The following is a 123130-nucleotide window of genomic DNA, read 5'->3' on the forward strand; positions in this document are numbered from 1 at the left end:
TATAAACTCTTGTGGATAGTTCTTCAAGAACTTCCATTCTCTAGGTTTAAGTGTAGCAAGAGCAAATCTGGTATTGGTTGGCTCAGCAATGTTGGAATTTTCAGAACCGTCAGATCAGTAATAGATAAAATAGAATTGTCTCATGCATTTTGTTCTGTAGAATCAGTTACAATGTTTTCCAGCCAAGGGATCTGATTTGGCTTCACTTTGGGTTCCACTTGAGTTTTGTTCAGTTTCATTTCCTGCATAATTTTCTTCACTAACACTTGAAATAGAGTTAGATTCACAAAATATAACATGCATGGTTTCTTCAATAATTTTATATTCTTTGAGATGAATTTTATAGGCTTTATTAGTGGTTGAGTATCCTACAAATATACATTTATAAGACTTTAGATCAAATTTATCAAGATTGTCTTTTGTGTTTAAAACAAAATATTTACATCCAAAGATATGAAAGTATTTAAGGTTAGGAGGTGTTTCTTTCTATAGCTCATATGGAGTTTTATTTAAAAATTTTCGAATGATGGTACGATTTAAAATATAACAAGTTGCATTCACAGCCTCAATCCATAAGAATTTTGGTACATTATTTTCACAAAATGTAGCTCGAACCATTTCTTAAAGGATTCTGTTTCTCCTCTCAACAACTCCATTTTGTTAAGGTGTTTTAGGATAAGATAAATTATGTGATATACCAAATTCATCACAAAATGATTTAAAATTTTAGTTTTTAAATTCCTTTCCATGATTGTTTCTTATGGAAAAAATTTTAAATATTTTTTATTTTGAATCTTTTTTAATAGAATTGAGAAGAATGAAAAAGCATCATTTTTATGAGTTAAGAAAAGAACCCATCTGAATCTTGCATAATTATTAACTACTACTAAGCCATAGAGTTTACCACATAGGCTTTGAGTCCTTGCGAGACCAAAAAGATCAATATGTGGCAATTTCAATAGTCTTTTGGTTGAGATGTCATCCTTGGGTTAAAAAAAAAATTTGTTTGTTTTTCCATTTGACAAGCATCACAAGTTAGATCTTTGTCAAATTTGATTTTAGGAAGACTTCAAACCAAATCTTTTTCACAAATTTAGAAATTTGAAACATGCTTCCATATCCCAATTTCTTATGCCATAACCATTTTTTGGACTCAATCGATACAAAACAAACTACATTTTTTTTAAATTCTTCTAAGGTGAAACCATACACATTATTGCATCTTTTAGTAAAAAATAAAGTTTCACCCAAATTTTCAAAAATAACTAAGCATTCTAACTTTCTGAAAATAACCTAATAATCTAGATCACATAGTTGACTAATATTTAGAAGATTATGTTTCAGTCCATTAACCAAGAATACATCATTAATGAAGGTAGAAAAACTCTTACCAACCTTACCTACATTCACTATCTTTCCTTTTCCATCATCACCGAAAGTCACAAAGCCTCCATCGTATTTGTTGAGCTTGATGAAGAATGTAGATTTTTCGCTCATGTGCCTAGAGCATCCACTATCTAAGTACCACATGCCTTTCTTCTTCTTGGATGCCAGGCAAATCTGCATAATACTCTTAAGTGACTTTAGGTATCCAAATCATTTTGGATCATTTAATGTTAGACCTTTTTAGTTGTCCAATAGCATTGTATTTGGTAATCACATTGTAGATTTTATTATTAATCTTTCTTTCAAAGATGAAGTATTGAATAGGTAAATGATCAAATCGATTGCATGTATGACAAATTTTTGCTTGCTGATTTTTCAAAAATAATTTTAGATTTGTCATGATACCTCAAGCCAGCATTTGCAAAAAGAGGCTATGACTAGCTAATAGTTTGTCCAAATTTTCAAAACTTTAGACAAATTTTGCTGTGTCTTAATTCAGACTTTTGATTACTTTATACAACCTTTTATTTTCTTCTATGCTGTCCAAAAATGCAGTAACAAAATGATTTCCTTTAAAAGTTTTAATTTCAATTTTAAGTCATTTGTTTTCTTCAATAAGATCAACAGTATTTTTGACTTCTCTTAATTTTTTTTAAGGTAAACATTTTCAGCCTTCAAAATGTTATTTTTATATTCAAGTTCATAACATTTATTCAATTTTTTTTTAATTTTTTTATTGAGATTGTCAATTATTTGGTGAAATTTATCATTAGTGGGTTTAAAATAGGGTACCTCATCATCTTGAATGTGATTAGCCATTATACAAGTTTGAAAGTTGCGATCAGATTCTTTATCTTCTTCAGAGTCATTTTTCAGATCTTTTCAAAATCTAAGTATAAGATTCTAGAAAAAGCAAGCTCTACTCTCTATTAATAACAACTCTATCAAATTTCTTTAAAATGTCAACATTTTCTCTCACCCGCCTATACTAAGTAAAATTTCTGCCAATAGATCCCATCTCCGCCAAGCCACACAAATCTAAAGTAGATACAAAAGTCTCTGCTCTAGACAAATTAAAAACACTCCCTTTAACTTCGTTTGCCAACAAAATCTCATTAAAATTTCCCATAACAATCCAGGAACAAGAAAGCCTAGCTGACATAAGAAAAAGATGCTCCTAAAAATCATGCCTCTAATTCTGGTGAGAGTTATCATACAATGCACTACAAACTTAAATATTGGTATTCATACTAATCTCAACAGTCACACATTGATCCACCACCTCTAAAACCCAAATCTTATCAAAAGAATTTAAAAAAAGACCCATATTCGACCACTATGTCCCGTGGCCTCAGTCACACCAACTCTTTTGTAACCCAAATTATTCCAAAAATTATTCATTTTATCAAAAGCAACATGAGTTTTAAGAACAACAAAAATGGATGAAATTTACGAATTAACTCTTTACAATGAACACGGGTCATCTTATTTGAAGTCCCTTCTAACATTTCATGACAAAATATTAAATTCCGAAAAATTCATAAAAAATAAGATAAAGAAAGAGAATCAACTCCTAGACTCAGATCAAGCCTCCACCGCACCTTGCACTTCTACCGTTTTAGCCTCATTTTTCTCTTGTTCCATAATGCCTTTCTGTCTTGAGCTTGTTCTATTTCTCTCAGAAGGCGAGTTTTGTTAAGAATTTGGTTTCACTCTCTTTTTTTGCGTAACAACATTCGATGTGTTAAAAAAGCCACTCCTCCCTTTGATGACTTTGTCCCTTCCTTCATATGAATATCTATTATGGGCCTCTATGAAAAAATCGTGCCTCCTAACTTCAAGTAATTTGGGCTAGCCTTGACATATTTTCCAATATGAAAATTCGTAGGAATTTTTGCCTTATTTCTATTAGGATTTCTATATTGTGGTCCACTATGTGTATTATGCTCTCCCAATCCTACCATCTCTTTTTTTTTTTTTCGAAACACTTGAGTCCACCCATCATCATTATTAGCATTCATTTCTTCATTAATCTCATGCAATTTCTCATGCGTTGAATCCGCTTTCGCCATTTTATTCCCATGCAACGTCCTATGCAAAAATTTCATCTTTTCAACACTACCCACTTCCATATTTTCTTCCTTTCCAAAAACAAATTGATTTTTCGAATCTACTTCTGAGATTTTCTCTTTCTCATTTTGATTTTCAAATACTTTTTTCTATTTTCTCTTTTCTGGCCTGAATCACCACCACCGATTGAGAATCATGACCTTTATTTGAGATCTATGACCCACTTGTAACTTTCGGACAAGATATACGATCATGTCCGAAGCACTTGCAACAATCACATAAGAGATTCAGATTCTCATATTCAACCTGATATTTATGATTATTAGTAATCATCTCTGATACTAGCACACGACCCAAGTCAATTGGCACATAGATACGTGTAAATTTTTCACATTTCGCTTTCTTTATTGCCAAATTGATCTTCATAGGAATTTCTGTCACCGATGCAATTCTCTTCATAGTTCTCTCATGATAATACCATATGTTTAACTTGGAGATACGTACTTATACTAAAGTCGAACTAAATGCCTCCTCACAAAGGTGGAAGATGTCGTCCATGGCTTAACAGCCAGATAATGGTCTCCTAACTTCCAAGACCCCCCCCCCACAAAATCTTCTCCCTTTCCTCGAGCGAATCGCTCTTCACTAAAAAATAGCCATACCCGATGTCTTTGATCTCATATCCACCACGAGCACGACATCCTGTGTATCATCGCAGTGTAGCTAACGTGCCTTTGCATGACCTTAATAACAATGGAGGCATCATAAGGTTTTGACAATGTCCGTGCACCCTTCATCGGTGAAACTCACACGAGGAGGATCTGAACCACCCTGTCCTCCTGCGTCATCCACCATAAAAAGTTTTAGGTTAAAACCTCCCACTACCTTGTCCCTAAACGGTACTCTAAACCCTTTCAAATCCTCTTTAATCCCTAATGCCCATCCCCATATTTTTTTCCTTATTACTTTCACCGGCATTGTTGGCTTTCTCATCGTGTTTTTTTCTCTCTAGGTCCCGCTCACCCCTCATCGCTCTCTCCTCTCTTTGTGTTGAAAACTACTCTTGACTTTTATTTGCTTATTCATAATTTTTCTAAAAAAAAGTTAAAAACAAAATTTGTTAGTTAGTTGTATCCCTTATTAGTTATCTAATAAACTAATAAAATTGTATCATATATTTTATATAAATAACTTATTTTTAATGTATATTAAGATTAAAAAAAATAAAAGTTAAATTATACAATTAGTCTCTATATTTTCAGTAAAATTATAAATTGGTCTCTACACTTTAAGAACTTATAATTAGGTCCCTAAAAGAATTAAAATTTATAATTTAGTTCTCGTCGTTAAAAAAGTGTTTGATTTAATAGAATATTCTCAGCATATTTTTTATTTTAACAGAATATTTTTAGTATATGCTGAGAATATTCTATTAAATCAAACACTTTTTGAACGACGAAGATTAAATTATAAATTTTAATTCTCTTTAAAAACTAATTACAAAGTTTTAAAATATAAAGATCCATTTAAAAAGGGAAAGTATGAGGAGCCAATGAAATATTTATACAATGTGTACAATGAAGGTTTATGGAGTATTAGAAATATAATTATTAGTGTTACATTTTCTCATTTGAGATGAGTGGTATCATGACATGGTATTAAAGTGCTAGATCCGAAAGGTCAAGAGTTCAATCCTTGGTGAACCCGAAAATTAGTTTAATTTTTCGAGAAGATGTTTATTATCCTTGTACTCGGATGGTTATTCTAGATAGTATATGAGATGTTTATTTTATAATTCAATAGCCCATTGATCCATTGTACATATTATATAAATAGTCCATTGTCTCCCTAGCAGGATCCATTTAAAAATATAGAGATAATCAGCATAATTTAACCAAAAATAAAAAAGACACCTACTGAAAGACACCAGCACATAAAAGACACCCATTGAAAATGTGTAAACACTAACTCTCAACCATAGTTGTCAAAACCGGACCGGACCGGCCGGTTCGACCGGAAAACCGGTGAATCGGACCTCATACCGGTCCGGTCCAAGTTTAGGACCGTTCAAAACAAAGAACCGGTATGAACCGATGAAAACCGGTCAAATCCGGTGAAAACCGGACCGAAGCGAACCGTGTGGGTGGCAGTTGAAGGGAAACTTATGACGCATCGGCGCACCTGCGTTCCACCGTACTCCATATGCTCCATGTCTTGCCAAGTGTTGTGGCTTATGAATTTTGAAAATTTTTCCAAAATGGCTACCATGGGTTTCGAACCCTGGAGTTTAGAATGCAACGAGAATGATTCCACCACCCAGCTGCAATATCTTTTGTAAATTTATGGACAAATTATAATATATTATAGCAATCTTTTATTTTATTTATATTCAATTTATTTTAATTATAAAATCACTTAATTTTAAATCAATTATATTTTATTTAACTATAAATTTTATTAAATATATACAAATTAAAAAGATAAATAAAAAAATTTTATTAATCACAATTTATTTTTCTCATGATTATATGATATCTATTAATATTATTTTTTTAATAAATTATATTTCTTTTGTGACTTTTTTAATAAATTATATAATAATAGATAAAGACTCACATGTAGTTATTTTTATATAAAGTTGATAGTTGGAAATTGTTAGATGATATTTAGTCAAACTTGTCAAATCATCTCATGATTCTTAAATATCAACTTCACATGAAAACAATTGTATGTGAGTTTTTACCTATAATAACATAATAATAAAATAAATATAAACTAATTAATAAAGTATTAAAATTTGAAAATAATAATTATTTTTATAAAAATAAAATAAAATTATTTATAATAAAAAAATAATTAAATTTAATACAATTATTTAATTATACCGAGTTGACCGGTTCGATCAGTGACTCACCGATTGAACCAGTGACCCAGTGACCCAGTAACCTGACCGGGTCGATCACCGATTTGGTTCTGATAACTATGCTCTCAACCTCAACTCTTCGCACTCTCTTCTAATCTTCTTCCACCCTGCTGCTACATCTCCCACTCATGAGCTAGTTAGGGTTTATCATTTCATTTCAGATTTTCAATTGGATTGGTTTCGTTTCATTTCGTTTTCAGTCGAGAATAATCTGCTGGAGCCGATACCAGAATAGATCATATGAACCCCTCATTGCCGAAGAAGCCTTTTGTGCTGCTCTGCATCGTTCTCTGCACGTTCTTCACTTTCGTCCTCTCTGAGGATTCTGAGAAGAATGCCTTTCGGGAGCGCGAAGCCTCCGAAGACGCTCTCGGATACCCCGAAATGTACGATTTGCCCCCAATTTTTGCTCTCTGATTGACTCATTGCTTCTTCATTTCCATGATTTCATGAATTAGACTTTGATTTCACAATTTTGTCCCTTTTAATTTGACTCTTTTTTTCCCTTGGAATAGAGATGAGGATGCGTTGGTGAATTCGAAATGCCCTAAGAATTTGGAGCTGAGATGGCAAACGGAAGTTAGTTCTAGTATATATGCGACCCCATTGATTTCTGATATTAACAGGTAAATTTGTTGTTCGGAAAATTGCTACTCTTTTTTGGTATTTGGTCAGTGAATTCTAGTGTGTGTGGACAGGTTTGATTCACAAAATGTCTAGATTTTGTTGTGTTCTGTAGCTGTGTTCTTACTTAGCTTATTGTTGGGACTTTTACTTGTATGACGATGTGCTTTTTTCTTTCTCGTATTTTTATGGGCAGCGATGGGAAGCTTGAGATTGTGGTTCCATCCTTTGTACACTACCTTGAAGTTCTGGAAGGTTCAGATGGTGACAAAATGCCAGGTAAATTATTCTTGGCTGTTTTCTTTGTCATGATAAGCTTAGCATCAGTTAGTGACTTGTGAATTTTTAACTTTTAAATTCAATTACAATCTAGAGAAGGAGGTATAAATAGAGACACGATGTTTGATTTGAAGGAGGAGGTACATATATGGTGGGGAAGCTTACTCAGAATGAAACTTGGCATTCTAACTTTAGGTATTAAGCTACCCTTGAGTAGAAGGGCTAATTTTTTATGAAGATGGGGTGAATGATATGCTTGAGCTTGGAAGATTTATTAGTGATATGATACAAATGATGATATTCATATTAGTTTTCTCTTAGGTAAATTAAGTTTGCTTCTATTCGATAATGTTGGAGGTAGGCTCGACGTTAACACGGATTTAGCCTCCTTATATGGAAGAGCATTGTTTTTAAAGAGTCCAAGTTAGTCTTTGTTTTGCCATAGGAATATAGAGTTAGATCAATATCTATAAGTGTCTATAAGTATGATCAAAGAGAAGGACTCAGAAAGAGATGTTTTGACTTTTGAGTGAGTCTAGCTTATGGCAACCTTGGTGGTCCTTACCCTATTTTGTGTCACTTCTGGGAGCACACATAGTGGTTTATCCATTTAACAATTCCAGCTACACACCATGCTACATATTATATTTATATGCATAGGTTTCTTTTCTGTCTGATAAAAATGAGAACTTATTAAAATGAGACAGAGATTAGAGTATAAGATTTCCTCATGACAATAAGTAATGGGATAAACAAGCAATACAGCAAAAGATCAAAGCTTTCCAGCCCCTTGGCATATTAGAAAGAGACTCCTCTAAATAGACCGTGCTACATTCTGGTATTGACATGCCATTAGTAAAGTTGTATTGTCGATTCTTGTCATGGAGGTTTGTAATTAGTTTTATATTGGCTGTGTAACACAGCCTCCCCTCTCACCCAGCTTCAAAAGGCTATGTAAGGCTTCGAGGGAAAAAAATAGCATAACATAGCCACATTGGCAGAATTGCTCTTGGTAGTTGGTGGTAAAGAGGACTGATGCAAATGTGCATTTCAGACTAGTCGAACCAATCACAAATGCTTAAGGTCACACCTTATCCCTATTGTGGTAGATGTGAATTTTTTGGTCTGAACTAGTCTTCTCAATTCCTTTGTAGGCTGGCCTGCTTTCCACCAATCAACTGTGCATTCTAGTCCTCTACTATATGACATTGACAAAGATGGGGTGAGAGAAATAGCTTTGGCAACCTACAATGGTGAAGTGCTGTTTTTCAGGTGGCTTTTTTTCCCCTAAACTTCTCTTATTTGTGAATTTTAAAAAGATTTTAATAAGCTATATATTGTAGGGTTTCTGGCTATATGATGTCAGATAAGCTGGTGGTCCCACGTAGGAAAGTGGCGAAAAATTGGTATGTGGGTTTGAATGCTGACCCAGTTGATCGATCTCATCCAGATGTTCATGATGATCAACTTGCTGAAGAAGCCACTATATTTAATTCTATGGCTCGTAAGTTTTATTTATTTTTTATTTTTATTTTTTTCCCATTTTCACTACTTTGATAATTGTTGCATATGGGTTACAGCTCTTGATTTTTCTTTTCTAATGAGTAGCTTTGAGCAGATGATTCTACCATTTTGTATACTGTTGCCCTCTATGTGATAGTGAAATTTTAAATAGAATTTGGGATATAATTTATCTGTGGTCTGTGGATAATGATTTTGCTTGTAGAAACTAATGGGAAGCACAAAGTCAACTCTTCAGCTGCCACATCAACGGAAAACCACCATGAAACACCCAGTGTGTCTAATCCAGAGCCTGTAAAGCAAACAAATGGAGCTCAAGTAGAAGAGAATAGTAAGATGCCAAAAACAGCTGGTAATTCCTCTGGGAATGCTGGTGTTCAGATGCCGGCAAATGCTGATAATTCGTCTGTGAATGCTGGTATTCAGATGCCATCAAATGCTGATAATTCCTCTGCGAATGCTGGTATTCAGGTGCCAGGAAATGCTGATAATTCCTCTGTGAATGCTGGTATTAAGATGCCAGGAAATGCTGATAATTCCTCCGTGGGTGCTGGGTCAGTGGAAGCTGCTAAAACAGATAACCAAACTAGCACAAAGAGACGCCTGCTGGAGGTTAATTCCAAAGGAGAAGAGCTAGGTGGCTCTGAATCCAAAGAGGGTAATGAGGGTAACCATGCTGCAACTGTCGAGAATGATGAAGGCCTGGAAGCAGATGCTGATTCATCTTTTGAGCTATTTCGCAACAGCGATGAACTGGCTGATGAATATAACTATGATTATGATGATTATGTTGATGAATCAATGTGGGGTGACGAAGAATGGACTGAAGTTAATCATGAGAAATTAGAGGATTATGTGAATGTTGACTCACATATCTTGTGCACTCCTGTGAGTTCCTGGTTTGCCTTGTGTATAATATGAAATTTATTAATTCTTCATCTGCGAAAGTACCTACTATATAATGGCTCTTCAATTTATTCATTCTATTGTCTTTGCCAGGTCATTGCTGATATTGACAATGATGGTGTATCGGAAATGATTGTTGCTGTTTCTTATTTCTTTGATCATGAGTGAGTCTGTCTTTACTATCATGTGTCTAGAATTCAATTACACAAATTGGTTTCTGGCTATATTTTTTGTCATCTTCCAACTTTCAAGTACACACGTCACAATTCTTTATTATTTAGGAAGTATTAGAGTTTAACTTAGAATGAGATAATTGCTCTATAAGCTTTCTTGCTTAAATAAAATTTGCACCTGGAAGGGGCTGCTAATTTACTAGTCTGTCAGTAATTTGCCACCTTTTAAGCTGACAGGTATTATGACAACCAGGAGCACTTGAAAGAACTGGGTGATATTGACATTGGGAAATATGTTGCTGGTGGTATTGTTGTTTTTAATCTGGATACAAAACAAGTTAAGTGGACTGCAGAACTCGATCTTAGTACTGATACTTCAAACTTCCGAGCATACATATATTCTTCTCCAACTGTTGTAGATTTAGATGGTGATGGAAATCTGGACATTCTTGTTGGGACTTCTTATGGACTATTCTATGTGCTGGATCATCATGGTAATTTCTGGACTATTCTAAATATTGCTATTCATGTGGCAGTTTTCTTATTTATGTTCAACATTCTTTGGAATTGAGTGATTTTTATTTCATATGTTTATATCTTGTCCAGATCAATTCTAATAGTTTTTTTTCCCCTTAATCTCTCTCTCTCTCAAATAGGTAAGATTAGAGAGAAGTTCCCTCTAGAAATGGCCGAGATTCAAGGGGCTGTTGTTGCAGCTGACATTAATGATGATGGGAAAATTGAGCTAGTTACTGCTGATATACATGGAAATGTCGCTGTATGGACTCCAAAAGGTAGTTTGATATGGGAAAAACATCTGAAGAGTCTTATTCCACAGGTAACTTGACTTAGTATGTCAATCAATATCAAATTCTCAACCCTCCTCAGCACGTTAGTGAATATATCATGATTATGTGCACTGTGTGATATTAATAAAGAAGTGTTAGCTATGGGGAAAGCAATATCAGCATAGGATTTTTGAATTCTGAGTTGATGGGATACCTATAAAAGAATGTAGACTGCATTTTCAGTTTTTACAATATTTAAGGAATACTAGAAAAGGTAAGGATTGTTTGGTTTACATTTTCATTTTTAACATTTTTTGTTTTCAAGATTTGTGGGCAAAGAAAAGTGAAAACAATTCAATCATATTTTCTTCACATAATCCCGAAAACAGTAAACAATGAAAATAGAAAAGATAATGAAAATACAGACCAAACAGGCCTTAAAATTGTAATCTAGTTCCAAAATATTTGGTTGAATTTCTTTGTAGCAAATTTTATATTTAGATAGTGCTATTGGATGTTGGGTTACTTTAAAAGACTAGAAACAACAGGAGAACAAAGCAGGACTGTTAAAATACCATTGGTTCTGTCTTAGTCCTTCAAGTTTAGTCGGGGAATCGGTTTCCTATAGTTAATGTAAAAATACTAAACTAATTGTAGGTACAAGTTATGCAATGCATTCCCCTCAAATTTGAACTCACAATTTCACTTGATTTTATTTTCTTAAGGGTCCAACTATAGGTGATGTCGATGGGGATGGCCATACTGAGCTTGTTGTGGCAACACTATCTGGGAAGATTCATGTTCTTGATGGCAAGGATGGGGGATCTATTGGGAGGTATCCATATCAAACACATGGGAGAGTGATGAATCAAGTTCTTCTAATTGATTTAAGTAAACCCAAGGAGAAAAAGAAGGGATTGACTATTGTTACTACATCATTTGATGGTTATTTGTACCTCATTGATGGGCCTACTGGCTGTGCTGATGTTGTTGATATTGGTGAAACCTCGTAAGAGATTCTTCAACACGTGTCATGGATTTCCTTTCTATCATGTTTTCCTGAAGTTAACCAATAGTCCAATATGACTAATCTACTGTTGCAGATATAGCATGGTCTTGGCAGACAATGTAGATGGTGGGGATGACCTTGATTTAATTGTTACAACAATGAACGGCAATGTCTTTTGCTTCTCAACACCATCGCCTCATCATCCTCTCAAGGCAGGATATAGTTGAATTTTCAGATTTGATCCTTGACACTTTTGTTTTTGTTACTCATTTGCTTTATACCATATTTCAGGCTTGGAGGTTGCCTCATCAAGGAAGAAATAATGTTGCAACTCGGTATGGTCGTGAAGGTATCTATGTTACTCATCCTTCTAGAGCATTTCGCGATGAAGAAGGCAAGAACTTTTGGGTGGAAATTGAGATTGTAGATAATTACAGATACCCATCTGGGCATCAAGGACCCTACAATGTCACTGTAAGTTCTCAACCATATTATTCTATTCCTTTAGATTACTGTTTCTCTGGCAAGCACTCATTTCATCTCTTGCTTTCATATTGTGTAAATTGATCAGGTATCGTTACTAGTTCCCGGTAATTACCAAGGTGAGCGAACGATAAAGCAGAACCAGATATATGCTCAACCCGGTAAATATCGGATTAAGCTTCCAACTGTGGCAGTAAGGACCACAGGAATGGTATTGGTTGAGATGGTTGACAGGAATGGAATATATTTCTCTGATGATTTCTCGCTGACATTCCATATGCACTACTATAAACTGTTGAAGTGGCTTCTTGTCTTCCCTATGCTTGGGATGTTTGGGGTTCTCGTCATCCTTCGCCCACAAGGCTCAGTGCCATTGCCATCATTTTCAAGGAATATTGATTAGTGATAATTACCTTGTATCAGGATTCAGGAGGTTTCCCAACCGTGATTGACTTCTGTGCCATATTGAGAGTGATATTTTCATGGTATATGCCTTGGTGCTAAAGTGGTATTCAGTCAAGAACTAGTTAAAGGCTTAAAGCAGATCATTGATGCGGAAGTACTCGTTCAGCAAAATTAAATTTAGGTCTGGTTAAGAGATAGTTAAAGAATACAAAAGTATGAGATAATGGGATTTTGCCCTTAATCTTGTAGTGTAATCTAATACTGAAAAGACTCCCCTGGTAAGTTTTTGAGCTTCCTTTTAACGGAATAGATATTTATAATCAATACATATTTTCTCGATGTTTTTCCATTTATATGTACATTCCTTTTTACCCCAAAAATCAACCAAGAAAAAACGTTTTATCTGGTCCCCATCGGAAATTCACTAACATTGTAAAGTGAGTCAGATTAAATCTTAGTTTTCACAAATCACATGGATCAAATTGGACTTTGGATTTTTCTTTTCTAGTCTCTCATGTACAAAAGCAAAAGCCAAAAACCTAGTCTAGTCTTTTGCGGTGTAATTCATATCACAAATATTTTGAAGATTAAATTACTTTTCCACAATTCTTTCTAAGATAATTTGTGATCGTACCCAAGAGAAAAGAAAACACTAGCAGTTTAATCAAGATAATTTCTGATTTTGAATCTTACCCGAAAAATATAAATCTTAGTTCCCCTTTAAATTTCTGAGTTAGACTAGTGAGGGTTTTGACACAACATCACACTAATCCTCTATCTATCATGTATATCGTACATTTCAATTTAACATGCATGGGTGGATCCCTTATGATGTTTACCTTTAAGTTGAATGATTGTCTGATTTAGTCAATCTCTCATTGCATTCTAAGATCACAACTTACCCTTTTCTCTTCTCCCACCTTTTTATTAAGACATGGATCACATTTTATAAATTTTAGTAAAAGGTTAAGAGATCATACCAATAAAGGTCGACCAACAAGAATAAAAATTGATGAAGTTCAGTCTTTTACTATTTTGTTTACAGGGGAAAAAAATTAAAATAATTAGTATGCACTAACTATACACAAACTAGGTTTTAGAATTTGAATTACCTTTCACATAATGAGAGAAAAATGACTATTAATTTATGTGTTATTACAGGATTAGACAACAGTATCAAAAATTACACTATTAATCTATCCAAACTAAATTTAAACAATAATTATATAATAACTAACCAATTTAGGTTAGTCGAATGGTCAGCTCACTCATTCGCTTAAGTAAAGGTTGAGGCTAGCAGCAGACCTTTCAATTGAGCTCAGATTCGCAACGAATTAATTCTTAACTTGTCGGATTAGAATATCGTGGACAACAAAAAAAATTTATGTGATAACTTATTTTTACCAAATCGAAATATATTATTAATTGAGAATATTAATTGGCTTGAAGCATAACCTTTTTTTTTTGTTCTACTTGTACCATCCTAAAAATTCGATTAATTCAAATTTTTCCCTTATCATAAAGCTGCTTTAAGAATAATGTGGTGGTGTTGTAAATCCCCTACTCAGCTACACTATATAATTAGCACAGTTTAATTACACGATATAAAATACAGTTTGATGAATTAGTTCTCCAATGTTAGAGGTTGCTTCTAGATTAATCTAGCTTCCTTCCTTAATCTACATGGTATAGCTTATATTCTTTCATGTGGAAACACTCTTTCATGTAAGTAGTTTGTTCATCAGCCTCTGCACTTTCTCAATGAAAAGAAAAAGTGGCGGAAAGAACAAGAAAAGACCATCTTTTCTTCTTTCCAATTCATTCATGCAATTTGAATACAAAATTAAAAATTTAGGTTCACCGCCTATCTCATTCTTATCTCTTAACCCTTTGTTTATCTTTTATTATTATTTTTTTTTTTTTTTTGTAGAAAAGAAAATCTAACTGCCCTTTTCACGGTATGAACTTTGGAGTGGACAAACAATGTTGCTATTATTAATTTTAAATTAAAAAAATATTACAGTACAATTTCTTTCATAAAGCAAATTCAGTTAAATTGAGTCACCAAAAAAAAAATTCAGTTAAATTGAACAATAAAATTTAAGTGAATAAATAATAAAAATAATTTTTTTAATATAAAATTAACTTAATTAAACTTAATTAATAAAAAACTTATTAGTGTAACATTACCCTTTAAATTAATAGCTATACTATATCTATATATAGTAGGAAATCCCTATACTATATACATGTAGCCCTAGATCACTAGATGTCTCCATCAAGTTCTCTTATTTGCGCCATTGCCCTTTTGTCTTGCCCTACTATTACTTTCTATCGAAGATAATTGCTCAATTTAAAAATATTATTTTTTTAATAGATAATTTTATATTAAAAAATTCAGATATATTAATTTCTTTTATAATCATACACTTACTATTAACGAGAAAAGAGAGTAATAAAACAATAAAAATATAAATTATATTACGAGAATAATTATTTTATAAACTATATCTATATTATTTTGATTTATTTTTCTTAATCATTTATTACCTTTGTGCACAATTAAAATTCAATCGTTCTCATTGGGAAGTATAGTAAACATATAAAACAAATTTTTTACAATTTCTATGGGTGCATTTGGAAATTAAATTCTAAATAAATATTTTGTTTTAGAATAAATCATAGAAAATAAGAACTGAATCGATTTGCAAATTTTTATGGTGGTTTATTGAGATTTTAATTGATCATTTGAATTTATAATTTTATATATTCTTATCTCTTGTTTTTTAGTTATATTAAATTAAAAAAAATTAAGTGATCAATATTTTTTCATTAATTTTGCCTTAAATTTGAATTAACACTAACTAACTTTTTATTTTTTTAGACTAAAAATATTGACTCTGTAGTATAATCAATTAAACAATCCGCTACTACTATTAGGCCATTGTCTAACACAGCGATTCAATCACAGTTGAATTTCTAAATATAATCGATTATAATTGTTTTTATCTAATTTTGAGATAGCTAAGTAACAAATAAAATCAAATCTAGTTCTTGACAATTCCAATCACACCCTATTGGGATTCCTTCTCTCAAATTCTTGTAGAATTATGTACCTCTCATCAAGGATATGATGTTGATAGGTGCGAACTCGTGTCTGGTTCATGGGAAGATTAGGATTTTATACCACCCATGATAAATTTCTTCACATGCCAAAATTAAGGACCACGCATAATACACTACATATGACCTAATTATTTGATAAGATATATCTCCGTCAAAAACCAATATAAAGAATACAAAAATATTATTTGTATATTAAAATCAGTTATTAAAATTATCTATCAATATATTTATGTATAAATATATATGTGATTTAATTTATTTTTAACATATATTTATATGATTTGTGGGAGGAAAAAAAAACTATGTTGGGAAAATTTTGTGCTTATAATGAGCTAGCTAACTCTTCCAAGTTTATTGGAGCACCATGAATAATTTCAAATAATGAAGATTAGAATAGGAAGAAATACGAACGATATGAGTTTATTAAATTATTTGCATAATTTTTTTTTGAAAGGTAATTGCATGAAGTTTTTTATTCTTTTGATTGTCCACAGTATTTCTTAATTTAATAGATCAAAGATTAATTTATCTATGGATCTGATTTTTATTTAAAAGTCAGTCTTTGACTAATGAATTATTATATACACAAAACAAAATTTAAATTTTGACATTTTTTTAAGCGAATGAGTGAGCTAATCACTCGACTAACTCAAGATAAGTTTATGAATATTTCTATTAAAATTTCACTATAGAGTTAGAACCGTTCGCTTTGGGATCATTTAGGAGCGTAATTAGCGTGGCAAAAGTTAGATTATTATCTATTTATACGTTACACATGCATTGGAAGATTTGCTTCCAACATATATGGATATTATGAAAAATACTTGTTTTATTTTCATGATGATGTCATTATGAAATAAACGTTGGTGCAAAATAATGCAAAGGAAGATGGCAAAAATGTTGAAATAAGTCTATCACAGACATGTTGGGGCCAAGTTGGAGGCTTTGTTTAAAGTGGCCTATCATTCCTTCCCTATCCCTGCATTTTGTTTTTTCATTTTTATTTGCAAAATAAAAATTAAAGCCTTTGATTTATGAATGTGATGTATATATGTCTGTGGGGTAAAGAGTTCTGAATGAGATTATTCTTTTTCATCATGTTTTCCTGTTGTAATGATGATGTTTCTTATGCTTTTCTTCCTTTTTCTTTTTAATTTTTTTTTAACTCATCTTATGTTACACATTTAGGCATGGACTTATGCAAACGATTCTCTTTTCTGTTTTTTTTTTTCAATTGGTATTGTTGTTCTATTAAAATTATGCTACCTGTGCACATAATATATTATAATACGAAACATAACACTAATTTATAATTTATTTATTAAATAAAGTATAAATTTAAACTTAAGTATAGTATTTGTACTTTTTATTAATAGAAAATAAAAGATAAAACGACACAATAGAGATATACATATAATATTGGGCAAAAAACTCAAATAAGTCAAAGTAAGAAATTTTTTTTACAAATCTGGCAAACCAATATCTGGTTCATGAATCTATCAATGCACGTTTATATATGTAGTTCGAACCAACTCAATTCGAACTCTATTTACATATAATTCGAATCACCTTCATTCGAATTATACACACACGCACACATACTAATTCGAATCATGGTATTCGAACTACACCTACACACGCGTTTTAAAATACCTCTAAATTTTATTGTTAGGGAGACAAAAAAAACTAGAACTTGTTTTATTTAATATTCATTAATTATTATAACTAATAATACTAAATAAAGTAAATTTTGACTAATTTTTTTTATTACCAAATATTTCTGACATTAAATATATCCATAACAATTAAATTTTTAGAAATTTTAGGACTAATTTAATAATAATACATAATAATTATGTCTAGTTTATTTGTGTTAAAAATTATTTTTATAAAATTATTATTAAATTAATTTTTTTTTAAATTAGCTGTCAATGATATATTTTATACAAATTAAAAAATTTTAAAATAATTAAAATAAAATAAAATTTAAAAATATTTTTAAAATTTTTGACAAATTTTAAGAAAAAAATAGACTTTATCTTATAATATTATTTATTCATGGAATGACATTTATCTCCTAAAGATATACCTGTTAGACCTGTGTAACGAAATTTTGGTGCAAATGGTTGTGTTATTATGGACAATTATTACCCAAACGTATATAGTTTGGACAACATAATTGGATATAATGACCTCGGCAAATATTAGTGGAATGAATCCATGGATTAGATTCGCACACGTCTATAGCACACTATTGCATTCATTGCCAAGGTAATTGATTTTCTTTTAAATAAATTAATAATAATTTTAATATATTGATACAAAAATATTTTATCTATTCGTGTTGTTTAGCTTTTGATGAATTAATTTGGAGAAATAATAAAATCATAGTAGTTAAGATAGCTAGATAGAGATATTTATGATTTTATATGTGAATGAGACTTTAGCTAACTTGGAAAATTTTTAAGGACTCTAATGTCTAAGTTAATGATTTAGCGTGAATAACTTATAAATAATTCATACTATACTAGGGTATTATCAAGAATTTGACACAATGTCAAAAGCGTTTATTAACTTGGAGAGTAAGCTTTTATTATTGTTACCGTACTAGGTTGTGTCCAGCAAAGAGCTTCACCTGGGAAAGAGACCGTAATGGCTTTGTTGTGCCACATGAATATTTTTTTTTTTTTTACTAATATTTGATCCATTTTAAATTTAAATATTAAACTTTTATAATATAAAAATAAAATATTAGCCGTATCGATTAATATTAATAATAAATATTAGTTTTCTAACATTGTATGAATTTTAGATGCGTAGGAGTTTTTGAAAATTTTTTAAGACTTTTAAATTACAGTTGGCTGGATAAATTTGACCATCTTATGATGCTTCGATCGTCATATCTGATCTTACTAAGAGACATGTGTTTGAAAGGCGTTCCAAGACTATCAGAATCTAAACTACCATGGACAAATCTAACCTGAATAGGCCCAAAAGATGCAGACTTTACAGACAGCTCGGTCACATATGTAGGAGGTGTCTCCAGGGAGGAGTGAACATTGGTTTTGCATCCGCCATTAATGTGTAAGTTTGCGGTTATTTATTGTATTGTTTTGCTTTTCAGACTCATGTTAGTTTATTTTAGTGTTATTATCCATTGAATGATTTAGTTCAATGTTTGTCTCCGTTGTATGGTTTATTTTAAAGTTAGTGTTCCTTGTGTGGTTCATTTTAATGACCGCTACTCTTGTGTGGTTTATTCTAATGTTGCTATACTACGCATTATGGACTCATGTTATAAAATAGCTTGATTGTATATTGTGAAATGCATAACATAAAGAAAAACAGAGTGAATACATAACATAACAACATGGAATACATAACAAAAACTGAAATACATAACATAAACCGAAATACATAACAAAAACTCCTCAGAAGAGATATGATCCGGTGAAGCAGTGTCGGAGCGCCTGATTCGTTGTCCTCTCTGGGCCAGAGGGAGCCCGTCCTCGTCTCCGTCTCTGGCCTGCTCCATCTCGTCCGATCTGCGCTCTTGTGATGTGGATGGACCGGGCTGTGCTGGAGTGGGTGCTGCGAATGCCAAGGGGGGTGTGCCACCCAATGCAAATTTGGATCCACAGGGATCTACATCTGGACAACTCATCCTCCGACATAATCATGCTGATCTCGTCAAGGAATCGTGACCCACCGAACTCTACGTCAAGGCTCTCATTGCCAAGCAAGTTCAATAGTATCTGACCTGGGCTAATGTACATCTGACTCTCGTGTATCGCCACATCACTGGTAGGAACCCCGACGAAATATCCACCAAATCCTCGTCCGACCAAATCCTCACCTGACTCAGCTCTTCCATACACATCACCGCAACCATAAACATCTCTCTGCCCACCTGTCTCACCTCCAGCTGCTTGGCCCTTACCTCCTCCAGCATGACCGCGACCACCAAATCTGCTACTCCCACCCTGACCACCATCACCTCTACCATTGTGGCCCCAGTAACCACTTTCGTCACCACCGTCATCCTCACCGCTACCGGTGTCATCCTCTCTACCTCTTCCTCCACGTCAGACTCTACCTCGACCACCACCTCTAGCTCCTCTACGGCCGCGACCTCTTTCCCCTCGCCGTCCACGACCCCTCCCCTCCAATGCCTCGATGGCATCATCGAGCCATCTCCATCTCCACTCATGATGACTTGAACTTGTCCCAACACGATGTCTCCATTCAACACGACATCTGTCTGGGACATCAGGCACTTGGTCCATATCAGGAATATGTTCGGGACCTCGCTGCATTGCCTCGCTGGAATCGCATCTACCCTGGGGTCACCGAGGAGGAGCTCATGCGACAAGAATCTCCTGCCGTGTTCATGCCACCACTCCAAGTACGCATGTGAAGGTCCGGGGTCTGAAAAAACATCAAACTGTAACACATGCTGGTCCTGTTGGCCCAATGAATGTGCCAACTCTGTAACATATAAGGAAACCACTGATCTCCACCTTTGACATCCTTTGACATCAAGAAATCTATGTCTAGTGCGGCACGTGGTTGATGCTGTATGCTACCAAGCTGCGGCAGCACCCAATTCCCTGATACCACTCTATGACAGTAAAATAGATCAAAGCTGTCACAGTCCTCCACAACACCATATGTCGTGGCTCCAATATCTCGGGGTGGACTACCTGAATGACATCAGGCAAGCTATATGCCATCCATAAGAACTGTTAACAGAAGTACTTATCGTTAGTAGTCATAAATAGTAAACAGTGCAAACCCTAATTAAGCGATGAACAAACTAAAACCTCAAATACTCGCATCCCCAGGCTGAAGTAAATCTATCCTAAGCCTCCAATGCGTGACTCGAGGCCCCTTGTTGCCCAACGTCGGATGATAACCTGACCATCTGAAAACCAAATCATTTTATCAAGAAGGAAATAAGCAGATAACTTATTTAAGAAATATTGCATAACCCAAAAGCAAGTACATTGACACCAAGGGGCCAATGAAAGACATCAAATCCATCCGGCCGGAAACCATGAAACCTCCAGAAGATCCATGACTGCAGGAGCTACAATGGACTAGCTAACTTGACGACATTCCTGTTTGCCACACGACACATGCACCGGTATAACCATGAGAGAGTAGCAGACCCCCAGCTATACCAACCCATGTCCTCTAGTTTGGCGAAGTAGGGTAGCCAATGAATGTGAAGTCGTGTACCAGACTTATCATCAAATAGCTGCATCAGTAAGAGCATCATGATATACGTCCGGGCATACCTCCTAATCATCTCATCGTCTGCCTCCTGCGGCAGCTCACTAAATGTCTCCTGCATTCAAGTGCACTTCACCGTAAACTTGTCAATGCAGTTCGCAGGAGGCAAAACACCAAACAGCTCCTCAAATCATGCCCACGCTGGGCGGCCACCCTCGATATGCCGCTCAAAGTTCATGAGGCATCCGCTAATATACTGACTATCGATTGGGAGCCCTAATTGGTACGATATGTCCTGCAGCGTGATCGTACACTCTCCGAACGGCATGTGAAAAGTATGTGTCTCTGGACACCATTTCTCGACAAATGCACTCACCAATGGCTCATCCAATCTAAACCAAGTCTCGTTCAGCCTTGCAAGATGGTATAAACAGACCATCTGCAAGTACGGCACGATCCTGTCATCCAATGTCATATTGTGTTGCCTTCTCATACTGATGATACATCGATGGAGCTGGACAACGATAGAAAATTATTTATCACAACTGTAACAAAACATTGTGCAATTAATAAAATTCTGAAAATGCTAAATATTGCAATCCCTAATTTTTTTTTTGGTTTCCCACGGTATCCCCCAACCTGGCAGGTCAAGGACTAATCTGTCGCGGTACTGAGCTCCATTTAAGGGTTTACCACTAGCCAATGGGTTGCTGCATGCACAAGGCGGGATTGCAATCCCTAATTTTTAACAAATCGTTTACAATAACCATGAAAAAAATCGTTTATAGGAGCCAATACAAAATGCTGAATCAAGCATGACCCAAATCAAATTAAAAATAAAACTTAATCTAAACATATAATCTCACACATTCAATCAAAAGTAGAAAATGTTAAAATTAAATGGGCTTAACTACGTAACTACTCTAAACAAAATTTATCCTTAATATTACCAAAAAAATTCGCAGTACTTAATCAGCATCATGTCTGCCACAGTTGGGTCATATTGAACCCTAATCCTAAACTAAATCTTGCTGAATATAAAAATAATAACTTAAGAAATCTAACATAGCATACAATCCTAGCTAACATTTTAGGTACCATTTTATCAAGTTCTCAAAATCTAACCACCTAATAGCTCACTACTTATAACTAGCACTTATATTGAAAAAAAAAATAATTTTCTAATTCTACTAACGACTACAAACAACTACTACAAGAAGCATGTTAACATTACTAAGATTACTAATTTAAAATAAAAACAAAATTTTTGTTTACTAATCTCTTCATGGACAGCACCAACAATATGCGCGACTCCATCTAACTGATAGGGACGATTGGATCGTCTTCCATGTGTTCAGATTTGAATTTCTAGGTTTTCTTTCCAAGATTTTCGAGGATGGAGATTGTGGTGGTGGGTGATTTGTAATTTAAATAAATTGAATTTGAATTCTATATATAGTCACAATATAAGTAAATCGACCCATTTGATTCGATTTACTAACGACTACCACTGGTAGTAAATCGAAGCTAATTTATTTGATTTACCGTTGTCACTGAATCAAAATTATTTTTCGATTTACTATGGGCGAATTTGAAATCTATCTAATTCATTATATATCAGCCTCAATCCATTCGATTTATTATAAAGGGGACTAAATCGAATCTTATTAATTAGATTTAGTAGTAGATTTGAAAATTAGGTAATTTAAATTAGATAGATTCGATTTACTACTAAAATTTTTAATTCGAATTTCATGAATTCGATTTATATAAAAATGTAAATAGAGACATGCATGTAATGTTTTTGTATTTGGAGGATTTAGATAATTTTGAGGTTGATTTAGTTTATGAAAGTGATTACCATAATTTGATTAGATCACAATATGAACATAAAATATATATATAAAAAAAAAAGTAAAAACGAGAGAAAACTTTGGTTTTGTAAGAAACTAAGAAAGGGTAACCTCCTATATATTTCACAACACTGGATACGTACGTGTTCCCTATAATTATGAGGAAATAAAAGAAAATAATTAAGCAGAATGATATTACTAAGTAGTGAGTACATACAACCAATGTTCTGAAAACCGGACCGGACCGGCCGGTTCGACCGGTTTAACCGCAAACCGGCGCTGCAAGCGGTCCGATTCTTATATGAAAACCGCGGAGAGAAGAACCGCTCAAGAACCGGCGAACCGGCCGGTTGGACCGAACCGGTGACCGGCCGGTTACGCTAAACGACGCCGTTTTACGTTTTTAAAAAAAATAAAAAAATATGACCCGACCCGACCCGCCCGTGGAGCACCCCACCCCCTTTCTTCCCCCGAGCCCCGACCCCATTCATTCATCAATCATCATCTGAACATCTCCAATGGAGAAGGAGAACCCTAGCGGCGCTGCCTGAACCCTCCTTCGCCATCCTTCGCCCCCTGTCGCCATCCTTCACCCCCGTGGTGTCGCCATCCTCAGCTCCAGCAACCTTCCAATCTCCATCGTCGCCTGGTTCCTGCCCAGTAGCCCTCAATTTCCATCGTCTTCATCTTCTCAAGTCTCAACACCAGCACACAGTAGCCTCTCATCGGCGGTCCTCAACAGGCAACACCGGCAGCCCTCCATCGACCCCAGGTGAGTGACTCGTCCTCTGCTCATTTCTCTTTGTCCTTCGCCTCTGCTCATGTTCTTCCATCGATGTGAACGTTCAATTTCTGTGCAATTAGACCTCGGTTGAATTTTCTGTGAACTGAACTGAACTTAGACCTCTGCTCATGTTCTCTTTCTCTTTGTCCTCAATGTGAACTGAACTTAGACCTCGGCTTAATTTTCTGTGAACTTCATTTGTGAACTGTTCAAAATTTCTGTGAACTTGCTCTGTGCATTTTCTGATTTCAATTTCTGATTTCAATTCCTGTGAACTTGCTCTTTGTGAACTGTGCATTTTCTGTGAACTTCATTTGTGAACTGTTCAAGATATCTGTGAACTTGCTCTGTGCATTTTCTGATTTCAATTTCTGATTTCAATTCCTGTGAACTTGCTCTTTGTGAACTGTGAACTGTGTGAAGTGTGAACTGTGTGAAATGTGTGAACTTGCTCTGTGAAATTGGCTCTGTGAACTGTGTGAAGTGTGAACTTGCTCTGTGAAATTGGCTCTGTGAACCGTTCAATTTCTGGAACTTCATCTGTGTCCTGTTCAATTTCTGTGAACTTAGCTCTGTAAACTTCCTCTACTCAGTGCTCATCTTCTTCCTTCTTTGTTCCTCTGCTCAATTCCTGTTTGTTGGTTAGCATAAAAAATTAATCATCTGAAAATTAACTGGCTGTGGCTGATCTTCTATTTTGCAGCTCAATTCCTGTTTGTTGCACAATTTCTATTTTGTTGGTCAATTTGAACTGTGAACTTGCTCTGTAACTGAAGACATTCTGTTTTCTGTTGCTCTCTATTTGTCAATTTTATACAAACACGGTTTGGTATGTAACTAAAGACATTCTGTTTTCTGTTGCTCTTTTTTCTTTGTTGCTCCATATCTTTTGTGCCCCCTCCTTCTCTTTTCCCAGTTAAGATTAAATGATTCTTCCATTATGAACTTTTGTTGCATTCGGCAAGTATTGTTTAATGTTTATACAATGCATATCGTCTTAAATACAGATTGATGTCTGAAGGATTTGTTTCATACCTGGAGTTGTGGAAAAAAAATGGAGTTTCATTTAAAAGATTGTAACATCATTTGCAGTATCAGCTACTTTGTTGATGTAAATATCAATATTATACTCTAATATGCTATCTTGTATTGCTTCCTTTATATCAATTTCTGACTTTCTGTGAACTGTTCAATTTCTGACTTGACTGTTTTTACTTTTTAATTTCATATATGTTTTATTAATTTCAGTTATAGAAGATAATATTAATCAAGAAGTATCTGCTAATAACAATGTTTTATGTAGTGTTTTAAATTTCGAAGATATTTTAAGATTTATATCAGACTATAATTATATTTTAGGATGTGTATTTATAATTTATTTATTATTTTATTCTAAAACGATTTTTCCGGTTGAACCACCGGTTAAACCGGTTAGACCAATAAACCAGTGAACCAGTGACTAGAGCGATTTAATAACCGATCCGGTTTTCTGAACCTTGCATACAACAACTCTATCCTCGTTTAGTCAATTCACTTCGTTTCCCTTCTGGTGAGTTAATTTCTCTGTCACTCCATTTTCTCATATATTTTATTTATTATTATATATTATTTATACATTAAAATTAATTATTAATATAAAATATATATTAAAATATAAATATTAAATAATATAACTATATTGTATTATAGATGCAGCCTACATGGCAAGCCTAGTAAAAGTTGTCTGTTATAGGATTTAGTACAATGTCTGATACCTAAAATACTTAAGAAAATATAATAACATAACTATTTTAACATTAATGATACACAAAACTACAAAAGCTAAGCCATAAGACTACATTTGTTTAGTGTATTTTAAATACATAAACATAAACATAAATGCATAAAGAAATATATACATAAAAATACAAATTTTTATATTATATTTAATATAATAAACAAAATATACTAATATAAACTAAATATCAATTTTTTTTATATTATCACCAATATTTTATCACTACTACTATAATTACTATTACTTTTCAGTTTTTATGATCACCATCCTTCAATATTAATCTAAATTATTTTTAGCAAAAACTCTTTTAATAATCAATTTAACAACTTTTTAAAAAAAAAATAATTTAAAAAACAAATTTAAAAAATTAACTTTTTCTCCCACTTTATAACAATCTCCTCTTATTCTTTAAATCTAAAAAATAAATCTAGAAAAATAAATATAAAAAACTTCAAATCACGCAGAGAGAAGAATGAGAAAGAAAAGACGAAGATGGAGTAGAAAGATAGAAAGAGGAATAAAAAAGGAGGACAACGATAGAATAGAGGCAAAGAAAAGACTGAGAAGAGGAGCATAAAAGTAGAGGAGAAACAAAAAAAAAGAGTGATAAGAGGAGGAAAAAGGTGGAGTAGATATAAAGAAAAAAGTGAAAAGAGGAAAATAAAGAGAGGAGAGGGCGCGGCGGCAATGGCCGTAGCGGTAGCAGAGAGAAAGGACAACGGCAGAGAGAAGAAGAAAAAAGGAGAAAAAGAAAAGGAAGAGGGTGGAATCTAAACAGAAAATGAAAAAGGAAAAGAAGAAAGAGGAATTAAGATTAGGGATAAAAGTGACATTTTAAAAAATTATTAAGTATAAAAGAATAAATATTTGTATCTTATTCAATGTGTCTCGGTGTCTTATCTTTTTTGAAGGATACAAAATACATGTATTTTATGTATGTTTGTGTGTCACCGTATCCTTCAAAAATCTTTGTCTCAGCAAATAAACGATAGACATGTACTACTGTGTCTATGTACTAGAGTCCGTGTTCCATCAAACAAATGTAACCTAATATATTATGGATGTTGGTGGTGCAGTTTGGATCGGTTTTGAGTCAAAGACTTATCTGATTCGAACACTAATTTTATTTGTGGTACAGTTTGAATTGGATGATTTTTTTTTTAAATTTAATCCAATTTCAAGCGGTTTGGATTAGACTGGATTATATATATATATATATATATATATATATATATATATATATATATATATATATATATATATATATATATATATATAAAACAAGTTTCAACATCAATTTTTAAATAACCAATAATAACATAACAAATCTCAATAATATCTTGAAAAATCAACTATAACATGACAAAAGAAATAAAATTATAGGTTGGTTAAAATAAATAAATAAATAAATCATATTTTGAATATAAAATATTTATTAAATAATGATAATACATGAATAATATAAAAATATATAACAAATTGAACATGTTATAAGTAAAATTGTAAATATAATAATAAAATATTATTATAGTACATTGTGCAGTTTGGATTAGATTTGATCAGTTATGAGAAGTAGATTTAAAATTCGATCAGTTCAATCTAGCGATTTACAAAAAATAAAATCCAATCAAATTCAAATTAGTGAAATTTTAATCGATTTTTTATTTAAATTGAATTGGATGATTAATTTAATTTAGATCAGTTTAAATTTAAACACTTTTATCAATAGTTGAATCCCGTTTTTTTTATGTTCTTCTAAAGTTTAAATTTTAGCATTTCTTATTTATATTCAAGGGTAAAAAACGTAAACAAGCCAAGGAGAGAACAATTTGACACAAATAAGCTAAAGCAAAATCTGATTCATCAATCAACCAAAGCACATTTCTATGTAGTTCGAACCAACTTGGTTCGAACTCACTTTCCATGTAATTCGAACCAAATAGGTTCGAATTACACATTGTAACCCATTGCCACATAATCCGAACCAATTTGGTTCGAACTCTAACTCTATAATTCGAACCAATTATGTTCGAATTACCTTGAAGAAATAGTCACCAAGTAATTCGAACTAACATGGTTCGAATTACTAAGAATTCGTTTCACACAGCAATTTAAGTTACGAACATAGTTTCCGCATCATGGCTTAATAAAACTCGTACAGTTATTTATTCCGGTGTGCATTAGACATACATTTCGTTTAAAACTGCGGAGACAGAACATATTCATTAACTAAAATCCCATTCAAAGTACATCACACTAACGTTAACAAATTCTATCAGTCACCAACTACAAGTAAGAAAATCGATAATAGTGGAATCTAAACGCGAAATTGAAACAACAAAAGTATCAAAGCCACCAATACACCTAATCATGCCTCCGTGTGTGCTCTGCTCCTCCGAGCTGTGGGCAACTCTGACGTGTGTGGTCGGACTGCCGACAAAGCCCACATCTCTTTGGCCGGTTCGGATCTGCCTCGTCCATATTGGTCCGTATCCGAGTGGACCTCGGACGACCCTCTCTCGCACGCCTCTTATTGGGGTCAGGGATGACAGTCGGCCCATCATATGGTGGCCAGAAACCCTTCGGAATGGGAGGTGTGAAACCCATCCGATACACACTAAAGACCGAACTAAGACGATACACCTGGTGGACGTAAGGCTCCCATGTAAGCCGTGAGTAGGCACAGCATGCCATTGTGTGGGGACACGGGAAATGAAGTGCTTGGAAGTATCCGCAGTCACATGTCTGAGATGCAAGCGAGACTCTGTAGCTACCCAGTGAGAAAGAACCAGTCGGAGTTGTCTCTGCGACAGTGAACTCGGAGTTATCCCTGTCGTACACAGTAACCGTGAAGCACCTAGCCGTCTTCAAGTTGGCCTCTATACACTTCATCAAGTGCTGACTAAATTGTTGTCCGGTTTCCATCTGCGCCTCAGCCTCTCTCCCTTTGCGAACAAATAATTCGGCCAACCTTCCGTATGTTGCCTTCACCAGCGAGCACACAGGAAGGTTTCTGACACCCTTGAGGATCGAGTTCACACACTCAGATATATTTGTCGTCATGTGTCCGAATCTACGCCCCTCATCACAATGTTGTGTCCACAACGAATACTCAATCCGGTTCGCCCAATCACACATCGCCGGGTCTTCGGACCTAAGAATATCAAACCAGTAATGGAACTCGACCTCGGTCTTAGCGTACGCCGCATTCACAAGTAGCCTCCTTGCGTCTTTGCCCTTGAAGGTGAGGGCGAAATTTGCCGCAACATGACGAATGCAGAATGCCCTGTATGCAGACGGAGGTAACCAGCCTCTGTCAGGAGCCTCAAGCGCGGCCTTGATGCTATTATGCCTGTTCAAGATAACCAGCAGACCCGGCTGCGGTGTCACATGCTCACGCAGGTGGGAGAGAAAGAAGGACCACAACTCAGCATTCTCACCCTCGACTAATGCGAATGCAACAGGGAGTATGTTGGAGTTCTCGTCCTGTGCAATCGCGACAAGCAACGTTTCCCCATACTTGCCATACAGATGGGTGCCGTCAATACTAACTAAGGGCTTGCAATGACGAAATACCTCGATACACGGTGGAAACGTCCAGAATAGTCTGTGAAAATAAGCTCGAGACTCGTCCAACTGTCCACCGACACGAATAGGGCTCGTCCTTAGGACTGCAACAGTACCAGCCATCGTCAACTAGATTCCTAACACCCACCTTGGGAGCTCGTTGTATGACTCATCCCAGTCACCATAGATGAGGACAACAGCCTTTTGCTTCACCAACCAGATCCTCCTGTAAGTCGGCCTAAACCCAAAGTGTGTGGCGGTGGCATTTAGGAGCACCTTGATGCTGACGGATGCATCAGCCCTAACCATTGGCATAATGAATGCCGATATCACATGGTAATCCAAACTCCTGTGGTCGCTGGAAATGGAGGTGGCGAGACAAGTATGCGGTCCGTTGTAACGTTTGACTTCCCAAAGTCCCTTGCGCTGTTGGAGACTAAGCCGAATCAACCATGTGCACCCATTGCCGAACTCAGAACACTTGCCCACATACCGGCGATAATCAGACTCCACGACCTTGTACTGTACCCCTCGACGGATGCTGTAAGTCTTGACACTTAAAAGAGCCTCTTCTTTATCCGAAAATTACTGACCAACCTGAAACTCTGTCAGACCTGCAGACCCTTCAGCATCTCTAGCGCCAAATCCAGTCGGCTGCCCAGGAACCCCCTCCTGCCTCATGGCATCCAAGTCCAAAGAGGAAAAATGTGGAGGGTACTGCTGCGTGCCAGAGCTAGAACCACCACCCGCCCCAACAGGCTCACTTGCTCCAACATCATCGCCACTATCATCAGCAATCATATCCGGCTCGACATCATCGTCCTCTGGATTATCCAAGAATCAATCTCCAACCCCAACCGGTGCAGCACACTGTAAAGAGGTCCGCAGATATTCCCTTTCTCCGACCTCGTCGCCTACACTGCCGTTGAGATCAACAGCGAACGAAGGGGAGGCGACAGGTTGGACGGGTGGCTCGTACGCAGGGACGGAGGAAGATGCAACGGCAGGTCTGGAGCTAGAACTGGCTACCGTGGCTAAGGTGGTGGTATTTCGGTTCGAACCTCCGGAGCTGGACACCGCGTCAACCAACTTTGCCAACAGTTCTGGTGTCCTCACCTCTGGAAACTGCCGGTGACAATGAAACATGACCTACAAGTCCTCATCACTCCCGATTGTGAAACAATCGTACTTTACGGTTTCCTGGAGCACCGTGATTGGAATTCGATAAAAAAACTTCTTAACCCGTTTCACACCTTCTAGACCAAGTTTCAGCAGTACAGAGCTAAAAGGTCATCATACCTCGTCGTAGGCCTGACGATAATACAGAGAGGATCCTTATCAGTGAACTTCACACCGGAACGAGTTTTCCTCTTAATGGATCCTCTGTGGTGAACCAACACTATAAAACTCTCCTCACTAGCCATCTTATCCCCTCTAATGATAGCAACTCACGTTCACACCATATATATACAGGTCTGGTCCTCACTAATTCGAACCAGCCTAGTACGAAATATGGTCTGTGTAATTCGAGCCAAGCTGGTTCGAATTACTTGAGGAGTGTAATTCGAACCTAATTGGTTCGAATTATAGAGTTAGAGTTCGAACCAAATTAGTTCGAATTATGTGGCAATGGGTTATAATGTGTAATTCGAATCTATTTGGTTCGAATTACATAGAAAGTGAGTTCGAACCAAATTGATTTGAACTACATAGAAATGTGCTTTGGTTAATTGATGAATCAGATTTTGTTTTGGCTTATTTGTGTCAAATTGTTCTCTCCTTGACTTGTTTACGTTTTTTACCCAATATTCAAACCACACATAATAAAGCTTCTCAAACTCGGTCTCTCTTATATAGGGATTTTACATTTTATTTATAAATCATTATTGTTTAGAATAAACATATATATGATTTTTTGTTTGGTCACAAAAAATAATTTTAAATACCGAATCGAATTTATTTTAAAAAAATCATTAAATCTAAATCACACTATAAATAAATTAGTGTTCGCATAAGATGATTTTTAATTTAAAGACGACCCAAACTGTGAACACAATGTAGGCAATCAACCTAGATTTCGATTAAAGTGCCTTATTAGTTGTTACCTCCTAGACATAGTCATATTAATTATGTCATGATTTCGGTATTACTAATGTAACATTCTGACACCGTTTTTGTTTCTAACGTTCTATAGACAGTGGTTAAAGAATTTCAGAATGTCTTTTCAATTAGAAAAATGACAAAATCTTAAAGAATTAACTGAAAGCTACAATAATTTGCATTGCATGCAAAAGCTGAGAAAGGGGACAAAACCAATGGCCTGCTCTTTCGAATCTTCAGTTCCTCTGATCAACAGAAAACAAACTTATTCTGAATTTCTCCAACCGATGAAATCATGAAAACAACGGAAAATAATACCAGTTTAATTTGCATGCTTGAATAGTATTTTTAAACATAAATATTTGATTACTAAAAAAAGTATAAATTAAACGAGTAACTTCAATTTAGTTTGATTAAGAAGAAGAACATGCGAATAAAAAATATACTTTGTTGATGGTTGCTGATTTTATAGTTTAAACACAATAAATATTTTGTGCAATTAAATAGACTTCGAAATAAAATGTATGAATTCGAAGCTAATTAAATGGTCTTGGATTTGAAGTTTGAACTGCGGTACAAATTAAACTAAAAGAAACATATTTGTTAAAACTTATTTCAAATGAAATATTATACTAAATTCATTTAGCATCTACTATTATTATCCAATAAAATAATTTTAAATAGAACTCATATTTTATTTAATAATAGATAATAAATAAGTTGGTATATGATTTCTATAGAAAACGAGCATACATACTTATTAGAATAACTCATAAATGAATGATTCATATCCAATAAAATGAGTTATTGTTTACGTATTCAATTCGTTTTCTTAAATTAATGGAAGATTACTAAGATCAGGTAATGTTAGAATGTAGTAGAGACTTACAGTTGGAACAAATTAAATAGGTAGAAATTTTCTTATGCCAAAAGGGGAGATGTCATGATGAGTTATGCCGTTTAGGAAATTAGAGTTTTATTTATGAATAAATGCATGGAGGAACTCATTGCCTTTCACATTATGCTTTGAAGAGAAGAGATTTTGTTTTAAATTATGAAGCATAGATAATTTGCTCTATTATTATGTTTGCATGTCAAATCCATTTTAAACACTATATTTATATTTGTTTGATAAATAATAAATCTTTTAAAAAATATATATTTAAATATATATAAATATTATCACATATTAATACATTTAATTTTATTTTTATTATATATTTTTAAAATAAATTAAAAAATTATTTTATATTTTAATAATAATAAAATATTAAATATTATTATAATTTATTTAAAATTATTTTTATTATATATATCCATATTTCATATCGTGTCACTTCGTATCTCGTATCTGTATTAATGTCCCTATATTATTTGGTTTTAAAAGTTTAAGACATTTTGTCCGTTTTGTTACTTGTTATAGTTTTCTAAGTACATTGCTTGCCATTATGTAGAAAATGGAAACAACATACAATAGTGCCAATCACCATGCCTTATGTTATGTACCATTCTTCAATCCACATCAGGCAAAACATCTACGGTAATATCAGACAATATATACAATCACATACTGTTAAGAATTATATGATGCCATATATATGGCAGATTCTCCAAAGAATATTTCTTTTTCTTCACCTTGCACCTGATTATATACATTTTGAATACCAGAAATTTTTAAAACAATAAAAATTAACAAAAATCAGCCAATAAACTAACACTATGGTGTGACGGCCATGGTTCTGAAAACCAGACCGGACCGGTCAGTTCAACCAGAAAAACCAAGAATCGGTTATCTGACCGGTTCGGATAACCTCAAAAACCGAATGGCAAAGAACCGGTGGAAAAACCGGTTGAATCGGCGATTAATCGACAAACCGAAAAAATCGTCCGATTTTTTGGCGGTTTAGTGGTTTGGAAATTCAGATGCCAAACGACGTCGTTTTGGCTTTTAGAAAAAAAAAAAAGAAAGGCGTACGCGTTAAGCCGTTAACCAAACCTAACCCTAATCCACTTTCTTCCCCTATTACCCCAATCAGCCAATCTCCCCTTTCTTCCCCCCTCACCCACCAAGGCCACCATTGCCACCGCCCACCAAGCTCCAGATTCCAGAAATCACCGAGCCACCCATAGCCATCCACAGCAGCAGCGCTCCTCATTCGCCACCCACAGCCATCCACAGCAGCAGCGCTCCTCATTCGCCACCCAAACCAATCCACAGCAGCCGCGACCACCACTGCGTTGAGCCCGCCTCCTCGTCGCCGAGCTCGCCGAGCCCTCCTCTTCATTCGCCGGTAAGACTCTGTTCTTGTCTTCTTCCTGATTTTGAACTCGCTCCCTTCTGAAATCTGAGCTCGTCTATTCTATTTGAAAAAAAAAAATAACAGGGCATCTGAGTTAAAAAAAAATAACATATGAATCCAGTTAAATATGCTTCAGGTTCAATCTGTTTTTCAAGTCGTGTTGAGTCTCAAACACTTTTATTACCCTTTCAATCTGTTTGCTGCTTTTGAATATGTTCTGATCTTGATTTTTGTTTTTGATTTTCTATGCTGCCTGTTCTGTTTGCTGCTTCTGAATATGTTCTGATCTTGATTTTTGTTTTTGATTCTCTAAGCTGCCTGTTCTGTTTGCTGCTTCGTGAATATTTTTGTTGCTTCTGAATGGAAATAGTTTGAAATTTTTATTTTACCTGAATCAGTTGATTTCTGTGACTGTCAAGCTGCATGAACAAATTACATATATTATGAACAGTGTCAATTATCTAGGCAGCAAAATTTATCTTTCATATACCTGACCAAATGAAGCTCATATATACCTGTATGTTGATATAATTTTCTATGCTGCCTGTTCTGTTTGCTGCTTCTGTTTGCTGCTTCTGAATATGTTCTGATCTTGATTTTTGTTTTTGATTCTCTATGCTGCCTATTCTGTTTGCTGCTTCATGAATATATACCTGTATGTTGATATAATCTTCTGTGTCATCGATCAATATATTCATGCATATACAAATAGTATCATGATCATGATGAATATTTTTTGCTATTTTATTATTTTCATGGTTTTCTGAAGTTGATTTCTTGTCTTTGGTTTACTTAATGATAATTATGATTTTTGATGAGTTGCACCTTTGATTAGTTGAAAACTTGCTAGTAATCAGTGACGGACCCAGAAAATTTTAAGAGTGGGGGTAAAAATATATATCTTAAAATAACTTTCGTCGAACATTATTAATTATATTAAAAATATAATAGAGATATAAAATTTAAAAAGAGTTAGTGAATACTTTCATTCTTAAAATACTATTTATTATATATAATTTATAAAAAAAATGTTTTTATTTCTAAAATTTAAACTTAAAATATTTTAATTAAATTATAAATAATTTTTCATCATAACTAATTTTATTTTTGTGTATTTTTATATACATTTAATAATAAAAGATTGAACCAATTGACACATTAGCGCCTATTAATACACTAGCATTTATAATTTGAAACTATAATTATATATAAATACCATAAAAAAACCTATATAAGAAAAATAAGTTTATATCAAATAATGAAAACTTAATTTACAATTATTTTTCTCTCTTCCTTTTTGAAATAATTAATTTTTTATATATTTTTTAATTTAATTTTTATATACTGTTAGATTAAAAAATTTATACATCTATTTAATTATGTATTATAATTTAAAAATATCTTTTACATTCATCATCGCGTAAATAATTATCTAAAAGAATAAATATAATCAAATAACTATGTAAAAATATACATATTTTAATATATTAAAATTAACTTTCATGCTTTTAAACAATTGTTCTATTACTCATTATAATTTTTAAATATTAATTACCTCACATTGAATTGGGAAGTTTATTTTTTATAATATTTATAACATAAGATACTTTTTAATCTAAAATAGTTATTATAAGCAAGATTATTTAAAAGATAAAATTAAAAAATATTATATCATTTTAAAATAAAGAATATTAATTAATAGATAAATATTATTTTTTCTTATCTCAACTAATTTTTAAGACAAAAAATATTGATAATTTTATTTATATTTAAAAAAATAGAGATTTAGTTTAGTAATTAACAAGTTGATTGAATTTAAAAAATTATATTATCACTGTTTATTAATTTTTTTATTGAGTTAATTTATTTATTTATTTTTAATTTTGATATTAAATCAAATTTAACAAAATAAATATTGTTATACGTTAAATTTAATAAAAAATATTTTAAACATAAATCTCAAAATAAAATTTTATAAATTTTTGTGGGACAAAACTAAATTAGATTGAGATAAATATATTAATTTATATAATTTTTTTAAACCTAGTGGGGGCAAGTGCCCCCCTTCTTCGGTGGCTAGGTCCGTCCCTGCTAGTAATTGTATATTTTGAATGTAGAACATTATGGGTTTGTCATTATGTACGTTTTATTTTTTGTTTAGTTATAAATTTTTATGTTTGAAGTTGTTTGTGAACCTCTAATCTTAAGTAATGGATAATTTATTATGTGAAATATTAAATTTTATTAAGTTAGAAATTATTGAATTTATATACTTAAGATTATTTTAAATTTTTTAATAATTTTATTTAATATTTAATTAAACCGGTTGAACTTCGGTTGAACCTCAGTCGAACTAGTAAATCATTAAACCAGTAACCTCACCGGTTTATTGTCCGATCCAGTTCTCGCAACCTTTGTGACGGCATAGTAGCTGGTGAATATTATTATCGAATTTTTTTCGACAGTAAACTCAAACTGAACTAATAATTCTAAAAGTAATTATTGTCAAAATTTTCTAACGATAGATAATTAATACTGAATAACAGAAATTCGATGATAAATAATTATTGACGATATTTATATTGTTGGACTTCTAACAATTATTATTGTAGTGGATTTTTAAGTAGAATCGGTCAGTAAATCCAATAATTTTTAACAAATTATTTATAGTGAACATTGATTTTTTGGTAGTTGAGCGGTTGATACAAGTAATGAGTATGGTGGTGATGATTGATAGTGTTCGTATGTGATGTTGGAAGTGTAATGGTATTAGGATGACAAAGGTGAAAATGAAAGTAGTGGATGCTGGTATTTGGATGTACATGTTTTGAATTTGGATGTAGAAATATTGAATTTTAGATGATTATTTTTGAATTTTTTGTATGTATATTTTTTTTTAAAATTTGAATATGTAATTTTGGATGCGTATCTCTTTGAATTTTTTAGGTAAATTGCCATGCGATGTAATAATGTTGAAAAAATTACGGTGCCAAAATCAATGTTATTGTATATAAAAGTTAGTTGATTATTTACTGATTTTTATTGTTCAGGATCTACAAGAATCAAAATAATATATATTGTACTAACTTATATATATATTTTTAGAGGCCTGCTATACATACAAGTCTTTTTGATTTACAAGTCTTACAAGTCCAATAAAATACATGCATTACACTTAATTAACACATTATACACTTTCACATTCAAGAGTAAATAAAAGACACGTTATTCAACAACTTCCTGTTTCCAAAGCGCGCTACTCACCATGCATTATGAACGACTCTTCTTCTTCTTCCTCCATGAAAACAATTTTCTTGCCAAATTTGAAGATAATGGAACTTCAGAAATACACCCAAACGATTACAAAAATACACCCCAACGATTACAGAAATACACCAAAAGGATTACAGAAATACACCCAAATGGTTACAGGAATTCACCCAAACGATTATAGAAATACACCCAAAGGATTACAAAAATACACCCAAAGGATTTCAGAAATACACCCAAAATTCGTTGAAGTACACCTTATACATATTTTAGAACTCTTTCTCTTTCTCCTCCTCATCTTCTGCTGCTTCTTCTTCTTCAAAAACGATTTTAGAGCTTGATGTAAAAAATAGAAATCGAGAATAACGAAGAAAGAAAACAGAAAGAAAAGCACGTAAATGAAGAAGAAGAACAGAAAAAGGAAGAAGAATGTGCAGCAAGAAGAAGAAGAAGGAGAAAGAGAAGGCAAGAAACGAAAGAAAAGAAGAAGAAGAGGAAGAGGAAGAAGAACGTGCAAGAAAAAGAAGAACGAAAAGAGAAAGCAAGAAACGAAAGAAAAGAAGAAGAAGAAGAAAAAGAAGAGGAAGAGGAAGAAGAACGTGCAGCAAGAAGAAGAAGAAGGAGAAAGAGAAGGCAAGAAACGAAAGAAAAGAAGAAGAAGAAGAGAAAAAGGAAGAAGAAGAAGAACATAGACCTTGCATCGCGTTTTTGAGATTTATTCGTTAATTAACTTGTAAAGCATACAAGTCCTAATGATTTGTATGCAGAGTTTTCTCATATTTTTAAAAGACATTAAAGTTTAATTTAAGGATTTAATCCTTAAAAGATGTAAGAAACCAATAATTAGGTTTGACTTTAACTGTGAGCTATAATATATGGATATTAATATAATAGGAATACAATACGATAGAAAATATACGAACACACAAAATTTAAATTTATATATATATATATATATATATATATAAAATATAAAGTGTTTAGATAAATTATAATGATATTTTGATATTTTTATTTATATTAAAATATAGGATAAAATATTAAATTAGTTTCTTACGTTTGAATGTAATCCTGTTTTGGTTCTTAAAATTAAAGTGTTCTATTTGAATCTAAAAAATTTTATTTAACTTTAATATAATCCCACCGTAAAATCAAAGTTAAATAATTAACGGAATGTTCTAAATAATAACAGTACAAGAACAAGATCAATAATTTGGAAAACAAGTGTAAATTTCAGAGGCACAAATTCAACCGTGAGATTAAAATTAAATAATTAATGGAATGTCTTATTTATCATTTTTCTTATTATTTAAATGAAATATTTTCTATAAAACTAAGAAAAATGATAAATAAATATATTGATGCATCACGGTTGATTTTGTGCCTCTGGAGCTTGTATTTATTCTCCAAATTATCGATCTTGCTCTTGTACTGCTATCATGTAGGACATTCTATTAATTATTTAATTTTGATCTCACGGTGGGACTATAATAAATCTTTTTTGGATTTAAATAGGACACTTTAAACTTTAAGGACCAAAATAGGATTACGCCCAAACGTAGGGAACTAATTTAGTATTTTACCCTAAAATATAAATTTTTTTAACTATTTTAAATATTTTTTTAATTATATAAAATATTTACAATAATTTTGTATTTTAATAAATAATAATATATACTATTTCTAAACTCATTTCTAAAACAAATATTAAGAATAAGATTAGACACGCTCATACATAATGGTATTTAAGTGCGTGTTCGGAGAAGTTTTATTTATTTTCTATTGAGACATGGTTAGACAAAAAAGATATCTAGTATCGATGAATTTCGTGTCCAAAATATATCCAATACATAGACACAACCATTCAACTAAGTGTTCATACTTCACAAACTGCGAGACTATCTTACTTTACTTACTATTCCGGACCACGCTTTCCGGTCTAATCCTATTTTTCATTGAACTAGCTCAATGTTGGAGGTCAAAAAGAGGATGACCCAACGAAACCAGAAAAGATAAGATTGGGTTTGATTTTCTCTCAAATTTGTCGTTAATTTCCTCTGTGCCAAAATAAAAAAGGATCCTCAGATATCTAAAAAACGAGAGAATCCTCTATTAATTCTCCTATTAGCTATAAATAAGGAACATAATATTCTTTGAAAGTATGAACACAATCATAATTTTATTATTTTTCTTTGAATTTTTTTTATTTGAACATCGAAATGTTATTACAGATACCCCTTTTGATTAGTGTTCAACATTCAGCCTCAGAACTACCTATCTTAATTTCCACATCTGTTCAGATCAGTAAACGAACAATTACAAAAAAAAGTTTATGTTTGATGACCCAAAATTACTTATTGTTATACAATTCACTAGTATTTTGGTGAATATTCTCGATTCTAATACAAATTATAGAATTACACTTCAAATAATTTAAAATTTCACAAAGTACAATTATAAGGATCAACATACCATCCTAATTTAAAGAATACCTCTTACCCTATTTTTTTCTTTTTTTTTTTTCGTTTTTTCCTCTTTTGGTCAATCTCTCATCCTATCTATGAGTTCATTTAATCTCTATATTTTACAAAACCTTTTTAGCTTGATTCTCTAGGACGAGGCTAGTTATGTACCCTTGTCTTTGGGCCAATGAAGAGGCGATTTGTTTGCTCATCAAAGACACAAAGCCAACTAGGAAAACCACACCAAGAAGTAAGAACTTCGTGGATGCTTGTGTTAGCCTGTTAGGAGAAGGGAGTGTAAAAAAAAAATAAAAAAGAGGGGGAAATTAAACTTGAAACAGGAAAAAGAAAAAGGAAGAAAGGAAAGTAAAGGCCAGGTGAAGGGGGGAAAAAGTTTTAAAATAATAAAAGAAAAATAAATAAAACAACGAAAGCGAAATGTGAGAAAGGGGAGAGTGGAAACAAAAACAAGGCTTAATTAAAAAAGCTCGCTAGAATGCCGTGATTTACCTTTGCTCTTTTTTTATTAATTTTTTTAGACAAGAATCTTTGAAAATTAAAAGGCATCACCATCAAACCTAAATTGGAAAGGAGACAAAGAAATTATATTACGATGAATAGGAGGGAAAAAAAATTAATAACAAGGAAAATTATAAAGAGGGAATCGAAGAAAGGAGGCGTGCCATATTTTCTGGGGTTTCGGATGTGTGTATTATAGCGCATAAAATCTAGATTAAATTCTTAAAATTTTTTGTAACAAAAATAATATTATTATTATTTGAATTGGTTTAAATATGTTTTTATTCTTATAATTTTTTGGCTTAAGTTATTTTTTTTATTTTTTATTTGGGTCTATTCAAATTTAAAAATCGTCTATTTCAATCTTTATCATTTCTATTTAGTGCTATAATTTTTGTTATTGTATTTTAATTTTCATTGTTTGAATGTTTCATAGATTATTAGTAATTTTTTTTTGTATCTTAGAAGAAATTAAAACACGCCACAAAGGTCAGAAAAATAGCAATCAACACAGTTTTTGAAGATTATGGAAAAGAACTACATATAAACTCCTTCTAAGGCTACAGTCGTTCAACAAAATCAGCATCATTCCAATTTTTATTTTTTTGTTGACTAATGTATTAGTCATAACATTGGCTTTTCTTTTAACAAAATTAAATTAAATCTCCCTATTATGAATCAATAACTCTCTAATTTTCACAAATAAATCACTATTAATACAAGATACTTGCTGAAAATCAAATTAAAGTAGCAAAAAACATCAATGGAGTAAATGATAATTTAGTATGCTTACTACGTTAACATTTCAGCTTGCGATATCAACATTTAATGGAGTAAATTAATGGTACTAATTAAAATAGACAATTTTAATTCAAATGAATCAAAGTTAAGAGAATGTCTTAAAAATATTTTAATTTTAATGTATAAAAAATGTCTTAAACACGTTTGTTAAGAGAATGAAATTAAAACATTTATGATTAATTTATATTTTAATTTTAATGTATAATATATTTTAAAAATTCTTGTTACTATTATTTTTGTTATTTTTTCTACTATATTAAATGAGAGACAAAGAGTCCAAACTTAAAAACTTTTACTAAAATAAAAAATATTGACAATTTTAACTAATTTTAAATTTATTAATATTATACATATTTAATATACAAATTGATGAATTAATAAATACTTGAATGCTATAAATACACTAGTATTATTAATTTTTTTTTTTTGGTGACACACTAGTATTATTAATTTAAATACATTATAAATTGTACACAAAAAATATACGTACAATTATTTTTATATAAAATTAATAATAATTTAATAAAAATAAAAAAATATTATTAGAAATTATTGAAAGAAAAAAAAAGGACGATGGCCTATTTCCTTTTCACAATATATAAATTTTACTCTCTCTTTCCCCTCCCTCCCTCCCTCTCTCTCTCTCTCTCTGTCTGCACCTGCACTTTGTTTTCTCTCCTTTTGTTCTTTCGCTGTCGCACGGAACCAAACACTTCCTTGCAACCTTCACTCTCACACGCACTGACGCACTCTCTCTCTCATAACACACACAGTCACACTCAATACTCTCTCTCTTTGTTTTTCCCTTTTAACATGACCACATTGCAAAACAATTCCTCCACCACATACCATTTCCGGTTATGAATCCCACAGCACTATCATCACACCAACCACCACCGCCACCACCGCCATTGCAGCAGCAGCAACAACAACCACAACCTCTTCGCACCTGCCCTCGTCACCCTCAAGAAAAATTCACGGGCTTCTGCCCTGAATGCCTCTGTGAACGCCTCGCCGAACTCAACCCAAACAACACCAACTCCAACACTCCTCTCCCCCGCAAGCCACCTACTTCCTCCACCGCTGCCGCCGCACTTAGAGCAATCTTCCGTCCTTCCTCCACTTCCTCCGCAAAAGACAACACCAGCAGCAGCAGGCCGCCTACCTCTTCTTTCTTGCCGGAGCTCCGTCGAACGAAATCGTTTTCGGCTTCCAAGAACGAAGCCTTATCCGGCGCGTTCGAGCCGCAGAGAAGATCCTGCGACGTTAGGGCTCGAAATAGCACACTCTGGAATCTCTTCACGCAAGAGGCGGAGAAGAAATCACAGCAGAACAAGGAAGCTTCAGAAGCTGAAGCAACAAATCAGGTATCAGTAGTTGAAACAAAGGAAGAAGAAGAAGAAGAAGGAGAAGAAGAAGAGGAGGTAAAAGAAGTTGAACTAGTAGTTGAAGAAGAAGAAAATCTCGACCGAAACGACGTGGTTGAGGAAGAAGAGGACGAAATTAGGGCTCTTGAGGAACCCAATGTGAATGTGATTGAAGAAGGAGTTGGGGAAATTGTTGTTGAAGAAGAAGAGCAAGAGTTGAAGGCAATGAAGGACCACATAGATCTCGATTCTTCCAATTCACAGCCAAAGAAGGATTCCAAGATCGCCGGTAGTCTCTGGTCAGCGGCTTCGGTGTTCAGCAAGAAGCTGCAGAAATGGAGACAGAAGCAGAAGATGAAGAAGCGTAGAAACGGCGTCGTTGACGGCGGTTCCGGCGACTGCGGACCCGCCGCACTTCCGGTGGAGAAGCCAATCGGACGGCAGTTCCGGGACACACAATCGGAGATCGCTGACTACGGCTTCGGCCGACGGTCCTGCGATACCGATCCAAGATTCTCCCTGGATGCGGGCCGGATGTCGTTAGACGCCGGCCGGATGTCATTCGACGATCCAAGGTACTCGTTCGACGAGCCGCGGGCTTCGTGGGACGGGTACCTTCTCGGAAGAACGGCCTTTCCGAGGGCAATGCCGACCATGCTGTCGGTGGTGGAAGATTCACCGGCGGCCGTAATTCCACCGGTGCATCCTCTGAGGACTGATACTCAAATTCCTGTTGAGGAACCGTTGAATTCGGTTAATGGGGATGATACTGTTCCTGGTGGAACTGCACAGACCAGAGAGTATTACTCTGATTCATCCTCTAGGAGGAGGAAGAGCTTTGAGAGGTCCAATTCGATGAGAAGATCATCGGTTTCTTCGCTTGTTGGGGAAATGGATGAGCTGAAATGTGGCAGCATTGCCAATAATTCTAATCCTAATGTCAATGGAAATGCTAAGGTCACCCCTGCTGGTGTTGATTATGTCAATGGCCCCAAATTGGCCTTCCTTGATAGGGATTTGAGCTCGAATTCGGCAAGGGATGATTGCTGTTCTGAGAGCTTTGATATTGGATTTGCGGATACTGCTTCTGTTGTAGGGAACGGCGACCGGAAGGAGCAGAAAAAGTCGCGCCGGTGGGGTAAAGGGTGGAGCATTTGGGGTCTTATTCACCGGAAAGGTGGTAATGGTGGTGGGAACAAGGATGATGATGATGATAGGTATAGTAGGGCTAATGGGGTTGAGCGATCGTACTCAGAATCATGGCAGGACCTAAGAGGGGTTCAGAATGGAGATCCAAGAAGTGCCTTCAGTGGCAGGATATTTAGGAGCAATAGCAGTGTGAGTTGGAGGAATGCACAAAGCATAGGTGGTGGATCGTTTGGCTCTGTGAGAAGGAATGGTGTTGTTCAAGGTAATGGTAATGGAAAGAAGGGTAAAGATGAATTTGTGTTGGAAAGGAATAGAAGTGCAAGGTATTCTCCTAACCATGCTGACAACAATGGCCTTTTGAGGTTCTACTTGACCCCCATGAGAGGTAGCAGAAGAAATGGGTCTGTGAAAAGTAGATCAAGCCAGGCACATTCAATTGCTAGAAGCGTTCTTCGATTGTATTGAACATTTGAAGTTCCATAAGGTGTTTTTTCCTTTTTAATTTTCCCTCTTTCTTAAGTTTGATGTTAATTTTTCTGCATTTTGTTGTGTAAAAACCACACATGCTTTTGGTTATGTATTCTTATGGTTAGTTGGATAAAGCACTCTTCATTTTTCCTTTAGATTGAGTAGTAGCATGCTTCTTCAATTTGGTGATTTTACTCATTTACTCTTAATAACAGGAATTTACAGTTTCAATTTTAACCTCATCTTCTTTTCTTTTATTGCCTGAAAAAGGGTCTGAAACAAATGGCTTGATTTATGGCGCTATTCAAAATATGCTTTGTCTTTGGACACTATATGGTTTTCTTTTTCTGTCTTTTTATGCTGCAAAAGCTTTAGATGATTGGTGTGTAACTTTGTAAGGGCTTAAAATTTGCGAGCATTTTAAACTTGAATCCTTGGCATGTTATATATTCCTGCAAAAGTAGTGACAAAGTGGGTTCATACCACCTGGTCTTGCTGTTTGTCATAAGTTTGTAGCTTTGATTACAACAAAAATAAAAATAGTAGTGGTGGTTGAGTCTTTTCCATTTTTCCCTTGACATCAATTAATCAAAACTTTATTCATGTGACTTACTCTACACCATGGTCCCCATAAAGCATTCACTTTATCTTTATCATATATCAATATATCCATGCCCACATGAGACTATTATTATGACTATAGGAAAAATAATAATAATACTAGTGATGATGGAGCTTTGATAATTTATACAGTTAAAGAGAGACATGCTGTGCTTGAAACTTCACAAATTGTTTGGAACATTTGAAACCATTATGAGAAGTTGCATTGCAGCATCTTCTTCCCTGTGATTGTTGTTGTGTGAGTGTGATTCAAGTTACCAAGAAAACAATGGACAAAGTTTTGTGGACACGAGGGAGGGGTGGTAACAGAGGTCACAGAGGAGGAACAAGACAACACAGTAAAAGAAGACATTGGGGCATAGGAATAAGAGTGCACAAGGTTGGCCCCCCCATGCTTGTTAAAGAAGAACAAAATTTGCAGATTCTGCGTGTGGTGTGGGGTGAGGAGCTATACTGATTTACTTGAAACTAGAGGAATATTATTGCCACTGGAATTGTGTAAGGTCAACGTCATCTGAAGCAAGCTTGATATGTTTTTCCCTAGATATAGAGATTTTATTTGGTATAGAAAAAATATATCAGGTACTTGTCTCCTTAGTTTCTTTTATTCCTAAAATATTGTTATTAAGCTCAAATTCTCTCTCTCTTTCTGTAATTATTCACTGAGCTGCTTCTGCTGCAGTATTTTCTCTATTTGTCTTGTCTTCATAACAATTAACAAGGAATTTGAGTTCAGTTTTGAGTTACTAAGGATTATTTTGCCTATGGATGAAAAATTTGTCTTAGGCTCTTAGCAAGCTTGGCTCCACATCTAAGACTACTATTGTACTAGGTTGTGATATGTCATTATGTGTACATATACACCTTGATTGGTAATAATAATTGTTTTAGGATAGAAATTTAACAATATAGAAAGATGTACATTTATTTGATGTAAATAGATACCGACATGTTTTGTCCCAGGATCAATTTACCTAACTAGAAAGAGATAATTTCTTTATCTTAATTTTGTTTGTGTGTTTCTATATTCTTTATTTTGAGATATTTGCCAAAATAGTCATATTATGGGATGAAAAATATTAAACATATATTAAAATGAGTTATCTTTTATTTATATATAAATATATATTGTTTAACTTATTTTTATATATAATTTATATTTTAAAATATATTTTATATTAATTTCTAATTTTAATAACTGATTTTAATATATATCTAATATAGTTGTATAAAATATTATATTAATTTATAATTAAATTAAAATTAATTATTAATATAAAATATATATTAAAAATAAATTAAATATATATTTATATATAAATATATAATAATTAATTTTAATAAATAATTTTAATGTACAAATAATATTTTGTGTCATGAATCATTTGCGCAAAATAGATACAATATTTTGGACATGTTATCCGCAGAACATTTTTCTTATACTAAAGATCAAATGTATAGTGTAGATCCCCACTTTAAGAATTGCTATTTTGTAGAGCTAGCTTGAAGTCTTAAACAGTTGAGATTCTTTTGGGATTTTGCAGTTGTTTCATTGTGTATTAGAATATAGTTTGGGGCACGTTTTCTTTTCTATGCATGGAAGGTAAATAAATCAGATTTTGGTTGGGCAGAAACAGTTTCCTAAGAAGAGATTTGCCGACCTTCCAGAACTCCACAGGGAAAAGCATATGATGCAGATTATGTGGGTCGGTTCCTTAGTAAACAATTTCATTTCATGAGATTTGTCGGTTCATGCCTCATAATTCATATAATCTTCGTCAATGTTTATTTATTTCGATTTGTCAATGTTTGTCACTAATCTTAAAGTTATATTTCGATATAATAGTTTATGTGTATTCGTATGTATATGTCAAATGAGTTCTCTAAATTCTAATTATAAAATATTTATTTATTTTTATTAGAGTAACGGAAATCGTAAAAACTTCGATTATTTTATTGGTTTGTGATCCAAATTTTTTTATTAAATTAAACTATTGTACAAAAGTAAATGAAGAGTGAGATTTTTATTGAAACTTTCTTCTCTTAATTTTTTTTTAATAAAAGGATGATAATGATAGTTAGGTGCTAATCAACCACCATACTTTTAACATGGTTTTTTGTCTTGATTATTTTGAATTCCCTAGTTTTATATATATTTTTAAGGGAAAATAGATAATATACTATTATAATATGACGATTTTAGAGAGATTAAAATTTGATTTGAAAATAAATTTTATATTGGTATCCAACTAAAAGTATTATAGTGAACATTTCTTTTTTTAACGTAATATAGAGGTGAGAATCAAAGAGATTTTATCGTTCACACATGATACATTAGAATTGAATATTTATGTAATTAAACTGTAACATTTATCAAGATATTCTTTGTTAATATTTATTTATATTATATCTAATGAATTTGAGTCCTTTTATTCTTTTAACAAATTGATTATATAATCCATTAATATCCCCAAAATGATAGGTGCACGTTTATTTTTTTTTTTCCCCTAATCAAGTGTTTGTCTATTTCTTTATAAGTTATTTATATTTCCTACACAGATTTAACTACAAGAATCTTCAATTCACTTTTGTCAACTTTTTCACAATATAAATTAATAACTGTATATTAAAACTTTTAATATTGAAAATTTCAAGTTTATTATGTGAAACTCAAGATTAATTAGTACGAGTTTAGTGTCAAATAACTGAAAAAAAAAACAAGTTGAATAAAAGCTATAGTTGATTAAATATTAGTAAACGAGACAAACTCACAAACCGCCACCAAAACCATAGCTTAATTAGTACATTTCAAGGGATCTAGGTAACACATGCTAAATGTAATTAAGAAAATCTGTACCAAGTACCAACACTGAGATTTTATTCGGTGATTGGATGTACATACATAAATAATTTTTGGAGGTTATATTATTAATTAATGTATGCACCAATCAAGCAGGAAACAACAAATTTATTAATTAATTTAGTGAAGTGAACCTAACAAGTAGGGGAAATTAAAGCAGAGACCCACAAGTCCATAAAAAAGAACACTTTAAAATCAATGAAGCTCAAATCCCATCAGCAAGACAGAAAGTATAAGTTAATGATTAATGCTCTAACATATTAAGATCATTATATGTCCCACTGAGGATATTGAAGGAATATATTGGTCCCCATTATTATCAATTACCGAGTCTTGCTTTTCTTTATATATATATAAATATAAATACAATTTGTTAATGCTCCATTACCACCGAATTAACCACAAAGTCAAAAAGTGTTTACGTAAACATGCCCACATGTGTTTTCCAATGGAGAAAATTCGGTGATAAAGAAAGCAAAAATTAAGGAAAATAAAGAGGCTCATGAGTCATGACTCAATGGCAGGTCAGCGGTTTTACACTAATCTCTCCACCAGCATAATCTGTTTTAATTATTATGATTATTATTGTTGTAGTTTAATTTCTTTCAATTAATACCAACGTGTTGATACACACTTCTATAATGTGAACAAGAAGTTGGGAGAATATAAAAGTACAATTAAGTGCTAGTAAATATAGCTACAATAACTCAAGGCTAAAATTTCATGAAAAATATCCTTAGTTATTGCTTTATTATTATTCTTAAAATATTTAGTTAATATGCATTTGAGAGTAGCTGATATAATGGAAGCTGTTATGGGCAACACCATAATATAATTGATGTAATATACCAATTTTTTCTTTTGAAGAAAAATAAAATGAAATGAGAAATGTTTTGATTACATTAGCCCAAAAGTTCTTGGTAAGAGGGCTTGCTATTATAACTTAAAAGATTGAAAGGCTCTCTTGATGATATTAATATAAAGTTTATAATTCTGGATTCCTTTGTTAATCTCTTTGATTGGGCCTTTTAATAGGGTCCTCACAAAAGAGACCACTAACACACTAAGCAGTCCCTTGATATAATCCAATTGTAGCAAGGTGGCTTTATTTATTCGTTTTTCCTTTTAAAAAAAACTAGGATGATACTCGCGCGATGCACGGAACGGTAAATTAATGATAGTATATAATAAATATTAAAAATTGTTATATTTTGTAGAATTAAATTAAATATGTATAAACTAAAATTAAATTTAAAAGGTGTTTTTTTTAAATAATTTATAGTACAAAAGATTTGGACGTTAGAGTTGTATAAAATGATATTTTTATTTAGTGGTTTGATTTTTGCCATTTGTTAGTTTATGGACTTAGTCTTCTTATATGGAGCTCATCCTCCTTTTTTTATTGGTTGTTGTTATAGTTGTTACTTTCTTCTTTCTGTCGTAGGTTCTTGTGAAGACATGTTCTTTATGAATTGTTGAGTTGTATGTACTTTTTTTAGTATGTTGTTTGTTCCATCTTTGCATGTATGTTCTTCTTTCAAAAATATGTCTTGAATTTGTATGATTTTCTTTTTTCTTAATCTCTTGATTTGTATGCAGTTTTCTAATGACATCTATAATAAAAAGAACAAAAATGTGTAGAATTTTTTTTGAATAAGTTATTTTTAATAAGAATAATTGAAATAGTATAAAATGAAATTACCTATCTTTGACCCACTCTCTGTCAGACAATGTTTCAAGTAATGCAAATTCAAATAGTGTTGGAGAATGTTCAAAATTGAATCTTTAATTTGGTTCACAACAGTTGTGTGTAAAAAGTTTACTTTCATTGTACCTTTAATTGGTCTATATAAATTATTTGCATCTTCTATTTTCAATTTTTTTTTTATAGTATAGACTTTTTCTTCTTGTAACAAATGTTTGAATTTGTTCATCATATTTTTCTTCAGAGTTACATGAAGATGTATTTCTTGCGGTGTTAGTAAATTATAGTTAATAATTAGTTAAAAAAAATTAATTACATTTTTTTAAGTTATTAGAAAAGGAACAATGAATAACATATTGAAAGAAGTATAATTTTAATGATATTAAAATACAATTATATATAAAGTATTATAAAATAATAATATAAAAAGTATAAAAAGTAAAAATAATTAAAGTATTTTTTCGTAAATTCAATTTAAAAATACAATAAATATGTTTATTTTGTACTTTTTTATTTAATATAATTATTTCTAAGCAAAGAAACCCCTCTTCATTTGTGGTGTTAATGTTTTTCATATATGAACCACACCAACTTTGATAAATAAATTGTCGATTTGTTTGGTGATATTATCCAAAGAATGATGCTCCATTGGATAAGTTTGAGATGTTGTGTAGTTCGAAAATAAATTTTTTGTGCTAAATTTAGTGATAAAAAACTTATATAAGTAGTTTAAATAGTATAGAATTTAAATATTTGTAACGTAAAATTTATTATAATTAATAATATTATTATGACCTTTATAATATGGATGTTTATTATATTTAATGAATTATTTATAGAAATTAATAAATTAATTATTAGGGTTAGAAATCAATATAATACATATAGGGATATAAATTCAATGTCTGTGTAAATTACAAATTTAGTTAGTCACTATTAATTTCTAATTATTGTCATTAGTAATTTTGCACTCTAATTTGTATATATTTCTATTACTTGTATATTTTTTGTATATTTTTTTATTTTGCTAATAATAGTTGATTTAGCAAAAATTGAGTGGTTAATTCTAAAATTTTACCAAATAAATAATGTTGTTGACATGATATTAATAAAAAAAAAAAATGTCTTAAAAAAAATGATGTGAGTAAACTTATCCATCTACTTTTATATATTAAAAATAGAAGTTTAATGCCTAATGGTGACTATTTGATGCTAACAACATTCAGAGATAAATGAGAAGAGAAAGGTTGCGTAGATTATAGTGAAAATTAATGCCAAAATTTAAAACTAATAACATAACAACATTCAAAAAGAGAATGTTATAAATAATTTAGACATGCTTTTAAATCCATGAATAATGCTATTTAACTAATTTTTTTCAGTCAATAACAACCAATTTTTTTTAATTATTATATTTATTTTAAATTTTAAATTTTAAATCATAAATTTTTAATCTTAAATTCTAAATTATAAATCTAAATACTAAAATTATCTGATATTGAGTGTTGACTAACTAAAAGTCAGTTTTTTTATATTTTCTTTAAATGCATACCTCAACAACATTTATAACCACATTTTTTTCCCTTTTTTTTAACATTGTAGTTAAAAAATATATTGTGATTATTCTTAGAATATTCATTAGATATGTTATAATAACATAAAAAATAATTTCATAGTATGGGGTGATTGCTAACCAACATTTTCATATATATATATATATATATATATATATATATATATTGGGGGAGCATCTCACTAGCTTAACCAACATGATATTAGTACAATCAAGACATCACGTTCTCTAATGATGGAAAGCTTTTCTTTAATCTTGAGTATAATCAAAGATTCATGAGAACTTCTTCTAAATGAGGTACTGATGTTTCTAGAATCTTGGATTGTTGCATGCCTTATTTTGCCATGTTTAGAAAAGGAAAGCAGCAGTTACATTTGCCTCTTTCCACAGAAAAAGCTAAGTTTCAATACAACAAAATAAATAGCTACTATCATTATACACTCCTTTAAGCAGCAACTGCTTTGAATTTCATACATTTATAGTAAATGTCATAAATTGCAAAGAGCAACCTTCACTATTGATAGTTATCCCATGCAAAATTGCAAAGAGCAATGTCAGGGATACTCACTTTGCAAAGTGAGTCTCTCAAACATTTTGCAATTGCACTTGAAATGGTTTACTTGAACTATATTCTTTTCAGTCTTGTTCCAAATCTGCACCTTATGAACGGGTTTCGAATTCGGCTTTTCAGAATGCTGCAACTTAAGATGCTGCTGTCAATGGACAGTGCAAATGTGGTAAGTTGAAGTAGAGTTTTAAGAGATGAGAAAAGAAGAGGGAAAGAATGCTTTCTCTGATTCATGAATTGAATGAAGTAGTACAAAACCATAAATGTAGATATAAATAGGAGAATAGTACTTTTGTTTATTGTAATCTTTGGAGTCAATGGACTCTCTTCCCTCTAAATTCTAATGTAATATGAGAATAGAAGTAATAGCCAAAGCTGTATAGGGAAGAGGGAGAAAAAAAGGCTTAGAATTTCTGGTAGAGAACTTGGATACAGAGGATAAACACATGCAAGGCCTTTATTTCAAAATTCCTGTCAAGTCATGTTTTCCACATCATTCTAGCAATGAATTTCTGGTAAAATTTCTTGCTGAGAAGTAATTTAGGTAGAACTTTTGTGTCAAAGCAAATAATATCTTGTATGGCATGAAGGGGCTTTTCTTCATTTTTTTGTGATAGATTAGTTGATGCAATTTGGATGAGATGATTTGGTATCATTAGTGTCATTACTTGTATATGGGGGTTCTAATTGGTGCTTTCTGGATCTATATAGGACAGTCTTTAATCTCTTATTTTTTTTTAATGTTCCTCTTATTGAGTGCATGCATCAGCGTCTGGAATTTGTCTGAAGCTTTTGGTGATAGCCAAAGAGACTCTCAGTTATTTGTGTTTTCTGCAATTTACTTTGTCTAGAGAATGTGGCTGTTGTCACCCCATGGCTCTAGTCGTCACGCCTTCGTCTTCATTGTCCTAGTTCTCCAAGTCCAACGCCGTGTTTGATAAGCAACGATTGATTTATCTCCATGTAACCTTAAGGTCATGAGTTCAAGTCGTAAAAACATTTATCAAGTTAGGCTTTCTACATTATATTTTTTGGGTGTGATCCTTTTCTAGAATCTGTGTTAACACGAAATGCTTGTGCACCGGGCTGTCCTTTGTACCAACATAAGTTTCTGAGAAATTCTGCAGCATCACATGCTAACTTAATCACCCAAATAATTTTGCAGTGATATCAAAGCAGAGGTATTTGATATTGTATCATGAATTGCCCTTTTACAATACCACTTTTCTCATAAAGGAGTGATAACATGTAGAGAAGAAATGATAATAAATGAACTACTTCATTTATTGATTTATTAGTCTTTGTTGTTGTCCTTGTTTTGTTCATTGATGAACAGAGAAAACAAAACCACAAGAATAGCTCCAAGAACTGCAACTTTTCTCCAATCAGTACCAATTGAATTAACTATTCCAAATGTGAGCAAGCCAATGAAGAAGAGGTAAACATTTTTCAATGTTTTGTTGCTACCACCATCTTTTTCTCTTGATAAGTCTTGCAATTCTATCCTTTTGACCTCGTCATCTTTGACTTTTGCTTTATCAGCAACAGGTTCCTTTTTCCCTCCAAGGCTTTTGAAGAATAGTCCTTCATTTTGGTCCCTCTCCATTTGATCTTCAAACTCAACTAGCTTGTTCTCATTCTCCTCAATCTCTAGCCTGTTAAGTTCATTGAGTTCCTCAAATTCTAGCATCTGGCTCTCTATGCTTGCTGTTATCTATTAATCAATATATATATATATATATATATATATATATATATATATATATATATATATATATATATATAGCACAATGGTCATTAGAACATACATAAGAGTCCTTTTTTTCTTTGGTGTCTAAAAAAATACACAAGAGTCTATTAGTAGAAGTTTTCTTTTGTAGAAATTTCTAATGACATATGATTTAAAAGAATATAGTAATACTTTACCATATTTTAAAATGATTTAAATAATTCAATTGCAAGATTTAATATTTTATAAAAAATAATTTGTTAGATTTTTTATTATGATATTTGATCAATATTCAATAGTAGTAATATTCAACAAGTAATCAGTAGTTACTACTTACTACACCCATTGATGAATACCCAATGATTAAGTAATTTTTATTTGAACATCTATTATAACAATTTAATTTTAATATATTGATACTAAAGAAATATTTTTAAATAACTTAATTCATCACTATTTAGTATTTTCTGGTTAGAAAAATAACAACTATTTAACCAACAGGCAAAAAAATTACTTACTTTTGTTGAGATTGTACTATAAAATTAAAGATAAATAATTAAAAATTCTAATTCATCCTCTAATTATTCTCTATTTTTTAAATCAAAATTCAATTCTTTTATGTTTTGACAAAAGTAACATATATATCAAATTTTATTCATTTAAATATTAAAATAATATTAGAAATATAAATTAGGACTACTAACCATTACTCAAAATTAAATTTTCATACTAAGATTATTTTAAATTCACAATATATATATAAATTAAATTCATCTAGAGGGGTATACATACATTGTTAAGAGAAAAGTTTGAGGCAATTAACCTACTCTGTCACTAGCTTCATCTAATCCTTTGAGAGCATCAGCACCAATCTTGTCAAACTCAGCTTTGGCTTCTTCACCGAATTGGGTCAAATATTCTGACTTCTCATCAAGATAACCCGTTAGACGAACCTTCTGAGCTTGAAGCATGGCTATTTGTGCTAGAAGCTCTTGGCTCTGAGCATTTCCTTCAGGTTGTTGTGGAGGCTGAGAAGAATCAGATTCATCATTATTGGATTTGGTGCAAAGGCATAGAACAGAAGAAGTTCTTGTGTTGTTGTGGAATCTTGTGTGGTTTGAATTCGTTGGAGTGAAGCATAGATGAATTGTTTTTAGGGTAATCATGTTTTTTTCATAAGAGGCAAAATATTGTGTGTTTGAAATGGGGAAACGGAATTGGAAGTGAGAGGGGGAAGCAGCAGAAACAAACTCTCAAGTGCTGTGTATGAATAGTAATAATAGTGTTTGAAGTTTGAACCTCATCCTCATGTTTTTCTTTTTTTTTTTTTCGCATTATCCGTTGTAAAAGAGAGAGAAAAGTTATTGGATAAGGATATTTAGTGATTCTAAGGAGCATCCTTGTTTAGTAAAGCGCACCGTACACCTTGCTAGAAATTGGTGTCATCTCTCATATCATATGTATTAAGAAATGTGGTAAGTTCTATAAATTTAGAAATCTTAAAAACAGTCTGGTAATGAAATAGGATCAAATTCGAATCCGTAATAGATTAAACTATTGAGTTATTAGGCCAGTAGTTCAATAGGTGGGTTATTGATTAAACTGTTTAATTTGGTATACAACAACAATAATAAAGTCTTATTCTATTAAGTGAAGACGACTACATAAATCAAATAATATTATTGAATTTTATTAAGTATTATGTCTAAAAAAATCGTTTATATATAAATTTTGTTTAACAATTTTATGGATGGTCTTTTTAGGTCTTTTATCCTTTATCCATCTTTTATCTCATCTACCATTTTGACTAGGTGCTATGTTGGTCTTCTTCTCACATGTCCAAACCACTTAAAACGCGATTCTACAATCTTTTCTACAATAGGTGTTACTCCAATTCTTTCTCTTATATCTTCGTTCCTTATTCTATCCAATCGCGTATGACCACTCATCTATCTCAACATCTTCATCTCTATCACAGTTAACTTATGTTCGTACTCTCCTTTGGCCGCTCAATACTCTGTACCATAAAGCATAGTCAGTTTGATAACAGTGCAATAGAATTTACATTTAAATTTTAAAGGCACTTTTTGTCACATATAAAACCATACGCAATCTACTATTTTGACCAATCTACTTGAAATATATATACTAAAATAAGTTTTAATGAACATTATTAATTATATGAAGATATAAAAATTAAAAAGAGTTAGTAAATATTTTCATTCTTAAATACTATTCATTATATATAATTTATAAAAAAATATTTTTTATTTCTAAAACTTGAACTTAAAGCATTTTAGTTAAATTATAGATAACTTGTTATTCTAACTAATTTTTTTATACACATTTAATAGTAAAAGACGGAATCAATTGGCACATTAGCGCCTAATGATACCTTAATATTTATAAGTTGAAACTAGAATTATGTATAAATACTAGAAAAATTAAATCTCTATATGAAAAGTATGTTTATATAAAATAATAGAAACTTAATTTACAATTTTTTTCTTTCTTTTTTTTTAAATAATTAAATTTATTATATATTTTTTAATTTAATTTTAATATAGTATTAGATGAAAGATTTTATACATCTATTTAATTATGTATTATAATTAAAATATTTTTTCATTACTATTTCCAAAAATAAAAAATATATTCTAAATTAGTAAATTAATCAATTTATTTTAAAATTTTATGTACAACATAGATACATATAATAGAACAAAAGATAAAAAATAAGTAATAAGGATGAATAAATCGAGAATAAAATAAAATATATAAAGTCATGAAGAGAATAGAATATTATATTAATACCTAAATTATAATTGTTTGAATTAAAATTTGCAATTGATAATATCAAAAAGAGAAACAATGAAATTGAAAGATACATAGAATCATAGAGAGCTATATAACAAAAAAAATAGAGAGAATTTGAAATTTACCTTTTGATGAAAAGAAGATGACCACTAGACAAAGAATAGAAAAAGAAGGTTAAAAATATTAAAAAAATAATAAAAGGGTTTAAGGGAATAAAGGAGTGACAGCACAAGAACTAAATTTAAATAGGTTAAATAATAGTCAAAATGATACAAAAATAAAAAAATAAATTTGAGATTTTGGCCAATTGAATTTAATTTATTTGTAGTGGGGTCATTTAAAATTTAAAATGGGGGTATATTATATATATATCTATTTTAAAAAAAAATTAAAAACATTGTGGGGGCAAATGCCCCCTCATTGTTGTTACTGGGTCCGTCCCTGAATCTCTCTATTATCCTGTATGATGAACAAAAATACTTAAAATTTTTAATTTTTTGTATGATTATAATGTTTTCTCCAATTTTCACCTCTCCCTTCAGCGGCCGAATTTATATTCCATATATTCTGTCTTGTTACGGCTTATATGCAGACCATACACTTCTAGAACTTATCTCTATAAATCTAACTTCTTATTTAGGTCTTTCCTTAACTCTCTCAAAAGGATGATATCATCGGCAAAAAGCATATATCATGGCATAGGCTTTTAGATATGCCCTGTAAGTATTTTCAAGATTAATGTGAAAATGTATGAATTTAAGGATGATCTCTGGTATAATCTTATACTAATAAAAAATTCTTCTGTCACACCATCTTGAGTCTTCACACTAGTTGTAGCCTATCATACATATTTTTAATTGCACGAATATATGCGATCCTTACTCTCTTCCTTACAAAAATCTTCCACAATATCTTCCTTGGCATCCTATTGTACGCTTTTTTCAAATTAGTAAACACTATATGTAGATCCTTTTTATTACTACGATACTTCTCCATCATCTTTCTTAACAGGTATGTAGTTTCAGTGGTGGATCTGTCTAACATAAAATCAAATTGGTTCTCTGTTACTTGTGTCTCTTATCTCAACTTCCGTTATACCACTGTTTTCCATAACTTTATCGTATGGCTCATGAGCTTGATTTCTATATAGTTTCTACAACTATGTATATCTTTTTATTTTTGTAGATAGGTACTAAGGTGTTCTTTCTCCATTCATCTGACATCTTCTTTGACCTTAAAATCACATTAAAAAATTTGGTTAACCAACGGATGCCTTTTTCTCCAAGGCCCTTCCAAACTTTAATTGGAATATTATCGGGTCCTACTGTCATGCTATTTTTCATCCGTTTTAGAGCATTTTTTACTTCAAAGTCTCAAATTCTTCGATAGTAGTCAAAATTTTGATCTTCTTTCCTCGTGTATAACCGACCAAGGCTTGGAAGAATCTTCTGTCCTTCATTAAATAACTCGTAGAAATAGTTTTTTTTTTTTATCTTTCATTGATCTTCTCATTTTGAGGCAAAATCTTTTCGTCTTTATCTTTTATGCACTTAACTTGATCCAAGTCTCTCGTTCTTCTTTTACAGCTCTTTGCGATTTTATATATACCTTTTTCTCCTTTCTTCGTGCATAAAGATTGGTAGAGACCCTCATATCCTCTTCTTCTTGCTTCACTTACAGCCACTTTTGTCTTTTTCTTAGCCGCCTTATATTTTTCTCAATTATCTGTATTATCACACAAAGACTACTCTTTAAAACACTCATTTTTTACCTTTATCTTTTTTTATACATTCACATTCTACTACCAGAACTCCTTATCTTTTGGTTCTATCTCTCTAGATTCAACAAAATCGTTTAATCTGATATAAGTAAATAAATATATAAAATTATAATAAAATAAAAAATTAAATAATACAAAACAGATATAATATTATTATTAAATGATAAAATTAATATTTCAGGTCACTTAAATTTAACTTGATTAAATTATATATAAATTATAATATAATCTAAGATTTCATATAATATATATTATGTGCAAATATAACAAAAAATATATATATTTTAGTGTCCATCAATGTGTTTACAATATATAAAAAATTTAATTATTCTGTTTTTCTTTATAATTTTATCAAATTTATAATTAAATTTTGTATTTTTTAAATTGAGTCTTACAGTGTTTTTAATTTTATAATTAAATAATTTTTAGGGATAAGTATTGTTTTGATCCCTAACATTCAGGGTCGGAATTAAATTCGTCCCCAACATTATTTTTTATTTAAAATCATCCCCAACGTTTTAAAACGATATTAAAATCGTCTTTTTTAATAATTTTTTTTCTAAATAACAAAAATACCCCTTTTTTTTACCAGTTCACTATTCTTCTTCCATCATTAACAAAATGCAAAACTACAAATCCTTCTTCTTCCTTCTTCTTCCATTAACAAAATTTAAAATTACAAATCCTTAAATACAATTAACAACAACAACAACAATTCCAAATCCTTAGAAAATTAGGGGTTGTGATAAACATTAAATTCTTCAAATCCAACAACAATAACCACAAATTCAGAATTAAAAAAAAAACAAAAAGAATGAAAAAACAACAGCATCAAGCAATTCAGATCTTCTTCTTCTTCTTCTTCTTCAAATTCTCAAATCCAACAACAACAATCACAGATTCAGAATTAAAAAAAATAAAAAAGAATGAAAAAAGCAATAGCATCAAGTAATTCAGATCTTCATCTTCTTCTTCTTTAAATCCTTCAAATCCAACAACAATAATCATAGATTCAGAATTAAAAACAAAAAACAAAAAAGAATGAAAAAAGTAACAGCATCAAGCAATTCAGGTCTTCTTCAAATTCCTCAAATCCAACAACAATAACCACATTCAAAAAGGTTTGTGATGATTTTGAAAATTAGGTTTTGTGATGAATTTGAAAATTAGGGATTCTGATAAATAAGAACAGGAATTAGGAACTTAAATCTTAACTTACCTATGATAACAGTGACGGTGGAGATGCGTGGTGGTGGTGGTAGTAAATCTGGATAGCGGAGATTAGGGAGGAAAGAGAAAGGGAGGCGTGGCGGTGATGTTGGAAACGCGAGCAACACAACCACCACCACCACCACCACCACCTCCCCGACGACGACAAGAAACCAGAGGCGAGGGCGAGGTCCAGGTGCGGTGGGGCAACGCAAGGCGAGGCTAGGGCAAGGCGCGGTGAAGCAAGGGCGAGGGAAAAGTCGAGGCGCGGCGAGGCGAGGTTGAGGGGGAGCGTGTCGACGTCGGCGACGGAGAGACTTTTTTTTCTCTCCTTCTCTCTCTCTCTGAGTCTTTACTTGCTTCTTTCTTTCTTCTCTGAAGAATGAGACTGAGAAGAAATGAAGAACGAAGAAGCAAGGTTGCTTCTCTCTCTGTCTTATGATATAAGGGTAAAATCGTCCAAACTCCCAAATAAAACGTTGGGGACGATTTTAAATCTAAAATAATGTTGGGAACGAATTTGATTCCGACCTTAAATGTTAGGGACTAAAACAATACTTATCCCTAATTTTATGTCAAAAACATTAAAATTAATAGAATATTTCTTCTAAAAAATATGTGGTTAAAAATCTACATTAGTTGACACTTTTTAATTTTAAAATGGAGTTAAGAATCATGTAATGAAGTGTTATTAGAGAATTTGATATTCAACATCTCATTGTGATGACAACTAAAAGTAAATCAAATAGTCTGAGTTGGCACGCAAGTAATCGAACATTCTGATTTAAGTACATAAATTGAATGGTTCGATTTGTGCATCCCAGTCTATATGAGTGTCTCCCATGCAGCGGATTGCACTTCACTCTTCCTCTCTATTACCACATATGCACTCGCTTTCTCACATCCCTTTCAACGAGCCACACCTCTCACACTCACTCTCACTCTAAAAGTTAAATACCCTTTTTAAAACTCAGAAGAAGTGATCTCCTTTCTTGCAGTCAAAAGTTAATAATGTTTAAGAGATTCAGAATAAAAGATATTGATCATTTTGAGCTTTACATTATTAATTATTTCAGTCATTTTAATTATGTAAATAATTATTTTTAATTTTTTAATTTAATAAAAATAATAGTGATTATATTATAGATTAATGTTTATAATAATTAAATGATAATTGGCATATTGTATTTATATAGATCTTTATGTATTACTGAATTTAGTTAATGTTGTTGACATGATAAAGATTTATACAGTAAAAAATATATATTTGGTGTATTTAATAATAATTATTAAAATGATATTTTAGATATATTTTAAATTTTATTAATTATTTTTGGAAACTAAATATAATTGTAAATTTTTTTAAAAATAGATTTAGCGTATTTTGAGTAATTAATAAGTTGATTGTTAATATAATTATATTAGTTATGTGTTAGTAAAAGTTAGATATTTTAAATTTTATTAATTAATTATTGTTCGTTACTTGTATATAATTAATATATTTATTATAATTAAGTTTTAAATTTGTTGGATATATATAATTAATGGTTTTAAGTAATTAATAAACTAATTATTACAATAATAATATTAGTTATATTAGTCTTGTACGTATTAATGAAATTAGATATTTGTATATAATTAATATATTTATTATATATTTTTTTAAATTTTTGAATATATAATTAATTATTTTAAGTCATTAATTATTATTATAATTGTCATAGTCCGAACCAAGTCATGACTGGCGCTCAAGGGACAAGTCTCTCAGCAAGCCAATCGACTAAGTCTTTAGAAAAACGGACAGAGTCTTCTCTATTCTTAGAGTCTTACCAACATGAATATTATCTTCCTATATCAATAATAAACATTCATTTCCAAATATAACAATAACAATATATTCCAATCATATCTACAATCAAACATATCAAAAGTCACATCATATATATTAAGTTGATAACTTAGGCTAGATGACCATAGGATAGGTTGAAATGCATGATTGTGTTAAATGTATAGTATCCTTGATGATGATTGTTGATTTGGGTTGAGTATGAATTTTGTTAATTGATGTGGTGGTGAGAATGTAATGATGCATGATGATTTTAATGATGAATGATGAGGATGATGGGAATGAATATATATGTGATGAATTATTGATGAACTTGTTGGTTTAATTGAGAAGTTCATGTATGAGATTGTTTAAAATTTAGGTATGATTGGTTATGGTAGGATGTGGGGCTGTTTTTCAGTGATATGATATGTTTTGGTGTTGATTATGAGTATAGAAAATTGGTTTTGAATGGTAAATTGATGAAAATAGAGGTTAGAGCATTTTTTTTCTAAAAAATCTGATTTTTGTCCAAATTTTGGCGAGCCATAACTCGGCTTTCGGACTCTTAAATAGTTTCAAATTTATTTCATATGAAAATTGGATCCCTGAAGTTTACGCTGTTCAAAAAATGGATGAAAATATTTTAAAACGAAAAAGTTACGTGTGTACGCATGATCTTTCAATAATGCACGCTGATGCGGACGTGTGGCCTACGCGTACGCATGATCTCTGTTTCAGCAAACATGAAATTTGTGTTTTAAAGCTTAATTTCGAACCTTTAAATCTCTATTTTTACTCTTTTAGCCCCTAGATCTTAGTGATATATCTAGTAATAAGATAAAGCTAGGAAAAGGTGGTAGTTTTGGGGTGAAGTAAGATTTGAAATGATGAATTATGTATGTAAATGAAATGATTATGAATAAATGTAAAGAGGTAATAATGACGAAATTGAGAATGAATGGACATGATGATGGTATGGATGTGTTGGATGTGGGGAAGGCAGTAGGGCGCTAATCCCTCGATTCATTTCTCCCGTATTCCTTATAATTGTGTTTTGTGGGATGTGAGAAAGGTGATAGGGCACTAATCCCCCGACGTATTTTCTCACATTCTTTCTCTCTCTGTCTGCAAGGTGATAAGGTACTAATCTCTCAACCGGTATGGCATGGCCTCACTAGGAGAAAGTGGTAGGGCACTAATCCCCCGATTTATTTTCCCTAGTGAAAGCCTTCAGGAGAAGGTGGTAGGACACTAATCCCCCGATTTTATGCCTCCTGGAGATACGCAGTCAAGAGACGGTATCCGAGTTAGCTACCGGGTGTTGCGGGTTCTGCAATTAACCAACACGTGAGCTCACGGACAGTAGGATAGACATTCATCATATGTATTTGTATGATTTTGTTTGATTGTGCATTAATTGAGTTTGCCTAAGTGATTATTATGCGTACTTGCTAAATTGCTACCTGCTGTATCTGTATTCTATGTGTACTTGCTTTGCCTGTTTGTTTGTCTCTGTGGTTCTACCGGAATTTGGAAAATTGGAGACAAGTGGGGACTTGAAGGTTTTGATTAGAGTTTTGGTTAAGTTTAGGAAGCATTAGAGAACCACCATGTTTATGGTTTCAGTTTTAAATCTTTAAGTTTTATAATCTGAGTGTTGGAGTTCTAGAATTGCCTCTGTCTTTTTCGAGACCTTATATCTTATGTATGTGGCACCATTACCATGCTGAGAACTCCCGGTTCTCATCCCATACAATATTTGTGATTTTTCAGATGCAGGTCTGGTGGCACCTTACTAAATCATTCTCGGAGCTTTCGAAAGCAAAGATTCTTTTGTACTTTTGGGACTTTAGTTTGGTTGTGATGTGTATATATATATATATGCTATGTCCGGTTTTAACTTCGCGAATCGAGTCAAAAACTTTTCTATCTGTATCTTGGACTTTATACTTTCATGCTTACTTTACTTTTATCCGGCTTCGTTACGTCTATCGCTTACAAGAATGATGCGCTTTTTTATTTAACGCTTTACTTTAAAACTTTCTTTCAAAGGCTCTGGTGCACGAAATTGCAATAACACTTTTGCAATCCCGCACAACTAACCAGCAAGTGCACTGGGTCGTCCAAGTAATACCTTGCGTGAGCAAGGGTCGATCCCACGGAGATTGTCGGCTTGAAGCAAGCTATGGTTATTTTGTAAATCTTAGTCAGGATATCAGAAATTATCAGGATTGATTGTAAAAAGCAAAAGAACATGTAATGGTTACTTGTACTGCAGTAATGGAGAATGGGTTGAGGTTTGGAGATGCTCCATCTTCCGAATCTCTGCTTTCCTACTGTCCTCTTCATCAAACACGCATGTCTCCTTCCATGGCAAGCTCGTGTAGGGTCTCACTGTTGTCAGCAGCTACCTCCCATCCGCGCAGTGAAAGCTAATGCAAAGCACTCTGTCACAGCGCCGCCAATCACCGGTTTGGTTCCCTCCCCTACCGGAATAGAATCACTCTTTTGCGTCTGTCACTAACGCCCAGTAGGTTACAGGTTTGAAGCACATCACAGTCATTCAATCATTGAATCCTACTCAGAATACCACAGACAAGGTTTAGACCTTCCGGATTCTCTTGAATGCTGCCATCAGGTCCTGCCTATACCACGAAGATTCCGATTAAAGAACCCAAGAGATAACTACTCAATCTAAGATAGAACAGAGGTGCTTGTCAGGCACGTGTTCATGGTTGAGAATGATGATGATTGTCACGGATCATCACATTCATCCGGATTAAGAACAAGTGTTATCTTAGAACGGAAGCAAGCATGATTGAATAAGAAACAGTAGTAATTGCATTAATCCATCAAGACACAGCAGAGCTCCTCACCCCCAACCATGGGGTTTAGAGGCTCATACTGTGGAAAGAACGTCTATGAAATGTTATGAGGTCATAAGGTTCTGATTACAATGTCAAAAGGTCCTATAAGTAGTAAACTAGTATCCTAAGGTTTACAGAAATGAGTAAATGACAGAAAAATCCACTTCCGGGCCCACTTGGTGTGTGCTTGGGCTGAGCATTGAAGCTTTTATGTGTAGAGACGTTTTCTGGAGTTAAACGCCAGTTCTCATGCCAGTTTGGGCGTTTAACTCCAACTTTTAATCCAGTTCCGGCGTTTAACGCTGGAATTTCTGAGGCCGGATTGCTACGCGGGTTTGGGCCATCAAATCTTGGACAAAGTATGGACTATTATATATTGCTGGAAAGCCCAGGATGTCTACTTTCCAACGCCGTTGAGAGCGCGCCAATTGGGCTTCTGTAGCTCCAGAAAATCCACTTCGAGTGCAGGGAGGTCAGAATCCAACAGCATCTGCAGTCCTTTTCAGTCTCTGGATCAGATTTTTGCTCAGGACCCTCAATTTCAGTCAGAAAATACCTGAAATCACAGAAAAACACACAAACTCATAGTAAAGTCCAGAAAAGTGAATTTTAATTAAAAACTAATAAAAATATACTAAAAACTAACTAAAAGATACTAAAAACATACTAAAAACAATGCCAAAAAGCATACAAATTATCCGCTCATCACAACACCAAACTTAAATTGTTGCTTGTCCCCAAGCAACTGAAAATCAAAATAGGATAAAAAGAAGAGAATATACTATAGATTCCAAAATATCAAAGAAACACAGCTCCAATTAGATGAGCGGGACTAGTAGCTTTTTGCCTCCGAACAGTTTTGGCATCTCACTCTATCCTTTGAAGTTCAGAATGATTGGCATCTATAAGAACTCAGAACTCAGATAGTGTTATTGATTCTCTTAGTGAAGTACATTGATTCTTGAACATAGCCAGTGTATGAGTCTTGGCTGTGGCCCAAAGCACTCTGTCTTCCAGTATTACCACCGGATACATACATGCCACAGACACATAATTGGGTGAACCTTTTTAGATTGTGACTCAGCTTTGCTAAAGTCCCCAATTAGAGGTGTCCAGGGTTCTTAAGCACACTCTTGTTGCTTTGGATCACAACTCTATTTCCTTCTCTTTTTTTTCGAAAAATTTTTTTTTTTTTTTTCACTGCTTTTCTTGCTTCAAGAATCAATTTGATGATTTTTCAGATCCTCAATAACAGTTCTCTTTCTCCTCATTCTTTCAAGAGCCAACAATTTTAACATTCTTAAAACAACAAATTCAAAAGACATATGCACTGTTCAAGCATTCATTCAGAAAACAAAAAGTATTGCCACCACATCAAACTAATTCAACTAGTTTCAGAGATAAATTTCGGAATCCTGTACTTCTTGTTCTTTTGTGATTAAAGCATTTTTCTTTTAAGAGAGGTGATGGATTCATAGGACATTCATAGCTTTAAAGCATAAACTTTATTAATTTTATTAATTAAGAACAAGACTCAATTATAGATATAAGATGAGACTAAAAATAAAGGAAAGAGATAAAAAAAAACGAAAAACAGAGGCCTCTAATGATAGAGGTTTCACAGAGTTAGGACTCAACAACCTTGATTTTGAGAAGTGGATGCTCCCCCTGCTTGAGAGGAGAGCTTTTGGCGTTTCAGTTCCTTGATATCACGCCCCTGCTTCTCTTGTTCTTTCAGCAATTTGCAGATCATGCAGTTCTGATTCTGCTGTTCTTCCTTCAGTTGCTCCATAGTCTCTTGCAGCTTGTTGATGGATGCTTCTAGGCTGGCCCAGTAGCCAATTTCAGGGAATTCAGGGAGGAACTCACGCGCCCTCCTTTTGATGGAGTTGTCTTGCACTTGTCCTTCCATTGACTTCTTGGTGATTGGGTGTTCAATGGGTATGAACTCATCTACTCCCATCTTTACCCCAGCCTCTTTACAGAGCAAGGAGATCAAGCTTGGGTAAGCCAGCTTGGCTTCAGTGGAATTCTTGTTTGCAATTGTGTAGATCTCACAAGCAATCACATGATGCACCTCCACTGCTTTTCCAAGCATAATACAGTGAATCATCACTGCTCTCTTGATGGTGACCTCAGAACGGTTGCTAGTGGGCAATATGGAACGCCCAATAAAGTCTAGCCAACCTCTTGCAATTGGCTTGAGGTCTCCCCTCTTGAGTTGGTTTGGGACACCCTTAGAATTGGTTATCCACTTAGTTCCAGGGAGGCATATGTCCTCTAGAACTTGATCCAACCCCTTATCTACTCTCACCATCCTCCTATTGAAGGAATCAGGATCATCTTGTAGTTGAGGTAACTTGAAGATTTCTCTTATTTTGTCCAGATGGAAGTACATAACTTTCCCTCTGACCATGGTTCTGTGGGTAGGAAAAGCGGTTCCAGTCATTCTTTGCTTATCTGTGAGCCACAGATTTGAGTAGAATTCCTGAACCATGTTCCTTCCAACCTTTGTCTCAGGATTGGTCAGAACTTCCCAACCTCTGTTTCGAATTTGCTCTTGGATCTCCGGATATTCATCTTCTTTCAGATCAAATTTAACTTCCGGGATCACTGACCTCAGTCCCATTATTTTGTGATAATGGTCCTCATGTTCTTTGGTTAAGAACTTCTCTTCATTCCAAAGATTCTTTGGATTGGTCTCTTTCCTTCCTCTTGAGTTGGTTTGTTTTCCCTTGGGAGCCATGATATTGATGAATCTTGGCTTAGTGATCATGGAAAAGCACACCAAACTTAGAGGTTTTGCTTGTCCTCAAGCAAAAAGAAAAGAAATAAGAGAAGAGAGAGAGAGAGGGAGAGAAAATTCGAATGGTGTGAGGAAGGAGGGGTGAGGAACGTTCATTTATAGAGTGGGGGGAGGAGAATTTCGAAAACAAAAGAGAGATTTGAAAGGAAATTTGAAAAGATATGAAAGATTTTGAGAAAAGGGTGAGTTTTTGAAGAAGATTTGGGATTATTTTGAAATAGATTTGAAAAATTGTTTTGATTTTTGAAGATTTGAAAGTGAATGATGAATGATTGAAGTGTGATTTTGTAGAAAAGTATGGGTGAGAAAAGGAAAGTTTGAGAAAATCTGAGTTGAAAACAAAAATGTGGTCCCCCCACCAAGCTGGCGTTAAACGCCCAGAATGGCACCCATTCTGGCGTTTAACGCCCATTTGTTGCCCCTTTTGGGCGTTTAACGCCCAGCCAGGTACCCTGGCTGGCGTTAAACGCCAGAAAACCTTCCTCACTGGGCGTTTTTCTGAACGCCCAGTGATGCTGCACACCTGGCGTTAAACGCCCAGAATGGTGCCCATTCTGGCGTTTAACGCCCAGAATGGTACCATTACTGGCGTTAAACGCCCAGAATGGTGCCCATTCTGGCGTTTAACGCCCAAAATGCCCCTTACTGGCGTTTTTTCGCCAGTAAGCTCATTTTCTCTGCTTTTTGAGCTGAATCCTTCTGTAACTCTGTGAATTCCTTCATTTTTGATACTTGCCTCTGTAAGAACTAATCGTACAACTTCCTAATGACTGGGTTGCCTCCCAGCAAGCGCTTCTTTACTGTCTTTAGCTGGACTTTCACTGAGAATCACTCAAGTCTCAGTTTTGAGCATTCCTGCTCAAAATTTCCTTCAAGATAGTGTTTGATCCTCTGTCCATTAACAATGAACTTACTGTCAGAATCAATATCCTGAAGCTCAACATACCCATATGGTGACACTTTTGTAATCACATATGGACCCCTCCACCGGGATTTGAGTTTTCCTGGAAACAGTCTGAGCCTAGAGTTGAAGAGCAGAACTTTTTGTCCTGGTTCAAAGACTCTGGTTGACAATCTCTTGTCATGCCACTTCTTTGCCTTTTCCTTATAGATCTTAGCATTTTCAAAGGCATTGAGTCTGAACTCCTCTAGCTCATTTAGCTGGAGCAGTCTTTTCTCACCAGCTAACTGTGCATCCATGTTTAGGAATCTGGTTGCCCAGTAGGCTTTATGTTCCAGTTCCACAGGCAAATGACAGGCCTTTCCATACACCAATTGGTATGGGGAGGTCCCTATAGGAGTCTTGAATGCTGTTCTGTATGCCCACAGAGCATCATCCAAGCTCTTTGCCCAATCCTTTCTTCGGGACATCACAGTCCGTTCCAGGATTCTTTTTAGCTCTCTGTTAGAGACTTCAGCTTGCCCATTTGTCTGTGGATGATACGGAGTTGCCACTTTATGGCTGATTCCATATCTAACCATAGCAGAGTATAGCTGTTTATTGCAGAAATGAGTACCCCCATCACTGATTAGTACTCTAGGGACGCCAAACCTGCTGAAAATGTTTTTCTGGAGGAATTTCAGCACGGTTTTGGTATCATTAGTGGGTGTAGCAATTGCTTCTACCCACTTAGATACATAGTCCACTGCCACCAGAATGTAAGTGTTTGAGTATGATGGTGGGAATGGCCCCATGAAGTCAATTCCCCATACATCAAACAGCTCTATCTCTAATATCCCTTGTTGAGGCATGGCATATCCGTGAGGCAGGTTACCAGCTCTTTGGCAACTGTCACAGTTACGCACAAACTCTCGGGAATCTTTATAGAGAGTAGGCCAGTAGAAGCCGCACTGGAGAACTTTAGTGGCTGTTCGCTCACTTCCAAAGTGTCCTCCATACTGTGATCCATGGCAGTGCCATAGGATCCTTCGTGCTTCCTCTCTGGGTATACACCTGCGGATCACTCCGTCAGCACATCTCTTAAAGAGATATGGTTCATCCCAAAGGTAGTACTTGGCATCTGAAATTAGTTTCTTTCTTTGCACATGACTGTACTCCTTGGGTATGAACCTCACAGCTTTATAATTTGCAATGTCTGCAAACCATGGAGCTTCCTGGATGGCAAAGAGTTGCTCATCTGGGAAAGTCTCAGAGATCTCAGTAGAAGGGAGGGACGCCCCAGCTACTGGCTCTATTCTGGACAGATGATCTGCCACTTGGTTCTCTGTCCCTTTTCTGTCTCTTATTTCTATATCAAACTCTTGCAGAAGCAACACCCATCTGATAAGCCTGGGTTTTGAATCCTGCTTTGTGAGTAAGTATTTAAGAGCAGCATGGTCAGTGTACACAATCACCTTTGATCCCACTAAGTATGATCTAAACTTGTCAATGGCATAGACCACTGCAAGTAATTCTTTTTCTGTGGTTGTGTAATTCTTCTGTGCATCATTTAGAACACGGCTGGCATAATAAATGACATGCAGAAGTTTGTTATGCCTCTGTCCCAACACTGCACCAATGGCATGATCACTGGCATCACACATTAATTCAAATGGTAATGCCCAATCTGGTGCAGAGATGACTGGTGCTGTGACCAGCTTAGCTTTCAGGGTCTCAAATGCCTGCAGACACTGTGTGTCAAACACAAATGGTGTGTCAGCAGCTAACAGGTTACTCAGAGGTTTAGCAATTTTCGAAAAATCCTTGATAAACCTTCTGTAGAATCCTGCATGCCCCAGAAAGCTTCTGATTGCCTTAACATTGGCAGGTGGTGGTAATTTTTCAATTACTTCCACCTTTGCCTTATCCACCTCTATTCCCCTGCTTGAAATTTTGTGCCCAAGGACAATTCCTTCAGTCACCATAAAGTGACATTTCTCCCAGTTTAAAACCAGGTTGGTCTCTTGGCATCTTTTCAGGACAAGTGATAGGTGGTTAAGACAGGAGCTAAATGAGTCTCCATATACTGAAAAGTCATCCATGAAGCAGTAATAATCATGGCCAGCTAGTCTTTCTAGCATTTGGTCTATGAATGGTAAAGGAAAATGATCCTTTCTGGTGGCTGTATTGAGCCTTCTGTAGTCAATACACATGCGCCACCCTGTGACTGTCCTTGTAGGAACCAGTTCATTTTTTTCATTATGAACCACTGTCATGCCTCCCTTTTTGGGAACAACTTGGACAGGGCTCACCCAGGGGCTATCAGAAATAGGATAAATAATCCCAGCCTCCAGTAATTTAGTGACCTCTTTCTGCACCACCTCCTTCATGGCAGGATTTAGCCTCCTCTGTGGTTGAACCACTGGTTTGGCATTATCCTCCAACAGGATCTTGTGCATGCATCTGGCTGGGCTAATGCCCTTGAGATCACTTATGGACCACCCAAGAGCTGTCTTGTGTGTCCTTAGCACTTTAATCAGTGCTTCCTCTTCCTGTGAATTTAAAGCAGAGCTTATAATCACTGGAAAAGTATCACCCTCTCCCAGAAATGCATATTTCAGGGATGGTGGTAATGGCTTGAGTTCAGGCTTAGGAGGCTTATCTTCCTCCTGAGGAATTTTCGAAAATTCCATTGCCTCCTCTGGCGCTTCCTGATCAGTTTGAGCATCCTTGAGGATGTTCTCAAGTTCTGATTCTAGGCTTTCAGCCATATTGATCTCTTCTACCAGAGAGTCAATAATGTCAGCGCCCATGCAGTCCTCTGGTGTGTCTGGATGCTGCATAGCTTTTACAGCATTCAACTTGAACTCATCCTCATTGACTCTCAAGGTTACTTCCCCCTTTTGTACATCAATGAGAGTTCGTCCAGTTGCTAGGAAAGGTCTTCCTAGAATGAGAGTTGCATTTTTATGCTCCTCCATTTCCAGCACCACAAAGTCAGTTGGAAAGGCAAACGGCCCAACCTTGACAATCATGTCCTCTATTATGCCTGATGGGTGTTTAATGGAGCCATCAGCAAGTTGGAGGCATATCCTGGTTGGTTTGACTTCTCCAATCAACCCAAGCTTTCTGATAGTGGATGCAGGTATTAAGTTAATACTTGCTCCAAGATCACATAAGGCTACCTTGGTGTAAGTGCCTTCCAATGTGCATGGTATCAGAAAGCTTCCAGGATCTTGAAGCTTTTCTGGTAAGCTTTTTAGAATGACTGCACTGCATTCTTCAGTGAGAAATACTTTTTCAGTTTCTCTCCAATCCTTCTTATGACTTAAGATCTCTTTCATGAACTTAGCATAAGAGGGTATTTGCTCAAGTGCCTCTGCAAAAGGAATCTTTATTTCAAGAGTCCTTAAATAGTCTGCAAAGCGGGCAAATTGCTTATCCTGTTCCGCTTTGCGGAGTTTCTGAGGATAAGGCATCTTGGCTTGATATTCTTCAACCTTAGATGCTGCAGGTTTATTCCTTACAGAAGTGGTTGAAGAAGCCTTGTTAGAGGGATTACTGTCAGCACTCTCAGGTGTCTGATTCTCCTGGGGCGTTTGAACGCCAGGAGTGGATGAAGTTTGGGCGTTAAACGCCAACTTCTCCCCCTTTTCTGGCGTTTGAACGCCAGAACTGGGCAGGGAATGGGCGTTTAACGCCAGCTTTCCTCCCTGTTCTGGCGTTTGAACGCCAATATTGGGCAAGGAATGGGCGTTTAACGCCAATTTTCCTCCCCTTTCTGGCGTTTGAACGCCAATAATATTCCTCTCTGGGCTCTTACTGTCCTCAGAGGGATTTTGAACAGTGGCTTGGTCATCCTCTGTCAACTGTTCCTTAATTGACTTCTTGCTCTTTTGAGCAGTGGCATTCAGTGTTTTCCCACTCCTCAGTTGAACTGCTTGACATTCTTCTGTTATTTGTTTAGATATTTGCTGTTTTGCTTGATTCAACTGCAGTTCTATGCTCTTGTTAGCAACCTTAGTATCATGGAGCATTTCTTTAAATTCTGCTAACTGTTCAGTCATCAGGAGTAGTTGTTGATTAAGCTCATTCATCTGTTCTTGAGGATCAGGATCAGTGACCACTGCCATGACCTCTTCTTGTGGAACGAATTCCTTGCTAGAATATAAGTATTGGTTTCTAGCAACAATGTCTATAAGCTCTTGAGCTTCTTCAATTGTCTTCCTCATGTGTATAGATCCACCAGCTGAGTGATCTAAAGACATCTGAGCTTTTTCTGTGAGCCCATAGTAGAAAATGTCTAACTGTACCCACTCTGAAAACATTTCAGAGGGACATTTTCTTAGCATACCTCTATACCTCTCCCAGGCATTATAAAGGGATTCATTATCCTCTTGTTTAAAGCCTTGGATGTCCAGCCTTAGCTGTGTCATCCTTTTTGGAGGGTAAAAATGATTCAGGAATTTTTCTGATAACTGTTTCCATGTCTTTATGCTTGCTGTAGGTTGGTTATTTAACCACCTTTTTGCTTGATCTTTTACAGCAAATGGAAACAGTAACAGTCTGTAGACATCCTGATCTACCTCTTTATCATGTATTGTGTCAGCAAGTTGTAAGAACTGTGCCAGAAACTCAGTAGGTTCTTCCTCTGGAAGACCGGAATACTGGCAATTTTGCTGCACTATGATAATGAGTTGAGGGTTTAGCTCAAAGCTGCTTGCTTTGATGGGAGGTACACAGATGCTACTCCCATATGCAGCTGTACTGGGGTTGGCATAGGACCCCAGAGTCCTTCTGGACTGATTAATTCCACTTAAGTCCATAATAGACAAAAGGGAAATGAGAATAATTGCAAAGAGATGAATTTTGTTTATTTTTTTATTATTATTATTTTTTTTTGAAATAACCGAAAAATTAAAATAAAATAAAATAAAACAAAAGGAAAATAAAATAAAATTCGAAAATTAAGAATAGAATAAGATCAAAGCAAATTGGGAACTGAATCAATTAGTAAAGAAAAAGATTTTGAAAACAGCAATTAAGAAGATATGATTGAAAAATTTTTTTGAAAAAGATTTGATTCTTAAAAAGAGGAAAGAGAAAAACACAAAAAGACACCAAACTTAAAATTTTAGAAAATCAAACACTAATTTTTTCGAAAATTTTAAAGGAAAAACACAAAGAGGACACCAAACTTAGAACTTTTATGAATCAAAAAGGGCTAAGAACATGCAAGAACGAAAATTTTAAAAGAAAAACAAACGCATGCAATTGACACCAAACTTAGAATATGAAACTAGACTCAACTAAAAAGACTCTAAACCAACAAAAATAAAAAAAAATCCTAATCTAAGCAACAAAATAAACTGTCAGTTGTCCAAACTCGAACAATCCCCGGCAACGGCGCCAAAAACTTGGTGCACGAAATTGCAATAACACTTTTGCAATCCCGCACAACTAACCAGCAAGTGCACTGGGTCGTCCAAGTAATACCTTGCGTGAGCAAGGGTCGATCCCACGGAGATTGTCGGCTTGAAGCAAGCTATGGTTATTTTGTAAATCTTAGTCAGGATATCAGAAATTATCAGGATTGATTGTAAAAAGCAAAAGAACATGTAATGGTTACTTGTACTGCAGTAATGGAGAATGGGTTGAGGTTTGGAGATGCTCCGTCTTCCGAATCTCTGCTTTCCTACTGTCCTCTTCATCAAACACGCATGTCTCCTTCCATGGCAAGCTCGTGTAGGGTCTCACTGTTGTCAGCAGCTACCTCCCATCCGCGCAGTGAAAGCTAATGCAAAGCACTCTGTCACAGCGCCGCCAATCACCGGTTTGGTTCCCTCCCCTACCGGAATAGAATCACTCTTTTGCGTCTGTCACTAACGCCCAGTAGGTTACAGGTTTGAAGCACATCACAGTCATTCAATCATTGAATCCTACTCAGAATACCACAGACAAGGTTTAGACCTTCCGGATTCTCTTGAATGCTGCCATCAGGTCCTGCCTATACCACGAAGATTCCGATTAAAGAACCCAAGAGATAACTACTCAATCTAAGATAGAACAGAGGTGCTTGTCAGGCACGTGTTCATGGTTGAGAATGATGATGATTGTCACGGATCATCACATTCATCCGGATTAAGAACAAGTGTTATCTTAGAACGGAAGCAAGCATGATTGAATAAGAAACAGTAGTAATTGCATTAATCCATCAAGACACAGCAGAGCTCCTCACCCCCAACCATGGGGTTTAGAGGCTCATACTGTGGAAAGAACGTCTATGAAATGTTATGAGGTCATAAGGTTCTGATTACAATGTCAAAAGGTCCTATAAGTAGTAAACTAGTATCCTAAGGTTTACAGAAATGAGTAAATGACAGAAAAATCCACTTCCGGGCCCACTTGGTGTGTGCTTGGGCTGAGCATTGAAGCTTTTATGTGTAGAGACGTTTTCTGGAGTTAAACGCCAGTTCTCATGCCAGTTTGGGCGTTTAACTCCAACTTTTAATCCAGTTCCGGCGTTTAACGCTGGAATTTCTGAGGCCGGATTGCTACGCGGGTTTGGGCCATCAAATCTTGGACAAAGTATGGACTATTATATATTGCTGGAAAGCCCAGGATGTCTACTTTCCAACGCCGTTGAGAGCGCGCCAATTGGGCTTCTGTAGCTCCAGAAAATCCACTTCGAGTGCAGGGAGGTCAGAATCCAACAGCATCTGCAGTCCTTTTCAGTCTCTGGATCAGATTTTTGCTCAGGACCCTCAATTTCAGTCAGAAAATACCTGAAATCACAGAAAAACACACAAACTCATAGTAAAGTCCAGAAAAGTGAATTTTAATTAAAAACTAATAAAAATATACTAAAAACTAACTAAAAGATACTAAAAACATACTAAAAACAATGCCAAAAAGCATACAAATTATCCGCTCATCAGGCTCCTAGATCAACTTTCTTTTCAACTATATTATGTATATTTATATTTTATTTTTTTGAGATTGTAGCACCTCGCCACTTCTGTTTTACATCCTAGGTGTAAAGTTTTGTGTGGTAGGGTGTTACAATAAAAATTAGAGATATAACTAATTATTAAGTCAAAGAGTTACCTTGAAACCTCAATAATAATCGAAACTCAAAAGTTGAATACTTTCCTCACTTTTTAAGTTGAAACTCCATGATTTAGGGTTGTGATAAATAAAATTTGAATGAATAAAATAGAGTAGAGAAGGAGAAGGAAGTAAAATAAAAGAAGTGAGTTTAATGATAGTGTGTGATTACAAGAAGAAGAGACGAGAAGATGGAAAGGATGAGAGAAATGAGAGGGATAAGAAAGGAGAAGGGTGAGGCTGAGAAAGTGAGGGGAAATGGGCAGGGTTCGGGAGCCTTCCTGAAGGAAATAAGAGGGATTAATGGGGTCACGTGCTTTTCACGTGCCCTTCCTCCCTTTTTTTCCAGTTATAACATTCTCCCCCTTAAGAAATTCGGTCTCCGAATTTCGAACTCATATACTATGATAAGTGTAATAGTTACCTTCAGAGTTAAATAGATATGGGTATTTATTGTGCATGGCATGTAACACCCTACCATACAGAGTCTTATGCTTAAGTCATAATTCAGAGATGGCAAGGTATTACGACCTCTAAAGTAAAAATTTAGTATGTATAGTAGTTTGAATAATGTTTATAACTAGGAGCCTTTGCAGAAAAAGGGGGTAAACAAAAATCGCAACTCAAAAGCGCAACACTCCGGTCAATAACGTAACGAATAAGGATAAACCAGCGCGAGATTATATATATACAACTGAGTGTCAAAAACAGGAATATCAAGACTCAAAATCTGGCTGCGAAGATAACCGGTCCGAGCATAGCAATATATACATATGATAAAATAAGGAAAACCCCAAAGGAAACCCAAAGGGACACAAATACATAAGATCTATTCTCCAAAATCTCCCATAAGAGGAGTCATCATAGTTTGTATTATTTAATGGAGATAAAAGTATCTAAGCAAAACATATAGACTAAAACAGAGTCCCCAAGAACAAAGGATCTTCGCAAGTCTAGAAGTCTCCAGCATGCCTCAACGGGAAACCTCACGTCCTGCATCTGAAAACCACAAAATCCGCATGGGTGAGAACCAGAGGTCCCCAGCATGGTAACAGCTTCCACATATATAATACATAATAATAGAGGAAAGCCAAAGGCAATCCTAGTACTTCCTCCAGATAATATCAAAGCTTATAAACAAGCTAAACCATATAAGGGCATCTGACTAAAGATTCTTCAGTCTAACTAATACTTCCCTTTCCGATTCCTTCAAACCTCCCAACCACCAGCAGGAGTATAATGTAGCAAACACAGTTATATCAAACAAAGAATATACAAATAGGAACAGTTAAGGCATTTAGACAATTAGCAAGTAATATGCAGTCAAATAGGCAATCTCAAACAATTCATATAGTATGCATATGATGAATGCCTGTCCCTAATGGCTGATGATATCATCTGTCGGTTATAGAGCCAACCCGACAAGTCCTGGCAGCTAACCATTGGACTGTCCCTCTGTTGCGCATCCCCAACTTGAGTTATACTCATCATAAACTTGATCATAATCATGATCCATATCCATCACCCTCACTGGTGAATATTTACGGGGGCGAGCTCATCCGGGCCTTTCACAGTGCCCGGCCACACTTACGACATAGGGTTAACAGAGCTTCGAGTCTCAACCTGGAGCACGTGGTGGCTAGCCACTGCTACTACCCAGGGAAACCCTCATCTCCGATGGTGGAAGTGCAAACATTCACAATTCATTCAACAGCATATATGCATTTATACTTAGCCATAAACATGGCTCCGCCGTCATACGGCAATAATCTAGCCATCCGACTCACGGTTAAATCCATAACCAGCCAATTCATTAACATTTACGGCCCTTCGGCCCATGGCATAACAAGCACCTCCACCGCCATTCTCCGCATCTCACATAATCATCTTTGATCCTCAATGATCATACATATTTCCCCCTTACTTCACTCGCAAGTTACCACATTCACTGTAACAACCCCGGTTTTTGAGTATGTGAGATCTTTTCTGAAAGTACGGAGAACTCCGGAGGATCAGTAAGGGGAGAAGCTCTGATATATTATCAAGTATCTCAATCCTAATTGTCATTATGTCATCTTTAAGCTAGAACCTTTTATGGGGCAATCTCGATAATGCAGTTACGAAGAACATAATATAGCGAAACAATAAACAGAAGATAAAGATAGAAATAAAAAGTAGAGACAACAGAACACAAACAGATGGACACCAGGAAATAAAGCACACACCTAGCACTCAAGCAGACAAACATAAAGAAATAATCACACACAAGAAGAAAAGCAACAGAGAGTGATGTGCAGACAAGAATGATGCATGTCTAGCCCTAGCACAGGCCATGAGCTCATGTGTCGGTTGGCTGCCCGCAATCCCGACATTTATCCGGTCACGAGTGATCCCGATTTTCCGGATACGATTTTCCGTTCCTAAATAAATGCGCATATAATAATAGCCGCTCATTTGAGACAGCCTCTGCTTACTGCAGGAAAATATATATATACTCTGCTCTGCTCTGGGGAAGCGGAAAATAGCTGTAGGTAACTTAGTTTCCCTACAGAAGCTCTGGGTTGCATTAAGCAACTAATATATATTAAATATAGCTCGGGGTTGCATCAAGCAACTAATATATATTAAATATAGCTCTGGGTTGCATCAAGCAACTAATATATATACATATCTCTTTACTCTGTTCTGGTTGCCCTTTTCTCTGTATCTCTTTACTCTGTTTTAATTACTCTGTTCTCTGTATCTCTTTTCTCTTCTCTGATTACTCTTTTCATCTGTATCTATATCACTCTTTTTCTCTTTATATCTTTATTTTATTCCGGTTACTCTATTTTCTGTGTTTCTCTACTCTACTTTGATTTCTCTGCTTAACGTATGTATTTAAAGCTTATGTAAAATTCGGTATGAATAGTTAACCTGTCCCAAATATAGGTTCATTAAGTCTATACTGAAACAGTTTAACTTTTCATATTATACCTAACCCTAGTCACAACTCAAGTACTAACTAAGTTGCCCTAGTTCGTTCACTAGTCTCTGTCTGTTTTTCTGTCGTTAAAACATTACAGACTTTTTCTTGGATTTTTATCTTTCCTTTGACTTTTATCTTTCTTTTATCTTTACCTCACTAATATGTTCTTACCACTCCCTAAGTGTTTTATGAAGGTAATTAGGAGAATTCTGCACTTAAAGTTGTCTTTCTAAAGCTTTTACGGAAAACTGCCTTTTTCGCATTATTTTATTATTTTTATTAAAATATTATTTTTATTTAAATATTATTATTTAATATTTTATTATTATTTATTATTTTATTATTAATTTTCAAAAATTAACTTACCTTTTACTTTTAACCTTTAAAATTCACTTTTTACCACCCGTAACTTTTAATATTTCTACTTTTACCACTCTAACTTTCAGAAATTACTAAACAACCCCTTAAACACCAAAAATTTTACTTCCTTGCCCTTTTTAAGATCTAAGGCCTGTTCTTCATTGTTCTTCATCACACTCAAAGTGTTCTTCATGTTCTTCATAAATTCTTCAGATTCTTTCTCTGTTTTTATCCGTTTTTCAGTCTTTTCAGCAACCGATTTTTACTACAATTCATAATAAATTAGCAGCCACTAAAACCCCATCTTTTCTACATGATTTCATCACAAATTGAACCTCAATTTAAGCCTAGGGTTTCATTTTTCCAGCTGCTCCAAGAACATGAACATAAAGCTTGAATTTTATCAAATTTCATCAAAATTTCACCAAATTTTCACCAAGAATCAATCATATATGCAACCAATTTTTAGCACAGCCAAATAATACAACATTCACACATCTCAAACACAAATAATCAAGATTAATTTCGTGACACCCTACCTGGTTTTGCTGCTCCTAATTCAATCAAACTTTCAGGTGGTCCTTAAGCATTTTTTCCTCCTAAATCACACCAAGAAAACACATATTTAACCATGTTTCCTTGAAACCGAATCAAAAGAGAGATGGTGCAGCCAACTCACTTTGATCCCAGCCTTGATAAGTCATATGATCATGTAGAGAAAGAAGAGAGGATCATTTTGGTCGGATTGGAATTTTGATTTGAGTTTTAGTTCAGCAGAAATCAAGCTTTGAAGATTTGGAACTAAGAACTTTTCTCTCTTTTTCTCTCTACCTATTTTCGGCCACAAAGTGAAAATGAGCCAGCCTTGGAGGTTTTGGGGGTGTAGGGTGAGTTGTGATTGGTTGGTTTGGAGGTGGATTAAAATAATATTAAAATATCTCAGGTGTATAACTACTAAAACTAGGTGTATCGGAACACTTGCAAAAACATCTCTAAAAATTATTTTCTGAGCTACTAGCATAAATGACACTAGTAACATATTTATTATGAGAATAAAACATGAATAATGAGGCCTTAGCATTGCTAAAGTCATCAGAGAGTGCTGGTGCTAAGCTGCACCAGTAAACTGTGAACCCGGTTAAACCGATTTTCTGTTTTTAACTAAAACTGACCAGGTAACCTTATAATATCATTCAAGAAACTTTTATTACTAATATAATGATAATATTACCCTATTATCTCTCTTCTCTCATGAATCGAGTCCGGTTCGTCAAACTGAGACTATCTACGAAAAACCGGATCAAAACTCCTAACCGATACGGTTCAAAAACTATGTTCTTCGTAACTGCATTATCGAGCTTGCCCCATAAAAGGTTCTAGCTTAAAGATGACATAATGACAATTAGGATTGAGATACTGGATAATATATCAGAGCTTCTCCCCTTACTGATCCTCCGGAGTTCTCCGTACTTTCAGAAATGATCTCGCGTACTCGAAAACCGGGGTTGTTACATTCACTAGCCCTTTTTCTCATGCTAGGTATATCATAATGATTTAAGACATAAATGGTGAGATCGGAGGCTTAGAAGTATGAGATTTGGCTTTTAAAACTCAAAAATCAACTTTGGGATGAAAACAGGGCCACGCTTACGCGCACTCCACGCGCACGCGTGGATGGCCTCAAAAACTCATCGACGCGTAAGCGTCATGCACGCTAACGCGTGGATTAAAAATTTGCCAATCGACGCGCACGCGTCAACCACGCGTACGCGTGGGTGTTCTCGTGCCCCAGGCACAACACTGGCACAGTTCTGACATAACTCTCTGGAAAAATGACTGGGCATTGGGTGCAGCACAATCGGCGCGTCCGCGCACATCACGCGTACGCGTGAATGGCATTTTCTGGAAGATCGGCGTGTACGCGCCAAGTGCGCGTACGCGCAAGGGGTTATTCAGCTAAAAATTTTCTAAGTTAAAAGCTGCAGAATTCACAGATTCAAACCCCTATCTTCCAATGGACATAACTTCCTCATTTTAAATCATTTTTCACACGTTCTTCGAACGGCATGGACATCCCGGATCAAATTTCATTTCTAAACAGATTTGGTACAAAACAGAGATCCGTAGTCCAAGTTATGTCCCACCCAAGTATGCCCAAAACCATGTTTTTCATAAAAACCACAAAGTGCCATTTTCAAAACAAGTCATTTCCAATTCTTTTCAAAATCAATCAAAACATGCCAATTTCATCCCTTTTCTTTGAAATCAATCAAATTATATTAAATCCAACAGCAAGCCCCATCAACTCACACAATGAGACTTTACCACAATTTACAAAATCACTAGCTCATCATTTTAGCCCACTTCACCCAAGTGGCTCAAACTCAAACATATTAACATATCATATACTATTCCTCATGCCAATTCTCAACAACACCAATTCCAATAATTCATTATTGTACACAATCAACATCATACCCACCATCAACATGGTTCAACCCACAATTCAACCATATCAAGCATATATCACAACATGTATATTTCTCATACATCATACCACCAAGGCATCAATAATCATCATCACATATATGACCACATCATATATCTCAATCATTCAACAATATCAACAATTCAATGCCTATCTTAGGGCCTCTAGCCTAAGTATTTTCTACCACATTACATATTAGATACGGGAAACCGAAACCATACCTTAGCCGATTTCCCAAGCTCAACCGGAGCACTTCCAAATCACTTATCCACAAGCTCTCAAGGCCTCAAAACCTCCAAGAACAGATTTTTCACCACCAAATCCCTTCTTAAGCTTTCCAAAATCACCAATCAAGCTCCAATATTTACACATACACAACCTAAGCCACAATCATCATACCCATACACAACATCTCAATACCCAAACATCATAGAACAACAAAATTACACTAGGGTTGAGAATCTTACCACACCCAAGGTCCAAGGAGACAAGATTAACCTTCTCCTTTAAGAGAGTTGGGTCCTATAACATCAAAGAACCCAAAATCTCAACATTTTTGCTCATGAAACTCGAAATCAAGGCTGGAAATTCGAAGAGCAAAACGTGGCTTACCTCAAGATTAATTGTATGGGTTTTGTAGAGCTTTCCGCGGTGAACGCGTGGCCGCAAACGGAGCGGCAATCGGAGCTCTAGATCAAAAGTTATGGTGGTTTGAAGATCAAGTGAGAGAAAGAACTTGAGAGAGTGTTCTTCTCCCCCTTTCTCTCTAATTTCAGCGCGTGTGTGTAACAAGTGAGGAGAGAGAGTGCTGAAAACTAGGGTTTTGGTCTAGTTATGTTGGGCCAAGGGCCCACTTTGGGTCTAGTTGGCCCGGTTTGGCCCGTTCGGTCCAATCTTGGTCCGAATTCCATAAAATTGGTACCGAAATTCTCGTCTCAATCTCCTCTATCATATTTAGCCATAAAAATCACATTTTAGGCTTTCTAGAATAATTCTCATTTATGGGTTAATTAGCCGTTAATTAACCGGGTTTTACATGGCATCCTCCACTTCCTAAGTTGCTTCTTCTACTGAATGATTTTTTTAAACAACTTTTACAGATGCTATCTCTTTAGAATGTAGTTTCTTTACTTGGCGATCAACTATAGCCACTGGTTCCTCCAAAAGATAAATCCTCCTTTAGCTCTATGGCTTGTGGTGCGAGCAAATAAGATGGGTGAGGAAGATATTTGCGCAACATTGATATGTGAAACATTGGATGGATCATGCACAAGTTAGGCGGCAGTGCCAATTGGTAAGCAACTGCACCTATTCTGTCCAATATCTCAAATGGATAATATAACGAGGACTAAGCTTGTCTCTTTTTCCAAAACTTATCACTCATTTCATAGGCGACACTCTAAGAAATACTTGATCACCCACTAAAAATACTAAGTTACACCTTCTGTTATCCACATAAGCCTTCTGCCTACTTTGAGCTGCTAATAAGCGTTCTCTTATTAACCTCACCAACCTCAATCCACCTAATAGGTGACATGCATTTTCTCCCATAAAGAGTCTCAAATGGTGCCATTTGAATGCTGGTTTGATAACTATTATTATAAGAGAACTCAATCAAAAGTAGATAGCTTTCCCAATTCCCACCAAAATCTAGAACACAACACCTTAAAATGTCTTCTAATGTTTGGATCGTTCTCTCCAATTGTCCATCGGTCTAAGGGTGAAAAGCTGTGCTAAGATCCAGACGAGTTCCTAACTCTCTCTAAAAATATTTCTAAAAATGAGAGGTGAATTGAGGTCTGCGATTTGAAATAATGGACACTGAAATTTCATGTAGTTTAACTATCTCATCAACATAAAGTTGAGTATACCAAGCTGCACTAAAAGTTGTTTTCACCGGAAGAAAGTGGGCTGACTTCGTCATTCTATTCATAATTACCCAATTAAATCAAAACCTTTAAAGCTATGAGATAAACTTGTTATAAAATCCATCATAATCCTTTCCCACTTCTATTCAGGTATCTCAATTTGTTGTAATAACCCAACAGATCTTTGATGTTCAACCTTAATCTGTTGAAATTTTAAGCAATGAGAAACAAAAACTCCTATATTTTTCTTCGTGCCTTCCCACCAAAATAATTATTTCAAATCTTGATACATCTTGTTATAACCTGGATGAACTGTGTCCTTAGAATTATGAACCTCCTCCAAAATAGCTTTCTTCAAGTTGTGGTTATCTGGCACACATAAGCGTTGCCCACAACGCAAAACATCTTGATCAAAATAAAAGTTTGAGTTCTTTCCATTGGGAATATCTTCCATAAATTTTTTTAAGTTTAGGTCATCACTTTGTGCAACCTTAATTTGTTCTATCAGAGAAGATTGGGCTCGAACATTTGCTAAGAAATCTCCTGATTCTCTGAGGTCAAAGATTCTACCAGCCTCCAATTGGTGGACTTCTTCAACAATTGATCTCCTTGCAAGAGTGATATGGGCCAAACTACCTATCGAATTTCTACTAAGGGAATCAGCCACAACATTTGCCTTGCCAAGATGATACAAGATGATACAATCATAAACATTTAGCAACTCCATCCATTTCCGTTGCCTCAAATTCAATTCCTTTTGTTGAAATATATACTTCAAACTCTTGTGGTCTGTATAGATCTCACAAGTCTCACCATAAAGGTAGTGCCTCCAAATCTTCAAAGCAAAAATGATCGCTGCCATTTTCAAGTCATGAGTTGGATAATTCTGCTCATGCTTCTTGAGTTGTCGCAAGGCATAGGAAATAACGCGGCCATGATGCATCAATACACAACCAAGTCCTATCCGAGATGCATCGCAAAAGAATGAGAATCCCCAGACCCGGAAGGTAAAACAAGAATAGGCACTGAGATTAGACAAGCCTTAAGCGTCTGAAAACTTCCTCACACGCTTCTGACCATTGAAACCTTATATTCTTCTGGGTTAACTTGGTTAATGGTGCAGAAATTCTCGAGAAGTCCTTGATGAATCGCCGATAGTAGGCGGCTAACCCTAGAAAGCTACGGATTTCTGTCACTGTAGTAGGCCTTGGCCACTTCTGAACGGATTCAACTTTCTTTGGATCCACCATGATTCCATCTCTTGATACAACGTGCCCCAAAAATGTCACTTGATCAAGTCAAAACTCACATTTAGAAAACTTAGCATAAAGCTTGTGATTCCTTAAGGTTTGTAACACAATCCTCAAATGATACTCATGTTCTGTAGCACTTTTCGAATACACCAAGATGTCATCGATGAAGATGATAACAAAACGATCTAAGAAAGGTTTGAACATTCAATTCATCAGATTCATGAGAGCTGCTGGCACATTTGTCAAACCAAAGGACATTACAAACAACTCATAGTGTCCATAGCGGGTACAAAAAGAAGTTTTTAGAATGCCTTCCTCTTTTATCTTCAATTGATAGTACCCTAAATGCAAGTCAATTTTAGAGAAATAGGTAGCTCCTTGAAGTTGATCAAACAAATCATCAATCCTTGGCAATTGATACTTATTGCGAACAGTTATCTTATTGAGTTGACGATAGTCCACACATAATTGTATCGTTACATCCTTTTTTTTAACGAATAGAACAGGAGCTCCCCACAAGAAAGTGCTAGGACGAATGAATCCTTTCTCTAGCATGTCTTTGAATTGAACCTTTAATTCTTGTAACTTAGTTGGAGCTATACGATAGGGAGGAATAGACATAGGCTGGACTCCCAGAGCTAACTCTATGAAAAACTCATCTTCGCGGTCAGGTGGCATCCCTGGTAGCCTATCAGGGAACACATCAAGAAATTCTCTAATAATAAGAAATTAATTAAGACTAGGAACTTTAGCATCAATATCTCTAACGACTTCCAGAAATCCTTGGCTCCCCTTATCCATCAATTGTATAGCACTTATCGATGAGATTATGCTAGCTAAAGTGGGACAATCGTCACCCTTAAAAACAAAAGGTAAGATATTCAGAATGTCAAACTTCACAGTTTTGGAGTAACAACCTACCTCAGCATGACAAGTTGCTAACCAATCCATACCTAGGATAACATCAATGTCTTCCATTGGTTCTAGATGAATTAAGTCAGCTAAAGTATCAACTGTATTAATTCCAACAACACAAGACCAAAACACGACTCGAACCATCGTGGAGACTCCAAGTGGAGTGCCACTATGAAATGGGTGGGATAACAGTTCAAGTTGTTTATCTAACCGAGATGCAAGATATGGAGATACATATGAATAATGAAAACCCATATCAAATAACACTCGAGCATCTAAAGAACAAACTTGTAGAGTACTTGCCACCACAGCATTAGAAACTTGAGTATTCTGATGTGTCAAAGCGTACACACATGCCTGACCTCTCCCTCTCTGTCTCTCTCATTTATTATAAGTCTGACCCCTATCACCAGCTCCTATGTCGCTAGGATCAGAAGAATTCCCAATAGACATAACTAAAGATGATGGCATTGGTGTTGTCAGACGTGCAATACCTGGAGCAAAGCCTCCTCTAGAATTAGGACAATATCTCTTAAGATGACCAGATTGGCCACAACCAAAACATGCTCCAGTGGCCTTGAAACATATACCAAAATGGTAACTCCCACACTGATGGCAGTAGCACTGAGTTGGCCTTGTCTGATTTGAACCTTGTGCACTAGATTGAGAGGTGCCATTAACAAAAGATCTGAGACTCGAAACACTCATGAGAGCAGATTCAGAAGAAGCAACCCCACCAAAAGATGTTTGAGGACGAACTCGATAACCCAAATAACCTTGCTGATTAGTCTGACCAAGATAAGACTAAAATGCTCATAAACTAGATCTATCAGAAAATTGTCCCTTCATCTTGGGCTTCTTACCAACATCCTTAAAAGCATTTCTCTCTGCTATTCCAGCTTCAATTCTATAAGCAGAGTTTAGGATATCTTTAAAACACATGTGTCCGACTTCAGGCATAAGAGTAGTAAACATAGGTTCTACCAACCCACAAACGAACCGACGAACTTTCATTTCTTCTGAATTCACCAAGTACAGAGAACTCTTAAAAAGTCTAGTAAACTCCTTAGCATACTCAGTCACTGTCATATTCTTTTATCTTAATCTTTCAAAGGCAATTTCATCTTCTACTTGCTTGTTAGCTGGATAAAATCGGGCAAAAAAACTCTTCGGTGAACTCTTCCTAAGAAGGAGGAGGAAGTCCAGCTGCTTCTTTGCTCTCAAGAAGAGATTCATACCAATATCTTGCTAAACTGCGTAAGTTGTATGATACTAACTCAACAGCCCATTCTTTGGTGCACTTGAGAGCCCGAATAACTTTCTTTGCATCCTCTAGATATTGTTGTAGATCTTCATCCAAGGAATCTTCTTGAAAGTAGACGAATTTAACTTCAAATACTTTTCAATTGGTGGCTCTTGATCTATAAACAATTGATGAGCTCTTTGAGGCTAAAGATTTGGCACATTAGAAAGTTCCGCTTCACCCCTATTTTGATTTGTTAGGACCCGTAATACCGCATTAAGGGTTTGATTCATTCCCCTCAATTCAGCTGCCAAGTCTGCTTGAGCCACTCCTACTACGGAGTTTTCTTGAACTCCCTCACGGGGTATCCCTTCTTTATGCCTATCAGTTATCCTTTGTCTCCTTGGTTTTTGTCGAAGTGCTCCAAATAGTGGAGAAACTGCCCTATTGGATTCAGCGGTATCAGGAGCACGAACATCTCCACTACGTTTTTTCTTAGGTGGCATATTTCACCTATTGAGTAAGTAAGGTGATTGAATCATAAACAACATATGTATATTAGGTTCAAAGACAGTAGGACAGACAGAAAGAATTATGAGAACAAAAGATTGAGGATAACTTCCTATAGGCCGATAGTAATATCACACTTTATGAAAATGGGCCGGCTTCCGTTTGCACAATTGTGATCTTACTAAAGGACACTTGCTCCATATTACATAGGATAGCCTAACGCTCTGGTACCACTTTGTCATAATCCGAACCAAGCCATGACTGGCGCTCAAGGGACAAATCCCTCAGCAAGCCAATCGACCAAGTCTTTAGAAAAGCGGACAGAGTCTCCTTTATTCTTAGAGTCTTACCAACATGAATATTATCTTCCTGTATCAATAATAAACATCCATTTCCAAAGATAACAATAACAACATATTCCAATCATATCTACAACCAAACATGTCAAAAGTCACATCATATATATTAAGTTGATAACTAAAGTAACAATCCATACGTTTTACATAACCAACTCATAATTACTATCTAAACAGTTCGAGATTTAAAATAACATAACCCAAATGAGGACCCTGCTTGTGACATATGGGGCATTGACATAATCGAGATTTTGAACAAAGGTTCCATTACATAATTACTTAGTCCTTAAAAAGAAGAAGGGATCACCAAAATGACTAAGATCTACTCAGGGGCAGGTGGAATGAAACATGGAATAACACGTGTATCTGAAAAATATGTGAATATAATAGGGTGAGTTTTGCAACTGAGTGAGCAAATATTACATCTATAACCCACACGAGACAATGCCAATTTTTTCATGAAAATTATATTTCTTTCCAAAGATGAGGAATTCATATTAATTAATTATCCAAATAAATAGATAAATAATTAAGCGGAATGAACTAAAATGAGAGTTCTCATTTCAGAAGTTAAATCAAATCGAATATTACACACTTAGGACAACTCCACCTCTAAGGGTAGTCCTTTCCTCTAGTGTGCCTATACGGTATAACAGATCCAACGTGTGGTCTAACTACACGTTAGGCTAGCAACGCCCCTGTTAGCTGAGGTCTGAGCTAGATGCATCTAGATTAACGTCATAACCGCCGTTAATTACGGTTTTTTAGTCAGAGGCTCCCAAACCAATCCAAACCAAATCACATATAACCATTTCTAATACTTGTAACATATTACTAAATTTCATAGAGTATATATAAGAATGCATATTAAAAATTTAATTAAAGTTTAATAAATACAAATAAAAAAAATAAGTATGCTTTTGAAAATATATAAATATCGTCTCGTGTGTGTCTTTATAAAATTATGAGTTTTTTCAGAAATCGATATCCATTCCAATTATTCAAAAATCACAACAATCAAATATTTTCAACTGCTAAAAATAATTATTTGATTTAAATATTGATAATAGTATACTTAAAAATAATTATAGACATAATATCTACTCACAACTTGATTCCAAGGAACCGCAAGCAACTCTGAGCGCGTCAACGAGCTACCAAATGATGTTTAATAACTCTACAACTCTAGAAATATGACAATAATAATATTTGTGAGTTACTAATGTTGTCAATTATCATAATCTCACTCACTTTGACAAAAACCCCAAATTTTCTAACCTAATAACTCTAATTTCGGATTTTGCTATACTCACAAGTATAGAGATGATAAAAATTAGAGATATAGTTAATTATTAAGTCAAAAAGTTACTTTAAAATTTCAATAATAACCGAAACTCAAAAGTTGAATACTTTGCTCACTCATTAAGTTGAAACTCTATAATTTAGGATTGTGATAAATGAAATTTGAATGAATAAAATAGAGTAGAGAAGGAGAAGGAAGTAAAATGAAAGAAGTGAGTTTAAAGATAGTGTGTAATTACAAGAAAAAGAAATGAAAAGATAGAAAGGACGAGGGAGATGAAAGAGACAAGAAAGGAGAAGGGTGAAGCTGAGAAAGGGAAGAAAATTAGGTAGGGTTCGGAAACTTTCCTGACGAAAATAAGAGGGATTAATGGGATCACGTGCTTTTCACGTGCCTCTCCTCTCTTTTTTTTCCGGTTATAAGTTATAACAATAATAAATTAATTTATAATTATATATAATAATTTTTTAATATATACTAAATACATATTAGAAATATTGGCACCTTATTCTTCTTTATATTATGGTGAAAATTCATATGTAATTATTTTTATGTGAAGTTGTTAATTGAAAATCTTTCAATAATTTAATATATCTATCTATCTATTTTTATCATATAAAAATTGATACCAACTTCTTGTACAATAAGTCTAAGTCATGTGTTTTTCTTCTAATGATGCCACATCAGCAATTTTGATGATTTGACAAAATTTAAAAATCAACCAGTAAAATTTTTTAAAAAAATTAAAAGAAAAAACTCTTATTTATTATTATTTATTTAAACAAAAAGTACTAATTAAATATAATAAATATACATTAAAAATGTCATAATAATAATTATAAAAATTTCAGTTATAAATATTAAAATTTTACAATGTATATATGTTAATAGTATATTTATCTTACTCTTTTAAATAAGTTTAAATTTGACATATTTTCTTACTAAATACATTCAAATATAATCATGATTATAAAAATTAATTTTATACTATATTTTTAGTATTTTTATTTTTATTTATTTTTTTAAATCATAATAAATTTAAATTTAACACATTTTCTTACTAGGTATATTTAAATATATCATGATTATAAAATTAATATATTATATTTTTGGTGTATGTTTCTCATTCTTATTTTTTTTAATTTTTTTAATTATTTACAAGACAAAAAATACCATATAAAAGGACTATATTTTTTTAAAAACTAAATAAATTTAAATTTTTAAACTAATAAAATATATTTTAATTTATATTAAATAAAAAAAATAAAGATGTAATTTTATACCGTTTTAATATAAAAATTTATGTCTTTTTTTAAATAAATAAATTATATTATAATTTATATTATTTTTAATTAAATAATTATATAAAATTATATACAAATTATTGAATAAATATTCTACAAAATAATTTTAATATAAATAATTTAAATTTAATATTAATTTATACATTATGTAATCAATTTTTAAATAATATAATATTTATTAAATACATTATATAGTATAATTAATTTACTTCTTCACATAATACTAAAATCTCACACTTTAATTTAATTAAATAAAAAATATTAAGAAGTTAACAAATTTTATAATTTATAATTATTAATTAGTCATTATTAATATTTTTAATAATATAAAATTATTTTTAATAATATAAAATGACTTTTTTTATTAATTAAACATTAGCTAAATTTTAATAAAAATATTAACTTTTTAAACTTTCTCTAATTAAATTATTATCTAATTATTCTAAACTAATAACTTCACTCGCAAGTGAGTTCACACCTTATGTTATAATCATGATACATTTGCTGGTATCTAGTGTGGTGTTGTAAAACGTGGCAATTTCTTATCATGAAGGTGCCATAAAGATGGATGATTGGGAGATTCAATAGTATATAAGTGATGACCAAAACTCAGTCTTCTTCTCTCCATAGCATTCTACCTGCTCTGCAAAAGTCCACGCTCAACTAAATGCCAAATCCTCTCATTCTCACTCTCACCTAACCAGCAAGCATGTCGTCAACGGCGTCATCTTCTTCACAAAAGAAAGAACCCGGACTCATGAAATTCACTACTTCCTCCTATCGAAACTGGATCTACGACGTGTACGTGAGCTTCGACCGTACCACCAACAAATTCGTCTCGGATCTCTATGCAAGGCTCAGCGCTGCAGGGGTTCGCGTCTTCAAGGACGAAATGGAGCCCCGAAGCGGAGACCAGCTCCTGTTCAAGGCAATCGAAGATTCTAGAATCTCCATCGTGGTTTTCTCCAGAAGCTATGGGGATTCGAAGTGGTGGTTGAAGGAATTGGAGAAGATAATGGAGTGTCGGAGCAGCAAGGGTCAGAAGGTTGTGCCGGTGTTCTACGGTGTTGATCCGTCGGAAGCTGGGGCGGCGTTCGCATACCGGGAACCGCTCAGGGAAGCTGCTTGCCTTCCGGGTTTTGTTACATATATCAGCAGGTACTTTTAAGTTTTAATGCTGTTTGATTTGAAGAGAAAATAATGCTGAACTGAAAATCTTACATGCTTTTGAGCCTATTCAACATTCAAATTTCGTTGCGTTACCGTCTTCATGTGATAAACTATAAATGAGAAAGTATGAGAAAGTATTTGTTACTTAGTTAACATTAGTAGTTTTTTTAAATCTAAATTTTTTATTTTTAAAAAATTTAGAATTTAAGATTTATAATTATAGAATATAAGATAAAGAATTTATAATTTTCTTAAATTAGTGTGTTATAACTTATAACTTATACGTCTTTGTCAACATTGATGTTTCATGGTTTTGAGAGAAAACGTGAGATATTATTTTTGGAGTTAGTATTAAATTTGTGTTATAACTAAATGTGTTTTACGAAGATATAAATATGTGTGGAAAAATGTAGTAACAATGAAATAAATTAAAGGCCCAAAATATTTTTTTTTTTGTTCTTAGTTTTTTGTGGTTAAAAAACTATCACATGAGGAGTCAGATTAATTAGCAAGTTAGTTACACACTTTGCAGTTTAGAAAAGTTTGTTATACAGCTGTTAATAGTCGTGAACGGTTAGTTAGCAGTTTTAGCTAAGGTAGTATATATAGTAGATAGAGTAATTAGAATTTTGAGTTTTTGCTCTTGTAAGTCTCATTTTCTTGCTTAGTCAGAAGTAATTTGCTTTTAACCTAGGCCTTTCTTCTACAAACTTTCCTCTGTTCTTGAACCTTCTTTCTCTCTGAACTAACATTTCCACATGGTGCGGTGAGCGTGGAAGAGAGAAAGAAGGAATCAACAGCGAAAATTAGAAGGAGCATTGAGCAGAACCAGAATCCTTGAAGATTCAAACCATGGATGGCAACTCAGCATCCTCAGGCAACTCAGTATCGTCATTTTCGCCAATCGACGTTCAAATGCTCGCGAATCTGGTGAATCAGATCAATATCTTGCAAAGTCATAACAGAACAGCGATGAATCCATCTCTGGATCCTACAAGTCCGTATTTTCTTCATCCTGGAGAAAGTCCAGGTACACCATTAATCTCTATGATTCTTGGAACGAACAACTATCATCTTTGAGAAAGTACGATGTGGCGTGCGTTGAGATCGAAGAACAAAGTAAAATTCATAGATGGCTCAATTGAGAAACTAGAAAGTAGTGATTCTTTGTTTGAAGCGTGGGAAAGATGCAATACCTATGTGATTTCGTGGATAAGCCTATCTTTGAGTTCAGAAATTGCTCAAAGTGTGCTATGGATCAATTCAGCCATGGAACTTTGGAAGGAACTACAACACAGGTATCAACAAGGTGATATCTTCAGAATTGCCGAGTTAGAAGAAGAGTTATTCGCTGTGAAGCAAGGTGATCTCTCGATTACGAAATACTACACGAAATTGAAAAGAATTTGGGAAGAATTGGATAACTTTCGCCCAATCCCTCAGTGCTCTCACTGTAGAGGAAGATGCAATTGTGAATACAACGTGGTTAGAGGATACAAAGAGGATTCTTGTGTCGTGAGGCTCCTAAGGGGGCTGAATGAACAATTCTCCATTGCGAGATCGCAGCTCATGATGACAAAGCCACTGCCAGGTCTAGATGAAGCCTTTTCTTTGTTGCTGCAACAAGAAAGGCAACTGAACGCGGGTGAGATGGTAGAAGACAGAATTTTAATGGCAAATTCTGGAGTTTTTAGAGGAAGAGGCAGAGGCAGATTAGGAATTGGAACAGGAAATTCTGGAAGAGGTGGAAGAAACTCAAGGTACTGCACATTCTGTGGAAAGAATGGTCATTTGGTGGATGTTTGTTATAGGAAACATGGATTTCCCCCACACTTGAAAAATGGAGGCAGTGGAAATACAATCAATAATGTGATAGCTGATGAGAACAGTGATGAAATCAGCAACGAAATCCAAAAGGATAGTGAAACAAATTCGAAGTTTGATTTTAATTCAGAACAGAGAGAAGCACCAAGTGTCTGTTTGAACCAACAGGATGCACAACCAAGGCATAGCATTAACCAGATCTATACCACAACTCTTCCCTCCAGTTAAGGTATTTCATACATCATGTCTCTTTCAGCATTTTCTCCAAGTTCCTGGGTAATTGACTCAGGGGCTACTAATCATGTTACTTTTTCAACTAAATCATTTCAAACTCTTAAAGAAATTAAACCTGTTTTGATAAATATGCCAGATGGTTCACACACCATAGCCAAATTAGCAGGAAATGTGATGTTTTCAGACCAGTTTTTCTTGAACCATGTGTTTTTCATACCAAACTTCAAGTTTAATCTGATTGCTGTGTCAAAGTTGACTAAAGATTTAAAATGCAAATTGATTTTTGATGAGGATAATTGTGAAATTCAGGACAAAGCTACCACGAAGATTATTGGTGTAGCTGAACAAAGAACGGGACTCTATGCATTTGAGAGTCTAATTCCTGTTCCAGCTACACATAACAACATTGTGCATGCATCTGCACTCACAACACACATCTCACAACCCTCACAAACAACTGAAAGCACTCTATGGCATCTCAGACTTGGGCACCTGCCAAATGAAAGAATAAATGTAATGAAAAGGGACTATGAGTTCCTGAAAAACACAAATTGTAATAAACCTTGTGATCCATGTCACTATGCCAAACAAAAAAGATTACCATTTTCAATAAGACTTACAAAATCAGAAAAATTGTTTGACATAGTGCACATGGATATATGGGGACCTATAGGTACAGCAACTTTGTCAGGTCATATATATTTTTTGACAGTAGTTGAAGATAAAAGTAGGTTCACTTGGTTGTTCTTCATGAAAACCAAGAGTGAAACTGAAATTTTAATTCAGAATTTTGTAAACATGATTGAGACACAATTTGATACAAGAATAAAATGCATTAGGTCAGATAATGGACCTGAATTTAAGCTTTTAAAATTTTTGCTTCAAAAGGAATTTTGTATCAAACTTTTTGTGTTGAGACTCCTCAACAAAATGGCATTGTGGAGAGGAAACATCAACATATCTTGACTGTCACAAGAGCTTTGTTATTTCAGTCTAACTTGCCAAAACGTTTTTGGAATTTTGCAGCAGCACATGTGATTCATTTGATTAATAGGATTCCAAGTGCATTGCTGAAAAATACTTCACCTTATCAAATTTTAAAAGGAAAGTTACCAGACTTGGGTTATTTGAAGGTCTTTGGGTGCTTGGTTTATGCCTCAACGCTGAACGCTCACAGATCCAAATTGGATGGAAGAGCAAAGAAGTGTGTGTTTCTAGGATATCAAAGTGGAGTTAAGGGTTACATCTTGTATGATTTAAATGAAAGGAATATATTCTTATCTAGAGACACATACTTCTATGAGCATGAATTTCCCTTTCTATCATATTTCAACAATGGCAATAACCAAGTATCTGACACTAAGACACTAACTCAAAAACCAAGTATCACGGTAAATTTTGAGGATCCATTCATTGAGCCCTCACATACACCACAAGCCCCTTTAAACCACTCAAATGGAACATACTTGCATTCATCTAATTCATTCAATGATTCATCACATACATCACATGGCTCTTTAGTTCATTCAACTTGACAAGACCTGCATCTATCAAGTTCTGTGGAACGACCAAAACACAATTATCCATCAGCATCTCATGAAACCATTGGAAATGATAGCTCGATCATATACAATGCACCAGCACAAACACATCAACACCTAGACATTAGACAATCAAATAGGACAAGGAGAAAACCATCTTATTTAGCAGACTATCATTGTATGACCACTGCATTGGATACAAATCACAACTACATCAATAATCTTCAATTCAATCTTGGAATTTTACAAGAATTTTATCCTGAAGTTTTTGAAAATTTTTTGAAAAGGGTCAACTATTCTCTTTTGTGAGTCACAGCCTCAATTTCATAATATACAAATTCATCACTCTACAAATCCTCTATTGCCAAATCCCATTAAAGAACCACAATGCTATGTTGAGGCCATCAGTGATCCGTGTTGGCAAGCGGCAATTGAGGCTGAACTCTCTGCATTGAAAGAAAATAAGACTTGGACTTTGACTTCTCTACCTAATGGAAAGAAGGCGGTAGGCTGCAAATGGGTGTTCAAGCTCAAAATGAATTCTGATGGTAGCATTGACAGGTACAAAGCCAGGTTGGTGGCACAGGGTTTTACACAAACTGCTGGTGTTGATTATTTCGAAACCTATAGTCCAGTAGTGAAGATGAGTACATTGTGGATTGTGCTATCCATTGCAGCTGTGCAGAATTGGCATTTACATCAACTAGATGTAAATACGGCCTTCTTACATGGTGATCTTTTGGAGGAAGTTTACATGAAAACTCCACCTGAGTTGAATGTTTCTTCACCAAACATGGTGTGTAGGTTGGACAGATCTCTTTATGGCCTAAAACAGGCAAGCAGGCAGTGGAATTCAAAGTTGTGTGATGCTCTAAGAGCAGTTGGCTTCCAACAATCTAGAAATGATTACATCCTGTTCACTAAAGATTCAAAAGGAGGATTCACTTTTATTTTAGTTTATGTTGACAATTTGATTGTAACAGGGACAGATTTAAAGGAGATTGAATTCATCAAGCATCACTTGCATGAGCTATTCAGAATCAAGGACCTGGGATAGCTTAAATTCTTCTTGGGGTTAGAGGTGGCTCGATGCAGGAGGGGCATCACTGTATGTCAGAGAAAATACTGCATCGACCTTCTCAAAGAGTATGGGTTACTCGAAGCCAAAATAGTTTCGACACCTATGGACTACACAGTGCCATTGTCAAAGAATTCTGGAACTCCATTAAGCTCAACTTCGGAATACAGGAAGTTAGTTGGGAAATTGTTGTACTTGACCAACACCAGACCGGAGATTGGATATGCAGTTGGAAAACTCAGTCAATTCTTAGATTGTGCCACAGATAAACACTTTGAAGCTGCCATTAGAGTATTAAGGTATCTCAAGGGAGCACCAGCACTTGGGTTGATGTTTTCAGCTCATTCAGACTTAGAGCCAGCAGGATACTCAGACAGTGATTGGGGGACATGTTCAGATAGTAGAAGATCAATATCTGGGTATTTTTTTTAGGAACTTCAATTGTATCTTGGAAGAGTAAGAAACAAAATACAGTTGCAAGTTCATCATGCGAAGCGGAGTACAGGGCATTGGCAATGGCAACTAGGGAAACTCAGTGGCTGACCTACATCTTGCAAGACTTGAAAGTGAAGTTGGAGAAGCCAATAGCCATATATTGCGACAACCAATCAGCATTACACATTGCAGCAAACCCAGTCTTCCATGAGAGAACAAAGCACATTGAGATGGATTGTCATATTGTTAGAGATAAATGGCAAGAAAAGGTTATCAAATTACTCCCAATCTCCACTGCAAACTAAACTGCAGACATATTTACAAAGGCTCTAGCTCCAAACATTTTTGAGAGATGTCATAGCAAGCTTGGAATGGTTGATTTTGCGAATTCCAGCTTGAGAGGGGCTATCACATGAGGAGTCAGATTAATTAGCAAGTTAGTTACACACTTTGCAGTTGAGAAAAGTTTGTTATACAGCTATTAATAGTGGTGAACGGTTAGTTAGCAGTTTTAACTAAGATAGTATATATAGTAGATAGAGTAATTAGAATTTTGAGTTTTTGCTCTTGTAAGTCTCATTTTCTTGCTTAGTCAGAAGTAACTTGCTTTTGACCTAGGCTTTTCTTCTACAAACTTTCCACTGTTCTTGAACATTCTTTCTCTCTGAACTAACATTTCCACAAAAACATTGATGAGTGATGACAAAAGTATATACTTGATTTATCTTTAATTTCTTCTTTAAATAAGTTTATGTCTTTTAGATAGGTTTTTATTAGTTCAAATAAAATAAGTTTTGGTCTCCATAATTTTCCTTTTTGGCTTCATCTTCGTAAAATTTCTTTGTATGTTTAGTAGAATTTATAAGTTTTTTTTTCTGCCTCTCTTTTCTTGTTACTTTGTCAGTTTGTCCCATTAATTGTAGGTGTGACACATTAAATATTGTTTGCTACAACAACAATATTTGAATTTATTATATTAATATTTAACTTTGACATATCAGTATTAAAAAAAAAAAACAAACTAATCACAAAAGTTAAAATATACTATTTTTAAATTTTAGTGGATCAAAATAAAAGAAATTATAAAGACCAAAACCAAAAACGAAAACAAATATTTCATACCGATAAAAAATTATTTATGTTTTTTTCTTCTCTTTCCTGAAAAAGTGGAGCATACACATTATATGCACCAAATTTGTTACAAATGTAGTTATTACCAGAATTTCTAAAAAATTTATCAGCGAATTATAGTTTAAATAGCATAATTTCTCCATCCTTACTCAGAAGTTGTGGGTTGGAATCTCTCTAATTTTATTAAAAAAAAATCTTTAAAAAACTTTGTGATAATACTCGACTTCTGCACTTAATCGGACACAACACTTTGTTTTTGACTTTTCCAAGATATAAAGTTTCCACCAAGAAAGACACAATATCAAAAATAGATCGTCTATCAATAAGAAAATCTGTCCAATCGGCATCACAATAGCTAATCATTTGGGTATTTTCTTTATCTCTATATAATCTTTGGTCTGGAACTTTTTTTGATAGATTTTACAATTCGTATTACAGCATCCCAATAATCAATGCAAAGAGATTGTATAAACTGACTCACTACACTAGCATGATAAGAAATATCTGATCTAATAATAGTGAGGTACTTAACTTTTTCTACAAGTTTTTTATATCTCCCAGGATTGGAAAAATGTTCCCCTTGCTTAGGTAGCAATTTGATATTAGAATCTATTGGACTGTCACATGTTTGTAATTCAACAAACCTGTTTCTTCCAAAATATCAAGGGTATATTTTCATTGCGATATAGCAACACCATTTTTAGATTGAGCTACCTCAATATCAACAAAGTACTTGAGTTTACTTAAATTCTTTGTTTAAAAGTGATGAAATAGATGTTTTTTTAACTTTGTTATCCCTTCATGATTATTGCTAGAAATGACTATATCATCAACATAAACAACCAGATAGATGCACTATTGCACTGTCCAAGTGAATTGTGTTGATAGTCAGATTCGCTTCTTCTCATGCCAAATTTTTTAGCAATAGCGCTGAATTTGCTAATTAAACTAAACTCCTGGAGATTGTTTTAACCCATAGAGGATATTTTAACTTGCAAATCAATTGTGACTTCTCCTGAGCAACAAATTCAGGTGGTTGCTCCATGTATACTTTCTGGTCAAAGTCTCCATGAAAAAAAAAGAGTATTTTTGATATCTAATTGATAGAATGGCCAATGACAAATTGTTGCAATACAAAGGAATGTACGGACAGAAACGATCTTTGCTACTGGAAAAAATAGTTTCTTGATAACCCTTCCCATATGTTTGACTATAAAACTTGACAACCAAATGAGCTTTAAGACGATCAACTGAACCATCAGGTCCAACCTTAACAGCATACACCTATCGGGACCCAACCACTAATTTCTCTGGAGGAAGACGAACCAACTCCCACATACCACTATACTCTAGAGCATTCATTTCATCAATCATAGCTTGTTTCCATTTTGGATGAGAGACTGCCGCACTAACACACTTGGGCATAGTTGTAAGAACTAGATCGAATGGACTGGTTTGATTGGAAAAGAAGTAAATTGGACCCCTAACCAGTCCGGTCCAGTCCTAGGACCGCTTAAGGACAAGAACCAATTAAAATTGGTGAAAATCGGTCCAACCGAATTGCTCGAGAGAAAATTTTAAAATTAATAAAAATGTGGTTTAAACTTTGATCTTCTTTGTGATTGCATGCTTCCTTTGCCACTAAACTATGATGTTACTTATTATTCTATATGCTAATTATTAATTATATAGTAAAAACGTATAATAATTTTTTTAGATATTATTTTAATTTTATGCTTACTTATATTTAAGTTAATTATATTTTTTATTATTCATAATTATTAATATAAATGTTATTAAACAAGTATAAATAAAAAATATCAAATACTTTTATCAATTATAATATAATATTTTTTATTATATAATATTTATTAATATTATTTTTTAATAAATACATATAGTATATAATAATATAATAAATATAAACTAATTAGTTAGTTATTATAAAAAGGTTACTTTAATATAAAAATAAAATTGAAAAAGTTTTTATTATGAAAAAATACTAAAATTTTATATATTTATTCAATAATAACCAAATCATAACTTGTTGATCGTTTTTAAAATATTAGTAAAGATATATATTTTAAATTTTAATTTTAAGTTTTTGACTATTTTATATTTTTTATTTACCTAGAAATCGAGTCTACCAATTTAAGTAGTGACTCATTAGATGAACCAATAAACTAGTAAACCAATAGCTTGATCCATTCGATTCTAACAACCATGTGCTTAGGAATAGATATAGAATATAATGTGGAAACAAAAGCATAGTACGGTGGGGACAATCGATGAAAGCTCAAGAAATTGTAAATTGGATGAAGATTTCGAGTAGAGATAATCTCTAGCCTGTTGTTTCTGTATCTTTCTTTTTTCCTTTAGAAACAATAAAGATGTTAACCAAAATGGGATTTGGCAGTGGTTGAGGAGGGGAAGTGATTTCTCAATTTTTTTCTCTCTCAATTATTGTTGTAAAATATGATCTATCATCATACACTGTTTAAGTGGGATCAAGAAAAATATGTGAGATAACATGTTAAATGGTAAAAGATATCTTGACAAAACAATTGATAGTAAAAAATTGAGTGGATCCATTCGTTGAGGAGGCATTTTATAGTCTCAAGAAGAACTTTGATTGATTCTTGGAGAGTATGTTAGTTGAGAAGTCAAGCTTGATTAGGCCCATAGAGATCATGCAACTTCTCTAATAACCAAGGAGGGAGATACCTTAGAAAACCCAAAGAGAAGTTACAATAGTAAGAACAAATTTTGTCACATATATAGTCCAGATAATTGTAAGGGAACTAAAGTATGTCTAGAATGAGTGTAGAGATGCTGCTACATTGCGTGATTACTATTGGACATGATCCAGATCACATAGTTGGAGAATAGCAGAAACATAATTGTGCAAAGATCGTGACATATGAGCCATCCAATTTGGCCTCTTTGTGGAAGACAGGGCAGCAGTATTGGGCAAGCAAGTGATAGTATGTGACGATCGATCCTGCATCAATGACTAGGGTAGGCAGCAGGGTGGCCCGTGCCAAGGACTCCAGTGAAGCTGCACTAACTGGGAATGAAATGTTGAAGCTGGTGGCTGTGGGATTTATAAGATAGAGGCTGATTTTAGTGTAAGAAAAGTTCTGATCTGTAAACACAAGAAAGAAAAGCAATATTAGACAAAGGCTTCCTCCCTCACCCAATGTAACTTGTTAGCACAATAGATAATTGGCATATGCTAATTTGCTTAATTTACAATTGCATTCCCATCTAATTGTATCTATCATAATAAATGTAGATGTATTTGTGCATAAGCTGAAATATCTAAACACATCATTTGTATCATTTTCTTGTATCGTTTGTCCTGCTTGACCTTGTTGTTTGGTATGTAATGGCACACCGTTATACTTCCTTTTAAGCAGAATGTACATGTTTTGTGTCATTGTTTATGTATATTGCAGGGAGAGAGATGAAGCCTTAGACAATATTGTTGAACATATCACTGCCTTTTTAGGTGGTAAGGATCACTGGTTCACTCTGCCGAATGTAGAGAAATTGCAACCTCGGGTGCAGGATTTAATTCAAGTTCAACTGTTGAATTATGATAAAGTTTTAATACTTGGGATATGGGGAATGGCAGGCATTGGTAAAACAACCATTGCCATGGCTCTTTATAATCAAATCTGTTACAGATTCCAGAGGAGGATGTTTGTTGACAATATCAGCGAGAGATGTGAGCAGCATAGTATAGTTTCTTTACAGGAAGAGCTTTTTTCTTGTATCTGCAAAACAACAGAAGAAACAAAAGAAGAAGCAAAGAAAGAAGCAACAAAAGAAACAACAGAGGAGACAACAAAAGAAGCAGTGGAAGAAGCAACGGAAGAAGAAAGGGAAGAAACTACTGCAGAAAAAGCAAAGATTCATGACATTGAATCAGGAAAGCTTTTATTAAAGAAAAATCTCAGCAATAAAAAAACGCTTCTTGTTCTAGACGATGTGACTGAACGAGACCATTTAGAGGCTTTGTGCGGAAGTCGCGAGTGGTTTGGTCCTGGAAGCACAATAATCATCACCACTAGGGATAGGAGTATGCTCAAGGACGCTGATGATATATATACAGTGAAAGGAATGAATTATGATGAATCTATTGAGCTATTTTGTTGGCACGCATTCAAGAATAAGGAAATTCCTGCAGAAGAGTATCGCGAACATGCAGAATCTATAGTTGAGTATTGTGGGGGAGTACCACTTTTTCTTGAAGTAGCTGGATCCCATTTATATGGAAAGATGATAGAAGAGTGGGAGCCTGCATTGGAAGAACTTGAGGAAAATCCTCCTTATAAATTGCAGAGGTTTCGACAAGTTAGCTTTGATAGTTTAAGAGATGACTCACTGAAGAAGATATTTCTTGATATAGTTTGTTTCTTTGTTGGTATGAACTGGAACCATGTTGTGAAAATATTGAATGGCACTGGACATAATGGAGAAAAGGCCTTAACTGCCCTTGAAGATAAATGTTTAGTAACTGTTGATGGCAACCAGCTTCAAATGCATACCTTGATAGAAGAAATTGGAAGAGAAATCGTTGATGAGGAATCACGTCTTACTCCCAAGGTGCGCAGCAGGTTATGGTTTTGTGAGGATATGTTTAAACTTCGATAGCTAGTTGGATTGTAAATTGTGCTTCTTTGATCCTAACCTGTACATTAGTAGTTACTAAAAGTCCAGGTAAAATTCCTTTGAGCAAAGGTTAATCATATATTTTGAATTTTTTTTATTCCCAGCTAAGTACCTATGATGTATTCTTGAGTTTCCGAGGAAAAGATACTCGTGCAACATTCACTTCACATCTCCATGCGGCTCTAGAAAATGCTGGATTTTATGTTTTCAAGGATGATGTTCAACTTCCAAGGGGAGAATGGATATCAATCTCACTACTGGAAGCAGTGAGAGACTCCAGAATGTCTATTATTGTGCTGTCTACAAATTATGCTGGTTCAAAATGGTGTCTGGAAGAGTTAGAGAATATAATGCAGCTTCAAAGAACCACGGCTCACACAGTCGTGCCAATATTCTACGGTGTAGATCCCTCCGAAGTACGTCACCAAAGTGGTGTATTTGGACAAAAATTTAATGATCTTTTAAGAAGTCATCCAGTGGAGGAAGACAAGGAGAAAAGTTGGAGGACATCACTCCGTCAAGTTGGTAGCCTTTCAGGAATTGTTGTGGTAAATTCCAGGTAGTTTAATCTTTCATATGTTTTCCTTTTGTTTGAATTCGTTAATAAATTTTATCTCTACGAAAGAATCATTTCTTATTTGTTTAATGTGGTAATGGTGCCATGTTATTTCATTCAAAAGAATAGCCTTAGTTTCATTTGTTTATATTCAAGCCTTCAGGACAATTTCAGTTGCTCTGCAGAAATTTCTATATATAATTGAAAGGCAAAAGCTATGTTTTCATTCCCAATCTTTAAAACGTATTTAATGTTGTTTCATAAGTTTTTTTTTTCCTTCAGTCTCAGCCATTATGTTCTAAAAGATGACACTTCTTAGTTATCTTTGGTTCATGTAATATAGGAATGAGTATGAGGATATCAAGAAGGTTGTTGAAGATGTTACTCATTTGCTTGACAAGACAGAATTGTTTGTTGCAGACTATCCGGTGGGAGTAACATCTCGTGTGCAAAATGTGATCAATCTATTGATGGAACAACAATCAAAAGATGTTTTACTTCTTGGGATATGTGGCATGGGAGGACTTGGTAAAACAACCATTGCCAAAGCTCTTTATAATCAACTTAGTCGCAAATTTGATTGTAAGTGCTTCCTACTAAACATCAGGGAAGTTTGGGAGCAAGATAATGGTCAAGTTTCTTTACAAGATCGTCTCCTTTCTGATATTTACAAAACAACAAAGATACCGATACGTAGCACTGAATCAGGAAAACTTGAATTGAAGAATCGACTTTGCCACAAAAGGGTACTTCTTGTTCTTGATGATATAGATAAAGTGGAACAAATGAATGCATTGTGTGGAAGTCATGAATGGTTTGGTTCCGGAAGCTGTATAATCATCACAACAAGAGATGAGCATCTGGTTAAAATGCGTGGCGTTGAACCTATAATTTATAGATTGGATGAAATGGATGATAGTGAAGCTATTGAGCTTTTTAGTTGGCATGCATTCAAGCAAGCATATCCAGACACAAATTTTTCTGTCCTTACCAAAGATGTAGTTGCATATTCTTCTGGACTGCCACTTGCTCTGGAGGTTCTTGGGTCCTATTTGTGTGATAGGGAAATCGAAGTGTGGAAGAATGCTTTGGAGAAACTTAAAAGGATTCCCAATCATAAAATACAGGAGAAGCTAAGAATAAGTTTTGATAGTCTTAGTGATGATACTGAGAAAGAGATATTTCTTGATATAGCATGCTTTTTCATTGGAATGGACCGAAGTGATGTTATTCAGATATTAAATGATTGTGGACTTTTCGCTGAAATCGGAATCAGTGTCCTTAGAGAGCGAAGCCTTGTAACTGTTGACAGCACAAACAATCTTGGAATGCATAATTTGCTAAGGGACATGGGAAGAGAAATAATTCGCGAGGAATCACCAGATGAACCTGAGAAGCGTAGTAGATTATGGCTTCATGAGGAAGTCCTTCATGTATTAAAAGAATACAAGGTATGGATTATGTTTTGTTTTATGATAATATTTTGATGGATCTGTTGTTAACATTCATGTGTCTTCTAGATTATTCCAATAAATATGAAAATTAGTCTGCTATAGCAATGGTTTTGTATCAATTTTGGATTTCAAGCATCATAATAAAAGAGTAATATTATGGACTTTTAGCCACCTAGTATTTACTTTTATGTTTTGTGTCTTCATTATATTTCAGGGAACTACAACTATCACAGGACTGGCTTTGAAGTCACCAAGGACGAATCCAATTTCATTGAGCACAAAGGCATTTGAAGAGATGAATAAACTCAGATTGCTTCAGCTCGAAAAAGTACAACTTGATGGAGATTTCAAATATATTTCTAGAGATCTTAGATGGATGAGTTGGCATGGATTTCCTTTGAGTCACATTCCTAAAAACTGCTGTCAGAAAGGTTTAGTTGCCATTGAGTTGGAATATGGCAATCTCAAAATAGCATGGAAGCAGGCTCAGGTATAAAGCCTGTATTGATTTTTGTCTTTCATGAGTTCTCTTCACTCACATTGTTTTTTCATGCAATAAATTTAAATTCAGGGTATGTTTTATTTAGGGGTAAAAATGGGGTGGATATTTTCTTTCATGAGTTCCCTTTTTCTGTTGAGTAATGCTAGGGAATCAACACTATAACAACCAATTTCAGCAAACATTATAGCAGATTGTCAAACAAGTCCAATATAAATCCCACTAAAGATGAGCCTTTTTTAGTTGGATTTCTGAATGTTTCTTCTAATTGAGTTTCGGATGTTCTTGTTTTTAAGAGTTTCAGATATTCTAATTTTCTATTGTATGTCTTGTGCTTATCTTTCCTCATAGTTGTTGAATAAGCTGAAAATTCTGAATCTCAGTCATTCTCATCAATTGAGAGAAACTCCAGACTTTTCATACTTACCTAACCTTGAAAAGCTAATACTGGAAGATTGTTCGAGTTTGTCTTCAGTTTCCCATACCATTGGACATCTCAATCAACTTCTTCTGATAAATCTGAAAGATTGTAAAAGCCTTCGTAGCCTTCCGCGAAGCATCTATAAGTTAAAGTCACTCAAAACTCTCATTCTTTCTGGATGCTTAATGATTGACAAGTTGGAAGAGGACATGGAACAGATGGAATCTTTGACAACCTTGAAGGCAGAAGACACTGCTATAACACAAGTTCCAAATGCACTAGTAAGAATGAAAAATATTGGTTATATATCTTTGTGTGGCTTTGAAGGATTGGTTCGGGATGTTCTTCCATCTATCATTTGGTCATGGACCTATCCAACAAATAATGTGTCATCTCTGTTTCAAAATACTCTCTATCATCTATCATCTATGATCAGAAAACTTCCAAAGCGTAGTAGTCTTTTGTTGGAATCCGGTCTGCAACTTGAGATACCTGAAGATGTGGTCTTGAAAACATTAGATGCTACAAATTGCAAGATAACTAATCTTGATGAAAATGCTTCCGTCGATGATATCACAGAAGATGAGAATGTGACTGTTTTGGATTCTGATGATATGGAGACCGATATGAATGAGAATGTTTCTGATTTTGAAGATATGGCAGTTGACAGAAATGCTGTTGTTTCTGATATGCTAACAGATAAAAGCATTGATATCATTTCCAATGGAGGCGAAAGTGTAAGTGATAGTAGTCTTGTGTAATTTACATATAATTTCTCTTGATCGTTCGTAAGACAAAGATTGAAGTGAAAGTAAGGCATTTTTCACATTTGAACTTAATAATTTTTCTTGTGTTCCTCTTTCACCCTGTTTTTTGGGTATAGAGAATTAGCAGATTCTCCAGACTTCGTTCTCTTGTTCATGTTGTTCTAAAGGCACGACTATTTTGGTTTGGTTTTATTGCTGTCCTAATTTGGATCACATGCAGTTATTCTGAAAATCAACAATGTTCAACCTCATTTCAAGGTCAGAAGCTGTCTCTGCTGCTTTGTCTAAAGATTTATACACTTAATAATCTATACTCACCATTTGACATCCAATTTAGCTTTCCCAGTTAAGCATAGAGTCTTTCAATTCTAGGTTTTGCTTTAGTTTTCAATGAGATATTTTTGTTAGTACTTTTGATTTGTGATAGAGTATGAAAGCAAGAAAGAAAGTTTAAACTGCTATTTCCTCCATTTTAAATCATTGTAGCTTAATTGAATTAGGACATAACAAAATTTAATGCATTAGTATTACCACTAACATTTCCGCTCTTTTGTTTGCAGTATGTCAGCACACACCCACTTTTAAGGAAGCAGAGGTAATTCCCAATAAGCAAGTAATGAAGTTGTTAGAGGAGGAAAGTAAAAGAAAGAGTAAACTCTCATATAGTCGAAGAGTTGTGGAGCCTTCCCCGGAAAGTAAAAACATCGAAGCATCGGCAACCATCAAGAACTCCAGGCCAAAGTCTAAAGGAGATATGCCTTTAGTTAAGGTATTAAAACTATCTTCAATTGGAAATTGTAGTCCATTTGATAATAATACATCTGATACAAATATTTCAATTGAGATAGTAAGAGTTCTTATAGTTCTGTAAAAAAAAAAATGTTCTTATAGTTTCTTTTGAAAGGATTTTGGATTCAATTGATTAAATTGGCTGAATTTATATTTTAATACATCTTTTTTTCTTTTTTTTTTGGAATATGATCAATTTAAAGGGTTTCTTTTACTTCTTGTAGACATATCCACCTGCAATTGCTTCATTATCTAACTCTCAAGAGATGTCAGACAATTCAGAGTATGATAGCAATACTCAAAATCAAGATGAACTGCTTCAGGCAAACCATTTTTGTAAAATCTTTCAAATTATAATTTAAATCCATATAAATGTATGACACATCTATTTTGATTACCATATTCTAACAATTTACCTTGTGCAGACTCTTTTTGCTTCAAATCCTAAAGATGATGAACTTGCATTGATTGCTGATCCTACATCACTAATCATCACTCAAGAAGACAATGATTTGCTTGCAGAACTAGAACAAATCTTGTCAGAGAGCTATGTCTTGTCCGCGAATAAGGTCACTTCTGCTACTTCTGTTTCAGAACTTCAAAGTCTTCCATTGATTGCAGTCATTCAAAAAGTACAACTACTTTTGGATAATGAACTAGAAGCTTTGGTAGCAGATAATGACATTAGAAAACAGCTTCTTGACTACTTAGCTCATCTGGTTCAAATGAAGTCACAAGTCCCCACAAATCTTCAGAAGTTGGTCAAGGAGATTAAGGAATTTTATGAAGGTTTTCTTGGTAACTTTCCACCTATTCAAGAAGTCTTGGACAATCATCAAAGGTTAATTGACACCAAGAATAGACTTGAGGGGGAGCTCGAAATAGCCAAGGCAAAGCAGGCTCATTTTTCTACTTCAATTTCTAAAGGGAAAGTGAGGATCAATGAGATGTCAAAAGAGATCAATGAGTTGCAGGTGAAACTTAAAGCCTTATATGACAAGAGAGACAAATTAAAATCCACTGTGAAACTTTGTGAGGTTGAAACTATAAACATCAATAGGAAAGCTGTCACTTGGGTGAAAGAAACTGAAGAGGTTGTGAGCACTCTTAAGGCTTCAGAGTCTGCCTTCAAAAATGCTGAATCTTCAAAACATAATTATGAGAGGAAGCTAAGTGAATTGAAGCGAGCTCTTGGGAAAATTAAACATTAGAATATTCTTCATTTTGTAATTATTCCTTCAGAAAATCTCTACATCCAAGTCATTTATTTAACCAAGTCCAACCAATTTGTTATAATGTGTTTCTGGTTCAAGTGCTGCTTCTTCTTCTTCGTACTTCTTTTTCTTCTTCTTTTCGTACATCGCTGCTGCCACGGTCTCTTTTTATTCTCCTCATTTTTCCCCATCTTTCTCTTTTGTTATCGTTGTCGTTGTCACCACCTCCTCCTCTTCTTCCTCCTTCCTTTCTCATTTGAATTTATTCTCTTCCTCCCTTTTTCTCCCCCTCCATCATCATCATCATCATTGTTATTATCATCATTACTGCTACTGCCTCGTCTTATTCTCCTCCTTTTTCCTCATTTTTCTCTTTCGTCATCGTCATCATCGTCACCACCGCCACCACCACCGCCTCCTTTTTCTCCAATTTCCTTTTTCATTTCAATTTATTCTCCAATCTTCCTTTTCCTCCTCCTCCTCCTCCATCATCACCATCATCATCATTATCGTCATCATTGTCGTTTTCTTCTTATACGCAAATTACAATGTTTCTTTTTCTTCTTCTTCTCTTTCAAATTTTTGCACATGTAAGATTTCAATCCAATAAATGTGCATTCAAATCTAATTGAGAAACAATGCTTTTAAAAAAAGCAAGAGCAGAAATAAAGAAAAAGAAAGAAGAATAAGAAATAAAAAATACAGCATTAAAAAAGAGATTTCTATGTTTTTATAATAATATTTTGGTATTAAAATTAAGAAATTTCAGTATTTTTTGTTTTTGCCAAGAATTCAATCCAATAAATGTGAACCTATATTCATTCAGCTAAATAAGATTTTAATATAGTACAAACATGTTCATTGAGGGATGAACGCGGGTCGGATCGAATCTAGTATGGCCAAAATTTTGATCCAATCCGCACTAAAATCATCGGATTGGATCGGATCCAATATCCGCAATTTTTTAGTTTGGATCAAATCCGATCCGATCCGACTCGCATATTTGCGGATCGGATCGGATCGGATAGCGGATATATCCGCAAAACACAAATATTTTTAAAAACTTATTTTTATTAAAAAATATCAATAAAATTTGTTTTTTCTATTCTTTTAAATATTTTTACTCAAAAAATAATATTAAACATATTTTTCTTAAATAATACAACATATATGATAATTATTAGTTGAAATAAAATATAAAAAGAATATTTACTTATTTATTTCTTTATTTTTGCAGATACGCGGATATGCGGATACCTACACAAAATTCGCGATCCGTTCCTATTAGTGTGCGGATCTTATCCGATTTGATAACCTTGCGGATCGGATCCATATCTGTAATTTTCAGATCGGATTAGGATAAACATCACGGATATGCGGATTGGATCTGATCCATGAACACCTCTATTTCATTCAAGTAATTTCGGTGTTATCTTGTGATCTTTTAGTATGTAATTTACTTTTTATATTCATTCAATTAAATAAGATTGTAATATATATTCATTCAAGTCTAATATGAGAAGCAATACTCCTAAAAAAATATAAGAATAACAATTCAAAACTACTACTTCTCCTCCTCCTCCTTCTCTTATTTTTCTCCTCCTCCTCCTTCTCTTATTTTTCGTTATCTTGATTATCATAATTACTTAGCAAGATTAGAACATTAAATTAGAATATTGATTCTCATTATCTTTAGATAGTAAGTAGAAAAAGAAAAGAAGCTCTCATTGAAACATAAGAAGACATTAAGAAGACATTTATGTCTTTGTAGTAAAATTTTGGTGTCAAAATTAAGAAGTTTTTGTCTTTTTGTAGCAACATTTCGATGTCAAAACTAAGAAATTTCATTATATTTTTTTTCTGGCAAAAATTTAATCCAATAAGTGTGAACCTACATTCATTTAACTAAATAAGATTGCAATATAGTACAAACATGTTCACCAAGTAATTTTGGTACTATCTTGTGATATTTTAGTATGTAATTTACATTTTATATTTATTCAATTAAATAAGATTGTAATACATATTTATTCATGTCTAATATGAGAAGCAATACTCTTTTTTTAAGAATAACAATTTAAAATTCCTCCTCCTCTTTCCCATCATCATCATCTTAAAAAGCAAAAAAAAAAAAGTAGTATTAAAAAAGTTGTATTTTGTAGTTAAATTTCAGTGTCAAAATTAAGAAGTTTTGGTGTTATTGTTAAAAAATTTCGGTGTTAGTTTCTAATAAATTTTGCATAATTCAAAATTTTTCATCTTTTTCTTCATTGTCATCATCATTATCTTTTTTTTGTCTCACATTGTCATAATTCTTCATGTTTTACCCTCTTAATAAGAATAAAAAAATCAAATAAAAAAAGCATACATAATATTATAAAAAATGGTAAAGGATTAGATGGTCTCAAAACGTTTGGACCATTAAATGGTCCCATAACAAAACATATTTTTTAAGTTTTTTAATAACTGCTAAATAGTCCTTTTCTAATTTTAATTATAAATTAATCTCATATATTTTATTTAATTATAAAAATTATTTTTTATTTTATCATTCATCTATTATGTTTATTAACAATCAAAAACAAAACCAATAACAAATTAGATCTTCCATTGATCGTAATAACTTTTGGCAATCTCAATCGATTAAAAATTTATCTTTGATCTGTTACATCCGTTGAGGGTTGTGAAATCGTGTTTCTTAGAAAATCAATCGATTAGATTAACAAAATAATCGATTGAATTTCAGGTTCCCATAACTCAATCGATTGAAAGTTGTAAGGCAGCATGATTTGCCTAAAAATCAATCGATTGGTCATATTACCTAATCAATTGAACTCATCAAAGCAATCTGGATTCAATTAATTCAATCGATTGGTATGAGAATTCAATCGATTGAAATTTGAAACGCGATATATATTAATTCTGGTAATCATGCGTATTCAGCATCTCTTCCCTTTTTAAACATAACAACAACATTTCTGCTAACCTCTCTTCTCTCTCTAAATCCAAAAAACTTCTCTCTTCTTCTTCTCCAATCTCACCAACATCCACTCAAAACTACATACATATATTAATCCTCATCCAAATTCCTACAAAATTCACCGAGAGGAAGAAGAAGAGAATTAATAGTATTGGTTCGGTGGGTTTTGTAGGGATTTGGATGAGGATTAATAATAGGAAAAATCTAGGAGACCAGCAATTTTATTGAATTTTGGCCAGCATGTAACCAGCAGAAAAAGGTGAGTCATTGGATGAAATCTCACATCAATCTCACACCATTAGATCATCATTGATGGCTATTTGATGGCTACCAATCACAAAAGTTGCTGGTCCCCTAGCATTGCTCTTAATAATATGTATATAGTTTGGAGTGGATGCTGTTGATATTGGAGAAGAAGAGAGAAGTTATTTGGATTCAGAGAGAGAGAAGAAAGGTTAGCAGAAAATGGTGTTGTTATGTTTAAAAAGGGGAGGGAGACTAAATACACATGGTTACCAGGATTAATATATAGCGCATTTCAAATTTCAATCGATTGACTTATAATACCAATCGATTGGATGCAGATAAAAACTTATTTACGTCACATTTCAATCGATTGAATTCTCATATCAATCGATTGAATTGGAATATGCCATTAGTCACTTACAAACTTCAAAACATTACCAATCGATTGAATTCTCATAACCAATCGTTGAATTAATTAAACCCAGATTGCTTTGATGAGTTCAATTGATTGGGTAATATGACCAATCGATTGATTTTTGGGCAAACCATACTGCCTTACAATTTTCAATCGATTGTTTTGTGATAACTTGAAGTCCAATCGATTGAGTTATGAGAAACCTGAAATTCAATCGATTATTTTGTTAATCCAATCGATTAATTTTTTAAGAAACACGATTTCACAACCCTCAACGGATGTAACGGATCAAAGATAAACTTTTAATCGATTGAGATTGTCAAAAAATTATTACGATCAATGGAAGATCTAATTCGTTATTGTTTTTATTTTTTATTATTAATAAACATAATAGATGAATGATAAAATAATAATTTATAAAGTAAAAAATAGTTTTTATAATTAAATAAAATATATGGGGTTAATTTGTAATTAAAATTAGAAAAGAACTATTTAGTGCATGTTTGGGCACCATCATTTTGTTAAAAAAAGATCTTTTTTCAATGAAAAAAGATCTTTTTTTATTTTTTAACGTGTTTGACAAATTTCTAGTAATAAAAGTAAAAGCACTAGTAAAATAAAAAAAGATTTTTTTTCCTTAAAAAAAGGGATGTTTTTCATGTAATAAATAAACAAAAAAGTACTTCTATATTGTTATACCCAAACATAATTGATAGATAAAAAGACCTTTTTACATGAGATATCCAAACATAAAATTACTTTTACTTCTCTATAAAATCTTTTAAAAAAAGATAACTTGAAAAAAGATCTTTTCTTAAAAGCTCACCCAAACAAGCCTTTAACAATTATTAAAAAGCTTAAAAAACATATTTTGTTATGAGACCATTTAATGATCCAAACGTTCTGTGACCATTAAATCCGGTGCCACAAAAAATCATCAGAAAGATGAAAAGAAAAAAAAAATGTAGCAACTACATGTAGAGAGTGCGAAAAAGAAAAAAGAATGCAAAAAAAAAAATACGTGATATCATTGAGAGTTGAAATTAGAATATATCTACACATTCTCACTAATGAAACTAATTTTTGTTAGGACTGTTATTTCTTTTCCAGTTGTTCATTTGTTACTTTGTTATTGTTGTAAATCCTAATAACAATAATTCCCTACATTTTGTTTAACATATATGTATATAATGTTTTCGAGCCTATTATTTGATCGTTTTCTTTGGTTTGTGAGCTTAGAGATTTTTTTGGACGGTTACTCTTGCTTCCTTTCTGATTTTGGCGCCATTCTGCTTGGTCTTGCCATGCTGTTTTGTTGCTGCCATAAAACAAAAAATGAAAAACATATTTTGTTTCTATGTTTTGATATGGATTTTTCTGCTGTGAGCTTTTACTTTTACAAATATTCAGATATTTAATTAATGAAATTTGCTGTGATGCCAAAAGGGAAAAAAGAATTTGTTACGACTTATCCAGACTTGTAGAAGACTATAAGTGTTGATGTGTCTTGCATTCTTCAATAAATTCAAGTGTCCATAAGAAGGTATGGATACTTAGACAGCAATAAAACCCAACATTTGATTTGAGATGTAAGACTCTTGGTATAGTATAACACTTTACCCTTTAAAATCTTATACTTAAGTCATAATTCAATGAGGGTTTGGTGTTACGACGTAAAGTTGAGATATAAATACTTATATATAAAAGGAGATATTAAACTAAAAACTTGTAAAGGAATTTAAACTCCAGATAAAAAGATAATTCGTCAATGTTCATACTCAATAACATACATAAGCGCATCAGAATAAGTATATATAAATATCTATTAGTCTCGGCCTCCGAAAATTAGGCTGACTAGAGTTACAACAGTAGTAAAACAATTTGATATACATAACCTACCTTTCCACATATACATCAAAAGCCTCTAAAAGCAAGTTTTCAAAATGAATATATCATATGATTTTTTCCAAAAGAAATAGAGAATCTAAATTAAAACAGAAACAAAAGTCTTCTTCGCCATCTTTCAAATAAAACTCCTGCTCACTGAGAAGTGTTGGGACCTGCATCTAAAAATAGAAATAATATATGGGTGAGAATCCAAACCATCATGTTCCCAATAGGGTAAAAGTGCCAAATCGATATAATATAAGGTAGCAGGAACTCTCTAAGCAATCTTAATCTTCAAAGTTTCATTGATCCAAGTCTAGGTTTCTCACTAAATCAGAAAATGACAACTTACCTATGGGATTCTAATCTATCTATTTATTCTCAGTTTTCCACAAACCTCTAATTACCACATCAGGAACAACCCTGAGCGTCATCATTGCCAGCATAAAGGATCTCTCAGCTATTCAAACACATACAAAGCAATACAAGGAATACATAAATAGAAAGAACAGATAAAATAATTAGATCAAATAGCATATAGATATAATTATTCAACAAGACAAATTCTATTGGCTGTTGGACAGGATGTTAACCACCATATATATGTCATTGCATGGGCAATTGTGAAAGTGAAGAATAAGGACAACTAGAAGTGGTTCCTAGAGTTGCTACATGAAGATTTTGGTGACTATAAGACACACGAATAGAGTTTCATTTTCGATATGCAGAAGGTACTCCTCTAACTTCACTTCACTTCACTTTAATCTGGACATGATTGGTATAAACTGTTATATTGTTTGATGCACTTTATTCTAGACATGATTGGTATAAACTTTTACATTGTTTGATGTTGGGACTAATTTAGATACACGATGGTGAATGAGAAAGACCATTATGGTGAATGAGTAGTATACTTAGGGACTGTTATAGTGAATGAGTATTAAACTTAGAGACTATTATAGTGAATAAGTAGTAAACTGGTGCACTGTTATGTGAATAATTATTAAACTATTTAGACTTAGATACTGATCTGTGTTTTTTTAGGGCTTAATACCTGCCATGAAAGAAATGCTGTCTCACGTGCATTATGTTGCTATGTGTGGCGTTTATGGTAGAATTTTAACAAGCAGTAAAAGGACTTGGAGTTGAGGGGTTTACTATGGGATTGCGCATGAGCCATTACCTTTCAAGAGTTCAAGGAATACATGGATAAGATAAAGAGGATGAACGAGGATGCATGGGCATATCTGGACAAGTGACCTAGAGAAGCATGAACAAGGTCACAGTTCAGTCACAAACCGAAGCTGGACTCCATTTACGATAATGCTTGTGAGGTGTTCAGTTCAAAAATAAAGGAAGAAGTAAGGAAGAAGTCAATAATTACTCTTCTAGAAGATGCGAGGATGTTCGTCAGGAAGACTATGACTAAGAACAAGGTCAAATTAAAAAATTATTTGGGGTTATTACCATCGGTAATTAATTAAAAGTAGACTTGAGAAGGTAAAAAAGGGGTTCAGTAACTAGCATGCTATTTAGGTTGGAGATACAGGCTATGAGAAGTTTGATAGTTGTTTATTTGCTTGGTAGTTCGTTTATTTGTTTGGGTTTTCTTTTTTTGTATGTGTTTGGTGTAGTTAACTGAAGCAAGTACTAAACCAGCCATAAGACCTGCAAAATTAACACCTAGAAGAAGATCACTACCTCCAACACCCTCAACAATATTGTATCCAATGAAGGAGCGAGTTTGGCCACTGCCTCACGCTTAGTGGTGCACGAAATTGTGATCATCAATGGTGCCATCAACATGGTACACTCAATTATAATCTCATCTCTTTATCACAACTTCGCACAACTAACCAGCAAGTGCACTGGGTCGTCCAAGTAATAAACCTTACGCGAGTAAGGGTCGATCCCACGGAGATTGTTGGTATGAAGCAAGCTATGGTCATCTTGTAAATCTCAGTCAGGCGGATTCAAATGGTTATGGAGGATTAAAACATAAAATAAAGATAGAAATACTTATGTAATTCATTGGTGAGAATTTCAGATAAGCGTATAGAGATGCTTTGTCCCTTCCGTCTCTCTGCTTTCCTACTGTCTTCATCCAATCCTTCTTACTCCTTTCCATGGCAAGCTATATGTTGGGTATCACCGTTGTCAATGGCTACAGTCCCGTCCTCTCAGTGAAAATGTTCAACGCGCTCTGTCATAGCACGACTATTCATCTGTCGGTTCTCGATCATATCGGAATAGAATCCAGTGATTCTTTTGCGTCTGTCACTAACGCCCCACAATCACGAGTTTGAAGCTCGTCACAGTCATTCAATCCCTGAATCCTACTCAGAATACCACAGACAAGGTTTAGACCTTCCGGATTCTCAAGAATGGCCGCCAATGGAATCTAGCTTATACCACGAAGATTCTGATTAAGGAATCCAAGAGATATCCACTCAATCTAAGGTAGAATGGAGGTGGTTGTCAGGCACACGTTTATAGGTGAGAATGATGATGAGTGTCACGGATCATCACATTCATCAAGTTGAGAAACAAGTGATATCTTAGAACAAGAATAAGCTGAATTGAATAGAAGAACAATAGTAATTGCATTAATACTCGAGGTACAGCAGAGCTCCACACCTTAATCTATGGTGTGTAGAAACTCCACCGTTGAAAATACATAAGTGATAATGGTGATCATTGGCTTCGGCCCCAGAGAGGGAACCAGAAGAACCAAGATGATCTAAGAACTAGACGTCCAAAGATGAAAATACAATAGCAAAAGGTCCTATTTATAGAGAACTAGTAGCTTAGGGTTTACAAAAATGAGTAAATGACATAAAAATCTACTTCCGGGTCCACTTGGTGTGTGCTTGGGCTGAGCATTGAAGCTTCCATGTGCAGAGACTTTTCTTGGAGTTAAACGCCAGCTTTCGTGCCAGTTTGGGCGTTTAACTCCCATTTATGTGCCAGTTCCGGTGTTAAACGCCGAGAATTCTTGAGCTGATTTGGAACGCCGGTTTGGGCCATCAAATCTCGAGTAAAATATGGACTATTATATATTGCTAGAAAGCCCAGGATGTTTACTTTCCAACACAATTAAGAGCGCGCCAATTGGGCTTCTGTAGCTCCAGAAAATTTACTTTGAATGCAGGGAGGTCAGAATCCAACAGCATCTGCAGTCCTTTTCAGCCTCTGAATCAGATTTTTACTCAGGTCCCTCAATTTTAGCCAGAAAATACCTGAAATCACAGAAAAATACACAAACTCATAGTAAAGTCCAGAAAAGTGAATTTTAAATAAAAACTAATAAAAATATAATAAAAACTAACTAAAACATACTAAAAACAATGCCAAAAAGCGTATAAATTATCCGCTCATCACTTAGCAAATTTTTTGAAATTTGTACCCACTCCTGAATTCAAGCACTAACGGAAGAAGTAAAATTTAAGACTAATATGTTGGTTTTGGGAGCTAGTACTGTTGATCTTTTATTTAAAAACTGTGACATTGCTCATTTTAAGCTACTTTGTTCATGTCGTTAAGTTTAGTTATGTTATGTTATTTGGTTTTGTCAAACACTTATGATTGCATTGTGCAAAACTATAAATGCTCTCTGGTATTTTGATTAAGTAATGCTATGTATAGTTTAAATCAATCTTGCTATTAATTATTAACATGTATTGTGTGTTCATTTTATATTACATTACATTATATAAATATACCATCAATAGCAGAACCAAGGAGTCCAAGAAGCCACAAGAAATAAAATAGACCTAAAACCCTCTCATTCATTGTTATGCATATTACATTGACATGTTTTCAACTCTTTCACAGCATCATTCCTACAAAAACAACTACCAAGAACTCAAAACCCAAAACTTGAATCATGAATTTCAAATTTTTAAAGTCTGTTTTCAATTTGGCAAGTCGTCATGCAAAGTTCATTTTCATTTCACCATCATCATCTCTTAGAACAGCTTTTCCAATCATCTCTTCTTGCACAGAATCTGCTCAAACGAATAATTCACATTATTTTTTTTACTTGTCTACAAATGAACTTCGAGATTACAAATTATCAATCAATCACAGAAAATTTATTTTAAACCTTGTTATCGTGACTCACATTATAGTTGGAACAACTAAAGAAAAATTTATTAGGATATGTCTCTGTTCTTGACCATCTATGTACAGCGTGACAACTAGAGCCGCACTACTCTGGAACTCACCCATGCCTACTTCACGTCGTGCTTCTTGTCCAATTTTTTATTAATGATGACCGGTTCGAGCTTCTTACAATGTGGTTCCCAGTCTCTATCATGGGTGACGATTATTTTTGTAGATAGAAAATGAAGAACAGGACGTTGATGGAAAGAATAAGAATAAGAGGGGAAAAAAAGAAATTTTAGGATTGGGAATGTGTCACTACAAGATCAATTTCTAAGACTATTTGTAGTTTCAAATCAGAAGAATAACACTACATATGATTATGGGTGTGGATCATTTCATCATGGGTGTGGAGTCTCCAATGATGAAGGAATTTTTTTGAAAGAGAGAGTACAAATAGAAGAGTTAAATAACATTTTAGATAGTGTATTTTTATTTGTAGGTAACAGGGACAATGTCACATGGAGATTTAGCTCGGATGGAAGATACAATGTGAAATCATTCACCAATATAGCCAAAGAAAAGATATATGGAGAGACAACTATGAAGCATATTTTTTATGATTTATGGAGAGGGCTGGTACCACTTAGAATTGAAATGCTCGTGTGGTTTATAATAATAGATGGGTTGAATACAAAGAACAAACTAATAAAGAAGGAAATCATAAGCTAAGGTGAAGGGACATGTGTTTTGTGTAAGAAGACGCAGGAGTCCGTAAACCACCTTTTTCTTCATTGCTCTTTCTGCTCCAAATTGTGGTTTATGGCCTTGAATGCGGGTCGTGTGTGTTGGATAGAAGTAGATGATGTTAGAATTTGGTTTGAGAGTTGAATCAATTGTGATGTGTGCAATATGCAAAAAAAAAATGAATTATGTTATTTTTTGTTATTTTGTGAACGGTTTGGAGTTGTAGGAATAGTAAAATATTTTAGAATAAAGCTGTCATATGGAGATGTGAGTGGAAAAACTTAAAAATAATAATAAACCAATGGTATGAGGGGAAAAAAGTGAGAAGTTGTGTATACAGGAGAGAGGTGCAATTTGAAGAAGACAGAAAATGAATATAGCGGAATTGTAGTTTGTATAAATCGGATAGAAATGTATTTTGTGTTGGAGGATATTTATAGGAATCAAATGGAGAAGTACAGTGTTATATATGGGTGATTTGTCGTGAAAGAGGTAGGAGTGAAAGAAGAAGATGTAAAAAAGATAGTTAATAATAAATATATTGTAAAGTGACTACATAAAAATATGAACACAAATTGGGAGTTGAGATTTTTAAAAAACAAGACAAGCATTATAAAACATGTATTTTAGAACACGAATGTGGAGTTTAAATGAGAAAGTGAATACAAGTCAAGAAAAGAGTAGAAATCAATAACAATAATTGAAGATTATAGATGAATAAAGTGAGAGAAGTGAGTATATTGATTTCTTATGGAGTACAGGTGATGAAAGAACACAACAAAAAAAATTCAATTCAACATATTGTATTTGAGGAATGATTTAGTTTTGTGTGTATTATGTACTTGTTTATTAGTTTTATGTTTATAGTTTAATCTGTTCGTTGTGGTTGATTTGGTTCTTTGATGGTAATGTCGAAAGAGATTAATTTAATCACTTGACATTAGATCTCTATACTCTCTAAAAGGGTAGAATTTTTTACTACTGATCTAAAATTTTTTTAAGGTTTATAAAGAGGACTGAAATCTATTCTTAATATATAAAAGTAGCTACATAGGTTTATCCACATTGCTTCTAAATTATTTCTCTTCTTCTACTTACGCCATGTCAGTACCAATTGGCAAAATTTTAGAATTCACCATTCAAATCTTGCCAAATCAACTTTTATTTTCACATAAAAAAACACAAAAAAAAAACTAAAAAACACAATAAAAACCAACAAATTAACTTTTTTCAAATCAATTCTTATTTCTAAAATAACAAAAACACAAATTAACATTTACCCCCAACAAAAAGCTCTCAAAACCAAAGAGCTTATTACATTTCTCAAACCTTCACCCTCTTAGCACATCTCCCTACCAAGATCCTATTTCCTCCGTCCTCTTCCGGTCCCATTCTATTTTCTCCATTCTCTTCCGGTCCCATGAGCCATTGTTTTTTCCTCAAAACAAATTGTACATCGCGATGTCCATCTCCAGCGGAGCCGCATTGCATAAATTGCAGAAACTAGGGCAAACTCCATTCCTCCTCTTGCGGTTTTTCTGCCAGAGCTCGATTATGGGTCTCAGACCAACGTCACCATTCGACGCCACCAACGTAAGAAATTTGTCTCAGGTATCTTCCTAAAGATTTTCAACTTTGCCCGTTTACTTTTCTCATTGTTCAATATCATTTTCAATAACCCTATTTATTTGTTATAAATAATAACATTTTAATTGTGAACTCATTGCAAGTAGCACATGTTTATGTATTCCTCTTTTGTAAACGGTTCTCCAGAGCTCGATTCTGGATCTCAAACCAACGTCACCATTCGGCGCCGCCAACGTAGGAAATTTGTTTCACGTATCTTCCTAAAGATTTTCAACTTTGCCGTTTACTCTTCTCATTGTTCAATATCATTTTCAATAGCCCTATTTATTTGTTATAAATAATAACATTTTGATTGTGAACTCATTGCAAGTAGCACAAGTTTATGTATTCCTCTTTTGTAAACGGTTCTGTCCAACACTCACAACCAAAATTAATGTGCATTTAAAATTATTGCTCCCCATATACTATCGATTGCAATATTTCATCATCAAATTATAAATTGTTATTTTACATGTGGAGTACTTCTTCCACAATTTACATTTACGTGTTCCTCTTTTTCAAATTTTTATTCCACATGTGCAGTATTGTTTCCACAATTTACTTAGAATAGATTATTATTCTTTGACCATGTCTTATTCTCTTTGTTGTAGAAGGATTTGTAGTGGTAATGACAGACCGGAAGAGTTAATACCCAAAATTGCTAGATGAAAATCAACCAATCACTATTTAGTAAAATGTTTTAAAAAAATTAAAACAAAAAACTCTTATCTATTATTATTCAATTGAAACATCAAGTACTAATTAAATGCAATAAACATACATTAACAGTGTCATAATAATAATAATTATAAAAAATTTCAGTTACAAATATTCAAATTCTACAACTTATACATATTAAGACTCTTACTACTCTTTATTTCTTAATCTCTTATACTAATTGTCAAAAATTTTTTAAATTTAATATAACATTTTTATATATTTTCATTCTCATTCATTTATTTTTTTCATTATTTACAAACAAAAAACCTCAAAAAAGACAAAGTGTAGCCATTAATGCAAATCGAAAAATGAAAAAAAAATGCAGTTTTGTATAACTCTAATATAAATAACCTATATCTTTTTTAAAAATAAATAAATTCAAAATCTATTTATAATATGTTATCTAAAATATTTTTAATATAACATTTATTAAAATATACTATATAGTATAAATAATCTACCTCTCCGCACATTGCGCATGTCTCACTCTAATTTATTAAAAAACTGTAAAATTCTATTCACATCATCTAGCCGTTATACTCATTTTAGGTAGCAGTGAATAGTGATTATGCCACATCAACAACGAGACTCACTCACGATAGAATTGACGTGAAGGGCTAGTATGTAGTCGGAAGCACAATTTTAGGGGTCAAAATGTACGACTAAAATCTTAGGATCAAATTAAGGTGAAAACTCAGGTGCAGTCGACTTCATGTGAAGTTGATAGCTGAGAGTCATTAGATAAAAATTTAGTCAAATCAGTCAAATCATCTAATGGCTCTTAGTTATAAACTTCACATAAAGTTGATTGTACCTGAGTTTCTATCTCAAATTAATGTACGGTCAATGAGATGTTATTTGTGAGACGAATTATGTAAAAATGTTTAATTTTATTATTAATTACTAAAAAAATTTTAGATTTATTATTCATTGACGTTTAAAATAAAAAAATATTATGCATTGAAATTAACGTGTTAACTTTTGTTTGATTATGAAAGATATAAATATAATGACTAATACCATAGTAAAAATCACATATAGTGAAGCTTTTTCTTTTTTAAAAAAAATTAAAAATAATTTTAAACGGAACTGTCATCTTATTTTTTTGGTGACTGAAATAAATTAAACAAAGAAAAAACAAAACAAACAAAACAAGGAACTACTTAAATAGAGGGACAGTTCCGTTTAAGACTACTCTTAAACTCCTCCCAATGTGAATGAAGCTCCACATGCGAAAGTGGTAACTTTATCGCCATCTTTGCCATAGTATCTGCCACCGTGTTTGCATCTCTCATAATCAAACGAAAGTCAACACGCTAATTCCAATGCATGATATCTCTCATTTTGAACACCAATGGATCAATAAAGCCAAAACCATCTTGAGTAATAAGATTAAATGCTTCCACACAATCCGTCTCACAAATAACATCTCGTTGACCCACATCCCAAGCTAAGAGATACCCTTTCCAAATAGCAAACAATTCTCCTTGAACAATACTATTACTCTCAATCATTCCCAAACATCCCCTTTGCCAGCTCCCATTACAATCTCTAATAACACAAGCAAAACTAATACTATCATCCGAACCAAAATAACTAGCATCATAATTTAGTTCCTTTATTTTTCTTTTTTTTATTTAATTTATTTAAATAAAAAAAATAATGCACGGTCCAAATCTGGAGACCATGTTGAGAATTTAGTCGGAATATTCACCATCAAATCGTCATCACTCATCACTATGTACTATTCCATGCTGAGCGACAATAATGTCAATCTCACAGGAATAGTCTCACAAGAGAACAAGTCAAAGAGTGTCTCCTCCTCCTTCTTACTTATTTGCGCTTCCCACTTGGGTGAAGATGGCATGCAGTTGCAAGGGAAAAGTTGTCTTTTGTCTTACCATCATCCCAGCTTGTTCTACCCGAATTCCTTTTCAAGTTTCAACTTCCTAATAAATCCACGGACGCGGTGTTCAAACCGGGGCCTAAAAAGCCACCAAACCGATACGATGTTCAAAACCCCAACTTAGTTTACGATATTTTCTTAAGCTCCGGAAGCGGAACTGCCGAGTCAATAATCGCATACACTTCATGCCTCTATGCCTCTCTTCAAAAGGCAGGGTTCTCTGTTTTCTTGGATTATGGTCACAGCATCTTCTCCTCACCGCTGCAAGCCATGCAAAGGGCGAGAGTTTCTGTTGTTGCTCTTTCGACTGGCTATGCTGGTTCCCCGAGGAATCTGGAGCTGCTGGAGCTGATGCTTGAATGTCACAGAAACTTCAGTCAGTTCATTCTGCCGATGTTTTTGGGAGTGACTCCGCGAGATATGCGAAAAGCTTTTGCTGATTTCACAAAGAGCGTATCGGAGAAAGATAAGGTAGAGTGTTGGAAGGTAGCTTTGGAACGAATCTGTCAAATCCAATCCTACCAGTGGGTTTACCTAAAGGACAATTATGAATGGAATTTTTATTTATAATTTATTAATTTTAATAACAATTTTTTTTTGCCTTGCCTTGCCTTTCAATCTTCCCATGGATGAGTGTCTTTCATTTTTTGTGGTTTTCTTAGACTATATGACTGATTTTCAAAAGATTTATGGTTAGTTGTTAGAGAAGACATTCGATTAGGAAATCAGAAAAGCTCTGCATACAAGCCATTAGGGCTTGTATGCTTTACAAGTTCATTAAACAATAAAACCAAAATACGCGCTGCTCTACATACGTTGATTACACGCGCTATATAAGATCCCGCGTATATCTAACTACCAAATTTAAAATATTTGTTTCCTTCTTCGTTTTCGTTATTTTGAGATTTGGTTGTTCTTCTTCTCGCGCGTCTTCCCTCCTTCTTCTCCATCGTTCTTTTCCTCTCCTTTTCCTACTGGTATGTTCTTCGTTTACGTTACCTTTTTCTCTCTCTGCAACTCGAGCTTCATTTTCTATTTTGATTTTTTGTTTTCTGAAATCAAAGTTTGAACTCGTTTTGAAGATAATGGATCATTCAACCTCAGATTGTCAGCTGAATCCAGGCAAAGTAGATTATGAATTTGAATCTAACAAAGTTCCTGAGGTTTGATTTACATAGGATTAGTATGAATTTTCTTTCAGTAATTTGTATAGCATTGTGTAGTTGAAAAATTGCTGAACATTGACTGTGAAAGTAACACGTTAACATGAATCTGTCGATTCAATGTATTAATTGTGATTAATTACCTGGAATTTATAGCAGACGCTCGGGTGTAGATCAGGTCTTTTTTGGGTGTATTTTTGCTAGAAGTGTGGGTGTATCTACGCTTTACTGGTTTTTTGTTATTTTAATTGAGTTGTTGTTGTTCAGGTGTATTATATCAGACATGATTGGGTGTGTTTTTAGTTTTTGACATGGTGTATTCTATAGCCTGTGTATTTACAGTTTATGGCTTTAAAGGTCATTTTGTAGTTGAGTTGTTGCGATTCGGGTGTATCATATTAGACATGATTGGGTGTATTTGAATCATATCTATGGGTGTATTCACAGTTTCTGACATGGTGTATTGTGCAGCCTCTCTCGGTTGTTGATGACGAGCTTGTTCCGAAGGTTGGAATGACCTTTACCACCCTTGAAGATGCTGGAAATTTTACAGGAACTATGCCAAGGCTGCAGGTTTCTCTACAAGAGTTCGGTGCACAAATAGGAAGGGAAACGAGATAAAGAATCAACTGATTACATGTAGCAGAGAGGGAAAATGGAAATCTAAAATATCTCCGACCGAGAAGACCAATCCGATAGCCGGTCTAAACTGTCCTGCAAGAATTTATATACACACATTGAAGGATGTCGGTGCTTGGATCATTTCAAAGGTTGTGCTCGATTATTCACACCCCTGCTGTCCAAGTAAAGCAGAGATGCTCAAACAGCACAGGGAACTAAGCATGTCCATTCGTCGTACGATAGAGAATAACAAGGAGGCCGGTATCAGACCAAGCAAAACTTACCAATCATTTGTTGCGGCTGCCGGGGATCACCGCGAGTTAAATTTTATCGAAAAGGACATGAGGAATTACATTACCAAGGAAGTGCGGAATGTTTTCGAACAAGAAGATGCAAAGGAATTCGGGAAATATTTCTTAAGAATGAAAGAGAAGAATCCGAATTTCTTTTTTGAGCTCGAACTCGAGGAGGATCAATCGATTAAGCTGGCTTTTTGGGCCGATGCAAGAAGCAGAGCTGCCTTTGAGTATTTCGGAGACGTCATTTCATTCGACACCACCTACAATACAAACAGGTAACAAACTACCCCTGTTTATGATGCTAAATTAATTTATTTTTACAAATCCGCAGCAGAGGTGTATATTGGCTGTTTCATTGGGTGT

The 123130-nt window shown here is 34.0% G+C and overlaps 6 protein-coding genes across 12 annotated transcripts; 4 read left to right on the plus strand and 2 right to left on the minus strand.

Moving 5' to 3' along the window:
- The first annotated feature begins 6480 nt into the window (after positions 1-6480).
- Positions 6481-12906, plus strand: LOC130961285 (protein DEFECTIVE IN EXINE FORMATION 1). The gene is made up of 13 exons (XM_057887064.1): positions 6481-6765; positions 6895-7005; positions 7200-7282; positions 8437-8554; positions 8626-8786; positions 9009-9691; positions 9803-9873; positions 10120-10376; positions 10539-10720; positions 11396-11679; positions 11774-11891; positions 11971-12153; positions 12251-12906. The coding sequence occupies exons 1-13, from the start codon at positions 6620-6622 to the stop codon at positions 12563-12565; spliced, it is 2712 nt and encodes a 903-aa protein (XP_057743047.1). The 5' UTR covers positions 6481-6619; the 3' UTR covers positions 12566-12906.
- Positions 12907-27706: 14800 nt separating this feature from the next.
- On the minus strand, positions 27707-29032 carry LOC130963261 (uncharacterized). The gene has a single exon (XM_057889393.1). It carries the CDS (start codon positions 29030-29032, stop codon positions 27707-27709), a length of 1326 nt encoding a protein of 441 aa, XP_057745376.1.
- A 12060-nt stretch (positions 29033-41092) lies between these two features.
- On the plus strand, positions 41093-44701 carry LOC130960757 (protein OCTOPUS-like). 2 transcript variants are annotated; one of them, XM_057886219.1, is made up of 2 exons: positions 41093-43361; positions 44099-44701. In XM_057886219.1, exon 1 carries the CDS (start codon positions 41222-41224, stop codon positions 43340-43342), a length of 2121 nt encoding a protein of 706 aa, XP_057742202.1. In that variant the 5' UTR covers positions 41093-41221; the 3' UTR covers positions 43343-43361; positions 44099-44701. The 2 variants fall into 2 exon arrangements, with proteins under 2 accessions (XP_057742202.1, XP_057742203.1); XM_057886220.1 differs by having other exon boundaries at positions 44178-44701.
- Positions 44702-51932: 7231 nt separating this feature from the next.
- On the minus strand, positions 51933-53684 carry LOC130961788 (uncharacterized). 2 transcript variants are annotated; one of them, XM_057887798.1, is made up of 2 exons: positions 53225-53684; positions 51933-52379 (listed from the first exon to the last, which is right to left on the minus strand). In XM_057887798.1, the coding sequence occupies exons 1-2, from the start codon at positions 53565-53567 to the stop codon at positions 51967-51969; spliced, it is 756 nt and encodes a 251-aa protein (XP_057743781.1). In that variant the 5' UTR covers positions 53568-53684; the 3' UTR covers positions 51933-51966. The 2 variants fall into 2 exon arrangements, with proteins under 2 accessions (XP_057743781.1, XP_057743780.1); XM_057887797.1 differs by having other exon boundaries at positions 51933-52386; positions 53229-53682.
- Positions 53685-88818: 35134 nt separating this feature from the next.
- Positions 88819-106143, plus strand: LOC130960978 (disease resistance protein RUN1-like). 4 transcript variants are annotated; one of them, XR_009079318.1, is made up of 11 exons: positions 88819-89421; positions 99135-100287; positions 100458-100912; positions 101253-102360; positions 102578-102853; positions 103214-104020; positions 104167-104308; positions 104611-104819; positions 105064-105122; positions 105265-105408; positions 105515-105729. XR_009079318.1 is itself a non-coding variant. In XM_057886560.1 (11 exons), the coding sequence occupies exons 1-11, from the start codon at positions 88973-88975 to the stop codon at positions 105548-105550; spliced, it is 4878 nt and encodes a 1625-aa protein (XP_057742543.1). In that variant the 5' UTR covers positions 88820-88972; the 3' UTR covers positions 105551-105775. The 4 variants fall into 4 exon arrangements, 3 of the variants coding, with proteins under 3 accessions (XP_057742544.1, XP_057742543.1, XP_057742542.1); XM_057886560.1 differs by having other exon boundaries at positions 88820-89421; positions 105064-105162; positions 105515-105775; XM_057886561.1 differs by lacking the exon at positions 105515-105729 and having other exon boundaries at positions 105265-105510.
- LOC130960980 (uncharacterized) lies at positions 89977-93563 on the plus strand. Of its 2 annotated transcripts, none has more exons than XM_057886566.1 (2): positions 89977-91486; positions 92518-93563. In XM_057886566.1, the coding sequence occupies exon 1, from the start codon at positions 90523-90525 to the stop codon at positions 91483-91485; it is 963 nt and encodes a 320-aa protein (XP_057742549.1). In that variant the 5' UTR covers positions 89977-90522; the 3' UTR covers position 91486; positions 92518-93563. The 2 variants fall into 2 exon arrangements, with proteins under 2 accessions (XP_057742549.1, XP_057742548.1); XM_057886565.1 differs by lacking the exon at positions 92518-93563 and adding an exon at positions 91801-91940 and having other exon boundaries at positions 90523-91486.
- Positions 106144-123130: the final 16987 nt, after the last annotated feature.

This window comes from Arachis stenosperma, chromosome 2 (genome assembly GCF_014773155.1).
Source record: "Arachis stenosperma cultivar V10309 chromosome 2, arast.V10309.gnm1.PFL2, whole genome shotgun sequence".
Classification (NCBI taxonomy): Eukaryota; Viridiplantae; Streptophyta; class Magnoliopsida; order Fabales; family Fabaceae; genus Arachis; species Arachis stenosperma.

Excerpts from the sequence above, each read along its gene's own strand:
- LOC130960757 (XM_057886219.1), top strand. The coding sequence starts at position 41,222 with ATGAATCCCACAGCACTATCATCACACCAACCACCACCGCCACCACCG.
- LOC130960978 (XM_057886559.1), top strand. The coding sequence starts at position 88,973 with ATGTCGTCAACGGCGTCATCTTCTTCACAAAAGAAAGAACCCGGACTC. Across the intron at positions 89,422-99,134 it reads TTTGTTACATATATCAGCAG|GGAGAGAGATGAAGCCTTAG; the intron begins GTACTTTTAAGT and ends TGTATATTGCAG. Across the intron at positions 104,820-105,063 it reads GAGATATGCCTTTAGTTAAG|ACATATCCACCTGCAATTGC; the intron begins GTATTAAAACTA and ends TACTTCTTGTAG.
- LOC130961788 (XM_057887797.1), bottom strand. The coding sequence starts at position 53,567 with ATGATTACCCTAAAAACAATTCATCTATGCTTCACTCCAACGAATTCA. Across the intron at positions 52,387-53,228 it reads TAGATGAAGCTAGTGACAGA|ATAACAGCAAGCATAGAGAG; the intron begins GTAGGTTAATTG and ends ATTGATTAATAG.
- LOC130963261 (XM_057889393.1), bottom strand. The coding sequence starts at position 29,032 with ATGGCTGGTACTGTTGCAGTCCTAAGGACGAGCCCTATTCGTGTCGGT.
- LOC130961285 (XM_057887064.1), top strand. The coding sequence starts at position 6,620 with ATGAACCCCTCATTGCCGAAGAAGCCTTTTGTGCTGCTCTGCATCGTT. Across the intron at positions 7,283-8,436 it reads AGATGGTGACAAAATGCCAG|GCTGGCCTGCTTTCCACCAA; the intron begins GTAAATTATTCT and ends ATTCCTTTGTAG. Across the intron at positions 9,874-10,119 it reads TCTTATTTCTTTGATCATGA|GTATTATGACAACCAGGAGC; the intron begins GTGAGTCTGTCT and ends TTAAGCTGACAG.
- LOC130960980 (XM_057886566.1), top strand. The coding sequence starts at position 90,523 with ATGTGGCGTGCGTTGAGATCGAAGAACAAAGTAAAATTCATAGATGGC.